The 110456-nt window shown below is 35.0% G+C and overlaps 10 protein-coding genes across 12 annotated transcripts; 4 read left to right on the top strand and 6 right to left on the bottom strand.

Annotated features, from left to right (window-relative positions):
• Positions 1 to 12647: 12647 nt before the first annotated feature.
• Positions 12648 to 16501, bottom strand: LOC149379731 (Major facilitator superfamily protein). Its single transcript, XM_089603265.1, has 4 exons — positions 16294 to 16501; positions 15959 to 16176; positions 14886 to 15442; positions 12648 to 13768 (listed from the first exon to the last, which is right to left on the bottom strand). The coding sequence occupies exons 1-4, from the start codon at positions 16397 to 16399 to the stop codon at positions 12850 to 12852; spliced, it is 1800 nt and encodes a 599-aa protein (XP_089459391.1). The 5' UTR covers positions 16400 to 16501; the 3' UTR covers positions 12648 to 12849.
• Positions 16502 to 38226: 21725 nt separating this feature from the next.
• LOC149379730 (sororin-like protein) lies at positions 38227 to 41320 on the bottom strand. The gene is made up of 4 exons (XM_089603618.1): positions 40825 to 41320; positions 39817 to 40012; positions 39095 to 39158; positions 38227 to 38907 (listed from the first exon to the last, which is right to left on the bottom strand). Exons 1-4 carry the CDS (start codon positions 41150 to 41152, stop codon positions 38773 to 38775), a joined length of 723 nt encoding a protein of 240 aa, XP_089459744.1. The 5' UTR covers positions 41153 to 41320; the 3' UTR covers positions 38227 to 38772.
• Positions 41321 to 46482: 5162 nt separating this feature from the next.
• On the top strand, positions 46483 to 49574 carry LOC149379729 (BTB/POZ domain-containing protein At1g01640-like). The gene is made up of 3 exons (XM_089603431.1): positions 46483 to 46777; positions 47057 to 47233; positions 49048 to 49574. The coding sequence occupies exons 1-3, from the start codon at positions 46604 to 46606 to the stop codon at positions 49561 to 49563; spliced, it is 867 nt and encodes a 288-aa protein (XP_089459557.1). The 5' UTR covers positions 46483 to 46603; the 3' UTR covers positions 49564 to 49574.
• Positions 49575 to 51358: 1784 nt separating this feature from the next.
• Positions 51359 to 53480, bottom strand: LOC149379728 (transcription factor SCREAM-like protein). The gene is made up of 4 exons (XM_089602481.1): positions 53141 to 53480; positions 52542 to 52679; positions 52240 to 52410; positions 51359 to 51909 (listed from the first exon to the last, which is right to left on the bottom strand). The coding sequence occupies exons 1-4, from the start codon at positions 53216 to 53218 to the stop codon at positions 51811 to 51813; spliced, it is 486 nt and encodes a 161-aa protein (XP_089458607.1). The 5' UTR covers positions 53219 to 53480; the 3' UTR covers positions 51359 to 51810.
• An 8538-nt stretch (positions 53481 to 62018) lies between these two features.
• On the top strand, positions 62019 to 65079 carry LOC149379727 (Nop53 protein). Of its 2 annotated transcripts, none has more exons than XM_089603632.1 (12): positions 62019 to 62301; positions 62621 to 62793; positions 62888 to 62936; positions 63031 to 63059; positions 63178 to 63258; positions 63586 to 63696; positions 63794 to 63882; positions 64051 to 64167; positions 64256 to 64378; positions 64500 to 64566; positions 64657 to 64736; positions 64848 to 65079. In XM_089603632.1, exons 1-12 carry the CDS (start codon positions 62106 to 62108, stop codon positions 64852 to 64854), a joined length of 1122 nt encoding a protein of 373 aa, XP_089459758.1. In that variant the 5' UTR covers positions 62019 to 62105; the 3' UTR covers positions 64855 to 65079. The 2 variants fall into 2 exon arrangements, with proteins under 2 accessions (XP_089459758.1, XP_089459757.1); XM_089603631.1 differs by having other exon boundaries at positions 63031 to 63086.
• A 1196-nt stretch (positions 65080 to 66275) lies between these two features.
• LOC149379726 (ARM repeat superfamily protein) lies at positions 66276 to 68113 on the top strand. The gene is made up of 7 exons (XM_089603634.1): positions 66276 to 66407; positions 66609 to 66681; positions 66765 to 66831; positions 67014 to 67121; positions 67224 to 67322; positions 67521 to 67646; positions 67741 to 68113. Exons 1-7 carry the CDS (start codon positions 66295 to 66297, stop codon positions 67884 to 67886), a joined length of 732 nt encoding a protein of 243 aa, XP_089459760.1. The 5' UTR covers positions 66276 to 66294; the 3' UTR covers positions 67887 to 68113.
• Positions 68114 to 68862: 749 nt separating this feature from the next.
• LOC149379725 (amino acid transporter AVT6C-like) lies at positions 68863 to 71427 on the bottom strand. The gene is made up of 5 exons (XM_089603630.1): positions 70917 to 71427; positions 70553 to 70705; positions 70260 to 70463; positions 69316 to 69772; positions 68863 to 69221 (listed from the first exon to the last, which is right to left on the bottom strand). Exons 1-5 carry the CDS (start codon positions 71275 to 71277, stop codon positions 69095 to 69097), a joined length of 1302 nt encoding a protein of 433 aa, XP_089459756.1. The 5' UTR covers positions 71278 to 71427; the 3' UTR covers positions 68863 to 69094.
• A 1032-nt stretch (positions 71428 to 72459) lies between these two features.
• On the bottom strand, positions 72460 to 75241 carry LOC149379724 (pentatricopeptide repeat-containing protein At2g33680-like). Of its 2 annotated transcripts, none has more exons than XM_089603627.1 (2): positions 75034 to 75241; positions 72460 to 74906 (listed from the first exon to the last, which is right to left on the bottom strand). In XM_089603627.1, the coding sequence occupies exons 1-2, from the start codon at positions 75124 to 75126 to the stop codon at positions 72720 to 72722; spliced, it is 2280 nt and encodes a 759-aa protein (XP_089459753.1). In that variant the 5' UTR covers positions 75127 to 75241; the 3' UTR covers positions 72460 to 72719. The 2 variants fall into 2 exon arrangements, with proteins under 2 accessions (XP_089459753.1, XP_089459755.1); XM_089603629.1 differs by having other exon boundaries at positions 72460 to 74903.
• A 2510-nt stretch (positions 75242 to 77751) lies between these two features.
• ALPHA-SNAP2 (alpha-soluble NSF attachment protein 2) lies at positions 77752 to 81071 on the top strand. Its single transcript, XM_089603237.1, has 9 exons — positions 77752 to 78090; positions 78746 to 78795; positions 78906 to 78978; positions 79211 to 79290; positions 79519 to 79670; positions 80178 to 80337; positions 80427 to 80474; positions 80586 to 80666; positions 80755 to 81071. The coding sequence occupies exons 1-9, from the start codon at positions 77946 to 77948 to the stop codon at positions 80833 to 80835; spliced, it is 870 nt and encodes a 289-aa protein (XP_089459363.1). The 5' UTR covers positions 77752 to 77945; the 3' UTR covers positions 80836 to 81071.
• An 8846-nt stretch (positions 81072 to 89917) lies between these two features.
• Positions 89918 to 90870, bottom strand: SAG20 (senescence associated gene 20). The gene has a single exon (XM_089603799.1). It carries the CDS (start codon positions 90631 to 90633, stop codon positions 90274 to 90276), a length of 360 nt encoding a protein of 119 aa, XP_089459925.1. The 5' UTR covers positions 90634 to 90870; the 3' UTR covers positions 89918 to 90273.
• Between the last annotated feature and the right edge of the window lie 19586 nt (positions 90871 to 110456).

Raw genomic sequence — 110456 nt, 5'->3', positions numbered from 1 at the left:
TATTTGAAGGGGTTTAGTTTGGATTGTTTAGGCTCGGTTAAAGCTCCTTTTAAGCCTTGGTCCAAACCCGACCCTGAAGGTCGAGAACTTGATCTTGGATTGGGCCTAAAGCCTTTCTCCTTTTTCCCGTCTCGGCTCCCCAATAGAAGAGTTTAAAAATGTATTTTTTTTCTATTGAAAACATATTTATTTATTGATTATTTGAAGGGGTTTAGTTTGGATTTTTTAGGCTCGGTTAAAGTTCCTTTTAAGCCTTGGTCCAAACCTGGCCCTGAGGATCGAGGACTTGGTCTCGGGTTAGGCCTAAGGCCTTTCTCCTTTGTCCCGGCTCGGCTCCCCAATAGAAAAGAGTTAGTACAGGACCAGATATTGCCTATGGAGCTAGTCTCATCTATAGATTCATGAAGGTCAAGATGGTGTTCAAAGCGGAGAAGATCAAAGCTACAAATTGTTGGCTATTGTGACTCGGACTAAGCAAGAGATCTAGTTAAAAGAAGATCAAAGCTACAAGAATGGACATCTACACTTCAACATGTGGTGGTTTTATCTAGAACAGAGGCAGAGTATAATATTGCTTTGATAGAAGCAATCAATGAATCAGTTGTATACTATGATTATCAAAGTGCAATACACTTGTCCAAAAATAATGTGTTTCATAAGAGAATCAAGCACATGGATGTGAGGTTGCACTTCATCAAAGAAATCATCAATGATAAGCTAGTGACCGTGAAGAAGATTGACACATATCAATATCTTGCATATATGTTCACCAAAGTAGTTCCTATCAACAAGTTTGAAGAAGCTTTAAGTTTGCTGAGATTGGTCAAGGAGTTAAGCCCAACAAAGAGGACTAGTAGTTAGTCTCTAGCCTTAGGACTTGTAAACCGGGTAATGTAGTATAAAAACTTAATTGCGGTATAGAGGCTTAATTATTCATTCCTTATGAGAAATCACAGCATACCTTGATAGAGGGATTACTTGACTTTGAAAGATCAAGAAGCGATTTAAAGAAGAGCACATTAATTAAGGGTTGAAGAACAAGGCTAAACATAGGATACTCTGCAGATTTGTTCATACACTGTACTCAGTGTACATTGATTTGATGTTAGTGGATCAGCAAACAGGACTTTCTCAAGGCATGCCTCGGATTAGGATTGTTGTAACATGAACCAAAGATAAATCGTGTATTTTGTGTTCTTAGCATCTAAACTACGAGATAATTTTTTGCACAATTATTTGTTTTGATCTGTTTTCCGATTCAAATTCTATTAAATTGTGTTTGTTAGCCTAGTTTTTCTAACGACGACATCACTAGTTCTATGAGACCGATACTAAGATCGATACGGACAGTCACATTGAATCTGAGCGATTTCAGATAAGTTTGAAGAAGATGAACGAAAGAGAGATTTGTTGAGCGAGAGAAAATATTATTCTCGTTTGTCTTTCATTAATTATGAATGTGTACAGGGATGTGAATATATACACTTTCCAGATCTCTAATTGACTTCTAACAACCTAACCACTGTAACAGCAATCCAGCTCATCTACAGCTCACCAAGCCGACTCTCAACTGTGCCAGCGTGTCACGTATTCTCTCCGTGCTCATTGGCTTCGAGCTCGGTTAACTTGACTGATGACGTGGATGCTGTTGGTTGGTTATTACCCCCCCTCAAACTATACGGCGATTCCTTGACGTGTAGTTTGTCCCTTAGCTTCAGGAAACGAGTGACAGAGAGAGTCTTTGTTAGCAAGTCAGCTGTTTGCTCAATCGTGGGCACATAACGGATTTCGAGCTCGTTACGCAACACCATATCCCGGAAAAAGTAGAGATCAATCTCCACGTGCTTGGTGCGGGCGTGAAAAACGGGATTGGCAGCCATTGCAGCGGCTCCAATGTTATCACACCAGACGATCGGAGTCCGTGAGACAGGAACATGTAGCTCACGAAGCAGTGAACGAAGCCAGTCAATTTCAGCTGCAACGTGAGCAAGTGCCCGATATTCAGCCTCCGTCGAGGATCGAGCAACCACACCCTGTTTGCGCGAGCTCCAAGACACCAAACACCCGGCAAAGAAAACGCAGTACGCGCTTGTAGAGCGCCGATCATCAGGATTACTTGCCCAATCCACGTCCGCAAAACTGGTGAGGTTCAAGGACGGAGTTGGCGTGAACGTCAAACCATGTGTAATTGTGCCTTTGAGGTAGCGAAGGACACGTTTGCAGGCAAGCCAGTGAGTCGACGTTGGGGCTTGGAGAAACTGACTCAGGAAGTTGACGACGTGAACAATATCCGGACGTGTCATTGTCACGTATTGGAAGGCACCAATCGTGCTCCGATAAATGAACGGATCGTCCATGACCTCGCCGGTGTGCTTGGATAGAGAGACGCCAGGAGCAGCAGGGCTTGAACACGGCTTCACACCTGTCATATTGAGCCGTCGAAGAAGATCAGCAACGTACTTCGACTGCGAGAGATAGAGACCGGTTGCGTCCCTGGTGGCTTCAACTCCAAGAAAGTAGTGAATCGAGCCAAGCTGTTTGAGGGCGAACTGAGCATGCAGATCAGTGGTTAATTGAGCGATAACTGTTGCGAATTTTCTCGCACACGCAAGTGCACGTGGTCGCAATAGTAATAAATCGTAAGAACGAGTCGATCCCACGAGGACTAGCTAAATTGAAGATTCAAGATTCACAAGTTTGAATGAGAACCCAAAAATAATGATAGAAAGTTTGTCACAAAATTACCTAGCAAGTAAATAAAATAAACAACAAAACTAAAGAACGGTTTTACAATTATGAAGACGGAGGACTATGGTTTCACGAGTTCAATCTACGGTTCGGATTCACGGAAATTACGCACGATTATTGTTGTTCATATATTACTACTCGTACTCACGCTAATCGTATCACTAAATCTCTCTCGAGCATCTAGCAACCTAAACTCAATGTCGGAGTTTTATCTCTCGATCCCAACTCCTAAAAAGCACGGCAAGCATTCACAACAAGAGTACACACGAGTCTAAAACAGCCTAGCTATCTCTAGCCTAGGAATGTATTTTAGTAATCCAAAACAAAAGCACAACAACCTAATCTTTCTCAAGCATTAGATCGAACACATATCATGCATAAGGTAGCTAATCTCATACAAGGCATTAAACATGGAATTGAACTAAGCAACATGACAAGAACAACAACAATAAAATCAATCTATTTAGGAATCCATAACCGTCAAGAACTCGCTACACCATAGCCCTATGGAGGCTTAGTTCATGGTGATACAAAGAACAAAGCAAACATAAATCAAGAACAATGAAACCAACATAATCTTCATAAATAAATGGAGTTCAAGAGATAGAGGAAGAGGATAAAACTATGGTGGTGATGGCTGGACGAATTCCGGCGAGATGGCACTCCGACCTCCTTCTTCTCCAAAGCAAAACCAAGAAACTCTAAGAAAACATGAAGAGAAAAGAAAATTACTCTCTCTCCAAGATGAGAGATATCCTCAAACCCTAGCATTTGTGTTTTTAAGGCTGAATGGGGTTATTTTCGGAGCCATCTGGACCTTTCATTTTGATCCAATGGCCAAAATTCGCTCAGAAACGCAACATTGGAAAAAGCTTATTTTTGGACCGCGCGGCGCGCCCTTTTGTCTGCGCGGCGCGCAGACCATTTTTTCGGCTTCGCGCGGTCCGCGCGTACGACTCTGGAGGCGAAAACGGCGAAATTTTCGTCCGCGCGGCGCGCGCTTTTTTCCGCGCGCCGCGCGCTTCCCGGTTCACTGCACACCGTTTTTTAAACGGTCGTAACTCCTAGCTCCGATGTCCGATTTCTGCAAATAAACATGCGTTGGAAAGCTAAGAGGGAGCTCTATCCAATTCTGGAAGTGGATCATCCAGAATCATCATTTAAAAATCCCAAAATCCTGCCGAAGAGGACGTCGTTCCTTGTGTCGCTCCAAGTTGTCCAAATGTGTATGAATCTCCTTGAAATTGTTCGGAATCGTCACATGATGCGCTAATAACCTCCTCAAGACCCAATTGACCTTTTAAACCTGAAAATCACTCACAAACATACAAAAGCTATCAAAAACGCTTGAGGACTCGTTAGTTTTTAGTCCGGGAAATAGGAGTTTTACGCGTAATAAACGCACCTATCAAATCCCCCCAAACTTAAACCGTTACTTGTCCTCAAGTAACAAAAAGAACAAAAGCACACAAAAGAAGTTATCTAAATAAAACGGGTAAAACTTAGCACTTGCAATACTCAACCAACTCGTGTTTGCCTCAATTAAAATCTATAGACTTACATAAACCCGGAAACCCACAATTTTAATGTTCAAACCAACTACCAAATGAGATAGAAATCATATGAGCTCATGTTACCTTAGACCGTTTGCAATGCTTACCCGTCTCGTGAGCTTTCGGGCACCAAGTCTCGTAGCCTTTTCAACCTCCATCGAGAGAACATAAAAATCGAAAATGAATAGGAATTTGTTTCAATTTGACACACCCATATGCCCCCTCTTCTCCCTTGATCTCCACTAATGTGCACACATCATATCTAGCTCGTCAATGAGGTCTTAAAAGGCTTGTAATGTTCAAGGTAAGGTCAAAGGTATGGAAAGAAAATTTTAGTGGCTCAAACATCAACTTTAGCGACTCAAATCTCACCCAAAAATACAACCCTCACATGAAGTTCACTCACTCACCCATCCCTACGTTCTTGGCATCAAATTTTGACCAACGAGAACGTTTTACTTAGTGTTGTTATTTCCCGTGTTTTCCCCCCAAACTTCGAGTCAACAACAACAAGCGACAAGTCTCTAAAACAAAAACATAGAACACCACGCCAAAATAAAAATATATAAATAAACACTTTTTTTAATTTTTTTTTTCTTCTATTTTTTTTCAGATTTTTTTTTTCGGTGCATAACAATATAAATAATCACCGGCGTGGTGTGTCTAGTGGACAATACAACACGTAGAGACTAGTCGTAGAACATGTCATAAAATAGAAAAAATTCACTCATGTCACTCAAGAGTCGCTAAAGTCAATGGGGTTCTTTGTGAGATTTTCAAATCATCGACTCGGCTTTTTCTGACTAAGTATCGAGAATGGATAGTGTTTGGCCTTTTGTGAGTGGGTTCTAAAAGATAAACAATTATGGGTTGGCTTTTTTGGCTTGACAGGCTATACCTAATGCCTAAATCATCCTCGCTAGATCAATGTGCACTTAATTTCGCTTCGATTAGAGATCGGAGAGGGTTCTAGTGTGTTCGGTGTTCTCTTTCAAACGATCGGCTAGACTACTCCTCAAAGTTTCTTAAGCTTCGAGACATGCATTATTTGGGTCTAGTATGGCAACACAAACTCAACAAGCTTCTTTCACAAAAGGTAGTTCATGGGTTGGATTCCAAACTCTAAGGCTTAAGATTATCAACATCCTTGGCAAACACATATGAATCAATCAAAGCAAGCAAGCACTTAGTTCTACCTAAACACACAAAACAAAACTAAAAACAAACAACCTAATAATATACAAAAGTTCCCGCAAGTCAAGAAAAAATTCCCCCCAAACTTAGGATGCTACATTGTCCTCAATGTAGACTTGAAAAACGGGGAAAAAAACTTACCTTGCGGGGGTGGTGATCGCCCCTACTCGTGACCTTTTTACTTAACATGGAGGACCTTCTTTTTCCTCATCTTCCAATTTCGCTCGGGAGGCCTCGTCCATTGATTGACCCATGTAGGAATAAGGGAGATAGCATAATGGTTCTCCGAGCGTGGATAACTCGACGGCTGTGGAGGCGTCGGATCGCGCTTTTTCTTTCTCCATGGAGGCGGTGATGGGCTCCTCTTTTTCCTCCACGACGGCGTCTTCCTTTGTCTCCAAGGAGGTGGTGGAGGTGGACGAATGGGGTCGATGGAGATCGCCACGGATTTGTTCATGCTTGGCGGAATGAGGCACATGGGTTGGCTCTCATTTGTGGTAGTTTCTCCGCGTTTTCTTGCCACTGAAATTGACAAGCGCCAAGGAATTTGCAGATTCCAAGGAAGATCTCCTTGAGGGAGCTTGAAGCTTATAGCATGAAGGACGGGGAGACCATGCTTCTCAAGTGTTGGTGATGAAGTCACAACGTCAAGGAGACGCTGTGGGCATGTCTCCTTTGGAAGAGAGAGGATTGGCGGTGGTGAAGTGGGCGGTGGGTTTATCGGTAAAGGATCCGCCTCGCTCTCTTCGTCTTCACCTAGAGCATCAATCTCGTCCTCCTCGTCTTCCTCAAAGGCAACCACGAGGCCTTTCTTCTCCACGAAGCTTGATATGGCTTCCTCTTGTTGAGCAATGAAGGCCTCTTGGCTTGCAATGAAAGCTTCTTGCCTATTTGAGAGCGCGGACATCCAATCAATCCCGGCTTGCAACAACGCTCTAACTTTGGAGTTGTCGTCTTGAGGAGGAGGGGAGTAGTGAGGGTAGTCATATGAGTAATTGTGTTGACTATCCCATTCCTCCATGTAGTGGTACTCCGAGTATTGGTGTTGGAGCTCATGTTGTTGTGGCAGTGGGGCGTAGTATTGTTGATGATATTGTGGCGCTCCCCACGTGTTGCACGATTGATCATCCCATGATTTCGTGTAGTGGTGCTCATTCTCCGGCGAATGGTACGTTGGCCAATTGTAATTCATCGTTGGTTTTTGGAATGGCCCATGAAATAAGAGAACGAACACACGTTAGAAAAAAAATAATAAAAAAAAGAAAGTTCAAATAAAAACTTATGAATTGAATCCCAATTTAAAACTAGTCCCCGGCAACGGCGCCAAAAACTTGTTGCGAATTTTCTCGCACACGCAAGTGCACGTGGTCGCAATAGTAATAAATCGTAAGAACGAGTCGATCCCACGAGGACTAGCTAAATTGAAGATTCAAGATTCACAAGTTTGAATGAGAACCCAAAAATAATGATAGAAAGTTTGTCACAAAATTACCTAGCAAGTAAATAAAATAAACAACAAAACTAAAGAACGGTTTTACAATTATGAAGACGGAGGACTATGGTTTCACGAGTTCAATCTACGGTTCGGATTCACGGAAATTACGCACGATTATTGTTGTTCATATATTACTACTCGTACTCACGCTAATCGTATCACTAAATCTCTCTCGAGCATCTAGCAACCTAAACTCAATGTCGGAGTTTTATCTCTCGATCCCAACTCCTAAAAAGCACGGCAAGCATTCACAACAAGAGTACACACGAGTCTAAAACAGCCTAGCTATCTCTAGCCTAGGAATGTATTTTAGTAATCCAAAACAAAAGCACAACAACCTAATCTTTCTCAAGCATTAGATCGAACACATATCATGCATAAGGTAGCTAATCTCATACAAGGCATTAAACATGGAATTGAACTAAGCAACATGACAAGAACAACAACAATAAAATCAATCTATTTAGGAATCCATAACCGTCAAGAACTCGCTACACCATAGCCCTATGGAGGCTTAGTTCATGGTGATACAAAGAACAAAGCAAACATAAATCAAGAACAATGAAACCAACATAATCTTCATAAATAAATGGAGTTCAAGAGATAGAGGAAGAGGATAAAACTATGGTGGTGATGGCTGGACGAATTCCGGCGAGATGGCACTCCGACCTCCTTCTTCTCCAAAGCAAAACCAAGAAACTCTAAGAAAACATGAAGAGAAAAGAAAATTACTCTCTCTCCAAGATGAGAGATATCCTCAAACCCTAGCATTTGTGTTTTTAAGGCTGAATGGGGTTATTTTCGGAGCCATCTGGACCTTTCATTTTGATCCAATAGCCAAAATTCGCTCAGAAACGCAACATTGGAAAAAGCTTATTTTTGGACCGCGCGGCGCGCAGACCATTTTTTCGGCTTCGCGCGGTCCGCGCGTACGACTCTGGAGGCGAAAACGGCGAAATTTTCGTCCGCGCGGCGCGCGCTTTTTTCCGCGCGCCGCGCGCTTCCCGGTTCACTGCACACCGTTTTTTAAACGGTCGTAACTCCTAGCTCCGATGTCCGATTTCTGCAAATAAACATGCGTTGGAAAGCTAAGAGGGAGCTCTATCCAATTCTGGAAGTGGATCATCCAGAATCATCATTTAAAAATCCCAAAATCCTGCCGAAGAGGACGTCGTTCCTTGTGTCGCTCCAAGTTGTCCAAATGTGTATGAATCTCCTTGAAATTGTTCGGAATCGTCACATGATGCGCTAATAACCTCCTCAAGACCCAATTGACCTTTTAAACCTGAAAATCACTCACAAACATACAAAAGCTATCAAAAACGCTTGAGGACTCGTTAGTTTTTAGTCCGGGAAATAGGAGTTTTACGCGTAATAAACGCACCTATCAATAACCTTGTCATTATTTCCGGTGACGAGGATGTCGTCAACATACACGAGAAGTAGAATGTACACCCCGGCACTGGTGAATATGAACAACGAGATATCGGCTTTCGACTCAGTGAACCCCCAATGAAGTAGAGCTTGACGAAGACGATCGAACCACGCTCTGAGCTTGTTTTAAGCCGTAAAGAGCTTTATGTAGTTTGCAAACATGGTTGGGGAAGTGGTTGTTCACGAACCCATCCGGCTGTGCCATATACACTTCATCGGTTAAAATGCCGTTGAGAAACGCATTGTTAACATCCAATTGCTTTACATCCCAGTTCTTGAATACGGCGAGAGTGAGAACCAGGCGGATTGTACATGGCTTGACAATAGGGCTGTAAGTTTCTGAGAAATCGACCCCCGGAGTTTGAGCGAAGCCCTTTGCCACTAAGCGTGCTTTGTAACGTTGAACAGCTCCAGACGGAAGATATTTGACCTTAAACACCCACTTATTTCCAATGACTTTCTGGGATGATGGGGCAGGGACAAGAGACCAAGTCTCATTCTGAGATAGAGCAAGTAGCTCAGCTTCCATGGCAGCTGTCCAGGCACTATCAGCCAGAGCTTGCTTGACAGAGCTTGGTTCACTCGGTCCAGGCGAGACAGCAATTGGGTGACGAGACACAGTGAAGATTTTGGGTTTGTAAATGCCAGATTTGGACCGTGTGTGCATATAGTTGGTGGTGATAGGCTCGTCTTGTTGATGTGCAGGGACTGGGGCCGAGGCTGGTACAACTAGCCCTTGTTGTTGCTGAGCAGGAACTGGGACCGAGGCCGGTGCAGCTAGCTGGCTTGGACAACGACTCGACATGGCTGGGATGGCAGGATCAGCAGGTAACACGGCTACCAGGGCTGGTACAGTGGGACCACTAGACACTGGAAAAGTTGAGGGTAAAAGTGGCCTAGGGGTTGGGCTCTCAGCTTGGTTACGCGTGATAACATGTGTAAGGCTGGGACCACTTGGTGAGGTAGTACTATGTTGTGCATTAGGAGAGATATTGAGATTGGGACCACAGGATGACAGATTATTTTGGGCTATTTGTGGTGTATAGGCTGTATTCAGCTAAGGATACATGAACATTGGAGGGGATGAGAGTACTATTGGAACGGACTCATCAGGTGGGTGAGATTCGTCAGGGAATAAAGTAAGGTAAGGAAACTCAAACTCATTGAAAACAGCGTTCCTAGTGATGTATACTCTACCCAAAGAGTGGAGACATTTGTACCCCTTATGTAAAGGACTATAGCCAAGAAAGAGACATTTAGACGATCTAAACTCAATTTTATGGTTATTGTATGGTCTAAGATGTGGGTAAACACTACAACCAAAAACTCTAAGAAAGGTATAATCTGGTAGTCTATTATACATTTTTTGGAATGGACTAACCCCTTCTAGCACGTGAGTGGGTAAAACATTTATTGTAAAAACAGCTGAGGTAAAAGAGTCCCACCAGTATTGTAGAGGTAGTTGAGCCTGAGCCAGCATAGCCAATCCTAGTTCCACGATGTGCCGATGTTTCCTCTCAGCACGTCCATTCTGGCCATGGACATGAGGACAAGGGTGTCTCATTGCGATGCCTTGACCAGCAAGAAATGGGGCTAGAGGTCGATACTCTCCTCCCCAGTCACATTGGACGCCACATATCTTTGTCTTTAGAGACTTTTCCATGAATTTCTTGAAGCTTTTGAAGACACCGAGAGCTTCCGATTTGACTCGCAGTGGATAAATCCACGTGAATCTTGTGAAGTCGTCGATGAAGTGTATGTAGTAACGGTAGCCTTGACTCGAGGCTATGGGTGATGGTCACCATAGGTCTGTGTGTATGAGCTGCAAGACACGTGTGGACTTTGTTTGTGACAGAATAAAAGGCAATGAGTGACTCTTCTCATATTGACATGCAGAGCAAAAATCTTGCACAGTTTTCTTGGGACAGGCTATTTTGCACTTATTCAAAATGTTGTGTACAATTTTGTCTGTGGCATGGCCAAGCCTATTGTGCCACAATTGCCATTTGTCATTACTATTACAAACTGTGAAGCATGAGTACAACTGATCACTAGTTTTGAGTAGATAACTATCTTGATTTTTCTTCTCTGAGAGAGGCGGCTGAGAAGCTTGTGCATCGCCTTGAGCTAGTACTGGAAAGATCGGTGTGGTAGGGAGTGGAACATTGAGACTAAGAGGAGTGGACTTGAGCCTTGGACTTGATGTTGAACTTCCGAGCGAGTAGAGGCCATTCTCAGTTGTTCCTCTAAGAACCACTTTCCCTGTTCTCTTGTCCTTGACAACACAAGAATCAGCGTGAAATTCAACGAAAACATCATTCTCAGATGTCAGTTGAGATATACTGATTAGGCTCTTCTTTATTTCTGGAACTCTGAGTATATTTCTCAACTTAACTCCTTTAGTATCAGTATTTTTGATATTCTTGTCAACAAGATTTGATTGTCCAAGGTGAGTAATAGTTAGATGATTACCATTTCCCACCATGAGTTTCTATTTCCCTTTGTAGCTCGTGCTCACTTGCAGATTATTCATCTCCGATGTGACGTGGTTTGTCGCGCCAGAATCTGCGTACCAGGCCGGGTCAAACACCGTCTCTGGACCTACGAAGAACGTTGACATGGCTGCCTTTGAGTCTTTCTGTGGCTGAGGAGATGTTTGTTGTTGAGGAGACGCAGGTGCGGCTTGATAAGACTCGTCGAGCCGATACCAGCACGCCGTTGCGATGTGTCCCTGCTTGTTGCAGATTTGACACGTCGGTCTCAAGTTACTCGATCCCCTAGCACCGGAGACTCTTCCTCTTCCGCCTCTGTTGCGGCCTCGTCCTCGTCCGCGAGACTCCACATAGTTCACCATTGCAGTGTGTATCTGATTGTCGATGCTGCTCGCAAGGTGTTCGATCCGAGACTCCTGAGAAAGAGCCATGGCTAGAACCTCTAGGATAGAGATCTCCACACCACTTAGCTCCTGACTCTGCAGCTTGTCATTGACCATAGCCACAAGGACGTCGTACTCGCTCGGTAACCCCATCAGAACAACCATGACAAGTTCATCCTCTGAGATTTCGTATCCGGCCAGAAATAGCGAATCTGCTATGCTCTCCATTTTTGCAACATAATCTGAGATAGAGAGTGAACCTTTCTTCGTGGTCTGCAACTGGAGTTTCAGTGGCATGACTCGAGCTCTTGATTTGACAGCGAAACGTTGTTCCAGAGCAATCCAAAGAGCTTGAGCGGTTCTGATTCTGGTGACGGATCGAAGAATCGTTGTTGATAGTGAAGATAATAACCAACTCAACATGAGTTGATCTTCACGAGTCCAGATCTCGAATTCAGGATTCGGAATTGAAACTTTCACTCCTCGCTCGTCGACCGATTCATTAAATCGCGGCGGTTGAGCTCTGGTTCCGTAGATCAGACCTTGAAGGTTGTGACCTAGAATGGCCGGAAGTACCTGAGATCTCCAGACGGAGTAGTTTTCACGGTCGAGCTTCACAATGACGGCATTGTTGAGCGTTGCTGCGAAATGCGGATTGATCACAGGCCTGAGATCGTTGTTGATCTGAGAAGATGACGGAGAAGAAAGACCTTCGTTCGCCATTGTAGATGCTCTGATACCATGTGAAAGTATCATGGGGTTCCATCTCAAAACCAATTGGTAATGAGAGGAGTAATCCATGACCTTTATAAGCTCTTGTTAGTTCCCATTCACTTTCGATGTGGGATTTCTAACACGCCCCCTCAAGATGGCGGCTCTTTGCGTTCGCTCATCTTGGGCCGAATCCCAACGATTGGATCGGATACCCGTTTGGGCTTAATGGGCTCTGATACCAAGATAAGTTTGAAGAAGATGAACGAAATAGAGATTTGTTGAGCGAGAGAAAATATTCTTCTCGTTTGTTTTTCATTAATTATGAATGTGTACAGGGATGTGAATATATACACTTTCCAGATCTCTAATTGACTTCTAACAACCTAACCACTGTAACAGCAATCCAGCTCATCTACAGCTCACCAAGCCGACTCTCAACTGTGCCAGCGTATCACGTATTCTCTCCGTGCTCATTGGCTTCGAGCTCGGTCAGCTTGACTGATGACGTGGATGCTGTTGGTTGGTTATTAATTTCAAACTGAATTTCTACATTCCACCTCAAACTTGATAGTAAAAAACTTGTTGCATATAGTTCGAAGAAGCTCTTTCGCTAGATCGGTGATGGTTGAGAATATGACACAAGTATATGCACGCGCGCATATCTTTATTATTATGATACATTCAAGCCGAAAAAAAAAATATTGAGATATATGGTCATAAAAATAAAATACTAATATGATTAAAAAAAAAAGGTTAAAACTCCCTAAATAATACACATGTAATCTTAATAACTTGGTGCAAAGGTCGGGTAACTAATTAAGTACACAAGACAAGTTTCATACTTGCAAACCAAGAGGAGACGTGTCCAAGGGTCTGGGTTTAACCTCGACGATCTCGACGCACCCAAGCTCATCAACCTCAGTGAACTCCCTCTTGTAAACATACTTACTCGAAGCCCACAAGAAAACAAAGAGGTTGATAATCGAAATCACCAACAGAAACGCGTAGTAATAGTCCAAGTGACACTTATTCAGATTATTCCCAATCCAACTCCCACTCCCACTCCCATTTTTCCCGGTGATCTTATCAATCATAGTCACCAAGAAACTGTTCAGAAAGTTCCCGACTCCGATCCCGCTCGTGAAGAACGTCGTCCCAAGGCTCTGCATGTTCTCCGGCGACTGGTCGTAGAAAAACTCCAAAAGCCCGATGGCGTTGAACACGTCAGCGACGCCGAGGAGGGCGTACTGAGGAAGAAGCCAGAAGATGCTCATCGGGACGATCTCCTTCGGACCCGAGACTCCGTGGAGCTTTATGACTCTCATTCTCCGAACCTCGACCACGTAAGCCACCGCGATCGCCGCCACCTGGATCAGAAACCCGATGCCGAGTCTTTGGAGGAGTGTGATTCCTCTAGGGTTTCCTGTCTTGCGGCGCATGAACGGGACGAAGTACCGGTCGTACATCGGGACCGAGATGAGCATCGAGAGCGTCACGAAGCTTCCGAGGGAGGCCGCCGGAATGCTGAAGCTTCCGGCGCCGGATTTTGAGCCTCCTAGGGTTCGGTCTAAGGTTGTGCCTTGTTTGACGAAGAGTGTGTTGATCTGTGCCCATATTGTGCTTGGGATTAGGGTTACGAACCATATCACGAGCATTCCCAGGACTAGTTTTGCTCCTTCCACTTGTGTGACCGTGCATGGTGGGATTTTTGTCGTTACGTTGCTGTCTTCTTTTATTGCAGCCTTGTCCAAGAACCTGGAAAATAGGGAAAAACTCTAGTTTGGTAAGTATTTTTTTTTTAAAAAAAAACTTTTTTTTCTTTCAGAATATGAAAGTAGATATTGTGATCTTAAATGAACTTTTTTTTTTTTATGTATCTTCTCAATGGAATTCTTGATTTCTTCATATCTATAAAAGTAGATAGATGACAAATTGTACTAGCGACCCTGACAATTAATGTGTACTAAGAATAATTCATGTGCCATGTCTTATAAAGTTGTACATGTTATTCCCATCCCAAAAAGAAAGAGAAAGAATGCATAATGGAGTTTATTTACATGAAGTGGAAAGAAAAGAACTATATCTTAATAGTCCTCCCAGTAGGGGAAGAAAATCAAGGACAATGATATATAGTCTGTAAAGAGGGAAATGATACCCAAGAGAATAGACTTGCTATCCATTCTCACACATGATTTGGTGAAAATGCAATTATGATTCCTTAGTTATTAGTGGATAGTTTTAGTTTATATCAAGTGGTGGTGCTAGATTTCTCTCTTTTCTAGAATATCCTTGCGGATTTAATACATTGGTTTTCCTTAAAAAAAAATGAAGAAGAAGAAGAAGAAATTTTACAAACAAGTACGTATTAGTAGTGGGAGGGGTCCAATATCCATCAAGTGTTGACACAAATATTTTATATAATGGTGTTTGATTATCATCATTAGCTATTTTGCTTTCTTATGTGAATATAGTGGGGCAGCAATGTCATTTCAAATCCAATGTGACACACTCCTCTTCTATCTCTATCACCAACCCAATATTACCAGCAAGTTGGCTTAAAAAAGATTCCTAAAAAATTGAGTGAGATAGAGAGAGAACCAACAGTGCACATGAAAAGAATTAATAGAATTCAATGGCTCATGTTTACATATATATAGTGTTTTGTTTTTTTTTTTTGCATAGTAAATTTCCTAGTAAAATAACTCATGTCACATAGTTTTTGTGTGTGTGAGAGAGAGAGAGATGTGGCCAACAACAAGGGAATCTCTCTAAATTGATCCATTATTATTTCTATATATGTATATATCTATTCTAGATACCCACTAAAAGAACCCCCCACAAACAAACAAACTTATGAATAAATAATAATTACCTGAACATGGTGGTGTGATGAACTTTCCTCTTCCTAGAATCCAAATACTGTTGAAGCTCAAACTCATGAAGCTCAGAAGGAGAAGCAGGGCTCTCAAGCTTCCTCTTCTTGAAAGCAGTGATAGGCACATGAACCAAATCCCTAGCGGGACTCTTAGCACTCCTAGCCTTGTGCCTATAAATAGGAGTCCCGAGATAAAAGATGACGAGCGAGAGAAGAAGCCCAAGAGTCGGAATCCCATATCCCAAACCCCAGCCCAGATTCTCCTGAATGTAAACGAGCCCTAGCGTGGCGAAGAGAGCGCCGACGAACGAGCTGAACATCCACCAGTTGAAGAAGGACACTTTGAGAGCCTTCTCTCTCGGCTCGTAGTCGTCGAACTGGTCCGCGCCGAACGTCGAAATGTTCGGCTTCGTTCCTCCGGCTCCGATGGCTATCGTGTAGAGAGCCAAGTAGAAGAAGGCGATCTGAGAGTCCGTGGCTTTTTTGCAAACCCCGTTTGAACACGTTGGCTTGAACCTCTTCAGTGACACCGCTAGGGTGAGAAGCATCATGCCCTACAATATAAATATATTTACAAAAAATTATAAATGAAAAAGTGTCACGTCTATGTAAGGAAATTGATGTTTTGTCCATAAATGTGAGTTGGTTGTAGTTTGCTTCGGGCTAGGGTAAAATGGAAAGAATATAGCCACTCATAACAACCTTACATGAATATATAGTCACTCGTGCAAATAGATTATATATTGCAAATCAGCCATTTTTGGCCACTTGAAAAAGAGCAATGCTATTTGGCACGGTTCACGACCTCTGACGATCCACTCAGAGGTTGACACGTGGATGTTTAATCCACGTGTCAACCTCTGAGTGGATCGTCAGAGGTCGTGAACCGTGCCAAAAAGGATTCCCGCTTGAAAAATGATCAAACTATTTTGCAACGACGATGTCATGCAATTAATATACAATATGACCCCACAACAAGAGGAAAAGCAACGTAATTTTCCTTTTGGGGTTGTGGTTGAGGATTTAGAAAGAAACCCCAAACAAAAATATTAAATGAAAATTGCTATTACCACAACATAGAGGAGAGAAGAGATGGTGAAAGTCCAGAAGCGGCCAAGATAGGTATCTGCCACGTAAGCACCGAGGATCGGAGTCATCCAAACGGAGCCGGACCAGTTGTTGACGTTCCTCACCGATGACACCGTGTCTTCGTGTAGCTGTGTCGTCAGATAGTTCACCAAGTTCGAGGCTATCCCATAAAACGCCATCCTCTCAAACGCTTCGTACCCTTTTTACAAACATAGACAAATATAATATGTTATTAATAATGATATGAACGCCGGTCAAACATAATATATATATATATATATATATATATATATATATATATATATATATATATTACCAACAAGGAAAGCACAAGCTTTCCATTTGCCGGTTTTGGAAGCGAGAACCGGTCTTCCACGAAGATCAACTGTTCCATCTTGAGTACACCCTTTGGCTAATTCCATGAGAGAGAGAGAGAGATGTTGAGTTTTTGGGAGTAGTGAAATGAAAGAAGGTAAGCTAAGCTAAGCTAAAACCGTGTTTGATACGAAGTGGTGGTGGTGGTGAGGCCTTTATATATAAGAAAATAATTAATAATACACACATATATTCTTCTCACTATATATATGGCCAAAAAGATAAGCGAAAAAGCACTCTCGAAAATGTATAAAAAAAATAACAAAAAATTGGTTACGTAAGTCACCTAAACTATAAGAATCGTAAATTAGCCAATCTTTGGTAAATATTTTGTAAATAGCCAATTTGCATACGTCGCAGCCTATTAACTACCTAAAATATATGTTTGATTGTGTTATATAAGTCTTTTATTAATCTATTAATAAGTTTACTTGACTATTTACAAGAAATTAACCAAATGTGAGCTATATCACAATCCACTATATCTATGTGGCTATATAGCTTAATAACCCATAAAGTTATATGGGTCCAAAAAAGAGAGACGAAAAGACTGTTATCATATAGCCAAAACCCATATATGCGATTATATCAAAATCACTTAATAGTCAAAGCCTTATAATTACAAGTGATCCAAATATATATTTCTGGACCACGAATAATGCAAATTCATTAGTTTAAAAAACGAATAAGAAGCCTAAACACTGAGAATGATTAATTTGTAATTAGTTGATAATGAGCTCTAGACAAATGCACGCCACACCCACAGCAATGCGATTTGGATCGATGTGACGTAACCACCATATTGAGCTTCTTATCATATTAGAAACTATGATCTATCACAATTTGAGAGAATAAAAAACATGACCCATTAAGAGAAGTCGGAAGTAATTAAAAAAAAAAAGCTCTCCTTACAAACAAAAGTCCGTCGTATTATTCAGTGATAGCATGAGGTTACTACGCTTTTCCGGTGTATTGAGCTCTCGTGGTGGGATACTTGGTCTGAGTAATCCTTGAGGTCTAAGTGATCTCGTCGTTACAATGAGCAACAATCAGTTTGACGTTGGTGGGTTTGAAGAGGTTGGGGAGGAGGGTTTTGAAGAGGTGGTCACCCAAATGCTCGAAATCGGGTCAGCCGTTGGCCAACCTAGGCGCATCCAGCCTCGATTATGGGCTTTGAGCCTTTGCTGAGAGTCGGCATTTTCTTAGTGGGCTTGATTTGACTGTTGTCAGCGTTCAATTTCTGAGGGGAGGATTTTTACCCTATAACACATAGCGAATGCGAAATGGATCGAAGCTTTCCTCCCCTCAGGCGGGGTCAAGCATTTGGACTTGTGGTGTTCGGACCACCACTCTTAATCTCTTCGAGTGGGTTCGCGGAATCGAGCACAAACCAGAGGAGAATATGGTCTCAGAGATTCTTATTTGACATTGCCTGGTGTGAAGAGGATGATTGCCGAGCACTGATTGAAGTTACGTGGTCGCACAACGTCTCTCATGCTCTCCATGAGTTCGCATATGCCTTGACTGCTTGGGGAAATGACAAATTCTGACTTCTGAGTAAAAATATCGAGAAGCAATGGAAGGTGTTTAAGACTCTTAATGTTTCGAACTTGGTTGTCTATACGAAAGAGATCCGCGTCAAGGAACGTAAACTCGACACGTTACATAACAAGGAGGCAACTTACTGGCGCCAACGAAGCAAGATTGCATGGCTCAAATATTATGACCGGAATAGGACTTATTTTCACTGGAAAGCATACTAATGTTGGTCTCTCGTTAGTCGTGGAGCCTAGACCGAATTTCCAAATGGGGTAGAAACCATTGTCACGGAATATATTGTCGATTTCTTTACCTCGAGGTGCCCATTAGGCGGTGGCTAATGGTATTACCCCGGTCATTTTCCCGGATCAAAATGAGGAGCTGCTACTGGATTTCACGACCGAGGAAGTAAAGGCTGCCGCGTTCGATATCTACCCGTGGAAGACACCGGGCCCAAATGGCTTCTCCGGGATCTTCTATCACAAGTTTTGGGGAGTCATTGGAGAAGACGTGACATAATTTTGTTTGGTGGTCTTAAATGAGGGTCAAAAGTTACGCCCTGTGAACGAATGCACCATTATGTTGATTCCGAAAGGCACGGCTCCGACCAAGATGCAAGACTTTAAGTCGATAAGCCTTTGCAATGTTTTGAGCAAGATCTAACTAAGTGCATTGCTAAATCAACTTAAAGGGAGGATGGGATTGGCGATCTCGGAAAACCAAAGCGCGTTTTTTGGGGAGAGGAAAAATTTCTATAATGTTATAGTAAACTTTGAAGACCTTCACACGATGAGAATATGTTATTTTGGTAATAGTCAATGTGGGGCCTTAGAGCTCGATATTTAAAAAGCATATGACCTGATGGAGTGGTATTTCCTCGAAGGTATAATGACCAAGCTCGAATACCACATTTGATGGGTGGTCTAGTTCTCATTCGTGCTCAATGAGAAGGTGAAAGGTAATATCACACCTCATAAGGTTCTTCGACAAGGAGACCCCTTATCCCTATTTCTCTTCTTCTTTTGTTCCGAGGGACTTTCTACCCTCTTTCTTCGGGAGGAGATTGGAGGGGGCATCGAGGGCTTAAAGTTCGGATACACGGGAATTTTGCTTTACCCATGATAGCTTGGTGCTCGTCAAAGGGCTTCCCCGTATGTGGAGATAATGGTGAAGTGGTGCTTGTAGATGTATGCGCGTGCCTCGGGAAAAGTCATCAATCATGAGAAATCGGACGTATAGTTTAGAAAGAAGGTGAAGAACGACAATAGCTTGCGGTCGCTCAAGTAATTGGTGTTAGAATCTCCTTGGGCCATGAGCAGTACCTTGATTTTCCGGTGACCATGGGTCGATGTAAAGCGTATATCTTCTTGATGTAAAGCGTATATCTTCTGGATGCATTGGGGAAGTTGGGACAAGCTTTGACTCCGAAAAGAGGCTGGCGGGATAGGATTTCGGAATCTTGAATGGTTCAACCAAGCGCTTTTGGTAAAGAATATGTGGTGGCTCTTTCGGAACCCCGAGTCCTTGGAAGCCCGGCTTATTGAAGCATGCTATTACTCGACCAAGACCATTCTCATGGCCCCGGAGTCTTCATATACTTCAAACTTTTGGAACGGTCTCCGTTTGGGCTGAGACATCATCCTCCGAGGTTAGAGGTGGAAGATCGGTGAATGCTAGGAGCGGGAAGTGGATTCCAAGGCTAGGAGATTTTCTCTTTATGTTTGACGATCGAGTATCCGAGGGTACTCGAGTGTCAGATCTTAAGTAATCGGATGGCTCTTTGAACATTGGGTTGGTTCGAGAGAGGTGCTCGGAGGAGGATGTGGAACAAATCTTTAAGCTCCACAATTAACCCTGCAACGATCCGAACAAGATGTATTGGCACTACATGGAGGATGGGGAGTACTTGGTCAAAATCGGGTACCGAGTCTAGGAAGATTTGGTTGCATGAGGAAGATCCTCGGACCCGCGATGCATGAAAATTTGGTGGAATAGCATATGGGGCCTGCGAATTCCGTCGAAAAATCACTTTTTTTAGAATGGCCAAGAATTGGATCTCACGTACATCACCATGGTGAGCCAAGGAGTGCGGGTGGAGTGTACGTTTGGTCGATGTGGCTTTGGGCCGGAAAATGTTTTCCACGCCCTTTGGAGTTCTAAGACGATCTCACCGCTTTGGAAATCTACAGAGTGGTTGGCGGAGATAAAGGCTTTTTTTTCTGAGGAGATGTTTTTGGCTTCATGGCCTATATGCAGAGCACTCTGTCCACTGTCAACTTCAAAGTCTTCGTTACACTCGTGCGGAGCGCGTGGAATATTCGAAATGATAACTTTCACTCCAACCGGGACCGAAATCTAGTGGATCTTATTAATTAGCCTACCAAGATGCTCGAAGATCATAAGTAAGCCTCGATCAAGGGGGTAGAGAAGCATAACAAGCCAAGCGCTGAAGTCCCATTATATGGTGGCCCTACCAGTGGACGCATCTTTTTCGTCAACAACCGCGTGTACGGTCTGGGTGGGATCGGAAGATCCCACCGGGGCAAAATTCTGGTAGCTTTCTTTGCATCGTGTCGTAAGTCATTCTCTTCGCTCATGGCCGAGCTTTCCGCAATTTCCAAGGGTGTCCAGGTGGCCAAGGAGTGTGGGATCAGGCGGGTGCAGATCCAATCGGATTGTTGGGTTGCGGTGGCTCTGTGCATAGGAACAAGCGGCGCATCACAGATGATGGTTAGTTAGCTCTGGTTCTCGAACAAGCGAGATGGTTCGATAGCTTTGAGATTATTCACATATCTCGATCTTGTAATTTTGTGGACCATGTTTTGGGCAAAATAAAAAACTCTTTATATAGATGATTTATGTATTTGGGATTTTGTTCCTTCCAAATGTGATAACTTTATTATGGCTGATATGCCCCAATGAATTTCCCTGAATTTTCATGTTTTCCTGACTTACGGATTTATATATCTTCGTTCAAATTTATATATTAACACTACATTACGGATTTATATATCTTGTTTTCATGTCTTGTTGGATTTTAATTTGATGGTATTTTTTTCCAAGTAATTGTGGATTAGCTTTAATATATTTAAATACTTATACTTATTATGTATCCTTTGATCATATAGAATTTATGTTGGCCATGTGAAACCTGGGAAATGGGAACCCTTGGTTCTGTCTTACATTTTGCAGGAAATGAGACTCCCAGAACCGTAAAAAACTGTATCGGGAAATCTCGGAACCATTTTTCACGATACCGAGAATTCGCTGTATGATATTTTGCGGTTTTGAGATTCTCATATTTCTCATATCTTTTACTTTAATCATGAATGCAATTGAAAAAAAAATCCTATTACTAAATGGTGCTAAAAAATCTTGGTTCCATCTCATTTTCCGAATGATTACGGGACAAAAATCTCGATCATAATATGATTTTTTTCATTTTTAACATGATATCAATACCACGGGAAATGAAATCCCACGAGATCTCATGTGGCCAGCTTTATATAAAAATACATACCTTTTGTAAACCTAGCTACGAGAAACCAAGTATTCTAGAGTCAACTATACATGCCCAAAAGAAAATTCAAAGCATTTACTCCAATTGCCACATAAAGTTGTTCGAATCATTATTTGCTCATGGAAGTCTTTTGTGTCCACATATGTGTTCCTTAGTCGGATGACTAAGTATATGAGTGGATTATATCATATATTGACTCTTAATTACAGCAAAAGATTAAAACAAATACTAATAGCTAAATTCGTTTCGTCAATTGAGTTCTCAATTCTCATCAACTATCCTCCCACAAAACATTCTCTTAAAAAAAATGATTCACTTCCATGTGAAAAATGGTAATCATGTTAATACTCATATAAATTGATAATATGGTTTGGCCTATTCATTTAATATGATTATTGTGTTGTCACAAATTGATATATAGTTCATGAATTGGCTTAAGCTAACGGCAATTAAAATGGGAAAAGAAAGAAAAATATTATTTTTCTTGATATTTTCTTTCCAATTTTGGTGTCCACTTCTTTGTTCTCCCTCAAAATGACCCAGACAGCAACAATGTAATATTGCAACAAACTGTCCGGTCCACAATTTTAATCTTGCAAAGACTTTAGTGAGAGAGCATTATAATGCCTTCACATTATAGGATTTTTTTTTCCTCACAACCTAACATTTATTATCTGTATAGTGAACATATCCATTTTCTTCTACCATATCCATTTGCTTGTATATAATGATCCAATATTTCAATTTTTTTTTTAAATGGTTGCATGGTAGATGAGATTTTATCTCAATTAAAAAAATTGGCTGCATGTTTTTAGACATTTCCTTTTTCTTTTTAACCCAACAAACGTGACGTGGCTGACCCGGTCAGACCGGTTCGGCCGAAAGGTTTATCCAGAAAGCCTATACCGACCGCACTATATATTGGTTGCTTTTTTCGATAAAAAAAAAAAATATATATATATATATATATATATATATATATATATATATATATACTTGCTTTGGATTGTAGTGACCGATATACCCTTGATCTGTTGCTGTCACCACGAAAATGCCACAACCCACATAATATGCACATCATCGATATTTATGGTCACCAAAAGACGCTATTCCTTTTTCTAGAAAACCAAAATTGGGATTTTCAAGAACAAGCTAGAACAACAAACATCATCCAGATAAGAGCAGGATAATATTAACCATTATTATTAATACGAATATGCATGACCTCATCTCCTTATATTAGTAATAAAAATAGTAACAGCTTATATTAGAGAATTAGTACGTAGGGACTCGTGATGTATCTCATCCATTTCACATACAATAATGAAAATAGTGTTGGAATAAAGTTAATAAATATTATTTATTAACATGTGGGATGGCTGATTTATGGCAATAATTTGAGTGGGTTCTCATCGGAATTGTTTGAAGAAAAAAAAAATCGGACCTAAGGTGAATGAGAAAGTGACGAGCTGGACGAAGTGACGAGCTCGACTGGGCGAAGTCGACTGGACGAAGTGACGAAGCCATTCCAGCTCGACTGGGCGAAGTCGACTGGACGAAGTGACGAAGTGACGAAGCCATTCCAGCTCGACTGGGCGAAGTCGACTGGACGAAGTGACGAAGTCATTCCAGCTCGACTGGGCAAGGTCGACTAGACGAAGTGACGAAGTCATTCCAGCTCGACTAGGCTAGGTCGACTGGACGAGCTCGACCGGATGAAGTGACGAGGCGTAAGTTTAAGAATTAAAGCCAACGGTTTGTATGCTTCAATTCAATAGTTTTGAGCTTTAAGTGCTCATTATGGCTGTGTAATAATGCCATTAAGGCTGGAAAAAAAAACGTTGGACTGTTCGCATGGTTTGAATTCAAAACAGTGTTTAAATGGCTAGGTGTTATAGCCTGCATTAATGCCATTAAGGCTGAACGTCTGGACAGTTGAGCAGGTGTATATGGCCGATGATAACAGCCTTATGATGAGTGTTAAATGCCTTTAAAACTGAACGTTTTGGCTGGTTCAAATCCGTAGCCTCTAAGCCTTGGTCGCCTATATAAGTGAGACTTAGCTCTCTCATTCGAATAGGATACGAATTCCATTGTTTCCCCACTATTCCCGAGTTCCCTCTTTCCCAGAAAATTCCTTTGTCTTGGTGATAGTTTCTCACAGGTTACAGTTCGCCGAAACCGAGTCTTGTGGTGCATTGCTCGTCTTGAAGTCGTTGTATCCTGGGAGGTTTTCGCTCACGAAATCCAGCACCAGTGGAATGACGATTAAAAGCTTCAAGGAAACCGTCAAACGGGCCTCGACCTTTCCTTGCCTTTTTCCTGTTTTCCATTTCCGATTTATTTTCTTTTATTTTCTTTGCATATGTCTTGTATTTCCTATCAATATTATTTGTAATATTGCTAACAAATAGTAGTTATAATTTATCATTTCGAAAAGCTAGAAGAGAAATCAGTTGCAACTTGACACCCGCTAAACCGAATTTGTTGAAGTGACGTAACACATGCATGGTAATAACTATTAATTAATCAAATAAGTTCCAATCATTAATGTTGACGCATGATTATAATTTATACACGGAAATTTTTATAAAATAGACCTAATAATTTTAAAATATCAAGAATTAATTTTTTATTTATAAAATATAAAAAATAAATTTTTAACTTAAAAACGGACAAAAATATATTTTCAAGATATTTAATATAAAAAAATTGTTCTAATGCATTGAAAGAGTATTTTTGTCCATTTTTTGATCAAAACTCATTTTTAGATATATTGTAAATAAATAAAAAAATCTAATCTTGATATTTTTTAAATTGTTAGGTCTATATTATGAAATTTCTCCTGAAATTTGCTTTAGTTTTTAGTCGTATATTGAGTTGTTACTCTCTCAACAAATTGTTTATTAAAAGGAGTTGCATGTGTAACCAAATAGATGTTAATTAAAAAAAGGCTGATATTGAAAAGTCTAATAAAGTATGATAAAAAAAAAGGGGGCTAAATAATAAAGAAGTCGACCTCAAGGGCATATTCATATTCTAGCAATAAAGATTAGATCATTGTTTTTTTTTTTTTGCATGGACCAGGTCCTTTTGATTTGCATATAAAGAAATATCATGAGCAACTAATCAAATTGGTGATACTATTCAAGAGTAACCTTTTATTCCGGAGATAAGTTTGCATAGTGAGGACTAGTAAACAAAACATATCAGCGCATTTCCATTGTCGATTTAAAACGAGTCATAGTGTATCTTTTTTTTTTCTTCATAAATTCCAGTGGAAAATTAAAGAGACAAGATATTTAAAAAAAAAAAAAACAAGAAAATGGACTCAAAGAGTAATTTCATATTGTGGAACATAAAAGTAATAAAATATAAGGGTAGACCCATTAGTCGAAAAATATTTAAAATTGGACTTTTATCCTAAAAGTGGACAAAAATACCCATTCACACCAAATATACATTTTTTAATGTTTTCCTCTCATTTTCACTCTCCCTCTCTCTCATTCATCCGATTTCATGAAGTTTCCGAAGAGTTTGACGCGGATTTGATGTTCTCGCGTGGATTCGAGCTCATCCTCTTAAAATTTCGAAAAAATTATTATTTTATTTATTTATTTAGTATTCCATTACTTATAGATATTTGGAATGATTTGGATCCACTTCGGTAAAGTTATGATTTTGAATTTGGGAAAATTACGATGGAATACGATATTGTACGATGGTATACGATGAAATTCATATAGAAGTACGATGGTGTACGATGATTTCGAAGTGTACGATAGTGTACGATGACATACGATGATGTACAATAGCGTAGATGACATACGGTGGTATACGATGAGATTCATATTGAATAATGGGATAAATAAGCAAACAAGTATTTTGTTCATTTTTAGTTAAAAATTCAATTTTAGATATTTTCAATTAATAAGTTTAATCTTGATATTTTTCTACCTTTGATGCTTATAATGTGAAATTTTTCTACTCAGACACAACTCGAGTGCTGATATTTTAAAGGTCGTGAATATCCATTCTTCTTGAGACGAATAACGTTGCGTTGACCCTATGATGGCTTGACATATATCTTATAATTGAAGATTATAATACATACTTGATACATATGTGTGTGTGTGTGTGTATATATATATATATATATATATATATATATATATATATATATATATATATGAAGGTTGAAACAGTTAGTTGTAGTGGTAGCGTATCTGACATTTAATTTTTTGAGATTTGATTTATCTATTATCATTATTATTATTATTATTATGCGTATATGTATACAGGACGAAGCAAAAAATTTATTTGAGGGAGCTAAAATGACTTTATTAAGATAAGTTATATTTAACCAAAATAAAAATTAAAAACACTAAATAAGCTATAATTATATTATTACTATTGTAAATCAATATAAAAAATTATTTAAAGAAAATTATTTTTTTAAAGAAAAAAAAAATCAAGAGGGGCTAAAGCGCCAGCCCAAAGTAGCTTCGTGCATGTGCGTATGTGTATTACAAACAACTTGTGTCGACTACAAAATCCGCAAGAACAGCTAAGGTTCGGGATTATATTAAGAATAGACAAATTAAATTAAAAACATAAATTTGTTGCAAACTAGTCAATCTCAACTATTTTTAAAATTTTAATTAAAATTATCGAAGTAAATTAAAATAACTAAACAGTTCATTTAAGTTTGACGAGTTATTTTTTTTAATAAAATGAAACTACTTCTAATTTTTATAAAAAAGAGTAGATTATTGGATTATTAATTTAATTGTCCAAAAAAAAGAATAAAATTGAATAAGGCAATGATGATTGCTGCAGAGTAAACAACAAGTGTGACGGAGCGCTTGTTCCTTATCTTTTTATTTCCCCTTCATGATTTGCATGTCGATGATCAGACTCAAAATTTAGAGATTATGTGATTATAAATTACATTGCATATATGTTTTTTTAAAGACAGCTTTGTTGTAAGTGGAAATTAAACCCACAATTTCATTTTGGAGACGGGATAAAATTACCTATTAGGCTATATTAAGTACTACAATATTGCATATATGTTATCATGTGGTTCTCAGTATATATTGTTGTGGCTTGAAATAATTATATTTGTAAGTTCACTGGCATGTTTTACTATGTGGTTGAGTAGTTTTATATTTTTTATAATCATGAACGTCTGATATTTTTTGTTCTTCCCAATGATTTTTAGCTCTTAATTTATGAGTTCAGTAAGTTCATGATTTAAGTATCGCACATCTTACATGAAGTTCAAACTTTAATCAGTTAAATGATGAGTAACATTGCTAATTTTACTTAAGGTCCGGTAGATATATAGTCTTATTTACATGTATAGTTTGTTATTTAATCAACATTTAGTAAATATTTGATAAATAATCATAAGGCAATATTTACAAGGAAAAAAGACTGATTGCCCAATCAAGTTTTCCCGCCCATCGTAAGTAGATTTTGTACCAAATATTTACGGACGGAAAATAGGTATGATTCATAAGTCACCATTTTGTTTTTGCTTTTATGAGTAATTTCTAATTGAGTTATTTGATTTTCTAGGTATTTCGAAATTTTAGGATTTATGGTTTCTGCATATTTTTTAGATGCATATGTAAATCGAGTTGAGAAATGAAGTTTTCAAAAGGGTTTTGATAATATTCAGTTAAGCCACCATTAAAAACGTGAAATTTTATCTCTTTTAATTTTCAAGCATTTAAAGATGTTCTGCGTAAATTACCCGAATTTTGCACTCATCTGCATTACACAAGAAAGCTTTAGTAGAGTATATCTACATTTTCACACATTACAGAATGTTGTATTTACACACACTAGTACAAAAAATAGCAACAGGTGCGACTTTTTTCGCACCTGAAAGTCAATTTTTGCACCCAATGATACCTTTAGGTGCGACTTTTTCGCACCCGAAAGTCCGCACCTAAAAGTATTGGGTGCGACATTTAGGTGCGACTTTCCGCACCTAAAAAAGTCACCAAAAATAAATAAAAAAACGGCTACTCGTCCAAGACCGGGATGGCTCCGGCCTCCGTCGCCGCTCCTCGCCGCTCCTACACACACCCACACACACACACACACACACACACACACACACATACACGGTCAAACCCAAAAATCAAACCTAGAATCCAAAAACCCTTTACCGAATCCAAAAACCCGAAAATCAATTCCAAACCATGATCCTAATTCATCTCAAGTTTGATTTCTTACCTAATCTTTGTGAGATTCACTCTTCTCGGGGGTTACTCTCTCTTCCTCCGGCGTTCTTTCTCGGGGGTTACTCTCTCTTCCTCCGGCGTTCTTTCTCGGGCGGCGGCCACGGCGAGCTCGCGGTGGTGGCGCTTTGCTCGGTCGAGGCGCGCGGTGGAGCTCGGTTGGCGCGCGAGGAACTGAGCTACGTGAAGACGAAGAAGGTGAAATGGAGGAAGAGAAGGGATTGCGATTCAACGATTCTCGGCTCTCTCTCTCTTTCTCTCGGTCTCTCTCTTTCCATTTCTCTCTTCTTTCTTTTCTTTCTTTCCTTTCTTTCTTTCTCGGTCTCGCTAACTTTGTAGTCAAAATGTTTTGGACTTTTGGGTGCGACTTTGTCGCACCCAAAGGTATGTTGGACTTTTGGGTGCGACAAAGTCGCACCCAATGATATTTGAAAAAAGAGGGGGAAAATTTGGCCGCGGAAAAATTTAGGACATTTGGGTGCGACTTTTCCGCACGCACCCAATGATATCACTGGGTGCGACTTTCCGCACCCAATGATATTTTTTACAAAAAAGAGGGGAAAGTTGGCCGCTAAAATGTTTTCAGCCTATGGGTGCGACTATGTCGCACCTAATAGTTTTGATAGACTTTTGGGTGCGAAAAGTCGCACCCAAAGTTAAAAAAATCAGGGAAAATTTTCAAATGCTTGTTTGAGTTTTGGGTGCGAAAAGTCGCACCTGAAAGCCTATTTGGTGCAACTTTTGGGTGCGAAAAGTCGCACCCGAATATCTTTCGCACCGGAAAACAGTATTTGTAGTAGTGACATACCTACATGCAACATCTAATTAAACAATTTGAATATAATATTAGGTCCAGCAAAGAAGAAAATAGAGTTGACTTACAGTTCAATGAAACGAAAGAGGTAATGTTAAGCTTAAATGAAAGTGTCGTGGAAGTTTCCTAATTATTTACATGAAAAGAAGTTGTTAGGTCGTGTTATTTACAACTATTTACTTGATTCTAACAAGAACTTGGAATTGAGTTGTATACAGTTATTTACACAATCTTCATTTTTTTTTTTTTACACAGATTGTTAATATGGCGAGGAAAGTCGGCCAGAAGAAATCACCGGTCAAAATTACAGAAACACCTAATTAGATATACAGACATATCAATCACTACATTTTGTGCCCCTACGTTTTGTAATTTTGTAAACTTGTGAAGTTGTATTTACACATTTTTACTGCGAATTTGTATATAGTTAACTCTAATTTACAGTTATTTACTTCAAAATGATGTAAATTTTGTGTTATGTACGAAGTATTTATTGAAAGTTGTATATAATTAAGACTCATTTACATTTATTATTTTAAAATTACAAAACTTTTGGAAAAACGTACCAATTCTATGGGAATTCAAATTGTGACTTCTGAAAAAGATTAGAATAGCTTAATTATCTAATACACGTAATATACCAATATTTGATAAGATATTTCATACCATTAAAGATTAAATCAACGTAATCCCATAATTAAATGCTAGTTAATAGTGAATTATTCTTTAGAGTGACTGAATAATTCAAATTTAAAACTAAACTGCTTAAAATAAAAAGATTTGAATGGATTAACTATCTAATACACGAAATATACTAATATTCAATCAAATATTATATATCATTGACGACTAAATGGCTTGAATCTCATAACTAAATGCTAATCAATAGGGAATTATTCTTTAGATTGACCGAATAATTCAAATTTAAAACAAAACTGCCTAAAATATTATTCTCATTTACTGTCGAAAAAAATTCAAAATCAAACAAAGTTATCAAAAATAAAATTCAGACAATGTGGACCTCGTGGATTGGCGCAAAAATTTGGACACAAAAAATAACTTGATGAAAAATTTGGGCTCCCCAAATGCATGAGTGGTTAGATTGACACATCTTCGTTTGGACCAAAGATCCAACGTCCAGGTTTCTTACAACAGTTAGGGGTGAAATCGGTTCGGTTCGGTTTTGGACCAATTTGAAAACCGAAACCGAATTTTCGGTTTTGAAAATTTTGGACCAATGATCGAATCAAATTGGTCCAAAACCGAAAATCGATTAACCGAAAATTCGGTTAACCAGTTTTGTAAAACTGATAACCAGTTTATAACTGTTTTAAGACTGGTTAACTAGTTCTGAAACCGATTAACCGAAAATCAGTTAATCAATTTCATAATCGGATGACCAGATTATGAATTTCATTTTAAATCTCGTCAAAATCAACAAATTCGGTTCTCCGGTTTTAAAACTAGTTATCCGGTTTCAAAACTGGTTATCCGTTTTTATTAAAAAAAAATCGGTTAAATAACCGATAACTGAATTTTTGGATACTCAAAACCGATAACTGATCCAGTTTCATAAACCGGATCGGTTAACAGAATTTTCGGTTTGATGATGTGGCACCAAATTTCGGTTTCGGATTGGTTCGGTTATCGGTTTAATCAATTTTCGGTCAATTTTTGTACACCTAACAGTTTCTCCCTCCGCCGCATGGTGAGAATCACCGACGCCGGTGATTTACGCAAGGTTTTTAATCTTCTGGAATCCTCGTCAACGGGGGATCATGTATCCCCCTCCGATCGTGAGCAACAATCAAATCATCTCCTCGACTTTGTCCTCCCTCCGATCGCGAGCAACAAACTTAATTTTTATCCAAATCTAATTACGGGGTTTATCGATCTAAAGTTTTCATTTTGAGAGAAAGAGAGAGAGAGAGAGAGAGAGAGAGAGAGAGAGAGAGAGAGAGACGTATTTTGAAAAATAACTAATAAATGCTTATTTTAAGGGATTAAAAACTAATTAAACGTAGTAATGACTAATATGTTTTCAAATTCAAAATGTAAATATACGTATAAAGAGAAGGGCAAACCTAGAAACCGTAAATCATTCACATGCCGCCACGTAATCATTGTGGCTATTTACCAAATATTTATTAAAAGTTGGCTAAATAACAATCTAAAAGTGTAAATATGACTAGTTTGCTAATTATTTGTTTGATTTAATAGAATTCATAACAAGTAATAATTTATGAATAAACTTATTAATTTAAAATGCAAAGTTCAGTAACTTTTTTTGGACAAAAATGTCCTTCCAAATTAATATACTTGATTACAAACCATATTTCTCATTCTCTCACTTATCTCTATCTCTACCTCTATAACTTTCTAGGTTCTCTCTAGGTTCTCAGTTCTCACTCCTCATTTGACGATATCCGACTATCTCCGATGACAGCAGATGAACATGCGTAGAACCAAATTTAAAAAGAAATTAATATTTCATTCTTTAAACTCTATCATTGAAAAAATTTTGGAATAATTTCATCATAATTTATCAGATTTAATCATAATTAATCTGATTTAAGCGTAACAAAAACTACTTAGGGAAGCGAGAGAAGGAGAAATAGCGTCCGAGATAATTGAATATATTTTTAAAAAACAATTTAATAGACACGTGATTCAACTCCTCGAGGGACATCGGAGGAAAGAGAAACGAAAGATAATTGTTGATGGAATTTGGTTGGCATATAGGGAGGAATGGTCATAGCTAGAATTAAGCACATGGTTTTCAAAACGGTAGGTCATCTCATAAATAGGGACAATTCCAAAGCCCCATCAACAATGATATTTTCCCAACGGAAACCTTTGTCTTGACTTGCGATATAACACACCAAACTCTAGTTGTCTTATGCTATATTCATGTAATGTTGGGTTTTGTTTAATATATGTTTAACAACGTGTTTACGTTTAGAGGAAGATAGTCCTTTTATCAAGACGTTGAGCTTTGTATAAGTATATTTGTTTATTTTTAGCACTTCATTATACACATTATCAGTTCACTACATTATACAACGTTAAAAAGATTTTACATTTGGCTCTGGTTCTCAAGAATTCTGGTTTTATTTGTCTTTTTTATGTCTAGTACTTTAATTTATTTCAAATTAAATAATGATAGATCATCGTACTTTTTATAAATTTAAGCGTCTTTAAATTATCTAGGTGTTGTTTCAATTCAGATCAGTTAAAAGTCTTGCCAAAAAAAAAAAATACATTTGTTCTTTAGATTTCAATCATTTGAATAAAAACCATACATTTTTATTTTCCATATTTCTTGTGGTTTATTTTATAGGTTAACTTGTGTTGAATAAGTGAAGCCAGAAATACACAAGACGTGTATCATACTATCATGTTTCAGTATATTCGTTTTAGATTGTACTACATGTGTGAGATAGTGCAATTAATTATTACGCATAAAATATCAAACTTTTTGTTCATGATTCAAAAACCAACCTTGTTCATTGTTGTTTCATCTTTCCTTAAGAAAAAGTAGCTACCTAGAAAGATATTAATAGTGTAGCGCGCTCGAATTTAGGGCTCAGAATTTCTAGTGAAAACTCTAATAAGCATGAGAGAGCACTTTTTAAATTAAAAGGATTAAAGCTGGTTCTTAGTTGGGTGTCATTATTCCCAAGTTGAGGCCAAATAGTGCACTGTACAACTTTGGAGCAGAGAACTCAACCTATAATGCAAGTTTCTAAGGACCACAGTTCTTACCTCCTTTTTCTTATTAATGTAAATATTTGAGATCATTGACAAGGACGAATCTCTCATCTCTGCACAGATCCATTTTTGATGCGGATTCTTTTGGAATCTTGTTGAAGAGGTAATAACCGGTCCGGTCGATTATGATTATCGGACACCAAAGGTCTTGCAAAAAAACGATACATTATTTGTGGCCACATTGTGTCCATTTTTGCTTCATTGTTCACGCATTCATGATCACATGCAAAACTATAGTGCATGCTGGCCCTCTTGTCCAACATTATGAAGATTCTGTGAATATCTTGAATTTAGTACGTACAACACTTTGACTGTATGCGAGAAAGAAAATTTAAAGCACTAGGGCAGGCAAGTTTGGAAGTTGGTCATATTTCATGGTTGAAATGACTTCCAGACATATATAGTGCGAAAATTCCTGTTATATACGACTGAAAAATTTAAGAACAATGAATATATATATATATATATATATATATATATATATATATATATATATTATTGACTTTATAACCCTAGATTCTATTTTGGCCAGATATATAGCATCTAAGAACAATAATGTTACGCGAGATATTGAATAATAATGCAAGCAATATATTTTAATGGCACAATAAATGAAAAAAGATAGCGTAACATAGATATAAAGCCGTTGCTAGTCAATTAATATACCCATATATATTGACAGTTAAACTCTTATATGAACACATGAGGGAAAGAAAACAAAAGAATAACAATATTGTTCCAATAATGTTGCATGGTTTTGAGGGCGAGTGTCATATTCACGTACAGCAACCACTCGGAGCCTTAGCGCTTAAGCACTTTTGCCATACTCTAAGAGTGTCTAGGTCCATAACCTAAGTCCGTAATCTAATCTTTGTTGTGGCCATGGAAAAAGACCTGATCAAAAACAGTTTTCCTAGTGCCCCAATATAATACTAAGTGGCTAAGGGATCTACTTTATTTATTTATTTCCAAGGTTATATGGGCTAGTTTGTTTATTCTCAATTAATCTTTACAGCGAAATCATTATACTTATTTCACATGGTATCGAAACTCAACAATATTATCAAAGCTACTCTTAGATATTCGACTCAAGAAACTGGGTTATTCGTTTAAAAAGCTATCGATGTTAGGAATCGTATATTTAAAAAAAAATGTGGAACAAACAAAAATTTAAAAATTGACTCATTGTCAATTAATTTTGATATGGAAGTTCATTACTTAATACTCTCGTGATGCCTTTAATTATTGGATTAAGCATATAAAATGAGACTAGATCCCGCGTTGTGTTTTTTTTCTTTCTAAAGACGGAATATTCTCAAAATAAGTTTAAATATATTTTCGTAAGTTGTCTAGTGAACTTTTGTGAAAACACTATGTTATTATGAACCCAAAAAATGCAACCTTAAAGTGTTTGATAAAGTTGTTGAGCTTAATTTATGGCGTACATAAATCTAACGCAAAGACTCCGTCGCTTGTGTTTTTGCAATTGCAAGATCTTTAGTGAGGGATATCTATAAGTTTAACACATGCTTTCGGTATTTATGTCTCCTTGATTTTTGTAAAATTTCTTACGTTTCAGGGAATTTATTTCATTTTATGAGCGTGTGATGATTATATTTGAATGAATATGTGCATTAATAAAATAGACATAACACTTGTATAGTAACTCGAAAGTGTTAATATAATAATGAATCAGTATGCGTCTTTGCTTTAACTCGTTCATTTGCTTGTTATATTAATATAATTGTATGTTTGGAACCTAAAAATATTAAGAAATAAAAAATAAACATTGTATTTTTTATGCTGTTTGGATCATGAAAAGTTCAAAGTAAAAATTGAGAGAACATTTATGGGAATATATATTACTAAAATATTAAGATTTTTTTTCTTAGAAAAGCAACTGAAAATAAGAAATTATTAAGTAAATTTACATATGAGTTTGTCACAAACGGGTGTCTACTTTTCTTGCTTCTAAAATTTCTTTGACTTCTCAATAAAAAAAAAAGGCACTCTAGTTATCTAGGCCACATGAAACTATAAAATTTTGATTTAGCCACAGTTGAGAATTTTTGGTTAACTAGCCAGACGTTCAATTTATTTGAATTTCTTGCTTATTTTACCCCTTAAACAAACCCACCAAAAAGACCATTAATTTCTGATTTCTTTTTTAAATAACACATTTAATTACGCATGTTTAATGGGATCCGAAATTTAAGAACCAACTCCCTTATAAACGCGACCTTCCTTTTTAAAATCAGAAAGTCACCAAAATATATATATATATATATATATATATATATATATATATATATATATATGCCCTTTGCCTGTCTCTGTATACAAAAAAAAATACAAAAAAATTTAAGAAAAGTTTTCAGTTCGAGATCTTGCTGAAATGTAAGAGTATGTTAAATATTAATGGTGTACAACTTTCGAATAATTTTTGGAAATTATTTTTAAAACAGCGAATCTGCATGTATAAATGAGTTAGGATTTCAGGGATTTCTAATTGTACATGTGTAGTTCAAGAGGAAATTTTTGGAAATCGTTTTTTAAACCTTGAATATCCATGTTCTCGTTTTCTTTTGTAAAATCCGAGTTCATCATAAAACTTGAATACCCATGTTCTCGTTTTCTTTTGTATAAACGTTTGAAAAATTGTAAATAAATAGCCATAATTACGAAGTGGCAAGTGATTAATCACATATAATTTTCCAATTTGACCTTAACTAATAATGATGGATATTCAAAAGAAAACGAGAACATGGATAGCCATAATAATGATGGATATTCAAAATGAATTATTTATTGCGTTTTCTTTTCTAAATTTGTATTGTTCATCATGAAATCCGAGTTTTAGAAATAACCTAATTGATTTTGAGGAGTCAGAATGAGGGTATAACCCTGACAAAAATATATAATGTTGTGAGAATGGTGGTGTTTGGGTTGATATTGAAGACTCTTTAATACAACGACCCAAACACCAAGTGATCTAGTACCAATAATAGGGGTTGTCATTTAATGTATGTCATGGTCATGAATTTGTGGTCAATTTTCGATTATTGCCTTTTTGCCACTTGCGAGAACCTTGGGAGGGACAAAAAACTGAGGGACACGCCCAATTATTTCTAGAACCTGACAGTAACAAATGAGAGGATCATCGAAAATAAAATAAAGATATAATTTAGAATATTGTTTTGATTTGAACTGCATATAGCTTTTAAGTCAGAAGAGTCCTACTACATAATAAATATGTAAAATTTATAAAGCTGCACAACTTTTCGATTGGACGATAATACTCATAAATGATTGCACCATCGTATAATATTTTCCAAATAATTTTATGTATTCTGTAGTAATTACTAAAAAAATTCTGATCTCAGCAAACATCTTTGTTCAGTTAAATATAAAATATCATTCTTATAGATAAATACATATAGTGTTACGATAATGGTAAAATAGTAAAGAATATCAAGAGTTAAAGACAATAAAACACTAAATCTTTTTTAAAAGTTATATTTATACACTTAATTTTTTTTCGATGAAAAAAATCCATAATGCTACGTTTTAATTGCACCGTAAACAGTGACGGATCTAGAAAAACTTATCAGGGGGGCAAATTTGAAAAAAAAAATCAGGGGGGGCCAATTTGAAAAAAAAAATCTCAAGTGAGGCTAATTTGTAAATTTTTTAAAAAAAATTTCAAAATTAGGCTAAAAATGTAAAAAAAAAAAAAAAAAAAAAAATTGAGGGGGGTCATGTGACCCCCCTGGGCCCTATGTAGGTCCGTCGCTGACCGTAAATATCCGACCGTTAAATTGGATGGAAAAACACGTGACAAGACTCATATTTAATAAAAATTAATATTTTTCATAAAAATAATTAAACATCAATTATATCATTGTATAATACAAAAAAATCAAAAGAAAAAGAAATATCACTCCTCATTAACACACAAAAGTTATTAAATTTTTATTAAAAACAATTAAATATTAATTATATTATTTTATAAAACAAATTTGTTTTAGTAATTTTTTTTAAAACTAAACATTAACTATATCATTATAATACAAACAAAATTATTCGTAATTTTTATATTAAAAAGAATGAAACATAATTATATTATTTTATGATAAAAAGATTATCATTAGTTTGTCTTAAAATTAATTAAATATTAATCATAAAAAAATTATCAATGATGATAGATTTTTTTCAAGAATTTGTTACAATTAGGCATTCAACCAGCTCCTTTTAAAATTTTAGCCCAAATTAAAAAAATGGCCCATCAACCTGCGATAAATTAAATTAATTCAATTAACTCTTTAATTAATTTAATTTATTGCAGATTGGTGGGCTATTTTTTTAATTAAAAAATTGTGCTATTTTTAAAGAATGATGAGTTGTTGGCCCACCGGAGTAATTGCCATTTTTTGTAATTTTTTTGGATTATAAAATGATATAATTAATTTTTGTTTATTTTATTAATGAGGAGAAAGTTTTTTTTCCTTTTAAATTGATTTGTATTATAAAATTATATCATTAATATTTTGTTAGTTTTAAGAAAAAATATTAATTTTTCATTAAATCTGAGACTGCCACGTGTTTTTCTATTCAATTCAATGGTCTAACTACCTACGACGCAACTAAAATGTAACATTATATATTTTTACCGTCGAAAAAAATTAGATATATAAGTATAATTTCGAAAAAATATTAATTATTTTTGTCACAAATAACTCGAATATCAATTAGCCAACTACGTAATAATCATTGCTTGTAATTTTTCTTACTTCTGTGAAAGCAACTTTTCTTCTAGAGGACTAAAAGAAACCTGTGTAATAGGACTCAAGATCGTGAATCAAACTTAAAATATTTTAACTTAAAACACTTTACTAATAATTAATTAAATCACTTCCTCATCAAATAAAGAATAAAATCACTAATATACATACATATAATTTATGCATGTGTGATATATAAAAGTTTTGTGGCCATCTTTACGACACGAGTTATGCTATTTGTCCCGATTCACGAGTGAGAACGATCCACTCGTGAGTTGACACGTGGCAGTTAGTGGCCACGTGTCAACTCACGAGTGGATCGTTCTCCACTCGTGAATCGGGACAAAAATCATTTCCCTTACGACACTGATTCGCTATAGTTTTTGCATATGTTATTTCAAAAATTTGTCATACCTCTTGCCAATAAACTATGATGGCTATAAAATATTTTTTTGTTAGAATGATATATTATCTACTTTTTCATATGTAGATGTACTTTCTTTTATTATATCTTTGTTGCTTTTTCTCATCTTCTCGCTTTTATTCTTTCAAATTCCGTCGTGGTTAGAAGGTATGAAGATCATATCTTTTTACTCCGAATCTCTTGTTAGATTATGAATTAGTTTTTTAATTACTACTTTGATAGTCTTTTGTAGCATATCAAACGAGTATTTTATATTTTAAGTACTTAATCCACTGTATGTGTGACAATCAACTATAGGTGATCTATATGTTAGTACTAGCATCACTTTTTTTTTCTTGGCTCATGTAGTCTTAAGTCATGGGGCCAAAGACAAATTTCCTTTTCAACACTAACATATGTTCATAAACATAATAACTTTTGGAGGGCCTCACATGTATACAGCAAAAAATTGAAACCAATACACCCAAAACATTCAACATCAAAAAAATCCTATTCTTCTTGACTTGTGAGATTTAGTGAATCTAATTGATGTCACGGCACTTAATTTTTTTGGACAAATAGTAGGAGCAACTAAAAATTCAACATGGTCTGCATCGAATTTCACTATTCTGGTTGTTTCATAAGCGAATTTTGTGGCTTTACCATAAGCATGAAGTGATTCACAGAAGTCCTCGTATTAAAATAAGAAATTTGAAGCTCCCTTTGTCTAGGCTCTGTATTGGTAAAGTTTTCAAGTGACATGTTCAAACCCGGATGATGAGTATTGCTAGCAAGATAAAACAGAACAAAGACTACAATGAAAAACCAATACAGTAAACTTAAAACTCGTTATCCGCTAAACCATCGCAAAGAAAAGTTCCGATAAAGTTGGATCAGAGCCATCGGCAAGACATGAAAATGAGGGTCAGATAAAGATAGCTTAGGTTTTCATGTTCTAATAAATGTATAGACCGTGATTGTAGTTATGCATAGTCCTAATCTAGTACAATGTAATGTAAATTCATCATCAAACTCTTGTTAACTCTTTTACAAACTGTGATAATTCACAGCAAGGTCAGACATTCAACAGTAAGGAAAATTCCATCACTCGAGTTTATTACATTAAAAGAGAAAAAAAAAATTACCAACTAAAGGGCCTATACATGAAATCTAGAGCCGTAATTAAACTTTAAGAAGTAAAGAGAGTGTAGCTGAGTAATGGTAGAAAATTATCCCTAGAATTGGTTACCTGAATGCTGTAATTAGCTTTTATACACAAGGGTTCATATCTCTACTTGTCGTTGGGACTGTATATGATACAATGCGGGTCACGCTATGCTATTCCAGATCGTGAATCGACTCGACCTCCTCCTCCGAGAGTTCAAATGCATCGATTTCTGCAAAGTACGCTCTCTGCTTTTCAATATAATCTTGCGACAGTTCGTCTTTCGCAGATGAACTGCAACCCCGCTTCTGCATAAAATCCACTGGGAGTTTAGTTTTGGCAGACTAAGTGCTATCAAGAAAATGAAACGGGGCATCGTTTGTTTTGTGGTAACTTCAACACGATTTTCTTTCATCAATTCGATTAACTGATGGATCACAATAGTATATTTTAACGGGGGAGAAGGTAAGTAGCGAGTATCTAAACTAAACAAACCTTTTTAGACATAGCAGTGCATGCTTTTGGCATATTGTGAACCGTATCCTCATTGGCTTCATCCCTGTGAAAGAAAGAAAAAAATCCAAATAAACTTCCACAAAATGTTACATCGTATGAAAAACATATGGATTGAATAACAACAAATTCGCAGCCACAATCATAACAAAATTTGCCATGCCCATTAAATCTAGTTAGTCGACCAAGATTATAATATTATGTCTTTTAACACAACAAGTAGTCTATACACTATTGCACGGACAAATGGTATTTTGGTCCCTTAATTAATTTTTTGAGCAAAATGGTCCTCAAACTAAATATTTTGTTGTCTCTTTCACAAAAACAAAAATTAAAATCTATCACCTAAGAAACTTTGCACGAATTCGCCAGCTTAAAGAGCTTGTTAATTTTATAACATAAACTAATACAATTATAACGTAACATTAAGAACACTTGATAAAAGTTAAACCATTTTGAATGGTTGAAAAAACAATATAGATGTTTGACTTGTAAATATGTTTCAGGTTGTTTGGGTGTTGAAAAAAAATAGAGAGACTAAAGCGTTACAAAAACAGTTTGCGAACCATTTCGCTCATAAAATTAGTTTAAGGGGAAAAAAAAAATGGCACTCGCATAAAAGTTTGGGGACAATTTGAGCTTAAAAAAACCAAAATATTGACAGATAGCATGCAAAAAGAACAAACTAGAACTATAGAATTTACCAGAACTTCCTGATCTTTGTTACAGGAGGGCAGGTAAAGGGCTCAGCAATTTCTTTCCCTTTGCTCTTTCTTTTCGCCGCAGCCCGAATATCACTCAAAGATTCCTCGGCAGGATTCGAGTTGCTTTTTGTTTTCTCAGCGCTTCGTCGACGAGTGTAAACTGAACATGGCTCAAAAACCTCGTGATCACCTTTACCTGAACTCGAGCACGGAAGAGTTACACTTAGGTTATGGAACATAATTGAGAAAAGAAACTAAAAAATACCATGCAGTTAAGCTCAGCTCTTCTTTTTTTAGAAACCAGAATGTATCTAAATTATAATTAGTAACGTAGACAGACACTAAAACGCTCTAAACGAAGAATTTAAGTAACTATAGCAGATAGACAAAGATATGCAAAAATGTCTCGAGCAAATAAACAATCCACAAACCAGGAAAAGAAGAAGGAAAAATAAAAATAAAAAAGGAACATCTATTCCTCTTAATTTGTCAGCTTAGCATTCTAGAGAATAGGAACAGAATTAACCCAAGTCCCACCATAATCAGAAGCAAAAATTGACATATGAAGAAGTTACTCAGAACGAATCATATACGCCAAGTCTAAGACTGACCATGCATTTGAAAACCTAATAATCACCTTTATCGGAGACCAAAACCTGAGATTCACACAAAAATAACTTCTCGGTACAAAGACAACCTGCTAAGATCACCTATAAAGATACAAAGTTGCCCATAAAGTTTTGTAAACACTGATCAACGATGAGATGTAACGAAGCAAACAGCTGAGAATCTTTACTGATACACCAAGTGCATAAACACATTTGATCACATACTTTTCAATTACCGAACACAAATAAGTAAATCCACTATCCCTCAAGCTAAATGGACGGGTAATCTAACCAATTAAACAATCAACACCCCAAAATCCCTAATCCCCCAAAAATTCCAAAACCCTAGATTCCAAATTAAAATCCAATCGCACACTCCAAACAAAAGAAGAAGCCGTACCACGGTCGGGGGTCGATACCGGAGGCCTCGCCGGAGTAACGTCGGAGAGAAGGGTCTCGGACGGAGGAGGGGCCGAGGCTTGGTCGGAGACGGCGTGTTTCTTGGGCGAGAGTTCGGCGCGGGGTTCGGAGAGAAGCTTGTTGACTGCGGAGAATATGGCGGGGTTTCGGGGCTTTTTGCTGACGAGAGACGAGGACGACCGAGACGATGAGAGGTTGTTCGTGCAATCCGCGAGTGGCTTTCGGACTCTAGTTTTTCTTCCTCTCTGAGCTTCCATGGTTTTTGATTTATCTTCTCTTGATACTAATTGATTCTCATTTAACTTCATTACAGCGAGTTTTGTTTGTTTGTTTACAGTTAGGCACTTAATATATGAGAGAGAGAGAGAGAGAGAGAGAGAGAGAGAGAGAGAGAGAGAGAGAGAGTTCTTGTTGAAAAAGCTGAAAGTGAAGTGGCGGGAAATTCCGGTTTCATAAAAATGAAAACATTCTCGGCTTAGATCGAAGTTTCTTCAGATTTTTTACCTTGGTATAAGTTAGCCGGGGAGCAAAAATGGGCTTTTTGCGTTGGGCCCATATGATGACTTGTATGAGCATTAGCCCGAAATGGAAAATTTAAAAGGAAAATTGCGGGAATACTGTTTTTGAAGTGAAGTATTTCTAAAGTAACTCTTTTTAAAAGTAGTGAAATTGTAAATAGTTTTGAAATTATTTTCCTTATAAATGAAACTGTAAACAATAAAAAGAATTAATAAATAATTTATTATATACAACTTGAAAAACAATATTTTCACATTATAAATTTAGACATGCCATTCTTACTATTAGCTTAAAAAATATAATTTTCAAAAATTTAAAAGCCACTAATTTAAATGAACAGATTTTTTTTAAAACTGTAAGAAATATTCTTCTTAGAACTAAAATAGTGAATAATAGATAAAGTTAAATTAAGTCCAAAACAGTAAATAATTTTTAAAAAATAATAATATAAATATTAAAAAAATAATTGTTTACATCAATAGCCCCATCCTCTAGCTCTGTCCTGTTTTTAACTATGAGAAACTATATCAATCATATCTCTTTATGTTTGAGTAATTATAAAATATATCCAATTATACTAATGTATTATGTGGAGCCTCGTGTGAGCTTTGACTTACATAAGAAATACTTGAGTTCATTAATAGTCTTTTTTTCTATTTTTCTTTTTTGCTTCGAAATAGTCTTGCGTAGTTAGGCCGATCCAAGCAACTAATGAAGATCCAATGCCATAAAAGGAAGGGTAAAAAAACAGTTGAATTAAAAAGCCATTTTATGGATTTGCAAGCGGATTAGCAAGAATAATATTTTCCACACCCACGTGTAGTACTATTGTCTCAATGACACTTATGAATATCAAATAAAATTATTAAAAATTGATTAATGAGTTACTATAGGGACCTCTCAGTCTCAGGTGGTGCGAATCGAATGGCTCACCGCCCAAGGATATAACGTGTTTTTATAAAAACAAGAATCTGAAACAAAATATATTAATACATATAAACCGGAGTGGTAAAACCTGAAGCCTGTAGTTTTTAGTAACCAATCAGTGTTCCAACTAAAAAAAACAAACAAACAAACAAAAAACCAAGGGGCTATCTTTATATGTTCTATTTTTTTAATTTCATTTTTACCCTGATATGAACAGAGGTCATGTTGCTCTCTCACCAACTTTTATTTCATCAATTAGTCACTTATTTATTTCTATAAATACACCATTCTCATCTTCTTTCCACTCTCATCATATTCTCTTCTGTCCGACCAAGTAAAAAAAAAAAATTAAGAAGATACAATGGAAGGAATTCAAGCATGGGTTTCTGAGCACAAGCTAACTAGCATTGGTATATAACTACAACTAGAACCAACCTTATCAACCTTTTTTTTCTATTTTCATCTTATTTGACGATTACATTATTTACAACTTTTTTGTTAATATTTTTTTTTTCAGGAGCAGTGTGGGCATCAGGAATTGTAGCATCACTGGCTTACGCTCAGGGATCGAAATCTCCCCTCAAACCAAGTCTCAGGCTTATACACGCCAGGTTGAATAAATTTAAATAAATAAATAAGTGTTCGTTATTTATTTTAATTTTAATGAAATTTTTTGTAGCCTAATATATTATTTATATGTAAATATATATATATATACTAGGATGCACTCTCAAGCGCTGACATTGGGTGTGCTAGGCGGGGCAGCGATATACCATTACTACGAGAAAAGCTTTGGTGATCACAACACTATTATTGCTTCTCCAACCAAATGAAAAACATTTCATTTGAATTGATGACATAATGGATGATGATGATGATGATGATGATGATGATAAATCTTCTTTTAATAATCTGGGGTTTAAGCACTGAGCTAAAAAAGAAATGTTTTAAGCTTTTTTTTTTTTTTTTTTTTGTAAGCTGTCTTTTGGGTGAGGCATTATGGTCATGTAAATATGTTTGGTATGTTTTTCTATTTATACTAGTCTCGTGAAAATCAAGTGCCGAACATGTTAATAAAATGATTAAATCATTATTATGACGAGATTTAATAGTTGCAAATAATGAGTTAAAGCCAATCCCACTAACTAGTCTAGTTCATAATAATACACTCAGTGTTTTGTGTTGTGTATACATATTCTATAAATTTAGATCTATTACATTAAAATTTTGGTATAATTATCTAATAATTAAGAAATAATTGTGTTTATACACGAATTGGATCATATCTTTCATATTTGAATAATTGAACTATAATTTTAATTGAGTCACGACTCTTTCATAGGAGAGAATATTTTTGGGAAAATAGTGTACACGTGCCTGCTTCTATTAAGTTTGTATAACTACTTTATAATAGACATAGAACCGTACCTAACGTTTGAAATATCATTCTAAGAATAGCTAGACTATGCTTTTAAGAATAACTTATTTATTTATTTATTTTTTATCTATTACTGTTGGCAAGTCTGAAAAGGAACTAAGTTTTTTTAATTTTTAAAACAAAAACGTGTAGTAAGCGATATGCAATGCATACATGAAATCTGTTACTCACAGAATAAAAATAAAATCGAGATACTATATGAAAGGTTTTTGAAATTATGGTATCTCGGTAATTTCTATATTTGAATGTGTTTGTGCACTTATTAGGCCTGAGGCCCATTAACCCCAATTGGATCTCAAGTGATGTGTTCCTGATTTTTCAGGCTCGAGTCTTGACCAGCTAACTTTCACTTTTGAATATAGTGGCCATTATTTCAAAGACAACCCTTAATAGTGGTTTTAAGTTCTAAACTTTATTTATTTATTTAAGATAATCTGAATGCTAAAGTTAAATTATGTATCAAGCGAATTATAAATGTGATATTTTAATGTCGACCATTTAGCTCAAGTAAGCAGTGGCGGAGCAAAGATTTGTACTTAAGGAAGGCAAATTTAATTCAAAACAATTATTCTAAATTTTATAAGACGAGCGTAAGGGGTAAACAATTATCCAGCAAATATGAGAAAAAAAATATAAAATTTTAGGATAAAAAATTTATCTTTAAAAAAGTTTGCGATAAAAAATTTAAATTTAAAAATTCAGGGGGATATTCGCCCCTCGAGTTCTAAGGATAGGTCTTTGGAAGTAGGTAGGTACGTAGATCAAGCTTAGACACTTTCACTTATCTCCACCGAAATATGTAGGTTCAAATCGCGATTTGGAAAACGTTCACCTCACAAAAATTATCATTTAAGTGATATGACAACTTCCTAGTCTAATTATTTTTTAGAAAATAACATATTAATACACTATATGTGTTTAAGTGGAGTGGTGTGTTTGTATAAAATGGTTTTCAAAATTTCATTTTGTACTTTAAGTTTAGAATAATTTTTTTTTATAACTTTTTCTTCGTTTTGACTCTGACACTTTTAAGCTATTTTTTTATATATAAAAAAATTTGAAACTGAAAACAAAACCTAAACCACTTCAACTAGCCCAAAGAACCAAACATCTTCAAGGTCGGAAATTCGTTGACAGTTTCACCCTGTTTAACCATGTTTGATCTTGGGATTTCATAAACTAACTCACTTCAATTAGCACTGTCACCCTGTTTAACCATGTTTGATCTTGGGATTTCATAAACTAACTCACTTCAATTAGCCGAAGGAACCAAACATGTTTATTAATTTTGCGGGTTTTGTTTTCCTTTCCGATATTCTAAATGTCACAAATAGCTCTAATCATTAGGGGTGAAATGAGATTTCTATAAAAGTGTCAAGAGTCAAAATGAAGAAAAAGTCAACATAATGTATCTTAACTAAGGTATACTTTTATTATTTTTCTTAAGACTGAAGGTACAAACGCCACATTCCGAAAACAAAAGGTACTACTCCACCATTTCACTTAAATGGAAGTTATATATATAGAGAAAATAATATATATATATATATATATTATTTTCTCTTTTATTTTTATACGATAATTTTTTTATTAGTTCTTTCTAAATTAATTTATTATTTTGATAGTATTTAATTTGATAATTTTCATAATAAATTTATTAATGATTTGCTCTTAAATTTATTTATAATTTATAACTCTACATTTATAAGGAGCACCCATTTATAAGGGAGAGAGAGAGAGAGAGAGAGAGAGAGAGAGAGAGAGAGAGAGAGAGAGAGAGAGAGAGATGTCACACAACTAATAACTTAATAGAATAGCATGTTTCTTGGAAGAACGTTTCAAACCCACGACCTTCACGTAAGCGAATTATATCCATAATGCTGATTTTGAGGGGTTTTTATATTTATTTCTGAGCATATTCTAATAAACGCAGATTTCTACCATACTCGGTCTATGATATATGCAGATTTCTATCACGTAACAATCACCCAAATTTCAAGACTGGACAGACAGGCTTCTCCACGTGGAAAAGAAGAAGTGACCAAAACTCCATTGAGGTACTAATATATTTCCTTTATCAATCATCCATAAATTATAATAAAAAAAAGTTATAGTGAGAAAGCAGTGTGTAATAGGACTATATAAAAAGGGGCAAAATGATTAGCCGAAAAGCGATGTTTATTTGAGGTTTCAAGGGTTATATATCTTTAAAAACTGGCCAGCCTGTATGATCTGTATATAAATTTTTCTAGATGTTTAGAAAGAGGTTAACAAAGTTATGCTGGCCATGCACATATTTGCTGTTAAAGATCAACGTTGGTGTTGGAAAGTCATTTTCTTCTTCCTAACATTTATTTTAATACATTATTATTATTCCCTTTTTCTGTTGAAGATGAGATTTTGGCCCCCAACTAACCTCCTCATTCATTTGCACAATATATTCCATTTAAAGATCAACCCTATTTCGGAATAAAATTTAAATGCTAGTTTATGTTGGCGAGTCATCATATTGTTCGTTACACAAAACAATTCAAAGCCAAAATGCCATGTCTATGTAAAAGACATGTTAACAACTCCATGCAAATGATCTTTATTTGATAATAATAATTAAAAATAAGAATTATGTGTTTGGGGGCATAATCATTGTTCATAGTTGTTTGTCCTTTTCAAGCTAATAATTTAACTAAAACTATATACAAATGTGGTCCTCCAACAACAATTTGGCATAACCAACGTGACATGTCTTCAAATCAAACCCCATAAAATGACGTACCTTCATTTCAGGATCATCTCTCTATTTCTCATAACCTTTCATGTTCTTATCCTTTCTTGATCATCTCACAAAAGGGTATTTTGATTTGGAGATCAAAGAGAGATGGATTGTTGTGTTTGTGGCTCGGGCTACATGTTTAGGCCACCGAGGAACACAATTTGTGCGACGTGTTTTGACGGAGCCAAAAGTCTTATCACCATCCTAAACTCACACGAAATCAACGTGACTGGATTATATTCCAGTGAGTCTCGACCTTCGAAGTCGAATTCAAATAAGGTGAGTTTTGCTTTCATAGTTTTTCTTTTTGTGGGTAACATTTTGTGGATTTTCATTTATTTTGTCCTACAGTACTTTTCATTGATTTTCTTAGGTAAAATAATAGATGGAAAAATAAGCCAAAGTGTTTGCACGGTTAATTTAGAATTCCAAAAATACAACAATTTGAAGTCTATCTTGTTTTGTTGGCAAATGTATACTTTTTATGGCACAATAACATGTGACGCACAGATCAGATTTTTTTTTAGCAAGTCCTGAGAATTGTATTTTATTTTTCAGACTCTTATGAATGTCTGGAAAAACGTTACAGCGATGAGAGAGTCTGTAGAAGAGCTCAACGAGAACATCCAATTCCTTAGTGGGTTAGCATGCGCGTTCAAAGATCAAATCCACACTGACATACTCTTAAAGCCCAATAACAATGACCCTCCAATACCAGCCCATAAGGCCTTAATGGTAAGTACTCCATTTCCGGCCCATATAAGGACTAGTTATTTGTTGGAGTTAATATATAGGGAATTTAAATGAATATTATTTTGGATGGTTTTCTTAATAATAAAAATCAACCTAATTTCATCTATGGCCAAATTTGTCACAAAATATTAGAATTTGTGATAAACTTGTATAAAAACAGGATCTTGTGACAAGTTTACAGGATTTTGTGACAAGCTATGTAATATATGTGAAGAAAAAAAAAACAAATTTGATTGATTTTGGAAAGAAAACAAAATCCAAAACAATGTTTAAAAAAGGCGTTTTCAATGCACGCCTTGAGGTGAGGCGGTCGGAAAAAGCCTCAAGGCTTAAGCCTAGAAAAAAAAATCGACTGGCGCCTTTTGGTTTTTAGCCGTGCTCCTTGAACATAAGCTTTGAAAGTATTCGTCCAACAACGCATGAAATAGGGTAGGTTTAAAAAATAAGGTCCAATCCTTTGGATTTTCTTTTAAGTACAAAAATAATAAGACAAACGTAGATTAGGACTTTTTTAACGCATCGCCTGAATCGTAAAACATAATCGCATTCGCTCCACTCCGGCAAAGTGCCATCATCACACAGCCCCTTCTCCACGCTAAACTAAGCATTATAAGTTTGAAACTTTTTTAGGATTATTTCAAATTTATTAAATATCCTTGATTTGTGCATATCTTTTGAGGCTTACACCTCACCTGAAAAACATAAATCGCCTCGATCATCGATCCAAATAATAATACTGATGTCCAATTCTCTTACTATATATACTATAGTTGAATAGTATTTTTCAGAGTATTAAATATAAATCCTCATTTTCTTTTAGCCTATAGTACTCGATATAGTACTTTATGTCATACATTCATACTATTATGCTTAATTTGGGATTGGTGGACATTTATTTTAGATAATCTATCTACTTGATGATATAAAATTAGTTATGTGGCCGGGGTTTATACAAAGTAAAAATCCTTAAATTTAGCTCTTTGAGTGAGACGAACTTAGCTCGTCCCATAAACAGTTCGAATTAAAGAAAAAAAAAAAAAAGATATGCGAAAAAGGACTACGAGGGATATATAGGAACAAAAAAAAAAGAAAAAAAAAAAGACATCAAGTGTCAACGTACAATTATTTAGGAAGTTCAAAGTCACAACTGCAAAAAGGAAAAATAAAAAAGATAACCGATATTAAGGTAGTGTCACAAGTACTAAAATTTCCTGCTTGGTTGTACTTGTATCTAGGAAAATTTAACCCAGACAATATTCTGATTTAATTTTATATATAAGCTTTTTGTAAAGTGAAAAACTCTACTGATACCTTATCAATCTTTCTTATAATCTTGCTTAGTGTTGTACCGCATAGCCACCAAATCAGCCATGTAAACATCTATTTAGGGATCTCAATTTTACCGTCACCCGCTATCTGGCCAGTTACCTAGTCTGAACGGACCGGATAATATTCCTTTTTATCGGGGTAACATGTAAATCCCGTTAAGGTTTTAGCAAGTCTGAATCCGAACCCATCTAACATACGTTGAAAAGTCAACGAATATTTTACTCAATTTTTTTTTTTTTTTTTTAACTTATCTTTACCCTTAATATTTATAACTTAGCCTTCCCTGAAAAATAATTTTCGCTTTTGTCCCCTTAAGTTTGGAGTCTAGCTCCGTCGTGACACCAAGACCAATTTGATTCAATTGAATTTAGTTAACGAGTTACTTGATTTTTTGTTGCACCTCCTAATTATAAGCTCTTATATGTGATATATATATATATATATTCTATCCAAATATGTCTTGTTAGGCAGCTAGGTCAGTAATCTTCAAAAACATGTTGGACTCGGACACGTGTAAGGCTGCCACGTCGGAGAAGGAGCTCGTGACTCTGCCGGAGATGAGCGGCGGAGAGCTCGAGTCCCTCCTCGAGTTCCTCTACGCCGGATCTCTTCCCGAGGAGAGGATGAGGCGCCACGTGTACGCCCTCTCTGCCGCGGCCGACAAGTACGACGTCCCGTACCTCCGCCGCGTCTGCGAGCGCCACATGGCGGCCTCTCTGTCCGCCACCACAGCGCTCGACGTCCTCGAGGCCTCCGACCTCTGCTCCCTCGCCGCCCTCAGGGACGCCGCCCTGAGCTTCATCGTCAAGAACATGAAGGAGATCGCGTTTTCGCCGGAGTTTGACCATTTTGCCCTCAAGAACCCTCATTTGTGCGTTCTCATCACTAGGGCTTGTTTCAAAGACGGTGTGAGGTCGAGCTCGTACGGTGATGAAGAGGAATTGATTGATCATGGATATAGTACTACCACCACCATGGTTTGAAGATCAATTTTTTATTTATTTTTTATATACATTGGAAATAAAATTTAACATGAATATATATGTTGTAAACAATAATGTATAATGAAACGGAAATTACAGAAAAATACTTACAATTTGTTTAGCCTTTTGATATTAATTATGTCAAAGCTTTCCAATGTGAAAAATTAAAATAAATCAATTAAACTATTAATAAATTAAGAAACAATATTTATTATGTAGAGATTGATTATGTTTTTTCAAGGTATAACTACAAAGTATTGTTTATTAATTAAGAGTTTAATTTTTTTATTATTATTATTATTAATATTTCGTTGTCGAGTTTAATTTTTTAATTTAGGATCTTCATAGTATGTTGTAAAATATTCATTCAGTAACTCAGAAGGGATAAAACACCAAAACATATGTATCTGAAAGGCCATAAACAATATAGAAGCGAGATCTATCAACAATTAATTAACTAGTACACTTCTCAAAAATAAAAAATAAAAATAAGTAGTACAAATTATTCTCTCTAACTTAGTTTATTGTGTTTGTGTTAACGTATTGAGAAGGAAAACCCTTAATTGGGATCATTCTGAAATTTGATTATATATAATATGTATGGATAAAGATATGCACCGACACGATCTTAATGTCTAGTCCAAGAGTACTTTAATTGATTTCAGATAATTGCTAATAATCATGTTTCCCAGTAATAATATGTTATAGCACTCCATATTTTTTGGAGTTGCTTCCTCATCAATAGTCAGTATCAAACACAAGATAATTACAGAATGTGTTGATTTTACTAAAATTCTTAACGAACAAGACAAAACCTGAAAAAAAAAACTTGCAACCGTACCAAGATGCTTAAAATATACCAGCTTTTTTATTTCCTCGTGCGTGAACCTGATAAGATCGAACATCTTTTATGTTTTTTAATTATCACTCCATGATAATGTTGTACAGCTGTATGATGTTAGTGAATTATGGCATAATTTCACATGAACTCAAACTAAAGTATTTCAGAACATTTTATATATATAAAGATTAGGGGTGAAGCTTGATAATTTCGTTTGGTTTTCGATGCTTTAGTAACTGGATCAAAATTTTCAGATCAATAACTGAATCGGTTTAGTAGAAATCCGAAATTCCATTATTCATTAATTTAAAACTAGTGTTTAATTTTCAAATCAATTTGAAATTTTTGGATGTCCCGTTCTTAAATATTCATATCCAATTTGAAACCGGTGTAAAAACCCCTAATATGTATATTTAAATTATTTCTAAAAAATAACAAATTTATAATTAATTAACAATAAAACAATAGAACATCATGGATACAATACAATCGCACTGAGAGCGACAAAGGTTACACAAATTAGGAAAATAAATATACAGAACATCAATCAGCAATACAAGAAACAATAATAATTTGATTAATCAGTTAATTAGTTTAAAAACAATCACCAATAGTACAGTATATATACATATAAAGCAACATTAAAGAAACAATAATTAAGAGTTGATAACAAGTTTCATGAGAGTGATATACTAACTTATGATATTAAGATAAATTATATATTCAGTTAAAAAAACAGACAGCCGGTTTCATAGAAATTAATCAAAATCGATACCTGGTAAATTGATTATTGGTTAACCGATCCAAATTCCGATTTTCTCACGTGGCACCGGATCAGTTCAGTCATTGGTAAATTGATTTTCGGTTATTTGTATTTGTTAAGGGAACACTTTTTTCCTAATGGAAGTTAGGAGAACAAGTTTAAGAAAGAAAATCAAATTAATCAATTAATAAACATCTATGTGACATTAGCTTGATATTATTCCTCTCTAGAGAATGATATAGTACAGTCCTCTTCTCTAAAGCGTCAATATAACAGGGAGTACAAAAATCCTCTCATTGGGATTCCAGGCAATGAGAATTATGAACGCTTTTGTTCTATTCTGACAGCTGATCATAACTAGATGAACCTCTTCTTTTTTTTTCTTTTTTTTTTTTAACAACGTTAATTGCTTTAAAAAAATATTGGAAGAGCTTAATTCCTTTGTTCTTTATTATATAACGAAGGAATTGCACAAAATAAAACAACAACGACGACGTAACACGCCTCACATTTTTTTTTTTCGGCAGTTACATCTGGAAAATTTTCCTTTTAAAGAAGACGAAATGTAACAGAGATATTGTAAAAAAACGGAAGGAAACATAATTTTATATCGAGGTACACAGTACTTGATATCCATTTACCTTTAATCATGCTCATTCGTTTCACTCCAAATCCTAATTGACATTATAACTGCCTGTTTCACAGCTTCAGCATCCATACTGTCACCTTGCTCGTCTTCATTCTATCCCAAAAAAAAAAAAAAAAAAATTGCATGAAAAATATTCTATAACATAACTGACAGTATAATAGTCAATTTTTTTAGTTTTCAGCAATATAGTTAAAATTACACTTTTAAAATTTTATTACCGTAATTAAAATTTTTGACGTTGTATATAAAAAAATTTAATCACAAAATAAAAAAAATGATTGAAAACTGATATTTACACATTTTTTGTAATTTAGACTATTTCGTTAATTTTAGAAATTTTTTGACTATTTTACAAATCTATTAACTCAATTGTCTATCTAGCTATAAACATATCTGATTTGAATGATTTATAGTATCTCTTACTTGTCCTCCAATTGCTTGTAATCGGAATCGGTCTGCGCATGAAACCCTAGCTTCTAATACGTTGAGACCCAAATCTTCGAAGGCCTCCAATACTGCGACAAGCAAACCTTGGGAGCTCTTCTCCGAGAATACACTAATCAGAAACCCCTTTTCTAGGGTTTCAACTGAAACCTGTTGAATATTGTTATTATTATTATTTTTTAACATTCAAGCATTAAAAATAGGGACTGATAATCAGGGGTTTAACGGCTTATTAATTTTAGTGAAATAGAAAAATGAAGGAAAAAGAATTATATTCTAACCACAGCCGGCAAATCATTTTGGTCATCCCTCGAAATTTGTGCATTATTATTTGTCACGTCTTGATTCAATCTTTCCACTTTTTCTTTCAAATCTTCGATATACTTTGACGCGTCTAGAATAATTGAGGTTTGGTTTACCTGCGGAAAATTAATTGACAATATCAGATCATATATTTTGTTAAATCATAATCTATACATGTCCCCACACACACACACACACATATACATATATATATATATATATATATATATATTAATCAAGCAAATATGATTATATCGTGGTACTAATTTTGCAAGAAATGCTCATTGACTTATAAGCTAGCGACTCATTTCTTCACCTACACAGAGTCGCTGCAATCATGTTATCAGTTTTAACATTCAAAACCCATTAAGAATGTTTTGGATTCAGAGATACTTAGGAAAGCCACAAGTCAATATAAACATTGCTAGATACGGCACACGAGTCTATATATAGCTAGAAAAGGGTATCTAAATCAATGATAAAAAAAAAATAGCCTTGAGCAAAAGAATATTAATAAAAAATAATAAAGGCTGTTCAAAGAGATTCAGCCAATGGAAAGGAAGACTCAGGAATTTACAGCGTTAGAGTTAGTAATGGAACGAAGAAGTTGCAGCTTCTCATGCAGAACTGCTCTCTTGTGCTCCCTAGAAACCATATTTAAGAGAGAGTAAAGAAATTAAGAAATATACTCTTTTTTTTTTCTTGTTTTTACTATATATATCTTTGAGCTAGTTTATGATCACTTTCAACTATATGTATGTATTGCCTTCCTTTTCTCTCCTTATATATATATATATAGTGTTGAAGGTTAAATATGAAGCTTTTTATTTTGAAGGGATATAAATTATGAGCTTCCCTCGATTCTATGTGATCTTCTGTTTCCTTCCCACATGATTGCCTGATCACTTTCCTTCACAACAAAATTATAATTAATATTTTAATCCACTCTCCCGAAATTGCCCTTGTGTTTTTTGGAAAATAATACAATATATATATATATATATATATATATATATATATATATCATTATGTATTTTGCTGGAAAAAAAACTACTAATTTTGTAGCTGGCTTAAAACTCCAATACAATGATCCTTAAACTGGCTAGAACAAGTATAAATTTCAACCTTTAATCACAAATTATTAATATAGATTCAGTTAGATAAAAGTTTTTCTTGTCTTGTAATTTGAGACTGTTTCAGATATTGGCTGTTTTTAGAAATATACCAACTTCATACAGGTCCTTGATAAAACTTTCCTTGTTGGTTGATAACTTGCATTTATATAAAAAGACATCAAACACACAAAACTAATTCGATCCTTTGCGTTAAATTTTCTATACTAGTTATAATTTCTAGAATACATATATAATACATATTTGTTAATTATTGGTTATCGGAAGTCGATCTTTAAAACCGCAAACCCCGGAAATATATTAAACTATTCCTTTCAAGCAAAGCACCGATATTCCTAACAGTGAGATCTACTTAACATGTTTTCACATATTCTTCATTTTTGGATTAGTGTGTGCAAGTTGAACATATGCTCATAAGTAAAAAAAAAAAAAACTCAGGTTGTGTATATAATAAGATCCTCCGATCCCTAAGAGCTTGCTATCAGCAATATTATTATCTTGGAAGAATTTAAATCAATGTAAATGTTATGTATAATTTATATGTATGTTTCAAATAATTGTTAGGTGTAATAAATATGCATATATGTGATGAATAGTTGGAAAAAGGGTAAAAGTGGAATTATATACAGTGATATTGGCAAGTAGCTAGCAGAAGAGAAAGAGGAATCAATTCATTGATGAATTAGCCTGGCTCGTGATGTATAGGGCGTGATTCGTGAAGCGAATTGAGTGAAAATAGGCCATCGAAAGAAGCGAAGAGAAGAAACAACAAATATATGGATTTTTAGTAGTAGTGATTTTTGAATGCCTCCAAACACTCCTCACGGGGAGTTTTAATATATACCTCTCTCTCTCTCTCTCTCTCTCTCTCTCTCTCTCTCTCTCTCTCTCTCTCCACACGTGCCTTTCTAAGCTAGCTTCGTTTCCATCTATCGCATATATCTCTACTATCTAGTGACAAATTGCATTTAATGGTACTTTTGTTTCTTGGGAATTGGGTTGCGCTCCGTGTGTATGTATATATATATATATACATATATATATATAGAATGTGTATATTATATCACCATGCAAGACACAGGTCAATTTGCATGCACGATGATCAGAAATTTTTCACTCGTGGGACATTTATAATGTGTGTAATATGCACAAAGAAAGCCAAACTTTTAAAAGCCGGTGTAATATAGATCCGATGGAAATGTAGATGAAATAAAATAATACAATAAAAAAAAAGTAATTATGACTACTCTTGTCAGTTAGCAAATCTGGTTAAGAACAATTTATTCATTCAATTTTGTTTTGTCATATAATTAAAGCTAGATCTATCAAAAATATAATTCAAGGCCTCTGGTCAGAAAGGAGTTCTAATGATATGAACATTTTGGTGACATGTCAGTACTTTCGTGTATAAGAATAAGTGTGTATATATATATGTTTACTAATTTAACCGCGTGTATGGGAATGATGATATTCAAAAGTACGGTTTCGAGGAATTGTTATATTATAACTTACATACCTATGTCCTTTTATTTATCTAGTCAATACAACATATGCGATTGTTGTATCTTGTATGCATGTATCACGAGAATTTTTTCAAGTACTAGATGAGGGTACATATGCGAGTGTAAAAATGAGACAGATATATATATATATATATATATATATATATATATATATATATATATATATATATGCAACATTTAGAGACACACATAAACAAGTTTTTGGAGGAGCTGGGCGTTATTGCTTACAGCATTGTCTTCATTCCATGCGGACAAAATCACGTACAACCCAACCCCTATTCACATGTGTGCCCTTAATCATTACAACCAAACAATTACCACCCACACACACACACATACATATACAATTATACTATCTTTTTTGTCCATACACATGTATATATCCCTGATCAAATCTCTTGTCTCTTGCCTTACCTCCCTTCGATAAAAGTTTACATTTCCCCTATACTAGAGATCCATCTCATATATTCATTTTTTCACTTACCATCTCATATATTCATACAATTATGTACGTACACACGCGCGCGCACACACACATATATACACACACTTACATTATGGTTGTTTTTGTAGGCATGTTTTTTTAGAATGTGATCTCTTGATTGCTTGTCTCTGATGATTCTACATTTTATACTCAGAGTCAGACATATATATACTATCTCATTAGTCTTTTGGAATAAAGAAGCTAGCTCTTGGGAAGCAATGGAGATCATACTGATTTTAGTGTAAAAAAAGCAAGAAGAAAAATATATCTTAAACTTAATTATAAACTAATAACCAGCTGATTCTATGTTCTAACATATGTTCTTGATTTTCTGTACGTATATAATATATAACAAGGAAATGAAACTTTATAGATCTAATTCTAGGTACACTCCATATATAAAGCAAAAGTTGGTAACTAGTAAATAAAGCTCTGCTAAATATTGACTATCCAGAAACATGAATACACCATCATATATTCTGGAAGATAAAAAAATGGGGGATTCTCTTCTCCAAACAGATCGGAGAGCTTGATAACGAATTTGAAACTCTCTTTCTTAGTCCGAATATTAGTGCATATATAACATCACACTCATGTGATATACACTATCCCTTTATTGTTGAGGCATTGGTTCATTATTTGTACAGTAAATATCTCTCGCAATTTCTATGGCCCTACTCTGTATTTTTCCCCTATTTGTGCACATTATTATAACTCAATATGTCACGGGATTATAAATAGAGAAATTCTAAGGATATGGATACATTTTAAATTAATTGTTTAGTGAAATGGTCATTTATTTTTTCATGACGTATATATCTATTTATTCTATTCAAAATTATTAATGATATGATATCACTACGACAATATTAAAAGAATCAGACGGGATTAGTCGTATACTATACCACTACTCCTCTGCTCATAATAATTAATTTCTTATTATTTTATTATTTATTATGTTGTAGGGTAATTCATAAAGGTCTGCCACGTGGGTAGACCCAGGCTGTTAAAAAGACCGGGAATAGTCCTTTGGTCAAGAAACCTAGAAAGCCCTTAGGCCCCAAAAGGGTCACCTCAATGCCCAACCTTACGATAAGGCCAACGACCACAAATGAAATCAGAAAGCTTAATGTGTATAAATTATACCCTCTCTAAACATGACGTGTGATGTTCAAAATCTGATCAGAAGAGATTATGTTTACATGGAACTCTAACCCATCCATTGAGGAAGAAAACTCCCTTTCTTCCTATAAGACCCATATATATATATATATATATATATATATATATATATATATATATATATATATATATCCCTACTACAAAAATTGTAGCGATACTAGTTCACAAGAGCAGATCGATGCCCCACCATTGATTAATATTCATCACAATTCTTAAACCTAGTTAATTCTTGAGTGAAAAATAATATAGGTCCGGAATAAGATATGACATCAAACTATTTTTAAAGGTGATGTTATAATTTAAAAGGTTAAGAAAAAAAAATTAACTTTATATTAATTATTACATATAATTATTTTGGTAGGATAGATTAATCAATTAAATTCTCAGAAAAATATAGACACCGCATGTAATTTAAAAGCTTAGTAATATATCCCATGATTTTGAATTTGACGGTAACTGCAGAGATGTTTTTGACAAATGAGCGCGACCTGATGCTTATCTCTATATACATGATATGATAATAGTGAAAATATGAAGGAAAAATACAAAGAACAGATAAGCACTTTGTCTTGACTCCTCCAATTTGTTTCATATCAACTTGATGAGAGGAATGAGATTGATTTGTATTTTTGGATCGTTTTCCATCCGAATCTTTATTACTTCAACACTTTGTTTGAACACCAACAATTAATTCACGATGGCTAGATGAGTGAACAAAATCTGTTTAACTCTCAGGCTAAAAAATAAATGTATATTTGGTTTATATGCATATAGGCAGAGTTTGGGATTAGTACTTAAAGGGAGGCAAAACTCAACTTCTTAATGAACACTATGTTTTATTAATATTTACTCTAAAATGACAGGATTTGCCCGGCCCCTCTCAAAAAATTTATAAAGTAATTTATATTTTAATCTCATATACATCATGTCCTCCATAAAAATGATGAAATGGATTGAAAAAGAAAGAGCAGCAAGCTTTTAAGCTCTTCTCTCCAAAAAGTTGGAGATCGTTGATAGAGTAGGGTCTTGTATATGGAGTCTGTTGTTGTTTTTCATATAGTTAATTATAATATGGCAAAAGGTGATTGACTACGCGGTATAAAACTATATATAATGGAGTCTGACAGTAAATGTCTTTCTTTGATTTTTATTTTAAGAATATTCTTATTTAATTTAGATATAATTTTACAGACTTAAGTGTTCGTTAATTTCTTCAATTTAACTTGAAAAAAAAAATCATAATGATAATCTATTTGATCAGTTTTTCGTGGTGGATTGGCAACCCAGTGCTTTGTGGTATATATTTTCAATCATGTGCCAAAACAAAATTAAGCAGAAAAAACAAAGCAATAACAACAAAAAAGGAATATAATTTTTTATGAGGACAATAATGCAGGCAATACTCATGACTTGAGAAAATGTTTCTCGTGACATTACATATTACATACAGTCATATATATACATCTTTGAAAAAAAAAGAGTTTTAAAAAAATGATAAATCCAATACCAGACATAATTTGCTGGACCTAGGGCATCATTCATGAACTCGCTTAGAAACTCCCATAATTTTAAATCTATCTCTGATATACTGTAATATAAATAAAAAAGTAAATTACGTAGTCGTAAAAATATAGAATTACGGCGTACCACAGTGTGATTTAATGACTTCACTATAATTACCATTTTCTTATGGCTGCTGAAACTTTTGTCTATGGATATGTATTTTACCTTTTTCTGTTCTTTTCTTAACAAGAGATATCCTGTATATAGCAGCATTATAGGATTCTTGTGACTTGTCTTGCAAAAACTCACGTGAGCTTTACTTCGGGAAAGTACATTCACATGCAAATGTTACAACAGAAACAAAATTCAATAAAAGTATAAAGTTATTAGGTACCCTCTGCTGTGTGTGTGTATATATATATATATATATATAATATATATATATATATATATATATATAATTTTGTGTGTGTATATATGGAGAGAGTGAGAGTTGGCAATTCAAGAATACCTCCTAGGATAATATAAACAACAATAAATGCCCAGAATTTTGTTGGGTATATTTGTTTTGGCTGGTTCATATATCAAATATAACAATTCAAATGTAATCTAATGATATATATGTATAAACTGCAATAATTAAAATGGATGTGTATGAATGAATAATATTTATAAAAAGAAAGACCAGAAGTCATTTTCATGGAGCAATTAGTATGCTCTCTCTCTCTCTCTCTCTCTCTCGCATGGGGAGCATAAAAGAGGTCACTTTCGAGAGGTCGTCGATCTAAGAATTGTAATGCCTACGATCATCAGCTTTGATTTTGAGTAAAGTGCAAACAAATAAACAGCTTTGTACTACGATCGAGTACTGTGACGCCTATATTACTTATCTTGTTTTGGCCTTTATTCTTAATTTGGCCCAGAGTTATTTCCGCGAAATTAGGAAGGAATGACCTACATCTATTATTGTTAGGGTTCAAATATTTTAGTGGGGATGAACTCTCGTACAGCACATATTAAAACAAATTTAAATGGTGATATCCAACGTCGGGGCAGTAATTAAAGGCAAATAAGTTACCTTGATACTATATTGGTTATATGGTAGGGTTTAACAATGAGTTGAGACCCCAAGCCTCATTGGGTAGAATATATCTCTTTTGGATTTGTATCAATATATATTTATATAATATGTTGGTTCTTTTTATATTGTAATATTTAAACACACACATATATATAATAATAATTTTATTAATAATTAATAATAAGCCAAATTATATATTACAGTAGTATAATCACTGGGGTATGCACTCCCATTGGATGAAACCATGTCTTCGTGGTATGTGTGGTAGATAATTTATATCACTCTCAGTATTTGTTTCTGTATATATATAGACTACTGGAATTCTTTATAGCGATTTAACTAAAAGGAAAAACTAAAAATAATTATAAAAATTAAAGAAAAACAATTTAACAAAGGTTTATAAAACCAATCACGCACACATAAAAAAAAAAAAAAAAAAAATCCTTTGTTATGCATGAATTCCTTATTCGTTCAAGAAAAACGAATCGTCTTGTACCCATATTGAAAGCTAAGTATAAATGGCCGTAGTCCAGAATCACACATATAAGTTTGTACGTACTGATGGAACAACATCACTATACGCACTCTATCAATGGTGACAAAAACTCAATACACCGCAATAGATTGAAAGAGAAGGTCACGGGAACGGTTAAGTTGTAACTATCGAACATGGTATGTGTATACGCGTGTGATTCCTTGTCAGCAATTACAATAAAAGCATCAACTACAAAAATTCATGTAAATCGGATGATAAAACAGTTTTCCAAAATTAATATATGGAGCACATTACAGATCTTTGTGATTGTTTCTTTCATTTCCGTCTCAAATCACATGTACACGGGCAAGCAATTTCCTTTCATGCATACAACCAAGACCACACAAAATAATAGGGTCCCAACAATATATATATATATATATATATATATATATATATATATATTATTTATATATATCTATAAAATATATAAATCTATAAAATATAATAAGTGCGAATCCGAAATCACTGTTCATAAGGTTTTACCCAATTAAAATTTGACCCGTCAGCTAACTCCGAAATTACTGTTCACAACTTCTATCCAGTTTCAATACAAACCGTTTTATTTATTTTTTACTTTGTAACCGCTTGTGTTTGTACGGTTTCGTTGCTGACGCTCGCTTCACCTCTTTCTTTCGCGTGATCTCTTTCTTCTTCGGTGCTCCTCGCCGCTCGCGAAACACTCGTCATTATTGCCTCGCGCGTCATCTCCGGAATTCATCGTCTGTCTCTCTCTCTCTATATATATGCTAGGTGAGGTTTTTCCTTCTGTAATTCCTTTTAATCGATGATAGTTCAGCTTTCGGTGTATTGGAAAGGGTAAGCTTTTCTTCCTCTATCTTGATTGTTCTCAATTGTCCTCCACTCCTCCCTCTCAAGCCTCTTGAAGCTTCCACCTGGGTCCGTTCCTGTATGCATGGCTACCGATACTCTTTTTCACACCAATTGTCCCTTAATTTTTAAAAAATTGGCATCTTGGCATTTTTGCAAAAACACCATCATTTTTTTTAATCGAAAATCACTATGGATGACAAAAAACTGTCTCTGATTGGTGTCGTAAGCGTTATTGTTCTATCTAAAAATTCTCAGATTGTAAAACTCTGATCAATCAGCGATGATTATTAAATGATTGCGATGTAGGTTTTAACACCGAATTATAGTAAATTTGTACGCATGTTTAACTTTGTGTTTGGCTTGGTCTTCAGCAGTTCAAATCGTGATTGCTTGTAACCCAAGGTTTGATATTTGACGGAGTCAAAGTTGAATAAATAGTCAACAATATTCATAACTAAAATTTAGTAACACTATATAAAAACATTGATTTACCTAGTAAGTCCCCGCCAACATCATCTTCTTGCGCCTAGATGTTGCATGGAAAATCCAGTGGCTGCTTTAGAAAAGTAGGATCCATTTGATGTATTTGCAATTTGAGCTCTATCATATATGTGATCATTTCACGTAAAATTTCAGGTGACAATATAACATAAGGAGGACTTTTTTTTGGTATATCTTCGATCCAATTTATTTGGGAAATATGTACGTCCAATTTTGTGTACACGTCTGCTGCATGATTTTGGTTCTCGAGCATTTGGTCTTGTAATTATTTACCTCTTAATTGTCATTTCAGTGAACTTTTTGCATGCTATTAAAAAATAAAAAACACACACACACAAACAAGTATATACCATCATATTACAACGCGTATTAAGATTAGGAATGAGATCTCAAAATGATAATAAGCTAAATCTACTTTATATTAATTATGGTAAGTAAATTAACAAGAAAAATTCAATGAAAATGTTGATTAATGGATTTTTTTTTCAACACATGAACCAATACTTCTATTTACACACAATTTGACGTTGAATTTAGGTATTGGGTCGGTTTATTTAGATTTATTAACCAGAGCCCGTATATTTTCGCTTTTGATGATTGACTTGTCACTTTTTAATTAAGTTCCATGTCGTTTCTCTAGTTCCATGTCGTTTCGCTATCTCGAGGTTTTGCTAAAAAACGCATGTTAGGGTTTTGATAGCCTCCATCTGCAAAAACTTCACCGTCCTCAACGGCCGAGAGAGAGAGAGAGAGAGAGAGAGAGAATATGGGAAAGAAAGCGAAGACTTCGCGAAAGGGAACGAAGACGAAGAGTTCGCGAAAGGGAAAGAAGGCATGGAGATCGAATATCAGCACCGCAGACATCCACGATTTCTTCGAGGAATCTACTAAAGACGCTCTCACCGGTGGTTCTCTCGCTTCCGTTCCTTCCGAATCACTTTTCTTCGTCGACAAAACCCAAGGTATTTCGCTCTAACTTTCCACTACTTGTTTTAAAGAACAAAACTTCGCTCAGTTATTTCAGTGAGTTATGGTCTTCCACTAGTTAAGCTCTTGAGCTCAAGGACGTGGAATTCGGATGTGCCAATTTAGGGTTTCCGAGTATTGGAATTTATTTGTTAGGTCTTAACATTTGTTTTTTGTCCAATTCGTACCGATTGTGCTCAATTTTTGGCATTTCGCATAATTTTTTGTTGAATGGCAGAGAACTAGGGTCTTTTTTATTTTATTAATTTTGTTGACTATAGTTGTAATTTGAGCTCGAATTCTGTTTGTGACTAGATCTCTCTGTGAAGAGGAAGATTGAAAAACACAGATCAAAAGTACTCCGCACCGAAAGTGTGTTACAGAAGAACCAATTCGTTATACCCGTTTCGGCTTCTATTCCGAGGAAGTTTGATAAGAGACACAAGAGGGTTCCTAAACTAGAAAGTGTAACCGAAGATTGTTCGAAGGTCCGTCGAGTAACACTAACACTTTTATACCAAGCTTTATTCATTTCAATATTGTTATTAATATATTTATCCATCTAGTTTTTTTTGGGTTCAGGAATTGGCTACAACTTCTGATGTGGTTGATGACATCTGGGGTGACAAAGGTTTAAGCCTCACAAATCACTGCTTTTCTCTTTTATGCCTGCCTTTTTGTTGCTTATAGTATTTTCTGATTTTTTTGTTTGGTCTATTCCGCAGGAAACAATGATGGCAAAAAAGCCAGAAAGGTAAAAGTGCTACTTTTAGTTAGAAGGGTTGCTTAAGTTTCCGAAGCAGTTATCATCATCATAGGATCAATGGTGTTCGAGACATAACCTGATAAGTTGCGATTGATATGTGTTGCAGATGAAAAAGCGTTCTATTATTCCTGCAGTAGAAGTTGACCCAGAAGGGTGTTCGTACAATCCCTCATTTGAAAGCCACCAGGTATTATCTATAGACTATAGTTCACCTATTAACCAATTTACGAAAATGCTGGCATGCTATTCAAATGGTGACCTGAATTTCATCATGTCGATTTGAAAATTTCGATGCAATTTCCGAATATTGCCGGTTTTCATCCGAAATTTTTTAATTAGATAAAATTTTGGAATTTTAGACAATGAAACAAAATTACCAACATTTGCCTGTGCAGCAAAAACCAAAAATCACCAAAAGACTTGATCTGAAGTTTTTATTTCCCGTGGAACTGTGTCATAATGAATTTGAAACGCCGAGTCACTTTTTTTTTTTTCTTCTTCTTAACCGGTTCAGGACGCGTTGGCCGTTGCGGTGGCAGAGGAAATGCATAAAGTCTACAAAAAGGAGTTGGCTCCTGCGCCGGTTCCGTTGACTGTTCCCGGAGAAGCCATCACCGAAGAAGATGTGAGAAATTTCAACTCTTTCAAATCTAGTCACATTTTTTGTCCCACTCTATATAAATTGATAATTCTAAATAACCATTTATATTTTTATTTCTCAGATGTATTTTCTTGATGCGGGTGATAGGAGCAACGATGATGAAATGGATACGGAAAGCGAGGATGAGGCCGAGGATGCAGATGAAAAACGGTTAGCCTTGTTGTAAAAGCTCTAATATGGGACTCGTTTAATTGAATGTCTATCTATTGATTTCTCTGGTTGTGTACACATTATGATCAATGACCAGTTTTCTTTAGATGCCAATGAAATTTTATATCAGAAATTCATTTAACGATTTATATAAAAAAACATTTACAGGCCCAAAACAAAGAAAGTTACAAAAGTGGAGTTGAATAAGAGAGCTAGGCGTAAAGTACAGCTTAAAAAGGAAGCTGAACTGATAAAGGTGCAGAATCTTTCCAAAGAAATTGACAGGTATTTTATTTTGACTAATTTTTAGTCTGTATTTATCTTGATGCAAAAATGCTAATGCATTTATTTTATAAAATTTGGTGTGTGTTAGTGTACCCGATATCCTTGAGGAAATTGCAAAGGACGACAAAGAGAAGAATGACAGACTTATTCGGCGAAACCTTACCAAACAAGATAATTTGAAAACCTGTCCACCACGGCTCGGCAAGTACAAGTACGTGCAAGTTTATTTTCAGAGCAACTATAATACATTGACATTATAAACTTGTTTAAGTGATAATTTATTATCTGTGCAATCAGAAATAAATTGTTTTCTCTCTCTCGTATTTATGCAGATTTCAGCCGGCTCCAACGCAAGTCATGTTATCCGAAGAGCTTACGGGGTCGCTCCGCAAGATTAAGGTAACAAACTACATCATATCATAATCATTCAGCGTTTTGTGCTTCTAGAAGTATTATATCTTGATTTTTTTTTTCTTTACCTTTCACAAGCCATGCTCAACACTTGCCAAAGACCGCTTCAAAAGCCTACAGAAACGAGGTTTGCTTGCGCCGGTAATCAGGACCAATAGGTTAGTTGTGCAATCTCCTTCTAATTGAGTATTTTTTTTTCTCTCTATTGCGTGTGCTAATTTTATAAATAATCACTCACCTAATCTTGTTTCAATTAATGTTTGTAACAGGAAATAGAGCTGGTTTCTGATCGAAGACACGGCAGATTTCTCACTTGATGGTTAAGTCTGAGATTGGGAAGCTTTGTGTCTTCTTAACTTACAAGCATGATTGCAATTTTCTATACTTTTTTAATTTTCCTTTTGAACTTGAAAAGTAACAGAAATATAAAGTATTTTTCTAAGCAATATAATGTTGTAAGCATTTTTGTTTCTTCAATGAGATTTATGTTTTATTCGAAAAGTGGAAGTCAAAATTCTAGCTCAATTTGAAATACACATAGATATATTTGTTCTGTCCGAGCTTCCCAATCATGCTTTAATTAGTTCTAATATGCAACCTAATGAAGTTTTGGTCTCTTGATCGGAAAAGTGCATCGGGGAACATGGTCGGAAGGTTCCGTAACACTAAACGAGTAAATGAACAAAATTGAAGGCACACATTTGTGACAAGTTTTGTAGCATCAATAACCATCAAGATCCAGTCCCCATTCTTTGACATCACAAGTGAGTAAGCGATTAGCAAAACTAATATTTTGATAATTCTCAACTTTTGGTGACGAGTCTCTTATCGATGTCTTTTTTGGTGCAATGGATGCTTATATAAAAAAAAAAGCTATTCTCTTTTTTTTTTTTTTTTTTTTTTTTTTTTTTTTTTTTTTATAGCTGAATTAACAATTTCTATTTATAATTATTCTAGTTCTGATGTAACTTATTACATTTACAACCACAATTATCAATATAATAGCTTTAAGGACGTGACATGGTCAAGAATGGCACGAAAGAAGCAAAAAGATTGAAGGAACTGGGAAGCGTCATGATCAAGAAAGGCGAGCGTGAAATGCTAAATAACCAGGAATTGAAGAAGTTGTACTGTTCCGTCGAATAGTGCATCCACAATCTAAAAACATTGATCAAATGTTGGGAGATGATATTAACCAGTAGAAACTTTGATATTTTAGACTAAAATAATAATAATTATATTTTTGAACACTTTTACTAGTAACTGTAGATTTATATATATAAAATTATTTATTAATTGTAGACTTATGAATCTACAGTTTATGATAATAAAAATGTCAAAAAACATAATTACTATTATTTTGATCCAAATTATCAAAATTGCTAGTACTCGAGACCATTTCCTTATTGCGCTGCAATTTCAATTCGATTTGCTGCTGCCAATTTTGACAAATTGAACCTCCGTTGTAGCAATGTTCTCCATTTCGGTAACTCAAAATCAAATAATCTTGATCGAATTTTCATCGCAAGATCAAGTTTCACAAATGAATAACTGTTTGTTTAATCAAACAGAAATATCTAACCTGACCGGTAGACTTAAGAGTTTACCTCTTCATTTAACTTTACTTTTTGGTTTACAATTTCATTGAGCAAAATAACTCTTTAATGAATAGTCGCTGTTTCGGGAATACTAGACTTTAAAAACGTTATATGTGTAATGTTCCAGCCAAATAATGGGACCCAAACCCAGTCTGTGTTTCAAGGCCCAATAAGAAGAAGCGGAAAGTCTAGCGAAGGAAGACGGCAAACCCATCCTCTCCGATTCCTCAGGTCTGATTTCTCCGTCTGAAATTTTCTTTTTTGCAACTTCATAATTTATTGATTTTGCTTTCTGGGTTTACCTTATCGTCCTTAAAACAGAAAATATTGAGTTAAGGGTTTCTCCAATACCATTACTAGAATGTAATCGAAAGGTTGTATTTTACACCAAACACTATAATCTAATTACTGAGAATGTGATTACTTTAATAGGATTACCGGTGATCTGATACCCTACATTAAATACGCACACGCCATGCGTAAATTAGCATCCCAGCTTGCCACTGTAAGACCTCACTCTCATTATTTCCACTGATTTTTTTTTTTTTTTGAGGGGCTTAAGATTAAATTTCTGTAATCCTATGGCAGTACTATACCAGAAGAAACCCCTCACGTGATGTTCGCCGGCGAAATTACACGCCACCAACTCGAGCAGGTTGATATTAAGTCTCATTAGATTTTTTTGTCATTTGAATTTTGTCTAGGTCAACACAGCATGTTATGTAGAGTCTGATCAAACACAATTTCATACTAAATCAGTACCAACATAGCATTAATACGTCTCCTAGAGATTCAAGTAAAAAAAATCTTAACTTTGGAGGTTTCTGTGTGCTGTAGAGGAGATTGCCATGGAACAAGAAGCTGAGAAGAAGATAGGATGGGTCTTGAAACTGTTCTTCGCAGGGACCGCAACGTTCATCGGTTACCAGTTCTTTCCTTACTTGGGTCTGTATAATTTTTAGCTCAGTATGTTCTTTGTCTTTGTGTTTGAATGCTCAACGAATTGTGGGTTAGGAGAGAGATGTAATTGTATGGGTGTGTGTGTAGGGGATAATTTGATGCATCAATCGGTGTCTCTTTTGCACGTCAAGGACCCATTGTTTAAGCGAATGGGAGCGTCGAGATTAGCCCGCTTTGCCATTGATGGTAATCTTGTCTTTAAAACTTTTGTTTGTCTCAGTGTTTTCGTGTGCGCTTGATATGTGAATTTAGACTAGTAACACCAACTTCTCTTATATGCTGAATCCGAAAGGGTGAGGATGTTTTGATGCCTTGAATTTGGCATTTTGTCATTTTTGATATGATATGAAGATTTTTTGTTTGTTTTGGGTATGGAATGTGTAGATGAGAGAAGAATGAAAATAGTGGAAATTGGTGGGGGCGAGGAGATATTGAAGATGTTGGAAGGTGCTAAAGATGACCGAACTCGGATAGAAGCTTTAAAAGCTCTCTCTGCTATCTCACAGTCAGGTTAAGAGAACTCTTTTTCCTCAGATTTTATGATGAGATACTTTTGTGGCCATTACTCAATTTCCTCATCAATTCCTTCTCCGACTTGTTGCAGTTGAAGCTGCCGGGGCTTTGCATCGAGATGGGGCCGCCTCGATAATCAAGTCCACCCCAGATTCAGCTGAGGACGCAGAAATCAAGAAATACAAATCGAGTTTGTTGAAGAGATTCCAAGATTTGAAATACGACGCGACGTCATGAAATCTTGCCCGGAACTTTTGTCTGGTATCTCTCTTTTTTTTTTCTTTTTTCTTTTTTTTTCCTCTGATGTTACTCGAAATTATGCTGATGTGCTTTATAATAATAAATGTACTTTCTATGTGGCTTGGTCTTGCACGGATAAATAATTGACCCGGATAACTTGCTCAACAAACATTGAGATATGTTTCAAACTTTCAAGTGAAGTGAGAACGTGAAATTTTCCTAAACGGTCTTTTCTTTGTAGCTTGTATCACACATTGATTTTTTTTTTTTTGGATAGCTGTATAAAATTCATAGCAAGAGAAAATGTAACATGAAATAGCAGCAGAGTTTCAACAGCGCGAGAATGAGAAATGGTCGTTCAAAATATCTTCTTATATGTGTAACATGGAAGTGTCTTGTACATGAGAAGGTGGAATTGTGAGAGAGATGCGTGGGTAAACTCGAATGGAGGTTTGAAAGATACACCGTTTTGGACTGGCACTTTTAATCAGAGTTTTTGATGTCCGTTCACCCACGAGAGAAATTTTCTCGACCTCGAACAGGCTTGTGAATAGTGGGATTTGGGGGTTCCGATGGATAGCCCGAAGATCAGGGATTTTTCGTGGCAGACATGGTGAAGATTCTTTTAGATGTTTACCTGGCTATCTTTCTTGCAGAGTTCAGAGACGAGCAACGCGTCGATATCGAAATTGATGAATAATCAATCATGGAGGGCCTCGATAATCATTCGGACTGTCCTGTTTGGAACCAATATCCCCTCTTATACTTGGTCATTTGCTAGTCTGGAATAATACATTCCAGGTTGAAAAAAAAAATGAAAAAAAAACCTCATGTTGAAACTTGAAACTTTGAGATCTTATCAAGCAAAGCTACTGTACTTTTCATTTGGTATTTGTATGCCATTTGGAATTGGACAAGTGTTTTAAATGTCGTTTTCATATTTTCCATCACAAGTCAGAGAGCATCAGAGATATTAAACGAAACAAACAAAAAATATGTTTTCCAATAAGTGCCTGGTTTCTTATGAGTTATGACCACACTCCCCATTACATGCTCATGGGACTATACTTATTCTACTTCTACCTTTGTAATATTATTTCTACAAAACATACGATTTGAAAAGAAAAAAAAAATACCCCTTCAACAAAATACAGAGGGGATCCTGAAACTTGCACGCAAAAAAAAAAAAAAAAAAACATTATGAATCATGACTTGTTCCCCACAATGTTATAAATATTTACGGAAATGGCAATGATGCTCGTCACCACTGCCAATACAATCATCACAGTGGCAATAATCCTATCTTTCCTCGTAGATATACCATTTACATCCCTGTTCAAAAATTCAAATTTCAGATATATCAACAATAACACCAAATCAGATCAAGTTCTCACTATTAAGCAAGCAAAGGCTAAAAAGCAGGTACCTGAGAGCAAGAGCACCGGGAAAAATGAAAGCGAGGCAAACAGCAGAAGTGGATCCCATAAACTGAAAGAGATACCAAATATTGGGAAAAGCAATGGCCGCAAGATAAGAGAAGACCAACAGAGCTAGCGTGACCCCCAAGAATCTGTTGTTGTCGGCGCTCAAGATGGGTCTCTTGGGGAACAAGAGCTCGTCGACGTTGGACCTGAGAGCGAAGTTGAGGAGAGGAAAGACGAGCATGAGATGGAAGGCGTAGCTGAGTCGGACCGAGTCGTTGAGTAGCGACCCCATCGCGGCTCGGTCGAAGTTCACCAGAATGTCTGTCATTATCGAGTCCCCGAAGAGAAGGTACCCGAAAAGCCCCACCGCGAAGTAGATCGCTCCGCAGAGGAGGAGAGATATTCGGACCGCTTTTATCATGTCCGATGGCTTGTCCAGCTCAGCCCCGATCGGATGGACTGCCATTCATCCCCAGAGATTTTTGTGTTAATAGTGTCTAAACTATTGTGTTTGTTATTGCATTTTGGTTCCAAACTTAAATATTTTGTGGAGCAAAATGATGATAAACTTATTGAATTTTAATTTTTTATTTATTTATATGAAATTCAATACTTAAACCTAAAACAACTTAATATTTTTAAATTTAACTAACTTGTTAATAAAGAAACTAATTTCCCCTATAAAAACTATTTAAAATTTAGTGTAATCAATTAACTGCCTCTAGAGCACTAAATAAATATCAAACAATTTTTAACATTTAGAGTTCTGTTTTTGTTTTCTAAGTGTTGAATTTGATAAGTGTATAGAAGAAATATTTAAGGACTAAAATGCTACGGAATCAATTGACATTAAAAAAAAAAAAAAAAAAAAAAAAAAAACATTAGACAAAATACAACAAACGTCATGGACTATAGCATCAATTTTTTTAAATGGGTTTGCGTTTACCGTTGAAGTGAAAAGTGAAGGCCGTGACGATGACTGGAACGGCGGTGAAGAGATCAAAGAAGGAGGTTTGTCGATCCAGCTCCGGAAATAGTCTCGGGATCTCTGTTTTGCCTTTTACCACCGCGATTATCGCCATCACTGTGCATATCCCCACGAACACCACGGCCAGAAGAACCGCCATGGCTGAGCTGAACTTCAACGACTCTGAAACAGTGGACAAAGCAAGTGGTCAATCATCCTAATTTCTACATATATAGAACGATTTTTCCAATCATTATATTTATGGTTTTTACCTACTCGGCGGAGCAGAACCAAGGGAAGCATAACGAAGACGACGACAATGAGGATCGAAATTTCGCGGGAATTCCACCATTGAAATCCGAACCATTCTTGAAGAACTCCGACGTGGACAATCCCGCCGGGATTGCTGCCGGAGAACACGTCCCCTGAGGGCAAAATCGGAACAAATTTTAATGATATATTTTAAATTTATAGATTTAGTTAATTTTGTGAATATAATTTAAGTAGTTTAGAAATCCTACAAAATGTAGAGGTCAATGAACGTTTTACTAAATTACAATTTGAGGGACTATTTGTATTGCGTTATGTGCGTAACGAAATGAAACTTTATTTAATGAATTCTTTTAATTTATTTACCGATGATGATGAGGTACATGATCAAGCAGCCAAGGTTAGTGACGATGACGCAGACTTGCGTCACCACCGAGCCGGCGCGTCCGAACGACTCGCCCATTACTCCCGCGTAGGTTATGGCGTCGCCGGAGTGCGTGAATCTCACCAGAAACTCGACGGAGACTTCGACGAGGAGTCCGACGGCGATGATAAGAGCAAAGGCCGGGATTACGCCCAGGACTTTTAACGTCGCCGGGATCGACATTATTCCGGCGCCGATTATGCTCGTCGCCACGTTGAACACTGCTCCGGATAGAGACGCGCGTGATGGCTCCGACGCGCCGTTTAGGAGCGGCGCTTGGACCGCACTCGCCGTCGGTGACATGGCGAGCTATAGACAAAGAGAGAGAGAGAGAGAGATCTTGTAGTGTGTGTGGAATGGGGGTTGTTTGGCTACGACGTTTCAAAGAGTTTATTTTTCTTGTCTTATTGTATATGATTGAGAGTTTTTTTTTTTTTTTTTTGAAAATTTATATATGATTGAGTATTTAGTAATGTGCAGGCGGAGTTGTAATAAATTTATAATAATAATTTTGTTTGGCAGCCTAAAATGTCCCTGGATGAAATTGGTGGTAATCTTGAATACTGCGAAGATGTAGGGGTATTTTTTGGAAATATTGTAGCGAGTTAATTTAATGTATGTGTGATTGTTGGTGGCAACTTTCGCGTATCTTATATTATAAAGGTGGTAAGAAGACTCTGTGGATGATAATGAAAGATTTTATTTCTATGTATTGTGTCTTAACCTGGGAACTGTATCTGGACGTAAAATTGAATATATGCTTTTTTATATACTTATCTGGGAATTTTATATATGCTTGGTTTGGATTCTGAATTAATAATTATAAATATTTTTCTTCCTAATTGACAGACGTGAACTTAACCCAAATTCAGGTCCTGTACGTAACTTATAAGGCACATGTACACACAAAAAAAAAAACCAAAATAACCCAATTTCTAATGAAGCTCAACGTGGCTTTGTTAGTATTTGTATACCTTCTTTTTCTTTTCCCTTCTGATGAAAGTTACTGTTAAAGATTTTTAATGAATGCAACTCCGCAGATTTTATTGTACGTTTATTAGAATGGGTGTTTATAGTCGGTCCACACGTTTATTGAATGAGAAATAAGAAATCGAAAGCGACGACTGTGTATGACTGAGTGAACTGGACACATGGGCCCAAATTCATAACAAAAGAGAAGTGGTACTGGTGATATGATTTATTGAGGCATTTATTTATATTCTTATTTATTTTTGGTTTGGTTTTTGGTGGTGTGTGTGTGGGGTCACAAAATTAGACCACTCGGACCCAGCAAAACTCCTTTATTCATTTCTGATAAGCACTAGATCATGAATCAGCATGTTGACCATATCCCTTTTTTTTATCACTAAATAGCGACATAATTAATAATAATGAATCATATCTTTTTTAAGAGCCAAAAATCCCAAAAAATCTTGAGCCAGCCTTGATCACCAATTATCATACATCATGCACGATTTTTCGGTGACTAATACGTTTTAATTTTTTTTTTCTTTTAATATAGTATACATATCAAGGAAGTGAATCAGGAAACCTCTGGGTTTTACGAGCAATTTATTTTACCAGCACAGATTCTTCACATCGATGGTATATAATTATACACACAAATCTCTTACTAGGAAGAGTAGATACCTCTAACCGTTAAACCCCCGGGTCAATCTTCCTTCTCGATGAAGCTATCAGCAGTAAAAAGCTACTATCTTTTTACCTGCTTAATTGATTATTACTCAGTGTGGATATACATAATCAGGGACTAAATCCGGAACATAATCGAATGAATCGATCGCCGTTCTCAACACTTTCAACTTCGCGTACACGAGATCTCTCCGCGGATGACTCTGATCTCCGGCGTAAAACTTGTAGACTTTTCCTTTGACCGAAATCCAGCTACACCCAGCTTCTTTCCTCACGCCACGGTTCCTCATCAAGTGCCTGAGACTCACTCCGTCTCCGTGGCACCCCGACTCGGCGTACGTGTTCGAGAGAAGAACATACGTCGCGGAATATCTCGGATTGATCGAGAGAATCTTCTCGGCGGCTTTCTCGCCCAGCTCGAGATTCCCGTGAACCCGACAAGCCCCGAGGAGAGTTTGCCAGACCATCTCGTCGGGCTCGATCGGCATTTCGTCTATGAACTCCATGGCTTCGCAGAGCCGGCCCGCACGGCCGTAGAGATCGACGATGCAAGCGTAGTGTTCCATGTCGGGGGCGAGATCGTAATCTCGTTGCATTCGGCGAAAGTAGTTCAACCCTTCTTCCACGAGACCTCCGTGGCTACACGCGAATAGGACGCACAACAAGGTTATCGAATTCACCTTTTCGCCGGAATTTTCCATTTTCTCGAAGAGCTTTAGGGCTTCTTCGACTAAGCCGTGTTGAGCGTGTCCGGAGATTATCGCGGTCCACGAAACGGTGTCTGGGTCGGAAATTCCTTCGAAAACCGTTCTGGCGTCTGCTATGAAGCCGCATTTGGAATATGTGTCGATTAGAGCGCTCTCTGTACAGTTGTCGAGAATCGGGCCGGATTTGCACATGAGACCGTGGATTTGCCGAGCGAAGTCGAGGAGCGAAAGGCTAGCGCACGAATCAAGAACCGTGGAGAAAGTAAACTCGTTCGGGAAAAATCCCTCTTCCCTCATATTCGTGAAGGTGACGAGAGCTTCCTCGTACTCGGAGGCTTGAGAGTGAGCGTTTATCATCGTCGTCCAAGACACGATATCTCTCTCTCCCATTCCCTCGAAAACCTTCTTCGCCTCCTCGATTAGGTCGTTCTTGGAATACGCATCGGCGATCGCGTTAGAAACTCCGATCTCGGATTCCGATCCGGATTTCAAAACTATCCCGTGAACTTGTTTCACAGAGTTCTCGTGTTTTAGGGAAGCTATCGCGCTGAACACGCTGCAGTAAGTGTAAGAGTCGGGTCTGACATTGTTTTCACGCATCTTCACGAAAAGCTCCAAGGCTTCCAGGGTTTGGCCGCTCTGCGTGAACCCTGAAATCATGGCGTTCCATGGCGAGTTGATTTTGCAGCGGGAAAAATTGACATCAAAAATAGATTTTGCCTCGGACAAGGACTCGCATTTCGAGTACATGTCTATCAGAGCGGTTCCCACGAGAACGTTGGAATCGAGACCGAGCTCGGATGCACAGCGGTGAGCCTCTCTGCCCTTTTCGATATCGCAAAGCTTCACAATCGCTTTCGATACGCTGATGATCGTGTACATGTCTGGAGAGACCTCTTCGCTCTGCATTTTAATGAAAAGATCGTACGCTTCTCGGTGAAGCCCATTCGATGCGTACATCGATATCATTGCATTCCACGTGGCTCCATTGTGCTCCGTGATGTTGCAGAAAACTCTGTATGAGTCTTCAATCAAGCCCAACTTTGCGTACATGTTAAGAAGAGCCACAGCTACGAAAATTTGAGATGAAACTCCGTTCTTAACGATCTGGGCGTGAACCATTTTACCCAACTCCACGTAGTCCAATCCAATACACGTTTGGAGAATCGCAGAATAAGAAAACTTGTCGGGCAAGATTCCACGGCCCAACATCTCACGGAATAGCTCAAGGCCATCAAGAAATAAGCCGTTTTCCGTGGACCCGAAAATCATGACTGTATAAGAAAACACGTTTCTGTGACGCATTTCATCGAACACTTGGCGAGCATCACTGAAACCCATGCATTTTGTATAGGCATGAGCTACGTGGTTCAACAATATCAACAAGTCCGACTCCGAAAACTCCGACTTCAACACGAACCCGTGAACAGATTTCGTCGCTTCCAACGATCTTTTTCCGGCACAATCGCGTAGAATGTCCACCAGGGCTTGTCTCCCAGAACTCAGGCGAGTTTTTCTGGCGTCATTGCTCGAGAACGTGGATTTACCTTCGATAGCGAGCTCCGCCGACTTCTGGGATTTCGAAATTGTATGAGTTAGAGAGCGAAATCTGTAGCGCTCTTTGAACGGAAAATTACAGCTATATTTGTAGTTGAAATTATATTTAGAAAGCGTAAACAAAGTATATATATATACATACTTTGGGGTTGTACGTAGTTGGGGTTTGATTTACTAAGGAATGTACGGATTGTGGGACACCGTGGATTAGAGACAAACTCATCGTCGCCGCCATAGCCGGAGGTGGCAACTCGACCGTTGGGTCCTTGACGATTGGTGGCCCTTTACTACAGAGAGAGAGAGCATGAGAGACGATGGGATTGGGTCCCACATAACCATATGCTCTCACGACTCACAGTCTCACTGGATTAGGTCCACAAATTCATTTTCGAATAAATGACAGCAATGCCCCTGGACTATTACGCGTGTAACAATGTACCCTGACTAATTTTTTATACAAACGTATACCCTAAATTAATGATCGATTCTCTATTCAATACTTCTGTTAGTTTTCACTAAAAATCGTTTAATTTATATACACCTGATTGTGGGTAATTGCTCAAGGTCAAAATGTTATTTTCGTGTTAAAATATAAAATAGTATTGTCGCTAATTCTTCACATTCAGAAGAAAAAAAAACGCAACAAGGAATCGTTTCTTGGTGCATACGAGAATTGAAGAGAAACATAGGGTTTGGCAAAATGAAGCTAAAATCTCCGCTGAATCTTGTGAAAAAAAAATATTAAGATGAAATCACCTGCAAAACATCATTCGAAAGCATCGAAAAAACCCACAAAAAGGGGTCGTCGAGTCAATCTCGTTTAAATGACGCGCCAATTAGTTAGTTTAATAATTTATCTTTAGATAGTGAGAATTTGGCATTTTGTGGTAGTATTTTGTTCTATTTTGACCATGTTGGCTCGTTGTTGTGTGAAGTTGTCAGGTTTTAGGGTTTTATTACGAGTTTGTGGGGTCTTAAGTTTAGAAAGGTTCGTTTTTGGCATATCCTAATAACTTTACATTCAATATTCACTTAGCTACTCACGTTAACGGTGTAACTGAGTCTAGAGGTGGGATCGTTGCACAATTTCATCACACTGTGATATAGGCAAAATGTCTGCTATTGGGTTAAATAGCATTTTGAAGTCAGACTTGGGATACAAAGGTAACTCTAAATCTGTTTGTATTAGTTAACATGAATATAATGTTTACAGGTTTTCAAAGGTCAATTTCTTAAAGTCGCAATGATGGCCGCGACCAAGGCATCTTCGACACAAGGGTTATGAAGACACATGGAAGAGATCAAGCGTGAAGACGTCAAGGCATACGAGTGGCTTGTGAAGAAAGGTCCCGCTCACTGGGCAAGAAGTCACTTCAGAACATACCCTAAATGTGACATTTTGCTGAACAACACGTGCGAATGCTTTAACGGTATGCGACAATCTTTTTAGCTAGACAAAAGTCTATTTTGTCAATGGTATTAATAATTAGGATGTATTTTTTGCAACGCTTCAGTAAGAAAAGATTGGAAGCTGCAAAAGGGCAAGGTAACTTAGGTCCTAGAATTTCCAAGATTTTGGAAAGCAATAAACTCTTAAGTTGCGAGAACATAGCATATTGGGCTGGAGATTCTAGTTTTCAGGTTTCGAACGTATATGGAAGCATTTATGCAATGGATCTACGTCAAGGAACATGTTCTTGCAATCAATGGAATTTATCAGGTAACTTATGTGATTATTTATGTCATTTGTGTTAATATTAGATTTGGTGTTTATAATTTACGTGATTATTTTTTTGTCATTTAGGTATTCTGTGCTCTCACGCCATTAGCTGCATATGGCATAATCATGAAGATCCAGTTAACTATGTTAGTAACTAGTACAAGAAATAAGTCTACATGAAGTCCTACAAGCACCAAATCAATCCAATCAAGCAATAATGGCCGAAAATTGGGAAAACCCCGATGACCATGCCAACGGATAGAGTTGAGCCCGGGAAGACCGAAGAAGCTGAGACGTATTGAGCATGATGAACAGCGAGCAACAAAAATGACTAGAAAATATGTTATTACAAAGTGTGGTGAAGAAGGTCACAACCAAAAGACTTGTTCCGAAGACAATAAGAATAGAAGGTAAATGCGTTCGTGATAATCGTGGAGGTGTGTGAGAGCGAATACGCCAAGAACTTCAACGAGACGAAGAGTTAGAGTATGTACGTAATTTAGAGAATGTATGTTTGATGTTGTGAAAATGAAAGGACTTGGGAGCTATTTATAGAATAAACGTAAAAGAAAGATTAAAGTTTAATTTTTCAACCTATTTTCGAGGTCCAACGGGAAAAATGACCATTTTTTTTTCTCAATTAGTGATTGCTACAACGGTCTGTATGTGAATGACTGAAATTTAAAGGAAAAAAACAATTTTATTTCAAGGTCCGACGATAGCAAGTGAAAACGTTAATTTTTGTGAACCTCTCTTCTGAGGAATTTTTCCAATACCTTCGGAGGTGGCATACAATAAGAGATCAAAACCGGAAATTTTGATAATTTTCGGTTTCAATGCCCAAGATTAATTCAGTCAGTACTTTTAGATTAAAGTCAAAATAATGGGTGTAATTTATTTAAAAGGAAACATTAATTTAATTAGTTTAAAAACGTACATTGCCACACCGATTTATTTTCGATCAGCTTTAAAAAAAAAATAATAATAATAATAATGGTTAGAGAGATGAAGAAAGTGAGTACATGGGCTAATATTGTAAAATTGGGCCTTATGGGCCTCCATTACATAGCCTGGTAGTAAGCCTCGCTCATGAACACCAAAATACAGAGAAAACTTGTAAAATTTTGCTTCTATACCATCCAAGAAACCCATCTTTGACATTTGATACCAAATCCCCTTGGTTCACCGCGTGTTAAGTCTTCTAATTTCCATTTCCATTTCCATTTCCATCTGCGATAATATCCTCCATCTTTGTAACTCGATCACCGATAAATAAAGCTGAAATAAAGATAATTACGGAGCTGATACACCAAATAAATTGAAGGAATTGAGAAATGGGAGATCAGCTTGCGAAGGCAGAGGAATTCGAGAAGAAAGCCGAGAAGAAGCTCACCGGTTGGGGCTTTTTTAGCTCCAAATACGAAGACGCTTCCGATCTCTTCGAAAAAGCCGCTAATTCCTTCAAACTCGCCAAATCATGTAATTTGTTTTCAGTATTCCGTCCTTGTTTCGATTGAGAAGTACTTTATTATAATATATTCTTCGCGACGTTTCGTCGTTCTGATCGTGAGGAATTCTATAGCTTTGATCTGACTTCTTAGTTTCATTGACTCGATTACCTTTCTGGTTGTCGATGCTCTCGTTGTTGTTAAGCAAGTCTAATTCGGTAATTTTTCTTTTCTTTTCGAATAACGATCGGTAGGTTTGCTGATCGTTTCTGATTACAGTGGCGTTTGTCACTATTGTTACTTCGAGTCTTATAGGTTTCGATGATTGCTTATGGCTTAAATTTTGGAGGAAAATCGTTTCACATTAGGTTTAGATGATAGATTTTGGAAATGTTTGATGAATAGGCTTTTTGGTATGAATGAACATATAATGAATCTTGGTAATGCTTTTTAGTGATGGGATTTCGAAGTTCCCTTATGTGACAGAAAATTGTGGCGAAAATGTATGGTCAGGTCGTGTGAAATAAGATACTTGCCTATTTACACCTTGTGAACTCAAGATACAGTCTTATAATTGTTTTCCTTTTTTTCCACATTAAGAACAGTGAATCTCAAGTGATGTCAGTTCTTCCCGATTTTGTAAATACGTTATAGTGTTTGCTAACTTACGCCCGGGTTGTTTTTAGGGGACAGAGCTGGTGCCGTGTACATCAAATTGGCTAACTGTCATGTCAAGGTTCGTGTTATTATGAATAAATTGGGGTTCTTTTCTTAGAATCCATAACTCATTTGTTTTTCTTTGGAGATACTTGGGCTAATTTAGTCATAAATTTGCTCTTTATTTAGTTGGAAAGCAAACATGAAGCAGCTCAAGCTTATGTCGATGCTGCTCATTGCTACAAGAAAACATCCGTTAATGGTACGCAACTGAGAAGCTGAAACACATATGCAATTATACTATCGTATTGATTTCTTCCAGGCATTTGTTTTTGCTCTTGTTACCCTGCTAAGTGGGGTTTTTTTTCTTTCTGTTTTATGAAATGAATGACACCCAAAAAGAAGCGCTCCTAAAACAAAAAACTTGGATATCTTGTTGTTTTCCTACTGGTTCCATAAAGTAATTTAACATTTTAAGTTTATTTTTTGTGCAGAGTCTATTTCTTGCTTAGAGCAAGCTGTACATATGTTATGTGATATTGGAAGGCTCAACATGGCTGCAAGATACTTTAAGGTATTTCTCCTTCCATATTTCATTTGCAACGGGTTTGAGCATTTGATGTTTATTTGTTACTTCACCGGACATTTCCTTGCCAGTTAAGATGTTTTCATGTTGACATTTGACATTCTCGACATCGTGTTGGTACAATCTCTTTTTTTAGGATGATATAATCATAAGAAATGGGATGAAAATACACTTTTAGACATTCCATGACATCGTGTTGGGTACAATCTCTTGTAGGAAATTGCTGAACTGTACGAGTCCGAACAGAATATTGAGAAGTGTATTGAGTACTATGGCAAAGCAGCAGACTTCTTCCAAAACGAAGAAGTGACAACTTCTGCAAATCAGTGCAAGCAAAAGGTTGCACATTTTGCTGCTCAGCTGGAACAGTAAGTTGTGCCTTCGTCGCTAGTCTTTTGTAAATGCTGTTTCTCACTGCATTGTTACTCTGGCTTTTCCTATTTATTATTTGTTTTTACCTTTACTATCTATACGTCTTTCTTTTCTATACATGTGAATTCAATGGTTAGTCAGAATAGTTTATAAAAGATTCGAGTGCTTGGTTACTGTTAATTGTGACTAGATCTGTAGAAATGGCAGGATTTGAACGCAAGCACGGCCGTCTTTCTTCTATTCTGCTTCAAAAATTAGAAACTGATATGAACTGATAAATCTGTATTAATGAAAATATAGAAGAAAGAACTACAATTTCTCTCTTAGTCCCTCTTCTTCATGGAATAATATAACATAAAAATGATCTATATTAAGTTATTAACCCGTAAATATCTACTTATTATCCTTATATCACAATATCTAACGTGCTAACAGAAATCTTCGTGCTTATCTTGTTTCTCATTTGTTTTGGTATAATAACACCCATGGCCTGTGATATGTAGATATCAGAAGGCAATTGAGATTTACGAAGAGATAGCTCGCCAATCACTGAACAATAACTTGCTAAAATACGGAGTGAAGGGACATCTCCTGAACGCTGGACTTTGCCAACTCTGCAGAGGAGATGTTGTTGCCATAACCAACGCCTTAGATCGATATCAGGTCTACCGATCTCACACTTTCGGCCGCTTTATTTCCTTCGTATTTCTTCTGTTATCTCAAGTGCGAATGTGTTGAATTTTCTTTTACAGGATCTGGATCCAACTTTTTCCGGCACCCGGGAGTTCAAATTACTGGCGGTGAGTTTGTTTATTCCTTTAATCATCGTAACTAGATTGGTAAATATGCCTGATAGAACTGATTAGAAAACAACAATGTGACCCTATATACATATATTTTTATTGTTGCAGGATATTGGTTCTGCGATGGACGAGGAAGATGTGGCAAGATTCACCGATGTGGTCAAGGAGTTCGATAGCATGACCCCACTGGTATTTTTATTTACCATCACGGCTCTTCATTTTTATGTTTTTTGTTCCTTAATAGAACTGAGAATTTACCATTGTTTTGCTTGTGTAGGACTCGTGGAAGACCACCCTACTGCTGAGGGTAAAAGAAAAACTGAAGGCCAAGGAATTAGAGGAGGACGATCTTACATAAATATGGTAGTAAACGAATGGAAAAGGGCAAAAAAAAAAAAAAAACTATTGTGGTTTTTGGGTTACATTTGATCATTTCATTGTACTGAGCATTTGTGGTTGGTTTATTTTCATTTATAATGTACTGATATTAAATTTCGTTTTGGATCATATCAGAGTGTGTTATGGCATGGATTCAATATCAGGGGTATGAGTTGTTTGTAATCATCTATTATTATTATTTTCTTGTTTTCTTTTTCTTGCGTTTGATTGTCATAGAAGTGTTTTTTTCCCAATAATAAAGATGTTGCCAATTTATGTCAAATTGTTAATTTCAAGTTTTATTTTAAAACTTTTAGCAAAGCTGGGTTGGTGTTACACGTGAATATATAAGACATGAGTCGTTTGATTGATTCGTGCAGTCAAAGCTATCAGATATTCTCTTGTTTAATTTATATATTTTATATCTTGGGCGGCTAATCGGTGTTGCACCAAATAAAGAAAAAGAAGACGGCTAATTGGTGACGGTGCTGGATTCATTCAATGTCGGCTTGATTTTCAACTATCTGGATTCTGTAGCTGACTTATAGAAAAAGGCAAAACAGTTAAACGACATGAGTTAAGAATGAGGTTCAAAACATTGACGATGTCCAACTTGATATCGTCATTATGTCGTTATTGGAGAAGAAACGATAATATATCGTATATATCTCGTTTAGTTCTATAAATTATAGAAAAAAATACCACAACATATCGACAAGATAAGAATGTATCGTGATATTTTGTTAAAGTTGTATATTTCAAAAATATCGTTCCTATCGGGCAAAAATCACCATGATGGTACCAGTGAGTATCGAAGCTCTCAACGCGACTCTTATGGTATACCGGCGATTTCGATGTTCCAACCCTCTTCTCGGCTTGAAATCGACAGCAATGAGGGAGATGTTATGTGCCATTGTCGATAGTTACAATCAAAAGTTGTAGCTCAAATATATGGAAGCTGCAAGTGATGGCATGGATAGGCAAGATCCATATGATATCCTTGAAAGATCGATGGCGACGGTGGATAACGAAAACTTAGATGAAGAAATTCTTGATTGTATTCAACCAATCTACCTCGATTATGATCTTGGTAACTCGAATCCTAAAGTAGCTACCGAATCTCGAAATTTAGGTATTGACGTTGACCGAGTTATGCGGCAGGAAGTTGTCTACGATAGTGGTAATATTGGTAGTGGTAGTACTAGTACTCGCGGGGGTAGTACTTATGGTGGTAGTTCGCATGACGGTGGTGGATCGGGTCTGCGTCAATGGTGGATGTGCAGAAAAATAGGTGGATGTCGAGAGATAAAGGCTTTGTTGTGCGAGACGGGTCATGGATCCCCAAAGAAATCCGTGTCTCGGAGCTAAAAAATTCGGAAGGGGATTAAGATGTGTCTTGCCTCCGACAAGTTCTTTGTGCCGATGACATCTCCGGAGTCTTGAAAATTCCGGTATCCCATACGACTACACTTGACAAGATTGTTTGTCACTTTAGCAAGGATGGTGAATACTTGGTTCGGAGTAGATACCGAATTACTTGTGATGATCGAGCGGTGACCGGAACCTCTTCCCTTAGAGCAACGGAAGGTTGATGGGAGAGTGTGCGGAAGCTTAAAGTTCCGCCGAAAATACGAAACTTCATTTGGAAGACAATGCGAGGTTGGATTCCTACCTCCGGGAGTCTTGTTCACTGAGGAATGAATATTGATCCGTTTTGCCCCCGTTGTCCAAGGGAAAAAATCCACCTTCCATACTATATGGGGTTGTAGGGAAATTGTGGATGCTTGGAATGCGCTCGGATGGTGGAGGATGTTGAAGGAAAATGATCATGGAGAGAAACTTTTGGCCTCCTCATTCATGCAAAAACAATTTTACTTCCACAAGATTTCGAGCTCTTTGCGACAACCATGTGGTGTGTTTGCTACCAACGCATCAATATGGTCTGCAACGATTCGGTGGGGTCGACGGCGGACCTCACCGAGCCTCCATGAGACTCCTCGACGACTTTCGACTCGCACGGCGGATGCCTCAACTTCACCGAACCACTCATTCACTCTCCTCAGGGTGGCTTCCCCCAACTCGGGATGAGAAGCGGGGTAGGAGGTATTTTCCACAATTCTATGGGTATGGTTCTCTTTGCCTATAGTACTCCTCTTGCCCAGTATTTTAGCATTTTTGTGGCAGAAGCTATGTCGATTTTGCATGGACTTAGGAGAGCTCTTGCCGAAGGATATACGAAGATCGTGGTCCAATCGGATTGCGAGGTGGTGGTCAACCTCGTCCAAACGAAGACGATTTAGGTGACTGATATCTCGTTATAACAAATATTATTAGCATTTTTTTATTATATTTGTAGGTGTGACATTATGTTCATATCAAGATTTGTAATGGTATGGCTTATAAACTTGCTAGAAAGAACCTTTTTTATTTTTTATTTTTTATGATGATGTATGTTAGAACTCTTACCTCCCTCTTGATTTACCGAGGAGGCTTTGGCTCAAATGCCCAATGACTTTTAGGTCTGTGATCCGACTTCCTAAAAAAATAAAAACAATAATAATAATGATAATTGGCCCGCGAAAATTGAGCACATCTTTGGCGAATTTTGTCTTATAAACTATTAGATATATACTTATCGTAATATATGCTAAATCTATATCTCCTCTCTATGTCCTTTTGTTTCAATTGCACTACAATACATGAGAAAAACGACAAGCGCAAAAAATACCGTACTATTATGTGCGATTAAACTTCATCTCATCTGATATCATTAATTTAAAAAAGAACAAAATCTATACGAAAAGTAAATTGGTGATTCTGATATATGTAAAAGTTCAAAAGGGTGAAGAAAAGAAAAATCAAAGTAAAATGTTTGTACGGAATAATTTGCTTTGTGTGGGATCAAAGCTTATCTCATTCTCACTCACACCATAACTAAAACGAATAACTGATTTCATATTCCAAGTAACATTATAAATAGGTTTTTTCACAATTCATCAGTACAAAGTATTCATAATCCATAGTGGTCGGCGTTTTGCCATCCTCGAAAGAATAGTTGCATCACTAGTAAAACGACTTTCGATCTCGCCACTTTTGATGTGATATATACCTATGTCATTCTCGGATTGACCTATACTAAAGTAATAATGACTAAAATATATGCAATCTGGCCGACATCCCGCAAAATCAGAAGCATTCTCAATGGAGGCTAATCGTCAGAGGTCGTAGCGGAGATTCGTACAACGGTAAGGTTTCTGGCTCTCTTTGAGCTTGTTTCTTATACGAGAGAGAAGAGAGATAGAGATAGAAAGAGAGAACAAAGAGAGTACACGAGGAACAAAGGAAAGTAAAAAATAAAAAATAATTAAAATAAAAAGTGTAAAAATGAAAAAGGAAAGAAATGACATGGGATGAGCATTTGAAAAGTGTTAAAAGGGTAATATGGACATTTGACATGGGATCTACTACTAGAAGTGTCCAAAATTATGCTTTAGTTTATTTTGGTCAAAAGTCTTAAAACTACTATTACTTGTGGTCATTTCTCAAAAGAGAAAGAGAGTCCGAGTATTAATATGATAATTGGAAATATAATAGTCCGAGTCTATAATACTAATACAACCAAATAAAATAGTGATGTAGCTAAATAGTCAATTTAAAGTTATGAATTCGCAAAATAGTCAATGTTTGTCTTAATTTAGTGAAATAGTCAAAATGTACGGTAATCTGATTTCAAAAAATTTTTACCCAAAGATTAATTTTTTGGAAAGTGATAAATTGCTTATAATAATCGTCAAAATTTTTAATCTTGGCTGTCACAAAAAAAAAAATTTAAAACGTAAATTTGGCTACTTTGCTGAAAAGTTGAAACTTAAGTTATTTTGCTAATCACTAAGTTTTAAATGGCTATTTTTTTTACCATTTTTCCCATATAAGAAGAAAAAATTAAAAAGACCTTATAATAAATAAAATAATAATAAAACTAATATAGTATGCTAATAGATTTCATATTGCATGTTGTTATTTTTTTTTCTTACTCAATATCCCGAAAAAAGTTGAGGGAAAGCTAATTTGTAAATATTTGGGGTAAATTTTTAAAAAAAATTAAAACTGTAAAAAAAGTGCGAATTTTTTTTAGGAGGTTATAGCACCCCCTGAGAGTGGCTTTGTGCCTTTATATATATATATATATATATATATATATATATATATATATATATATATATATATATATATATATATATTTACATATGGACTTACCATTTTCCATCTTTTTAGTTTCCCTTTCAAGGTTAATGGCTTATATAAATTTATTAAATAAAACTGAAATGATCAGTGTCTGATTTCATATTTATCATTCTTATATAACGTTAGATGAAACGCTGATCGAAGTTGAATGTTGCAACTAAAAAACTAAGGAATATTTTTCTGAGTGGGAATACAATCCCAATCGAGATTCTTATTCAGTTGATATAAGAAAATGACACGGACAATATTCTTTAATCAGATCCGAATAATTTTTTACTTGTTCTTCATTGATATATATAGACATTTTCGCATGTGCTTGGAGAATATACGTTCAATCAGTTAGGTACGTTTTTTATATTCTTTGGAATCTTTATAGTATGATGCTGTTGTTGGGTTGGGTATATAATACTACACAAAATAACTTCATTGATTAGGGGACACGAAATTAGTTAATACACATAATTGTGATTCTAACGTCATAAGTACACATAATTGTTCTAATTAAAGCCTTAAATTTAAAAAAAAAAAAAGGAAAAAAAAAGGAAAAAAGCATTTTTTGTGTGTAAAGAATCATAATGTATAATATTATAAATAATTTTTACAAGAATAATGAGAAAATTGTAATATAAATGTAAGACCTTTATTTTCAATCCAAAACCTATTTTGTACTCAATTTTGCAGTAAATTAATATCAATTAGACAGTGAATCATCTTCAATCGAACTCTGTTTTTAACACCAAGTAAAATATTCCAATTATGTTCATAATATCTCTCATCCATGTCCATAGCCTTTGTATGGCTTTCATGTTTTCCGATTAGATCACTTAGAAATTTTTATAATGATGAAAAATTATTTCATAAATTACTTCTGCACACAAACACATTTACTAAAATAAATATTTGCAATAAATATAAATTACATTGCAACGCAAAATAAATAAAAATTTATGTCTTTCAAGTGTTCATCGTTAAACACAAAATAAGGCCTCTTTTACAGCCTTTGCTCAGCATTTCTCGTTTGGCATCGTACTTGTAAAATATCTTGGGGATAAATATAAAAAAGAAAAAAAAATTATGAGCATTTGTATAAATTGGAGATGTTTAAAGCAAGGTTTTAAATATCGGCGATATATAGGGATATATCGCCGATATATAGGTTTTTTTGAAATCTCGGTAAAAAATCATCAATAATCGTTATCGTTTTATAAAATATCCATAAAATATCGGTGATATATCGGTATATCCCTATATATCCGTGAAAAATCACCGGACGATGAAGGATTGTTATGCCATATCGCCGATATCAGCCGATATATCTCTGGTATGAGTATAAAGTTCGGATATTGTTGAATTTTTTTTTTCATTTTTACATCGATTTAACTCTAGTTTTGTTGAAATTTTTTGCATATTTGAGATTAGTACTTGATTATTTTTTAGATCCCCAACTTTTTTTAAATTTCCGACGAGTTTTTCAATTTTCCGACGACCCGCCACCCATTTTGACGGCGGCCGGAGAATTTTCCGGCGAGTTGAAAATTTTCAGAATCTTTATAAAGGTTAGTGTAGAAATTATGATATTCCAACGTGTGAATTGGAATTTATGATTGTGGACGGGAATATGTGATATTGAAATTAGGATAGATAAATTGGAATTGTCATGAACTTTGTAGTATTTGATTTTGTATTTTCATAATTTGGATTCCATGAGATAGATATATATATATATATATATATATATATATATATATTTGGTTATTTAAAAATATCTACTTGTTATAGGATTTATGTCGATATATCCGTCGGTAATCGATATATCATCGATATATCACCGATATCATCGGTAGTCGGTATTGAAATTGTTATAGAATATCCGTCGATATATCCGTCGATACTCGATATATCCGTAAAATCAGAACCTCGGTATGGGTATCGGTATCGATATTTTAAACCTTGGTTTAAAGAACCAGAAAATAAAAAGCAAAAAAAATGTAATGAAAACTAGTGCCACTATTCATCTCCACTGCAAAACGCTATCATAGCTTGGAAATTTCAATTTCGATTGGAGCTCCGGAAAAGAAATGTGGTTCCTATTAAGTTTCTCTAAAATGTACACTACTAAAACAACCCATCTAAAATTTAATAATGATTATATATCAATGTGCGTTTTGTCCAACACTTTTTTTAGTAGATCTTAAAGTTTTTAAATAGTCAATTAGTTATTAGTTGGAATTAAGTTAATCCCTATATTATTTTATTGAAATTGATATAAATTTGAGCCTAAAAAATTTTTAACCACCTGAACAACTCTATATATTTTTTTAATATTTCATTCATATATCATTTATAATACACAATTAGAGTATTGGACATGTTAAGAACAAATTATAAAGACGATCAATACCACAAAACTCATACAGAAAAATATGTATCGGTATTTTTCTTAGCACCAAACGGCAGTAATGATCAAGTAATAATATCTTTAGTTTTATTCTTTACCGCATATAATGATGTAAAATCACTATGAATTAAGAATAAAGTACAATTCCCAGTAAGAATATAATTAAACTTGCTCTAAAGTATGTGAATGTGATTGAAAAAAAAAAACAGTAAATTTTGATTTACTTTTATATCCCTCCAATTCACTCCTCAGGAGAGCAATATGTTATAAAATGAATATAAGTGTTACTAATAATTTAATATTAAGTATTAACTTTGGCGACACTGACGATGAGCTCAAACTTCGTTCTATTTGTGCGCCAGAAAATCACTTCAACCACTATCAAACAAAAGCTATACAGCTCAAGAGCCAAGACCATAAACGTGACGATTAAACCTTTTTTTTGTTTGCTTCCTTTTTTTTGTATATAAAATAGAATAACTCCAAACATATATATAATTGATTGTGTGACTTTGTCATCTTCAGATTATTATTGCTATCATCAGATCAGACGTTATGGGACGTTGATTTTTGTGGTCAATCTCCTCTCATCGTATAGAGTTTACTAGATCATTTCCACGGCTAAACTCCAAAATTTCAAATTTATAATTTTTTCTCTTCCAATAATAAAAATACCAAAATTTTAAAAATTTTATATTTGGTGTAACTTTTATACCAAATGAACAGTATTATACCAAATTTAATGTAACATTATTCATTTTGTATCAAGATTACATCAAATGTTTAAGAATTATTAAAATCTAATTAATTTATAATCCTTAATTAAAAGTATGTAGTTTAATTAATTCAATCTTAATCAATATATTTGACTGTTTGGAATTTTATTATAACCTATGTAATGAAATTTATTAATTTTCACTTTTATTAATTACATTTTTATTTTTAAATAATTTATTATTTATTTATACTATATATGATACATAATTGATAAATAAAATACAATTACATTTTAATACATAGTTGATTTATACTATATATGATACATAATTGATAAATAAAATACAATTACATTTTTATATATCTAGTTAGACATAACTAATAAAATTAAGACACTAAATCTAAAGTGTCTTAGATTAAAAAACTTAATAAAAAAAGCATATTCCTAGAATTTTATTGTGAGATTTGGTGTAGTATCATTGGGAAGAAAAAAAATTGTGTAAATATGACGCTCTTTTGTAGAATCTTTGCTTTCATAAATATCAAGAGCCACCCATCCGAGTGGGACCGTATGAATAGGATTTTGATACACGAACCACTTAATCAATCATGATAGCATTTTTATCTTTTAATAGGAGACTCTATTCTGATTTCAACTTATCAATAGTTGTTTCAACCTATCAATTCCTAAACATTTGTTAATTTTAAAGGCGTAATGATTATTACTTTAAAAAAAAAAAAGGCGTAATGATTATAACCATGTCAAATATAAATGTTTTAATTTATAAATAATCCTAATTCAATATTCCTTTCGAAAATTAAAAAACAACTCATAAGCCTCTAAAATAATAACTTAAATGAGCATATTTGTCTAATAGCAAAACGTACTTTCTATAATCATAAATCAAATAATTGAAAACTGTAAATATCTTGTGTATTCAACTTCAATTATTTTTACAGCAGCATATGATATAAGATTCTCAATTTCATATGAAATTATATTCAAATATATTTCTTAAAAAAGAATGCACAACGGCAGAGTACACAAATTTACCGAGCATATACAGTTTATTTTTCTTTTTACATTAATAACAATATCGATAAAATATGACGTGTCATGATTTTGGTAACAAGGCCATTAAATTTTTTTGGGACTTTTACTTCCTCTGCACCACATACAAAATCTGGTCATACATTTTTTAGCAGTACAATATATATATATATATATATATATATATATATATATATATTAGATAGAAGTTTGTATATCAATTATAGTATATTTCCATGAAAAATACGTATTACTGAAGGAGATCCGAGTACAATTGGAAATTCAAATATTTGTTCATTTTAAAAATCTAGGGCTCAAATTTTATTTTATTAAAAAATTAGTTCACTATACTAAATTAAATGAATTAATTTAACTAGTATAATTAATTTACTTTGACTTGAAAGATTATTTTTCGAATTAAATTACGTTAATTAATTAATTTACTTAATAAAGTAATAAAAATTTTACTATTAAAAGAGGGTGAGTTATAAGTTATAACGCAGCATAATTGTCCCGTAGCAAGTTCGTAAACGCCGTCAATTAAGGAGTCAATAAATAGTTTTTTTTTTGTTTTTTTATTTTATTTTATCGGAATAGAGAGTAGTTTATTTATTTATTTATTTATTTATTTATCCGAGGAATACACAGTAGTTGATCAAGCAAACGCATCTTTATTATTGCAAACCCATAACAGGCGTTTATCACAGACGCTTCGGGATACGAACATCTGGAAGGAAAACGAATCACCACCATCGTTCTTACCCGACACCAGCACACAGAGAATCAAAGCCCACACGACTACTAAACCGGAAAACGACAATAAAAGAAAGCGACAAAGCCCAAAAGCAAAGCAACAAACCCAAACACAACTTGGACGAAGACGCGGGACCTACATTTCCTTTGACTGGGATGCGACCGCAGCCAATCAGAACGAGCCACGTCAGCGTCCAATTTTATTTATAAAAAAGAAAAAGAGATAATCCTAATTCCGGTTGCAGAGGATCAGATCAGATCGCGAGGACGAGCCCGGGAACGGACTTACCGAAGCGATCCGATAGGCTGCTCTTCCAAACGGAGGGGCACTGGTAGGAGACGATCTCGGACGCGGAAGACAGGAAATCGGACGGCGAGGATTTGCCGAGGCGAGTGACGGTGAGGGAAGTGTTGAAGTACTCCCTGACCTGAGTGATTATCCCATCCGTGACGGTCCAGGCGTGGACCCAGGCGATGGCGCGCAGGGAATCGCAGCCCTCGGCGATGACTGTGGGACCGAAGGAGACGAAGGACTGGGGGTCGAATCGGAAGGGGTTCGGAGAGGACGAGGGCTCAGAATCTTCCGGTGCGGAAGCGCCGGTGAGCACTCGCATCAAGAATTGGTGCGTGGGAGGGCCGTGGAACCACCAGTCGAGGTCCGGCGAGAGGAGGCTGTGGACGCTTTTGACGTCGCGCGAGTTCAGTGCCTCATAAAGTGCGCGGACTTTGGCCACGCTTTTGCTGTTCTCCTCCAGAGCTTCTTGAGAGTTAGCCAGTTCTTGAAAACTTGAAACCTGAGAGAGAGATATTGTTTTGTTTTGGAGGAGATAAGGTAAGAAGAGATTAAGAATGGTGAGGATTTTATTGGGGAAATTGGGCGTCAATTTATAGGGGTTTCTTGGATGGGAAGGGTTTTGTTACTCTGCGACGCGTCCATGCGTCAATGTCGCGTTTTTTATTCTTTTCTTGACACGTGGCGTTAAAAGGAATCTATGTGGATTCCATGGGATTTTAATTACGTGGCGAAATATGGTTAGCGGATTGAATTTAATTTTGCTGTTGCTATTTTGGAGAGAGAGAGAGAGAGAGGTGTCGATGGTCAAGCCAACTTTGTTTGACGTTTAGACCCCACACAATTGACTTCACCTTCGCTGGTAATTATTATTTTTCAAAATGTAATTACTATTATTGAACCGGAACAGTTAGATAATTGAATGGGGCGGTGGAGACGATGTAATTTTTTTTTGGTAATTTAATCTATATTAGTGTAATCTTTTTAATATTAATTTAAGTTTGTATTCTGAGAATAAATATTTAGTGTAATTTGTGTTTCTCATAATGACTTATTTAACAAATTAATATTTACTACCAATTTCAAAGGGGTTTTTTTTTTTTTTTTTTTTCCGTGTTTTTTGTTCTTTCATGTGAACACATCTTAAGATTCCAATCTTTGTATCCGAAACATAACATATTTGTCAAAATTAGTAATAATTATTGATGATAATTTTACCCATGTACATAGGTACCTATAAAATTCATCGTTATGTGTCTTACCTGAATAAATGGATAATAAATAGAGTACGGGTATTTCTCATAAAAAAATTATATGATATGGTAGAGTATGATTTTTAAAAACCTTATTCAGGACTTTACTCATACCATGCCCGCTTGAAATTATTAGTATATTTATGAATTCTAAACAAATTTGAATGTATGTATCTATAAATTCAAGTATTTTTTTAGATTTGTTTATTTTATATTTAAGTATTTTTTTGGATTTGTTGAATTTTTATTAAGTGGTTAAAAAAATACTCATGGATTACCATGTGCTTTTTAGGGTTTTACCGAGACTCATACTCATTAAATATAAATGAGTATAAATATGGTATAATTTAAAAAAAATCGTGATAGAGTCTGGTTTTGCAGGACTCTAGCCACACTTTGTCCATTGCTAATCTTAGGAATAGTTGGTTTCAGAATACACAAGTATTGCAAACCAATTTCATACTTACTTTTTATTGGTTTGCTTATCCAAAAAAGAAAAGTAAGAAAAAAAATGTAGAGCTATTTTCTTGGCCAATATGTATAATTCAAATGAGTTGTTAGATGTCCCTAGTATCGGAAAATTAGAAACTTTGTGATACAAGCTCTTATATTGTACAGTATACTATATAATATATAACGTATATATAAGTTATAGCAACTCATATATAATATATAACGTATGTGTGAAATGTAAGAATTTTATTTCAAGAAAAAGCTTTACTAAAAAAATGTTTAAAAGTTGATTTTTTTTCAAAATAATTATCTTATTAATACCGAAGTAGTACAAAGGCTTACAACTACAATATTATCTCTTATTCTTTAAAATATCATAAATGGCCAACAAACTTCCGGCCACTGCCTTCAGCTCTTCAAGTTATACTTCGATGTTATTCGTTTCGACTTCCATCAGTGGCCTCCAACTTCTATATAGTCTTATAAACAAGTTTAGATGTACCTTTTAGATATTAACTATCGTAATCCCGTATTAGTGTTATAATTCCAGGAATCAATTTCGCATTTTTTAAAAAAAATCGGTTATTTTCAACAATTGTTAATTCTTTTTTTTTTTTTTTTTTTATGTTTTCAGGGATTTTTTTAATTTAGAATATGAAGAGTTAATAGTTTATGCTCGATATTTATTTAGTTAATGTCATTTAATATTAGTTTACAAACATTTATGGATATTTGTAAATATAATAAATTATTGACTATTTTATCAAATTTATGTTTTGATTTGGCCAGACTAGCTAGAAGTAGAACACCCAATTAAAATTTGCTATTTACAAGTGACGTTATAAGTATATATTCTAAAATTTACCTTCCCAAAGATAATTATGCATATTTTCAATCCGTAATAATGGGCATAACAAGTGGAAAAAAATGAGACCTATTTTTTTTTATTAGTGGAGTGATTGCTAAAATGTATATAACGGGAGATAAAGAAAAAATATAATCTAAAAATTCGAGACTTTCATTTAAGTCAAATTACTTATCAATTTAAAGTAAAAAAAATATTACTTATCAATTTAAAAGTAAATGTCAAAATCAACTTAGGCCAAGGAATTTACTATTGGATTTTACACTTAAATAGATAACCGAAACTAATTAATTTACAAAATAGTTACGATTTATTAGACCGGAAATCGAGGTCTAACTATCCCAAGACAAGTGTCGCCAAAGATCAAAACAAAAAGAACTGCCTGTGAGAGATTGAGGGATGATTTCAATCATCGAGAAGAAAGGAAATCAAGAGAAAGAATAAAAATGAAACTGTATTTTCTGATTTGAAATTGGGCAAAGTACACGCTATATATAAACGCTATTAGAGGAGTTGATAAAAGACTAAAACAGCCTCACTAACGACACGTTAAGCAAGGGTAAAAAGGTAAAGAACTAAAAAAAGATACATAAACAAGCTGCAAGAGACTGCGTGAAATGTAAGAAACCCATAAAACCGTCTAAATACAAATTGAAACCCATTAGTTCCAATACTCCCCCTCAAGGTGGACACAAAATTTCATTGAGAGCCAGCTTGGACATGATTGTACGCAAAGCAGGAGCTGGAAGAGGTTTTGTGAATGCATCAGCAAGTTGATGATGAGTCCGGATAGGCAACAACTTCACTTCTCCATGTTGCACATGTCCACGTACAAAATAGAGATCAATCTCAATATGTTTTGTACGTTCATGGAACGCTTGATTGGTAGCAATGTATACAGCTACCTGATTGTCGTAGAACAAAACTGTTGGACTTTCCTGATTGACTTGGAAATCATGTAACGGTTGTCGCAACCATATCAGCTCGCTGGTAGTCGATGCTAGTGCACGATACTCCGATTCTGCTGACGATCTCGAGACAGTGCTTTGCTTCTTCGACCTCCAAGCAACCAAGCTATCTCCAATTAGAACGCAAAAGCCTGTTACTGACCGTCTGGAGTCGGAGCAAGTACCCCAGTCTGCATCTGACAACGCCTTCAACTGTGTGGAAGAACTTGATGAGAAGAACAAGCCCTGACTAGGTGACCCTTTGATATAACGCAGCAAATGATGAACTGCATGCAAATGGAGATCACGAGGTGACTGTAAAACTGACTTAAGGCATGAACAGAAAAAGTGATATCAGGACGAGTTATGGTAAGATATAAAAGCCGGCCAATTAAGCTTCTATAATGTGTAACATCTTCTAGTAAAATCCCATCTTCAGAGTTTAAAGAAACTCTGGGATTCATTGGTGTAGTTACTGGCTTAGAGTCTAGAAACCCATAATCATCAAGGATTTGCAAAGCATATTGGCGTTGGCTTATCACAATGCCATATGTGGATCTTGCTATTTCTATCCCAAGAAAAACTTCAAAGGACCTAAATCCTTTAGTTTAAACTGAGAGTGGAGAAACCGCTTGACATCATCAATGATCATACTGCTTGGACCTGCAATAATAATATCATCTACGTATAATAATATAGCAACAAACTTATTTCCAGATCACGAGTAAACAAGGAATAATCAGATTGTGATTGAATAAAACCAGGCGAGATAATAGCCTGTGTAAAAGTTATGTTCCATAGCCGAGAAGTTTGCTTCAAGCCATATATAGATTTGTGTAGTTTACAAACACATTTAGGAAAACCCTTTGGTAGCTCCCCCTGTTTGACATAACCTAGAGGTATATCCAAATATACTTCTTCAAAAAGTTCACCATTCAAAAAAGCGTTATTGATGTCTAATTGAGCTATAAACCAATTATGAGAGGCAGCAAGAGCTAAGAGAACTTTAACAGTGGTAAGTTTAGCGACCGGAGAGAAAGTGTCAATGAAATCGACACCTTCCCTCTTGTTGTACCCTTTGGCAACCAAACAGGCTTTATGTCTTGCTAGAGTGCCATCAGAATTGAACTTGTTGGTGTAGATCCACCGACAATCAATGCTCTTTTTATTTGGTGGCAAATCCACAATATACCAGGTACAATTATCTTCCATGGCTGTAAATTTTTCTGTCATTGCTTTCCTCCAATGTTCAAACTTACAAGCTTGATGGTAATACTGTGGCTTATAATGTTCTGAGACTGACAAAACATAACACTTAAAATGACTGGATAAGCTGTTGTAGAAACAAAAGTTAGAGATATGATGAGGAGATGGAATTCGTACACCTAATAGTGTCTTAATGACATTACAATGGTAATCAGTGAGTTTAGTGGGAGGGACTCTTTGTCTTTCAAATCGTCTTATGACAGAAGAAAGAAAAAGATATCGGAGAAGAGATTCAGATCTTCGATGACGAATGAATCGATCTTTGAGTAGCAGAGAGTCGCTCTGATACCATGTGAGAGATTGAGGGATGATTTCAATCATCGAGAAGAAAGGAAATCAAGAAAAAGAATAAAAATGAAACTGTATTTTCTGATTTGAAATTGGGCAAAGTACACGCTATATATCAACGCTATTAGAGGAGTTGATAAAAGACTAAAACAGCCTCACTAACGACACGTTAAGCGAGGGTGAAAAGGTAAAGAACTAAAAACTAAAAACAGATACATAAACACGCTGCAAGAGACTAAACCCATAAAATCGTCTAAATACAAACTGAAACTCATTAGTTCCAATACTGCCCTCTTTGAAACTTTGCAATAATTTTTGGCCTATAAAATATAATATATTATAAAATCTTGACATTTATTTACGTCACTTTCGCTTAAAATATTTTATGTATAAATCAAGATAACTAAACGCATAATGAAGGTCTATTATTGGTGTGATTTCATGTCATTAGCAACATCTTGAAACTTTTATAAAATAAATATACGTCTATTTCCAGCATTAATTCCCGAAGACAATTTCTTTACGCTAATGGATATGCGATCATGCTCGTAATTATCATTAAAAATTAGCAGAAAAAGTTGATTTATATAAGCACATAGTATATTATATATATATTTAAATCGTCTATTCACACGTGAAACAATGTCTTCTAACTTCTTCTTAGAGTTCTAAATACAAAAATCTCTACCAAGTAAATTGAAATAAATCACCTTTCGTCTAAAGCTAGAAAACACCATTGTCATCATTATTTTATTTATTTATCGATAATGGTTGAACGTGAGATAAAGACATCGTAAGAAAATATGAACTAGAAGAGAGAATAATAGACACATAAAATAATTTGAAAGGATGGTTTGCAATTTGTACAGCATTTATATACGGCTCCCTAAATAAAGGACAAAAATACTAATGGCTTCGTCTCTAGACCTGTAATAAGCGCTAAGTAAATAAGTACATCTAAACTGATATTATCAAGGACACGGTTAAAACAGCTCACATACAACTAAGTATATATAGCGTAGTGTAGTCCAACGAGTGATCTAAACTCTAGTGATTGTCACTTTCACATTATCACCACTACACAGCTAAAAACTTGTCATATATAGTTGAATTAATAGTTGACAACCATGATTATTATTTTGGAAGCCGATATGGAAATCCACTAGTGATGTTATGTAAAACAACAGTTGATTAAGATATATTATTATTTGTAACACACTTTTGTTTGGAATAAATAGAATTGCATATCCGAACATGTAAAGCTTGGCTTTTGGGATAAAAAAAAAATGTACACGTGCACTAGATGAATTGATGAAAAATCATAGTGTGTTACTTGTTTACCTTAATAATATGGTTACTTTATTAAATAGTGTCGTTGTGGCTACTTGTTGAGCCAAAGTTCATGTGAGAAAAAGGAAATTACGTAACAATTCAAATCACCTAGAATACTAATCTATATCCATGCATGTTATCTACATGGTCTACGATGATTGAGAGAGCCTATATAGATCCAATACTATATATAGATTTTTGCATTTATGAACTAGAGTCTTTTAATTAAGGCCACGTAACAATACTATATATAGATTTATACATTTATGAACTATAGTCTTCTAATTAAGGCCCGTTTATGTAGTGTATGTAAAGTCCGGTTTGATTTAATACATATTTATGTAGAGTTTTTTTTGTCAACATAGCATTTTAAATAATAAACAGCTTAAATTGACCTGCATGCGATGATTTAAAATTATTTAGGCTCCGTTTGGAACCCGGAAAATAAGAGAGAAAGTGAAAATTATAGAGAATATGAAAATATGAAAGAAAATAATAGAAAAAGTCAAAATTCTAATTTGTGTTTGGAAGTTATGGAAAATATGAGAAAAAATTGACGGGAAAGTAAGGATGAGACCAGGGATGGAGCTAACTCAGGTCAAGAGTGGGCCCCCCTCAAATTTTTTTATTTACATTTTTTTCTCATTTTTAAAAAGTTTTACATTTTTTACCTTAAAAAATTTACACTTTTGACCCATTTTTTTAAAAAAATTTCATTTTTACCATTAATTTTTTAAATTAGCCCCCCCTAATTTTTTTTATTTACATTTTTGCCCATTTTTAAAAAGTTTTACATTTTTACCCTAAAAAATTTACAATTTTGACCCTATTTTTTAAAAAAAATTCATTTTTACCATGAATTTTTTTAATTAGCCCCCCTCAAATATTTTTTATTTACAATTTTTTGCCAATTTTAAAAAAAAATTACATTTTTTACCCTAAAAATTTACACTTTTGACTCATTTTTTAAAAAAAAAATTCATTTTTACCCTAAATTTTTTTTAATTAGCCCCTCTAAATATTTTTTTCAAATAAGCCCTCGTATTTAGCTTTTCTGGCTTGATCTCTGGACGAGACACACAAATGTGATCCCCTCATAGACAAATTTGGAGAGATTCTCATTTTCCATTTGATTTTCGAAGGAAAATGAAATCCTCATTTTAGTTATACACTTTCCATCATATTTTTTTTCCACCCTATTTTCCTCAATCCAAACAACCTAAGTAAAATAAAAGGGATTTTCATTTTCCTTTCCATCGTATTTTCCGGGTTTCAAACGGAGCCTTAGAGTTTCCGAAAAATAAAAATCGTGTAGCTGAAGTTCTATTGCCGCTTGAAAGCTTGAGCGACATAACAAGGTTTCTCAAATTATTAGTCATCTAGTCAAACTTACAACAAAATAGGTTACTTTATTCATAGTTAAATATAGAATCAATTCAACACGCTTATTTCACCAAGTACCTTTAACTTCAAAAATTTAGTTTAGTTTTAGTAGCACTGCCTCCTTTTTTTTCTTTTTTAAAAAAAAAAAAATTAATATCTCCTCCTCATGTCATGTAGTGTTAGTTCAATTTTATAATAAAATATCTTCATGATATTTGTTTTTGTAATTTATACTTAATTGTTCAATATATTATTCTGTTTTAGATAGAGGTTCTAAAGTCTTATTTTTACTTTATTAGAAACAACTTTAGTGCATTTGAACTCAGTTCCAGTCGAATATATTAAGTTTTAGGTTGATAGATTAATTGTTTCATATTTATGTTAAGATTCAAGTTAATTTATTTATAGATAATCTAGCAAACATGGTTATCGAAAATTTATTTATAGATAATTTCAAACATGATTTTAAGGATATAGTCAACGTTTGTTAAATTTTGTAATCTACTAATATATAGAAATAAACGGTTAGAAAATATCGAAAATACCCTTATGTAATATAAATCATAGAATCCAACTACTAATCAACGTTTCAGCAATCCAAAATTTATCACGTGTAAAATAAACGAAAATTAACCCAAGAAAAACAGACGAAAATTAACTGATTGGACTATGCTTTGATCGCAACTACTTGGACTACAGAAACCAACTAATAGCCAACTTTTCAGCTAGCCAAAACTTATCACGTATGAAATAAATAGAAATTAACTCAAGAAAAACGGAAATAAACTGACTGGATTACGTTTTGATCGCAACTAATTGGACTACAAAAAATGAAAGAAAGTATTATGGAATAAATCAAGTTAACGTGTATTAAAGCTGCATTATTTGGCTGCAATTAAAACGTTGGCTACATGTTTATGTTCAGCCGATTTTAATAAAGATTAATGTAGTAATTTGTTAAATGACTAATAGAGCCACGTCAAAATTTGTGGCTACATTTGAAACTTAAACGAAACATTTGCTATATTGCAATACCAACGTTTCAAGTAGCTTAGTCCATCTAATTTTTCTTTATTTATTTTTCGATAATTTTAAGTAATTATTAGCAAATAAAACATAGGATTTAAATCAGACAAAATTAGACTAGACCGAACCGATATAAAATGTTTTTTTTTTCTAACTTAGGCCCAGTTTAGTCTCATTTTTTTCCAAACCGTTTAAATTTAAAACGGTGTGGTCTGAGATGTGGTTTTTCTTACCCTAAAATTAAGAAGCAATTAAGAAAATTGGAATTAACGATAGGGAAATCCAAATTAAAGGTTCATTTGTCACAAATAAAATTCATATCCAATTATGACTTTGACAATGCTCTCAATTAATTAATAAACTCAACATCTACAGAATACAAGAGATCAATAATCTCCACAAACGTTAATGTTCAGTTATAACTTGTGCTGATGTGGAATCTTATTTTCCAAATAACCTAATAAACTCCTGATAGATCTCACCTGGAAAAATCATAAAGGTTCGAAAGCTAGATGAACAAAATAATATAGATTCAATCACGTGATCCTATTACTCCGATTATATTCTTAACTATTCATTACCCTAAATATCACAGGAATCATAGTCGCGCTCAAATTACTAAACTTTCAAACAATTACAAATGAAAAACTCAACTATAAAGCCATAGAAAATAAAATCCTAGCTAGGTGATCAAGCTAAACAAGAGATCATATACCATGTACAATATAACTGGGAGAACAAAATCAAAATTATGAAAAAACATCAGACGAAGTCTCCGTTCAATTCATGTTTAGGACTTTAAAATTTCTCTTAATCGTTTTTTAAAACTAGCCTATCACAGTATAACGAGATATATATATATATATATATATATATATATATATATATATATATAAAATTAAAAAGAACTACGAAATCGATAATAAAAGAGAAGGAAAAAGGAAATATCAAGAAACCAATGAAGAGTGAAGGCTTGACAGTTCATTTTGGTGCCCAAACGCTCATCATCAAAGTTACTGTCTCCCAAGCCCTCCAAAACTCTAAAAATCTGTAAATTGTAATTTGAAGAGTCCTATGTGTAAATCTCAAACTCCGGTTCATAATAAATGAAAAAAGGTTATTCGAGCCCTATGCGAGAATGAATGCGGTGAATGGCCGGATCTCCATAGTGAAGTGGTAGATCTCGCGCAATTCGCCGTAGTGGATAGCTATTCGCATGGTCAATGATAAATATATACTACGATGAAAACTCATCGCCTCAATATTCGATTCTCGCAAATAAACATGTGTTATGATTAAAACTCATGAAAAGCTCTTTTTATTGTTACCAGAAAAAATAACCAAAATTTCTTTTTGGAATATCAAAACGATTTTAAGATATATAATACGTATCTTTTCTTTTCTCTAAATTTGTCTAACCTAGGAGAAAACGTAAAAGACAATGAACGATTTTAAGATATCACCTATGTTGAAGAGTAAAAGTCATCCTCTATTTCTTTTTTTGGTAAATTGTGCTTAATTATTCAATATAATTAATGCTAGTATATAGTATATATAAGAAAGAAATAATTTTTTTTTTTAAATCCCTTTACTTCCATTTTCGGTTTGGTGTATATACTTGTTTTTTTTTTTATGACATTTGTTTTTATTGTAGGGATCGAACTTACAACCTATTTTAGAAGTGGTGTGAAATTCTCAGACGGTATATAACGCACATTTATATAATTGTATAGCAAAATGATGATATTATAAGATTTAAAGCAACCAGCAAGTAGTCAAAACTTGAATTCGCGTGAGCTGTCTAGGCAATCAGACGCGCAAACTCTGTGTTCGGTACGCCCAAACATTACACTGCTCATTAACTGTATGTATCCACCTAAAACTGAACATCAATTGGTCGTGATATTATTCCTCTTAATATTGTGACGTCTTTTTTAAAAGACGACAAAAAAAAAAACACAACTACATAGGATTGGATAAGATATGTAGTGGTGATAGGGATTCATAGAAGCACACGTGGCAAGCAAATAATAGAGCATGCAAAGGCTAGTGGTGAGCGTGGAGAGTTCGACGAACCTCCATTTGTCTCTCCTTTACCAGCCCATCATGGCGGCTTTATTATATCTATGATTGTATATATCATTTATTTGCAACTTGTGCAAAAGCTTAGCTATCTCTGAAAAGTCTCTTTGTGTAGACACGACTAGACACGTCTCCGTTATCCACCACCTCGTCTTTCTATTGGTAGTTCAAGATTAAAATCTCGCATCTCGTTGTCTAATTTTGAGTATCTTATCTAGTACTGTGATATCTCGTGATATTTGATGAAAGTTCGTCGTACCGTATGATAAATCGCATTCCGCGAGATATACCACCCAAAAAAAGATATTCCGCGGGATATTTGAACAACTTTTTAATTATAATTTTGTATATATTTAAGATACAAAAAAATTAAATTTTAAAATAAAGTTTTCACATTTTACACATAAAATTCTAAATAGAGTACAAATTAATACACATGTAATAGAAAGTTCTCAAACAAAGTCAATATTAACAAAATTTTCGAACCGGATATGAAAATTCTTCAAGTAGTAAATCTAAGGATAAGTTACATATTTGCCCCCTCAACTATGGCCTCTTTAACAACTAACTCCTGCAACTTTGAAAACTACGGTTTCACCCCTTCATGTTAAAGACCAATTAATTTGTAGTCCTTCTGTTAAAATTGTCGTTAAAATAGACTGAAATTGGCCAAATTGTTTATTAAGAAAGGGTATTATGATAAATTAAAAAATAAATAAAATTCTCATCAAAAATCATTCTCTCTCTCTCTCTCTCTCTCTCTCTCTCTCTCTCTCTCTCTCTCTCTCTCTCTCTCTCTCTCTCTCTCTCTCTCTCTCTCTCTCTCTCTCTCTCTCTCTCTCTCTCCGATTATATATAAAAACAACACACACATACACTTATAGATATATATTGCTCATAAAATTGAAAACATATCAGTTAATTATATTGAACCAAGCTATAACCAAAATTCCAAGCATACAATATTATTCCAAGCTTTCAACATAAAAAAAATGGCGACGAAATCACTCCAGAGGCAAGCTCTTCCTCAGCAACAATGGCGACGGAATCCGAGGAGAGAGACGTGCATAGAGAAGGAGAGCTTCCCGGAGTATCGATCCTCTGGCGGCAGAAAATGCCATTGAAGAACCAGTAGCGAGACAGAGATTGAGGCAATTGCAGCGAAAATGCAAAGAAGAAATAAGAAAAAAAAAAAAAAAAAAACAAGAAGAGAAAGAGAAAATCTGCTCAAAATTTTCAAGCTATTCAAAATCGGACAGAGTTAGTCTCGTGAGACAATAAATTTAGATGTGATGATTCTTCATAAACATCGAAGAGAGAGATAGAGAGAGATAAAAGGTCATGGGGAAGAAGACGTAGAGCGGTCTGATTCATGGACCGAAAATGTCATCTCCACCGTTCAACGACCACCCATTGCGACGCCGATTCGTGGACCAAGAGCAACATCACCATTGTACAAGGACTTCGAATGAGTTCACTCACGAATCCAAATATTTGCACACGGACCAGCCACGGCATCCCCTGTTTCATGTTCGATTTGGGGGTTTCAGGGTTGTGGATCGTTCTTGTCGGAGAAACCTTGCTCTAGCACGAGGTCTTTACCCATATACACCAGACCAATAAAAGGGAGACCCAAATTTTGAACTAAACGACGCAGATTGTAGACGAACAAATCCAACCACATAACCACCCATCGATCCTGAGTTCGACGCCAAGCTCACCAAGTTCGCTGGGAAAAGAGACAGAGGATGAGGCCTCACTCCACGGAGGATTAGGTTGGTTTTGTTTGTTCTAGCAAAAAATGGTGTTTTGTATGTTGATGTTCAAAGTCAAACCGGATTTTTTTATGTGCAGGTAACGTCGAAGAAGAAGGTGATGAGAGAGAGACAAACGTTGTTGTTATTTTTTAAAAAAATAAATGAAGAAAATATAACAAACAGATTATAATCCTTATATACATTAAATAATAATAATATAAAACAAAACATTTATAAACCCACATAAGGTCAAATCCATAATTTCTCTTCGTTCTCCCACCACGTGATGAGCACATGTTCAATGAAGGGATGAGGAAGAAGTAACTGGAGAAAGAAGGGAATAGAATAGACGTAGCAAATAAATAAAAGATAAGAAAGAATATGATATTTTGGTTATTGTACATTGAGCTTACTAGTAAATTTGTTTAAGGGTAGTGTAGCAAAATTGTTAAAATGAAACTATGAAATTTGTTTTTAACCTACGTTTCATAACTTTTAGATAAATAACCAACAGGTTTATGTGGTAATAATTAAGGTGATTTGCCCTTATTTATTAACAAATTCGTCATTTTATCTCTCCTACTTTTTTCATACACTTTTTTTACATAAACACTTCAAAAAACCATATATATCTCATATGAACTCGAAATTGAGTGATTCCAAATCCTACGGATTCGTGACGCCGAGATCTTCAAAAATAGATCTATTGTGTTTGATGAAAAATCATGTTTAATACCATAGATGTAGAAAAATCACGTTATTACCTTAAATATGGAAATAACGGAAAATTTTTGAAATTATCAAAAAAATAAATGGAAACGTAAATATGATGCATTAAACATAATTTTTCATTAAAAAAAATGGTCTATTTTTTAAGATCTCGACGTCACGAATTCGTAGGATCTGAAATCACTCAATTTCGAGTTTGTATGAGAAAGATACGAATTTTTGTAGTTTTTATGCAAAAAAAATTATTTAAAAAAATAGGAGAGAGAAAGTGACGAATTTGTTAATAATAAGTGCAAATCGGACCTTAATTATTGACACATAAGTCATTTGGTTATATCCCTAAAAATTGTCAAACGTAGGTTAGATCCAAAATCACATGTTTAAAGTGGCCTGATTAGTTACAAATTATGTTTTTAGTAGAAAATGGAATTTGTGTTATTAGAATGACCATTTTTCTATTAATTTTGCAACTCGAAATTATACATCTGACTTGCACGGGCGTTTTAGGTGATTGCTCTTTGCTAAGCCTTGGGAAGGCAGGACAAGGGTGAATTCAACCCGTGGCATTTCATCGTGTTGGACCTATTGGTTAAGAAATATATAATAATAAAAAGTTCGTCGTTTCTTATTATGAATGTGCATCACACATATGCTAATGCGACAAAAAGAAAATTTGAATATACACAAAAGTAATAAGAGATATGTATGAAATTCCGTGCGCTATCACAATTCACAACACGAAGAACAAGTTTAAAAATGATTTTTATTTTATTTTTTATTTTTTATGTGTGGTTCTTATATTCAGACTTCAGTGGTATAATTTAATCAACATAACCATAATAAATAAATAAAACAATCTTTTTCATGATTTTTACTCACTAAACCAGATGAGACGTCACAAAATCCTATATATATATATATATATATATATATATTTTCCAGATTAGTAAAGACATATCTTTTGAAATTTCAGCAGCAATAATATTAATTAAAATTATATGCACGTATATATAAAGATGAATTTTAGAAGCTGTGTAATAGTAGTCTAATTTAATTTAATTTATGTGTTAAAAATTAAATATTTATAATATAATTTTACTTAAATATTTTTGGACATAATTTTTAAATAAAAGAAATTGAACCTTAGATCTTTTAAATTGACCGCAGCTACGACAATTGACTATAGTCAACATAAGATGATATTGACCGCAATTAACCGAAGGGAATGATTTTTTTAGCTAAAATGCACATTTTTTTTTTTTATAATTTTGATAAATTACTTTTTATGTGACTCAATATGTGACTTCTCTGTTGGGAATAGGCTTCTAAAAAGTTAGCATATTGTTAATTTTACTATACTCTTAGTCCGGAAAGAAAAATAATAACTCGCTACATGAATAAATAATAAAAGATTAAAGAAAGGGTTTACAATTGACGTACTAGTGACTACTTTAATATAAAATTATGATTAAACTATTCAGATATGATATAAACAAAATATAGTTCAAGATTTTATATTTAACTCTTTCATTATAACAGGATGTACGTTTCGTTAGAAATATTACGGAAAAAGTATTTATTTTTTGAAAAATAAGACAAATTTAATAGAAAAAATAATAAAATAAAATACTACAAAAGCTGAAAATTTAAAATAAAATATGAAAAAAATAAATAAGTACGCAAAGAAAGGAAAAACAAAAAAACGCCGATCATCGTTCGACGGTTTTTTAAAGTTATATTGCTATTCCACAGGTGCTGAAAATTGACGAGCAATCCCAGGATACAACGGCTGAAGAGAAGAGCTATGCACCAACAGAACTTCTCCGGCGAATCAAGACAGTAGCTGAATCAACCACCGACTAAAAGAAAAAACATATAAGATAATTTTGGAGAGGAAAGTAGAGAGAATTTTTTTTTTTGGAAGTGTGTGTTCGAATGAGAGAATGAGCCTCCTTTTATAGGTCATTGGTCAGAGTGGTTACAAGATTTAAACCATCCAAAACGTCCACCATAATGGTCTTTAAACGCATTAAAGCTCATTAGTGCGTAGTTATTAACCAAAGCAAACATTTTTTTTATCCTTAATGCTCAGCTATACATTTTCGTTTGGATTCTATCAAAGAATCAAAAGCTGCTTAGCCTCGTTATGACATTAACGCCCACGGTTACAATGCCATTTGATTTAATTATCATAATAACGAAAGTGTTATTTTATGGAATTAAAATTTTATGTAGGTGAAATTTGCAATAAAAAAATAAAGATTACCACAAACAAGCCCAAGTCCAACCTGGTCCAGCGGCGGCGTACGTGTGGTGGACTTGGGCTTCGCTAAACATTTGCTCCTCTACAAAATGGAGTCACATTTGTAAACTCAAACCCTTTTCAACAAATTGCATATATAAGCCCACTAATTTATTCATTCTCAATTCACGTGTGACTCTTGCATCTCAATTCATTCACACAACAATGTGATTACACACAATTAATGTGTTTTATTAAACATATTTTGAACATCAATTGTTCATCATTATAGTTTCGATTTTGACAAACTTATAATCGATTTTATACAATTTTCCGCAAGAAATAATAATATGCAAGAATTAACAAATTTTATTGAGTGAACCTAATTCAAATTTTTTCCTTAAATCATCACCCACAAGATAGTAAATACTTTTTATTATCAAAATCCTCTCTTATTTCAAAACGTTTTGTCTTAATTAGACTATTTATTAAATCTAAAATTTTAAAAAGTAGAATATCGGATAGACCCTAGGCTATCCCTCTCAAAATAAAATCAGTTATAAAAGTTGTAATTGACTATAGAGAGTAACGAGCACGATCAGGCCTTTTAATACATACGTCAAATCAATGTCAAATATCTAACTTTAGTGCCATAAGCAAAAAAAAGTAATTCGTTACATAAAAGCATAATAAAAGATAAAATCAGTTAAAAAGTTTTTTTTTTTTTTTTTTTTTTTTTGGGGAAAAATCAGTTAAAAAGTTTACTACAGAAAGCATCCATTATCATAGCTTTTAAAAGATGTCGTATATCTAAGTCTAGTGCTATAAGAAAAATAATAATCACTCGTGACATAAATAAATAATAAAAGATCAAATCAGCTATAAAAGTTATTTTGGACTACAGAGCGAAAGTAATTTTTATAAAAACAAGGATGTCAAAATTGGTCACGCGTCTTTCTTTGTGCTTGTCTTGTCATAAACCCATAACGAAAGTAATTTAAGCGAATAAAAGACCCGAGCTATCATTTAGCCAATCACTTCTTAATAGTTATCATATCACGATGTGGGTGAAAGAGTCGTCATAAACAATACAATTTCCTTTGCATTGTCAGAAACACACTAGCAACAAGGAGAGCATCTCAAATAGAAAAGGGAACTCTCAAATTCTAAATATAAAAGTAGAATTTTTCTTCAATGACAAAAATTCTAAAATTTTACATATTTTTTTATATTTTTATATCAAATGAATATTTTTACACTATATTTAGCATAACATTATATATTTAGTGTAAAAATTACAATAAATATTTCATAGGATTCGGAGTTGAAATAGTATTGATTAATTATTTAATTTCTAAAGGACTAGGACGTTGAAGTTTCTTATTGTTTAATAATAATAATAAAAACAACAAAAGATTACTAATAAAGGTATTTTTACTAATTAGTCCTCGGCATCACATAACGGAAGACCCCCCACCGACGGATATTCCCATCCCCTATTCTTCTAGTCTGCATTGGATGTTTGACTACCAGCTTCAAATTCAAGCCGAATTTAGTAACATTGTGCTTGTTTTTACACAATGGAGGCTATGACTGATCACCCCGTCATAGAGGAGAAGGTTGAGGAGGTAATTCGTCATCTGGATTCTGATTTCCCCATAAAGGATTTTGTATATTTTTCAAGGTTATATTTTTTTTAAGATTTATGGTACATTTTCTATAAGTTACATACTCACAAAAGGCCTTTGCTTTATATAACATTTTAAACTTTTAATCTCTACTTTTGTGGTCAATGTCGGACTCTCAAATTTTGTTTTTCTACTCACATCAAAAATCAGAAGTTAAAGGGCGTTAGCTAATAATATATATCAGATTGTATTCATCAAACACCAAGTTAAAAAATTTGTTTATGAGCTGAAAGTGTTAAAAAAAAAAGTGGATTTCACTAAAAATACCTATTAATACATATTTGGCTAGAGCAATCGGCCACATAAGGTTGCCTTTATTTTAGAGAAAAATAAAATTTAAATTTTGAATTTTATGTTTTATAACACATATAATAAAGTTAAAAAACGACTCATTTGTCTTGTTATTTTTTCCGCCCACAATCCTCAAGTTTTATTAGTTAAATTAAATCAAGTAACTACCACTAATATTAGACCCTAATTATTTTTTGATTCTCTCATTATTTACATTCATTATACTTTTAATTTTTTCGTTTCAAATTATTCTAACTTTCTAAGTTTTTTTCTTCTTCCGTTTCATAAGTAGTTGTTATTAACATATATTAACCAATTGATCATGTTTATTAATTATTATTTATGATTATTAACTCACGAATCATATATTTTATTTTTTCAATCCAGATTTTCATCTTCAATGTTCCGAATTTCGTAGTTCAACAAAATAAAAATTCATTGATGACAATGAATAATATTGTAAATAAGAATTAATATATTAGTAGTTGATATGTGTAAATAATCGTAATATATTTACGGATAAAAAAAATGAAGGCAAAACTGGAAAGCCTAAATCAATCACTAGATACCATCTCACTAATGGTTATTTACCTAAAATTAAAAAAAATGGTTATTTAGCACATTTTTTAGTTTTTGTCGCTTAATTAGTTATAAATTTGGTGAGAAATCTACCATAACATCTTAAACTTGGAGTGAAATACTATCGGAGGATGGGTAATGGGAATGTAACCCATTTTCGCTTCTCTTCTTTCGTTAATGTTATCTGTTTATTTCCTTTGATGCTTGAGCTATTAACGGCTCTTGTGCGGAATACAGTCTATAACTCACTCTTTTTTTTCCCCGAAGTAGGATACCGAGGTCAAGTAAGTTTTATAGGTTTTATATATGTTTTCTATGTTTTAAATGGTATTTTGATCAAAATACACAAACTTGTAGAATATTTTCTTACGAAAACGTGAGATACTTATTAGCTAAAAAACTGATTGATTAAAAAGTCAACAACTAATTGGAGGCTGAAAAATTGGAACATTATAGCCCGTACTCCGCCATTTTCGGGCCGCCGGAATAGCTCAGCGGACTAACCGGAAGTGGGCCCAGCCCAAGGCCCGCCACCCAAGTATGCTCAACCGGCCGATCGGTCGGCTCCTTGATGCACGGCTACACGGCCAGTCTCGGCCGGTCGGTTCCCGAATGCACGGCCGCATGGCCAGTCGGTCGCTTGGCTCTCGAGCGCGTGATCGCATGACCACACGGCCAATCGCCCGATCTGCTCTCGGACGCGTGATCGCACGGCCACAAGGCCAGTCTGCCGATCAGCTCCCGAACGCGTGACCGAACGGCCAGTTGGCCACTCTGCTCTCAGACATCCGCTGATCGGTCACTCGGCCGTGAGGCGCGTACAAAAAGCCTCATCTCCCATGGGAAGCTCCTCTGACTCTATAAATAGGGTCCTCGACCCAAGAACAAAGGTAATCCATTTTTAAGTCCTGAAACGTTGCTGAACCTTTGAGACGCTCGTTTTATTCATCTTTGGCCTCTAAACACATTGTTTCCACCTCAATCCTCCTAATGTTGAGCGTCAGAGAAGTAAACACAAGCAACCCATCTGTTTTCCTTTTATAGCTCATCTTTCCTTCTCTTTTTCAGGATCTCTAGACGATGTGGAAGACCATCAAAGCTAGGGACGAAACGAACTCAGGATATCGAGTTCATGACGCTCAGGCTCGAACGCGACCACTCGTTTTGACCTTGGGTCGAACCGTTCGAGGCTCTAAATCGTTATCTAAAAATGAGCGACAACATAGCCCATGATTTTACACAAATAAATAAAGAGAAATGCGATATATATACGTGGAAATATGAAATACAAAAATGCTGATTAAAAAGAGAAAAAAAGATAGAATAGTAAATTGATTAAAAAATATTAATTTAAATTGGCTACGTAAGCCACCTAAACTATAGGAATTGTAAATTAGCCAACCTTTGGTAAATAATTTGTAAATAGCCAACTTGCATACGTGGCAGCCAATTAACTACCTAAAATATATGTTTGGTTGTGTTAAATAAGGCTTTTATTAATTTGTTAATAAGTTTACTTGGCTATTTACAAGAAATTAACCAAAGGTGGGCTATATCTCAATCCACTATATCCGTGTGGCTATATAACCCTAATTTAAAATGGCTAGTTATTAAAGAATAAGTAAAAGTTAGCGATTTGTTTATTGAAATAATTTCCAGTCCCCAATATTGTGTGATTTCTCGTCAACAATTTATTTCCACAATTACAGTGCAAAGATAATTGTTTTTAAGCTCAGCTATGCATTGCTTGTACCACATTATATATATATATATATATAAAGGGGAGAGCACAGTTTTACTATTCTCCCATACTCACAGTTTACTATTCATTCTATAATGTCATTTTAATCCATTTAGTTTTCCAAAATTACAAAATACCAGTACAATTTATAACCCTTAAAACTTTTCAATATTACAAAATTGCCATCTCACGGAGAAATTCTCTAAAAGTTATCTAGAAAATT

Source organism: Urtica dioica, chromosome 12 (assembly GCF_054948205.1).
Source record: "Urtica dioica subsp. dioica isolate 48M chromosome 12, U.dioica_male_clone48M_v1_H2, whole genome shotgun sequence".
NCBI lineage: Eukaryota > Viridiplantae > Streptophyta > Magnoliopsida > Rosales > Urticaceae > Urtica > Urtica dioica.
This window is presented reverse-complemented; position numbering and strand designations above follow the sequence as displayed.

Excerpts from the sequence above, each read along its gene's own strand:
- SAG20 (XM_089603799.1), bottom strand. The coding sequence starts at position 90,633 with ATGCGAGTGCTCACCGGCGCTTCCGCACCGGAAGATTCTGAGCCCTCG.
- LOC149379724 (XM_089603627.1), bottom strand. The coding sequence starts at position 75,126 with ATGGCGGCGACGATGAGTTTGTCTCTAATCCACGGTGTCCCACAATCC. Across the intron at positions 74,907-75,033 it reads CAACTACGTACAACCCCAAA|AAGTCGGCGGAGCTCGCTAT; the intron begins GTATGTATATAT and ends TCGAAATCCCAG.
- LOC149379726 (XM_089603634.1), top strand. The coding sequence starts at position 66,295 with ATGTTCCAGCCAAATAATGGGACCCAAACCCAGTCTGTGTTTCAAGGC. Across the intron at positions 66,408-66,608 it reads CATCCTCTCCGATTCCTCAG|GATTACCGGTGATCTGATAC; the intron begins GTCTGATTTCTC and ends TTACTTTAATAG. Across the intron at positions 67,323-67,520 it reads AGCCCGCTTTGCCATTGATG|ATGAGAGAAGAATGAAAATA; the intron begins GTAATCTTGTCT and ends TGGAATGTGTAG.
- LOC149379727 (XM_089603631.1), top strand. The coding sequence starts at position 62,106 with ATGGGAAAGAAAGCGAAGACTTCGCGAAAGGGAACGAAGACGAAGAGT. Across the intron at positions 63,883-64,050 it reads GAGGATGCAGATGAAAAACG|GCCCAAAACAAAGAAAGTTA; the intron begins GTTAGCCTTGTT and ends AAACATTTACAG. Across the intron at positions 64,168-64,255 it reads CTTTCCAAAGAAATTGACAG|TGTACCCGATATCCTTGAGG; the intron begins GTATTTTATTTT and ends GGTGTGTGTTAG.
- LOC149379725 (XM_089603630.1), bottom strand. The coding sequence starts at position 71,277 with ATGTCACCGACGGCGAGTGCGGTCCAAGCGCCGCTCCTAAACGGCGCG. Across the intron at positions 69,773-70,259 it reads CTTCACTTTTCACTTCAACG|TCCATCCGATCGGGGCTGAG; the intron begins GTAAACGCAAAC and ends GATGAATGGCAG. Across the intron at positions 69,222-69,315 it reads CCCGGTGCTCTTGCTCTCAG|GGATGTAAATGGTATATCTA; the intron begins GTACCTGCTTTT and ends ATTTTTGAACAG.
- LOC149379728 (XM_089602481.1), bottom strand. The coding sequence starts at position 53,218 with ATGGTTTCTAGGGAGCACAAGAGAGCAGTTCTGCATGAGAAGCTGCAA. Across the intron at positions 52,680-53,140 it reads CCATTACTAACTCTAACGCT|GTAAACCAAACCTCAATTAT; the intron begins GTAAATTCCTGA and ends AATTTTCCGCAG. Across the intron at positions 52,411-52,541 it reads AAAATGATTTGCCGGCTGTG|GTTTCAGTTGAAACCCTAGA; the intron begins GTTAGAATATAA and ends AATATTCAACAG.
- ALPHA-SNAP2 (XM_089603237.1), top strand. The coding sequence starts at position 77,946 with ATGGGAGATCAGCTTGCGAAGGCAGAGGAATTCGAGAAGAAAGCCGAG. Across the intron at positions 78,091-78,745 it reads CTTCAAACTCGCCAAATCAT|GGGACAGAGCTGGTGCCGTG; the intron begins GTAATTTGTTTT and ends GGTTGTTTTTAG. Across the intron at positions 78,796-78,905 it reads TGGCTAACTGTCATGTCAAG|TTGGAAAGCAAACATGAAGC; the intron begins GTTCGTGTTATT and ends CTCTTTATTTAG.
- LOC149379731 (XM_089603265.1), bottom strand. The coding sequence starts at position 16,399 with ATGGAATTAGCCAAAGGGTGTACTCAAGATGGAACAGTTGATCTTCGT. Across the intron at positions 16,177-16,293 it reads AGCTTGTGCTTTCCTTGTTG|GGTACGAAGCGTTTGAGAGG; the intron begins GTAATATATATA and ends GTTTGTAAAAAG. Across the intron at positions 13,769-14,885 it reads CATCACACCACCATGTTCAG|GTTCTTGGACAAGGCTGCAA; the intron begins GTAATTATTATT and ends CCTATTTTCCAG.
- LOC149379729 (XM_089603431.1), top strand. The coding sequence starts at position 46,604 with ATGGATTGTTGTGTTTGTGGCTCGGGCTACATGTTTAGGCCACCGAGG. Across the intron at positions 46,778-47,056 it reads CGAAGTCGAATTCAAATAAG|ACTCTTATGAATGTCTGGAA; the intron begins GTGAGTTTTGCT and ends TTTATTTTTCAG. Across the intron at positions 47,234-49,047 it reads CAGCCCATAAGGCCTTAATG|GCAGCTAGGTCAGTAATCTT; the intron begins GTAAGTACTCCA and ends ATGTCTTGTTAG.
- LOC149379730 (XM_089603618.1), bottom strand. The coding sequence starts at position 41,152 with ATGAAGTTAAATGAGAATCAATTAGTATCAAGAGAAGATAAATCAAAA. Across the intron at positions 40,013-40,824 it reads GGTATCGACCCCCGACCGTG|GTAAAGGTGATCACGAGGTT; the intron begins GTACGGCTTCTT and ends GCTCGAGTTCAG. Across the intron at positions 39,159-39,816 it reads ACAAAGATCAGGAAGTTCTG|GGATGAAGCCAATGAGGATA; the intron begins GTAAATTCTATA and ends TTTCTTTCACAG.